Here is a 115,618-nt window from a genome sequence, read left to right as displayed (position 1 = left end):
GGCGGTTGGACAGGCCACGCTGCACCACGCCAGCCGTGCTGCATACATGGTGGAAGTGCCCCTGCTCCCTCCTGCCGTATGGGAGAGACAGGTTAGGCGCGGGCCACTTCTGACCTTTGCAGTGCGGGAAAAATCCCCAAGTCGCTTTGCCTTGGCCTGCGTAGATGTTACACTGTGGCCAAGAAGGCCAATGGCATCCTGCCTTGTGTCAGGAATAGTGTGGCCAGCAGGACTAGGGGACCAGGGAGGTGATCGTCCCCCTGCACTTGGCACTGGTGAGGCTGCACCTCGAGTACTGTGTTCAGTTTTGGGTCCCTCACTTACAAGAAGGACATCGAGGTGCTGGAGCGTGTCCAAAGAAGGGCAACGAAGCTGGTGAAGGGTCTAGAGCACAAGTCTTATGAGGAGCGGCTGAGGGAGCTGGGGTTCTTTAGTCTGGAGAAGAGGAGGCTGAGGGGAGACCTTATCTACAACTACCTGAAAGGAGGTTGTAGTGAGGTGGGGGTCGGTCTCTTCTCCCTAGTAATGAAGGGATAGGATGGGAGGAAATGGCCTCAAGTTGCACCAGGGGAAGTTTAGGTTGGATATTAGGAAAAATTTCTTCACCCAAAGGGTTGTCAAGCACTGGAACAGGCTGCCCAGAGAAGTGGTTGAGTCCCCTTCCCTGGAGGTATTTAAAAGACGGGTAGATGTGGTGCTTGAGGACATGGTTTAGTGGTGGACTTGGCAGTGCTAGGTTAACGGTTGGACTCGATGATCTTAAGGGTCTTTTCCAACCTAAACGATGCTATGGTTCTATGATTCTGTTTTGTTATTTTCAGGGTGCTGTACAGAGGACACCTTCTCTGACGTAGAATCAGGATCTTGGAATGATTTTGGTTGGGAGAGGCCTTTTTGGGTCATCTGATCCAGTGTGTGGTCAGAGCAGGGCAGAGAACAGTCACACGTATCAGTAAAAAGTAGCATAAAAATAAGGTTAACTTTTACCAGTATATTAAATTGTGTTAGTAGACCTGGATTACACTAGATGCTGGGGCTATAGCTGTGTTTTCTGCTAATACCAGGCGTGCACTTTTGAAGTGAATCTGCCCGTTATCCTCGCTATGCTTTGGTTCACATCCTGGAGTAGTCTGGGTGTATGCGAAGTCTATCCCTTTTACACGGAGACCACGAGATGCATTTCTGAGAGCTTAATGTGCTCCAGGTGTTCCCGGGCATTCACTCCACAAGACCCCACTAGAGCTAGTCTGAACTGAAACCTCTACAACACGAAGAGCATGGGCATTGGGACCTCAGCAATGCCTGTTCCACTTGACAGAACAGCTCTTCCTGTGTTGCTCTGCTTGTTAATGTTGATGTAGCCTGTGCTTGCTCAGTTCCAGTTAAAGGTGTGGCAGAACAGGCTATCGCCTAGGTCTCACACATCCTTATCTGTGCCATCTTCCTGGGCTGCGCATGTGCCTGCTTCTACCCGTTGGACTCGGGTATGAGGGAACTTGTATGTTCAGTGCAGCTGGTATCACTCACCTGCAAGGCTGGATCCAGACGATCGGTGACCTCTGTGAAGGAAGCTGCTTCTGCAGGTGTACTGTTTGGTGGGCTTTCAGAGCTTCTCTCTGTTACTAGTAATGGGGCTTCCTTTGAAACTAACAAAAGTAGGGAGTAATACTTTGTAAAGTATATTACATTCTTTCGTTATCTGTTCTAGTGGTTAATATCTAAGTCGTTAAAATTTATAACTTTGAGCTGCAGGCACATGATTGTCTTGGGTCTGGAAGCATAATAAAATTACTCTTAAGACAAAAAGAAAAACATCCTTTGCTAAAAGTGAAAAAGGAAGTGTGACTAAATACGCACAAAAAAAGATCCACGTGGTTTTAATAAAAGCAAGAAAATTATTTACATAAGTATTTTCATCATTGACTACATTATGCTGAGGGGAAGTATATGTGTGTGAATGCCAGTTATCTGTCCAGGTCCAAGGAAGCTGCAAGCATGCAAAGGGTTAAGACAAAGCTATGGGTTATAAAATTGCTCTTGCAGAAATAAATTGCTTGAAAGATAGTTTTCTGAAAGGCTGTTTTCTTCAAGGGGATAGTCACATGCAACCGAACAATGAGCCTGGAGCTGTAGAAACGGTGCAGAGGGACTCTTGTAGTAATGTTTGTAAGCACCGCACCACTGGTGGTAACACTACAGGTGATTATGGTTATTTATAAAATTACAAGAGACTGTTTACTATTGACTCTCTTAAAAAAAAAGTAAGCTTTTTTTTATCCCCCTTCAAAATTAAGGAAATTTTGAAGTCCTACTAAAGATTCTTACTATAGCTTGATATACCTGGACAAAAACCTCATATGTGTAAACCAGCTGTTTCTCTGTCTATTTTCTCTGTGTAGGAAAGTTAGTATTTTATCTTGGGAAAGCTAATGCCTTGAAACAGAAGCCTCATCAAATCTTTGCTTCTTTGCTTCCATCATTCTGTCTAAGACAGCAGTTCAGTATTGTCTTTATTTTCATTATGTATAAATATGTGTGTCTGCCAAAAAACTTTAAAAAACCTGAGAAAGTAAATCCTCACAAAATGACATGGGCAAAATCCATTTGAATACCTACGAATTTAATGTAACGTGGTGGAAGATTAGTAACTTCCCTAGTCAATGATAGAGCTGGGAAAAGGCAGAAAACAAAGATGTGTTTCATTCATAGCTTTCTGAGATTTAGGCAGAATTTAGTTGGCTAAACTCCAAACTATAATCTTGAGAACGATTACTCAGATGCAGTCCTGAACTCCATTTGTGCCGTCTTTTATACCTTGAAGCTCCCAACACATTTCACATTCGACTTGGAAGCCCCCGTCTATATGGGAGTGGGCAGCTCAGCATCTTGCCCTTAGCTAAGCCCAAGGGTTAGACTAGGCATGTGGAAGGGCAGAGTGGGTGAACAGCTGTAACAGAATATGCTCACCTGGCTGGGCAATCGTGGGTTCCAGCTGGGGATGTTGTTGAACAAATGCAATTGCGCTACTATGACATTCTCAATGCACAATTGATTTCATAAGGTGTTTTTTTTTCCCTTGAAAATCCAACTTTTTCTCAGAATTTTAAGTTATATGTAATCTCACAGTTACTATTGCAGTGATACATAAATTCCACCATGCTGAGTTCAGTTGGTCTTAGAGAATTTGTATTGGAGAAAAGCAATTACAAACCACTTCTGCCCTACATAAAATAAAAAGCAGTAGGAAGAGCTAAAAACCAGGAGTTGGACAGTGTTGCCATCTTTGAGAAAATCCTTGTCATTAATGCACGTTTGTTTTATTCATATACTACAACTAATATTGAAAAACATTTCCAAAAAATGTGTTCATAGGAAGCTTAAATGTCATGTTTGGCCCTGCTAAAATACTCTTTTGCCCCAGTTTTGAAGCTAGGAGCTCCCTCCTCCAAGTTTGCATCATCAGTGGACACCCAAAAGTTAAGGAGGTTTCAGAAGAGTGAGTCAGCCACATTGACTGAAAATGTTTCAGAGACTCAGTAACCACAGAAAGTTGAAGATGGCCATTGTTATAAACCTCAGTGAGTTAAAAGATTTAAATAGTTCCAGAAAACTGTTTTAACAAACTTAAAGCTTAACAGCTATTAAATACAAACTCTCTCCATATGGGAACATTCAATGGAGACATTAGAAATGCAAACTGTGGTTTTTTTTTTAAACTGACTCACTAGAAACAGAGCTAATGTATCTTATTCGCATTTTATTTAATATTTTTTAGTGCAATAATAGAAGTACTTGTAATTCAAGGAATGCAGAAATTTTGGCACTTTATGGTATATCTAGGACAGAAAACCAGATCAATCCCTCAGCAGTATTTTTACCTGTCATGTTTTCTTCTGTGTATTTCTCATCCATGCTCAATATTATATCTCCTGGCACTTAGAGAGCTCTTATAAACATAATGCACTGCCAATTCATTAACGCAGATTTTAAACATCATTTGTTATATTTCTTTCTTATTCAAAGATGATGATTGGCCTCTTTGTTGAACGTTTCATACATTTCATGTATGACAGTAACTGGTGTTTATAGCATATAGTTAGCCTTGAGTCTTGGCAGAGTAGGATCCCAGTTTATGTAAGGCATTGATTTTGAGTAGGCCACACTTGATATTTTTGCCCCGTTTTTAGGTGAGCACTTTCTCTTGAGTAGCTTTGAGCTATAAAATAGAGAACAGAATGCTTTATGTAAGCAACGGATAGCCTCTTTTTTCCAAACAGCTTATACAACAGCTTGCTAAAGGGGTGAAAATAACAATCAAACCTCAGAGCAGTTAAATAAATGCCTGAGACTGAGCAGTTAAAGAAAGGTGTCTGTATTATTACTCTTTTTTCTTTTCTGTAAATGATTAGTGACATGTGAAGCATAGCATGTCTTAGCTGTTAGACAGCACAGGAAGAGCATCCAGTCAGCATTTCTCTGAGATACCATCCTGAAGAGGATGCAGATTTCTTTGTGTATTTGCTGGGGCCAAGCTAGCTCCATGCACGCCACTCTTAATTAAAAGAAATTTCAGAAGCTGAGAGTGACTGGAAAAAAGCACTCTCCTCCTCTGAGGGAATACTGAGAGGTTAACTGTTATTAGAGTGACTTATATTGCTTCACATAAAAACATACTTAGGTGACTGATTAGGGTTAGCTAGCTAACTTTTTTCTACTGAAACTTAATAACAGTAAACTGAAGTTACTCAGCATACCTGTACATACAAATACAGATTTTCCACAGACTTCTGTTACAGAACACAAGTGTTTATGGTTTCCCCTCAGACCACGGTATTACATGGCTCAAAGTAATGTAAAGAACAATACCTGTGTCCTGAATCAAGTACATTTTATGGACTACATGTGAACAGGCTAGCTAATTAGAAGAATGAATACAATTACAAAGCATTTTTTTGTCTGTGGTTTGTGCTTGAAGGTCATTGGGTTACTTTGAAGGGCACCACAAGCAATTTTTTGACTTTGCTGTAAATTCTGTGCCTATGTAAAAATCTGCTATCATTTTAAAACAAAAGTTCTTCCCCAAATCAGAGAACTTTTTGCTTCAAAAATTATATAAATAGCATAATCATACTGTAATCAGCCAATAACAAAAATAAGCTCTTTAAAGTTATTTCCACTCAATAACTAGTCCAGAAGCCCTTCAAAGAAGCAAAAAAACAGCACAAAGGAATTCAGGCTTTGCCAGCAACAGGCTGGCACAATACAATGAGTGAAGTTGCATAGATTATGTTATGCAGACTGGATTGTGATAGTGATACAGTCTGGCCTCAAAGAGCTATGAATCACAGACAAATTCCTCACACGATGAAACAAGTTTAACTTGATAAGAGCTTCTAAATCTTACTTGCTCTCCCTCGCTAATCTCGGTATTGGAGCCAGTAGGATGATCAATTTAATTTGTGGTTGTCTAATAAAATTAAGTCAAAAAGATTAGCATTTTCCAAAGTGCCTATGTTATTTTGGAGTCCTGGCTGGGGAGGTTTGTGCCCACAGATGAATTCACTTGCTTGTAAATCTCTTGTCTAAAACTCTCCCAATTTGATGGTGCCACTTTTGATTTAAAAACAAAATGGTCTTCAGTTTTTAAATAACCTTTTCATTCCTGGCAGAAATGAGTATTTTCTGAATGCCTAACAAGAGCCTAATGTCTAATGTCTCTGAAAAACAGTATTGCTGTTACAAATCTCTACACAAGGATAAATAAAGCTGCTTAGGGGGCCTGCTGAAATGAAAAGCAATTGAAATGTGCCCATGGTGCACAAGTGGCAGCCCCCCAGCTGAGTCCTACCTCTCTGGGATCAGTGAGATCCCACCCAGTGCCTTTTCTGCTGTGGCTAAAAGAGAACAAAACCAGCTGTGAGGGCAGCTGTCTCCAAGGACAAAACACCTTTTCTTGGGTTTGCACACAGCCAGTCGGTGAACCTCCAAGCTGCAATTGTGTCATCCATCTTGCCTGCAAAGGTCCCAACAATGCATTACATCATTGTCTGAAAGTCTTCTCCTTGATTAAAGCAGATTTGTCACCTGCAGTACAGATTCCTGATCTTTTCAAGTGTTAGCAGCCTCATGTTAAACAGCTGGTACAGGAACAATGCAAAGATATAGAAATGTAAACCACCTTAAACCTGTGCCACTAAGTCAAGGCAGAATTAACTGAGAAGAGAAACCAACCGACTGTAGCACAGAGTGGGCCCATAAGGACGTCTAACGTCACTCAGCAGAACTCTGCCGACGGAATGCAACGCGTTCGTTGTTCACTGCCTGTGAACTTCACAAATCAAGAAGTCGTGCTGATCTGTCTGCTTCCTAGAATATGCAAAATTCATAGTAGGGCCCAGTTTGGGTCAAATCCCACAATGACATACTATGCTATTCCAGAAAAATGCATTTAAATAAATTGTACATTTTGCAAAGTTCTCTTGAGGTATTAGTTTAATTCTATCAAACAAAATAGGTAATATTTTCTTCCTTAATAGCAGAAGTACCCTGCAAGTTTGTCACCTTCGTAATTGAAGCCACAAGACATCCTCTTCACATACTGCTTTTCAACCATTTGAATTCTATAGATAATAAAATCTTTTTGCCTTATTTGTAACAAATGTAAAAAGCATGGCATCAGCAAACAGCTTGCTTTTGAGACCATGCTTGTTCACTGCTTGCTTTGGGCTTTAGATAGGGATCTTTTGCTGACGTCAGTGGGAGCTGGATGAGACCTCAAAGGCAGCTCACTGGACTGAAAATCTTGAGATGTGCGTCTAGTTTACCAGTGATTCACTCCGTCACGATCAAAAGTCATTGGAGTTCTTATCTGATCATTTGTTATTATTAAATAGCTATACTGAAGTCAGAAGTAGACTTCGTAGAGAACTTAAGTGTCCAAGACTTGCAGAGCTATTGCAGTTTTTGAGTACTAGAGAGATGTATGTTCAAATCAGTGCTCCCATTTCAAGACTCTAAGCTTTGCAGATGGCGGCGCGTGCATGGACACGGCCCAGGGGAGCGTCTTGGCACCTCCTTCCCCTTGGAGCTCCATTACCTTCATATTCCAGCCCGTACATCCACACTGAGGGGCAGATTCTGCCTCCATCCCTGGAAGGAAACAAGGGGTTATATAGACTTCGTGTGCATGTAACGCTTGCTATCTGTAGCTGCCGTCTGTTTTTTCAAAATGTGGAGCACGGGCTGTGGTTACACTTTTACACAAGCGCTTCAAGGTCACAGCACTTACTCTGCGGATGAGCTGCCCTCTCAACATCACTCAGTTTCGTGGGCAGGAAATGTAGAGGCAAGGGCAAACATTTTGTCTTTGGATGGGGGAGGATGGGCAGAGACACCTGGAGGGGAAAGAACCGCTACCAATGGAGGTGGACTGCCCGGGGACAGCACATACAGAGCGCGCTTATTCCTAGAGGAGAGAGAAGCAGCAGCAGATGGTGGCTTGCTAGAAACAGATTAAAGCAGCTGGTACGGAAACAAGATGTGGCATCAAGGGTCAGTTCAAATCAGAAACAAGCTGTCCCTAGCAGGGTTCTGACTTGATGGGGAAATGAGAAACCTGGGTTGATTTCCCTCCTCAGCATGAGGAGGTTCAAGCCTACACGCCCCATTTCCCTGGAGAACAGTAACCTCCACGCTATCACATAATCTGTAAAGGGATGGTGGGAGGAGTAGGAGGTGGCGAGATGAACTCTCTCGGCATGTGTAAAGATTCATTTCCCCTCACACTGACTGTAGAAGCGTTCTTGTGTGATGAAGTGTACAAATCCCAGTGCCATAACTATTAACAGAGAATAAGTTCATTGTATTATATATACATTAACTTGCCCTTCAACTGTCCCAATAGTTAACATACCTGGTATCTTTCAGACAGCAACTTCTTTTAGGCAGAATGGCATTCTGTGCAGCAGAGCCTAGTGCTGCCGAACCCAGCAGAGCTGACAGGTTACAGTCTACTGGCACCCACATTTAAAACCTGCTTTCATCCTTGAAATTCAGCTATGGGATAGGCATTTTAGAACCTCTCTGATATTTAAAATTTACCTGCGTGATAAATAAAATTACCTTAAGGAAGTACATAAAGCACTGCCGGAACTGCGAATACATCCTTGTCTAGTCCAGAGCTGGGAACTGCTATTGTCATCACTCCCAACAGCAAGAGACAAACTCTTTTGAATACTCCTCCCTTCTCTTTCCGTAGGAAGATTGTCAGAAAAGACATTTTATTGTCCAAAGCATAATGGTTTTGCTTAGATACAAGGCACACTCTGTACAAGAATAAAGACATGAAAAATGCACAACAGATATTTGCAGTATGTTTTATAAACACTAAACTACATAATATTTAGAAGTGGTTGATACAAAAAAAAAAAATTTCTGCACACGCTGAAGGCATAGCCTTTACATTTGCCATTAAAGTGCTGTATTTTTGAGGAATACTGAATTTGGTAATGCAAAGAGATAAAGAACTAAGCCTGCATTTCCTTACAATATGTAGCTCTGTGAGATAATATCTGGTTACTGGAAGAAAAGTGTAATCCCATTAGATAGAATTTGTAAAATTCTGTTAAAATTGTATCACTTACTGAGAGCAGCAATTCTCAAGTGGAAGGCTGTTATTCACTGGAGGGCTCCAGAGAAGGCCAGTCCCCAGCTGCTAGCTCCAATTTGCTTTCAGCTGCTCAACTCTGTAATCATTTTTTTACATGACTATTTCACAACTGCATCTGCTGCCACTGCTCTAAACTCAGCAAGAAATGGGGAACAGTAGGACAAAAGTGTTTCTATAGTGAATCAAAGGACACAACTGCCCATGGAGGTCTTTCTTGAATAAATTATGGTCTACAGGGAAGAAGATAAGTCTCTTGTGAAGAGCAATAACCATTTTAGAAGTAGTTTCACGTGACTGCAGTTGGTACAAGTTGAGCAATTTTTGCAATCCCTACTTTCGGATCGAGAGTAGGGACACTGGGGTTTTCACTGTCTATGGAATTCAACTTGAGAATCCACAGAATAGTGTCTCGGTCCCTTAGGTGCCTCCCATTCTGGAAGAGAAACAAATCCAGTACACTGGTGTGAAAAAATAAAACCAGCAACTTTACAAAAAGAATGCTACTTTTATTTTCAAATGCTGTAAAAAGCCTCATATAAATTTTTTATAATGCTTCTATGTAACTTTCCCAACCACAACTAATGAAACAGTCTAGGAAAAATATAGCAGTTGCCATTTCGACTCCAAGAACGAGCTGCTGTAATATATCAACATTAAAAGGACAAGGTACAGTATGTTACAATGCTTGTAATTGCTCGTATTATTGAAAAAGTGAGAGCACTTCCTAAGCATTAGAGTATAACCAGGCTAAACTGCAGTATTCCCTACTTGCTGTCGCAGAGGAGGAAAGCCACCTCTTCAGAAGGAGCCGACACAACACCCTTTGTACTGCTTATGCCCATTTATCTTAGTCGTGTGGAGAGCTTTCAGCAAGCCCCTTTGCACTTAGGTGAATTCACCCACGTCAGATGCTATTGTTCCATACTGTATCCGACGGCTCAGGTGTTTAACAACTGACCTATAAAAATAACACTTATATAACTCTCCAGCAAGGCAAATTTAACAGTGCAAATGCAGTATCAACAATATTCGATTTCTGAATGCTGGCAATTTTTTTAACTCCTTTTGCACATGAAACAACCTCTGCTGATGTCCTGTACCTAAGGCCACTCACTCATGCTGACTGGAGATGGAACAAAGTGCAGCAGCTCAGCTGCATTTCCCAATCCACGCTTCCTCCCCAGTTTCAGGGTATTCAGATCCAGAATTTGGATTCAGGCTCAGCACTTCCATCGATGCACTCAAGTTTTCCCTGCTGGAATAGGTTAACTTCCCAGCAAACCTCTGATAACAATTTGCATACACAATTCCACGTTTTAACAGAAGTTAACAAAACATACTTCCAGAAAATAAATTTTCACATGGTTGCAATCATCAAGCCATTTCAGGATCTTTGGTACTCCAAGAATAAGAAAAATAAATGGCACAATGACAAACATCACCTAAGGAAAAAACACAACCATCCAAAGGAATAAGACAAAAATAACAAAACAAAAAGATATGTTGCACTTCCATTTTTTTGAAAGCCAGTGTAGGTTAACCTTCTGTTCTCTTTCATCCATTACAGTGTCACAGTTTCACCTTTAAAAAAACTTCGATCATCCTAAAAGCAGTAGTTAATATTTTGTTTAACTCGACTTATTGATTAAAATAATGCTATGTTTAAAAAAAAAAAAAAATCAACTACCACAATACAGGAGTTTATGCTAAATAGGCTGCAGGCTGTTTCCCTATGGATATAACTCCTATGTGAGCACTGATATGATTAATCATCCGCAATTTTAGGTATTATCTTTAGTGTTACAAATGTAAGGGTTGAGCTTTTTCCCAAGTTTGTAAACCAGTGAGTATGTACAGACATAGTTGTTTAATAGATAGATTTAAATTAAGTGTATATTTATCTCCCTTCCCCCAAACCCCACAAGAAAAAAAAAAAATCACCAGTATTACTGAGCATTTGCAGTTTCCATGAAACTTATCTTGTCTTAGCAAGTTCAAGCAAAGACTTCGTTTTATATTATGCAAATAGGGTTACTGTGGTCTTTTGAAATATGTTGTTCACAGGAATTCCACTTGCGGTGCACACAGTGCCCCATGAATGAAACTGGAAATTAAAACTAATAAAAATTCTCTTTTGAATAGCAGTGTCCTTTGAGGCCAAGTTTGCATCTCGGATATTTTCTGCCCAAGCTTCTCTGTCTTGGTAGAATGAATTGAAGGCCTTAGAAAAGGAAATTCCTTTTCTGAGAAGCCTCAGAAGCTGCTAGGGCACTGGCAGAATAAAGTCTGAAAGTGTAAACATGGATTTAAGCGAGTTATTGTTTTTGGACGGTCTTTGGATGGGTTCAGGTTGAGCTGAAGCTCAACTACATTGGCAAGGCTAAGAACAACACTGGAGAACTTCTGAGGGATGCTGCCCCAACAGCAGTAAAGGGGTGTTAATTAGTGTAAGGTCTGGGAAGAAAAACGGGGAGATCATTTAGGCAAAAGTTTAGCTTAGCCATGTTCTGATATAACACTGTATAAATTGGATGGGCCCTGAGGCACTGGCTACTCCTTTTGGATGAGCTGAAGACTAAAATTTTTGGTAGAAATGCAGTATAAATAACAGATATTAGATGCTTGAAGGGAGACAAAATATTGGAGGAGAGACATCACTGAAGCCCATGAGGAACCTAGTAGCTGTTGGATCAGGGAAGACTACATGCACATCAGAAAGCCACTGATGCACAGAAATCTTGCTAGTAAATGGTCTTTTATGCAGCAGATGAACACCCCAGTGTGTTTTTAAAGCATACAAATAATTCAGAACAGCTGATACCATGGTGCCTAACAGCAATAAATATTTCTGTAATGGCTTTATAAATAGTCACTTCCATTTTGCTGCAAAAGCCAGTCTAATGGAGTCTTTCCTACTGTATGCCAAAACAGTACTGTGCTTCACTCCGATGGGCGTTGCGGAGGTTTTAGAGTGCCTTTCACTTGCGTTCAGAGGAGGAAGACAGCAACAGTGACTCTGCTTGTTCAGTTACTGGGGAATTGTTCATTGCTGTAAAACTCTTTTGTAACCAGCAAATGACATCAAAGATCTCTACTGTGCTGCAATAGATTCCAAGTACTGCAGATAATATGCTAGTACAGGCAGAGATCTAGATAAATTTGCCAGCGACCAGATAATTGCAAACTGTTCGAGGAGTGCAATTCAGTCCCGAACTGCTGCTGGGCTGAGAAGCAAAACCATACCCTGGATATGGAGGGATTTCTGCTTCGGTTTCCTCAACCTAGGAGAAGGAGACCTGCCTCTGCTGTCAGTTTGTCACCATCCTGCAGACTGCGGAGAAGAGCATTTAGATGCTCTGCCCAACTCAGCTGTGGTTGGTTGTGGTTCCTGGAAGCTGGGCTGCAGACTCAGCTGATCCTTTGTAATCCCACGGTTCACATTAGATGGAGACACTAGAAGATGGAGCCCACAGGAGAGTGAGTCTAGCGGGGCACTCCACTTCCTCTAGCTTGGCAGAGGCTGCTATGGGGTATTCTGGAAAGTAAAGGCTAGAACGGCATCCCTTCTGCCTAGAACTTCTTCGGGAGACAAAAACTTAAAAGCAGCAATTTGATCACTTTTCTAGAATACTTTTTGCACAGATAGAAAAGGCTATTTGAATTATGAGTAGCAAAAAGATGATCTGCTTTACAGGAGAGGCAGGAACACAGCCCTGGAAACTCTGCCATCTCTTCAGAACTTGGTATCAGAAAGTTTCCCTTCTGTTAAGAATCTTTGTAATTTTTATTCAAGATTCCTGTTTTCTTCCAAAGCTGCCAGCAGGCATCATCATCTTAAATGGTGATACCCATCAACTATCATGTAAAGCAGAAATACCACTAAACAGGGACTGTCTCACCACCACACACAGTGGAAAAAGGAAGAAACAGAAGGAATGATCGGCTAATAAAGCCCTCCAGTGGGGAGAAGTGAGGGTAGGCAGGGTACAAGTAGGCCCACAGGACACTGCTATTTAAAATAATTCAGTGTTGCCACACTCATGGGGTATCTGCAGACCACAAATGGAACACCCTTGAGCAACTGCTCAGAGAATTTTGCAAGTGTGGGCAATGGTTTTTTTATACTGCGTATCTAAAACCCACCAGGTAAACAGTATAACAACAATGCTGCATAAAATGATATGTTTTACTCCTGGGTGGATTAGATGGTTTACAGTACAAACAAAGCCACAGTACAGAGAGGCATAATTAACCGTTATACACACATAGGCAGTGCAGTTAAAGGGATGTACGTTCCTTTTATTCCAGTACCTTTGTATAATAAAGTTAACAAAAATATTCAAATATTAAAAAAAAAAAAGCCAGCTGGCACTGCCAACTAATTCCTGTAGTAGTCTTAGAAATCCTAATCCTGTAGAATTTCCTTGTGAAATTGATGCGCACCAGAGTCAATGTATTGATAACTAACGCCAAGCGGGTCTGGTGATGCAGCTACCTGAGGTTTGTGTTTTTATTTCTTTTGTGGGTTTGTGTTTTGTTTCACAACTTCCCGGCTTTCATGTAGGAAGGGATCGAGCCACGCTGCGTGAGCCCTTCAAACCTCTTGTAGGTATAATTGAGGAAAACCCAGTCTTTGGATTTGTAGTCAGGTTCCGTTGTGTTTGGCACTAGAATTCAGAAACAAAAGTAAAAACAAAACAATTAAAACCAGCGCTGCTTCTGAGGACTTTGCACAGAGCACTGACAAAAGCAGCCCTGAACTCTTATTTCCCTAGTCAGCAGAAATTCCTTGAAGAAATCCTGTTTGTTATCAGGTCAGTTGCCTTTTGTCAATGGTCTGAGAAGAGTTATAATTTCAGCATGTATCTCTGAAGCAGAAAGTTTTTTCTTGTTTGTTTGGGTTTTGTTTTTTTTTTTTAGTATGTCTACACACCATAACAGGCTCCCATACCTTGACAGGAACCTCTAAAACACCCACAGGATATACAATTATGAGAAACGTAACATTTAGGATGCTCCATGCACAACAAACACATGTATACATATTGTGTTATCCTCACCGCAAACAGAAGAAAAAGATATATCCAAGTTCACCCAAGAGAACTACCCGTATCATGCATGCATTACTCTCCTAGGACTTCCTCCCTGCTTAGAGCTTCAGCAACGCTTGTACGGCCTCCTTTTATTTTACAAACAGCCCATATGGCTGACGTGCTGCACGTAGATATTCGCTGCAGTGGCCTTCTATATTTAGCTCTCTGGTTGCTGCTTTTAGAGTTCTATAACAGTATTTTCAACTCAAGATGCCAAACACACCAATATCGATGTTTGTATTTACATATCTAGATGTACAGTAACATTTTCAGTGGGTCTGAAATGCCAAAACCAATACAAATGTACTTGGCATTATCCAAATACGGACTTAAACAGCTTAACTTAGGCACTGGAGATTGATTGCTTTTGCATGAAAAGGACAGACTTCCTTGCCATTAAATAAAAGCCATTTCGGAAAAAACACACAGCTTTTTGATAATTCTTATGGCTGTTAGCACATCTACACGTATCTGTCATCAATTAATCCTTGTTATATATCTACCTATCTTTAAGCCATTAATAATTAATTGAAAACAGTGGGAGCTGGGAGAATTTGGCACGTCAGAGAATCAAGGCTTTTATGTATACAAATTTCCTACTACTTGCCAATAGAAATTAACAATTAAAAAAAAACAAACTTACATGATTTGCAGAGCCACTCAGGTTCATAAATCACTATATTAAATAATGATGTGTCTAAAAATTTTTGCCCACAAATATGTGAACATTTATGTTTGGCATGAAACTCAGAAGTCATTAAAGATCAAAAGCAAATCAGTGCATAAGGTTTTACCAGAATTTGGTTAGACAGACTGTATGGTAGAAAACTGTACTGTTTTCCATGCTCATTATATATGCAAACCATTTTTACTAATAGATGTAGCTGTTAAAATATGTGGGCTTTTTTTTTTTTTTTCCCCTCCAAAGTTCTAAGGAAGTAGAAAGTATGAGAGATCATAGGTTTAAATTTATATTTGAAAGAAAGTCTCTAGATCAGGTCTGTATATTACCTTGATTAGGGTATCAGAAAAATAAACAACAACAACAAAAGCATCTGTGGAGTATTCTGGCATGTCGTAGATAGAAATCTGGAATTTGCAATGGCAGTCTCACCTGGCTGTAAAATATCAGATTCAGGAAATTCATCGAAGTTGGAAGTATCATCAATACTTTTGATTTCTATAGGGATTGCAGCTGGTCTTTCCCTGCAAATAGAAATAAATGCCAGAATAGTGAATACTAGGAAAAGATATATTAAGTTCCAGTTTTGTTTAACTTAGCTTTTTACAGTTAGAACATCCCTTTAACTTAAAGCACAAAGGTTCCACTGAGTCCATCGGAGATGTATCTGACTCGCCTGTTTGCTGACATCATGGGGAGATTTATTGGTTTCCTATCTAGCATTAGTGTCTTCTTGGCAAACTTGGGGAAAACACAATTTTCCCATTAACTGAAACAGCATTCCACACTTATCTGCCATGTAGCTATCACTACGATCTTGGTTGTCACCAAAAACCACTGTGGTTACCTTCGTTTCGTAAACCCAGCCTACCCAGCCGAGCAGGATTTTACTTGCATTTGGAGCCATCAGATGTGTTGCTTTACAATTCCAGTGCTCATCAGCCTGGACCTCATCCAAGTACCTTTCGACTGTAGCTCCTATTTCTGACACTCAGTCACCAGTATCTCTCATCCAAAACGAGCTGGCTCTGACATGTTCCTGCTTATTAGCTCAACAATTAGGGAGCCCTTTAAGAAGTTTTAAGGTGGCTTTCCAAGTTGCTTAAGTGATCTGTCCCACGAAAGCATTCAAACTGGAACACGGCACTGTGGGAAAGTCATTAATTTACACCTGTAAATTTATTACAGGTGTAATTACTACAATTACAATTAGATCCACTTCTGGGTGGAACGGGGAAACGCAAATGTGGCATGAACAGATATGTTAGTGCTCTTGCTGCTTATTAATGTCTCCCACACTGAAATGTTAAGTTAAATGAGGCTTTCTGCACCAGAGGAAATGAGAAGTACAAGAACTGGACAATCACACGCCCACAGTATGGATTTGCATGTAGAAAACTACAGTATTACTGAAAGAACAGACTACCTCAAACCTTAAAAAGAGCTGAACAGTAACTTTCAGTTGAAATGATGGCAGATGTGGGGCCACCAGATTCTGCTCTGAAGGCGTTACCACTTTGGGTACGTGCAGATGTAGCTCAGCATCTGCAGGCAGAAGCTCAGGCTGGAACTGGTACGGCTGCCTCGCCCGGGCCCTCTACCCAGGCTTGGCCCAGCAGAATTTGGCCACAGGGGCTGTGACTTTGAGGTGAGTCAGTGCTTCTGCCCAGCGCTCTTGTAGACATACCAGTTCACTCAGGTGTAGTATCTGCAGCGTGCAGTAAAGACATGCCCCGTGTTTTCCTCCTACTTGCTGCCTCTCCTCTTCATTCATCTATTTTCCCTGCATTCTTGCAATAGAGTTTGCTTTTCTCATGCTCCTATTACAAAAAAAGTCAATTATAGCAGAGCCCATTACTACTGGAAGGGGAGCTCTCTGCTGATACTGGAGCATGTACATCAGGAATAACTCAGCCACCCTACCACAATTTCTGTCCATCCTGGGCATTCTGGGGCAATCTGAGGCATCTCAAGACAGTTAAACTCTGATCAGATCTATGAATGTCAGCAAGGCCTGAAAACTTTCCCTGTCATCCACCTACTGCCAGTAGCTGCCTTTCAAAAGAAAAGATAAATTGGAAATAATTATCCTTGACATCATAGTACATTAAATTCTTGCTTTCATGGCTTTTATTCTCTCTACAAAACGTGTACATATAATACCTGATATGTCCCCAGTCCACTCCTTCAAAAAACGGATGACTTTTTATTTCCTCTACTCCATTACTACCAATTCTATTTTCCGAGTCGATACAAAACCTGAAAAAGTAGAAAAAAATAAAGGGAATGTTACAATAAATGCAGACAGAAGCAACAGCAAATAAAACTGCTGTGGTATCCTGTATCACGAATTTGAGGAAGTTCTTCCAAATTGTTCCGTCACTTGGGGTAACGTAGAAGGAGCCTGTTGCATCTAGGAAAGAAGGGAAACAGTAGAAGCAGAATATTGTTAGTCCCAAAACAAAAAAAGCTATGATGACAGTAATTTACACCTTTTCTAAACTGTTGCATCTCCATCTTCAAGGTTTGTGAAAGGCTGTTGCAAGTTCTAGCCCTGTAAGATTAGTTTGGAATGGAGGCTGAAGTCCCTACCACTGAAAACTCCTCTGCATGTGCTCAACTATTTAAAATCCATGTTTCAAAGTCAAACTACTTTGAACAGATACACTTAGTGAAATAGGGCTCTCTCTGATGCCACATTTTGGAACCACAATGAGCCAGACACATTCAAAACATGCCATGTCACTATTCACCCTGTCACCCCCTCTTGCTTCTCCTTAGAGGTCCAGGTGCTGGTGGTACAAAGACCCAAGGCCTATTTCTGACATGGCCCAGCTGCATAACCTCAGCTCAGACTCTAGAAGAAACTGTCAGTTTATGAGAGGCAGCTGTGAGGAAGTCTGCAGAGTCCAGTAAGAAGAAAAAGGTGAAGTTGGAGACAGAGATCATAGAATCACAGAATGCTCTGGGATGGAAGGGACCTTTAAAGGTCATCCAGTCCAGCCCCCCAGCAATTGGCAGGGACATCTACAACTAGATCAGGTTGCTCAGAGCCCCATCCAACCTGGCCTTGAATGTTTCCAAGGATGGGGCATCTACCGCCTCCCTGGGCAACCCATTGCAGTGTTTCACTACCCTCATCGTAAAAAATTTCTTCCTTATGTCTAGTCTAAATCTACCCTCTTTTAGTTTAAAACCATTCCCCCTTGTACTATCACAACAGGCCCTGCTAAAAAGTCTGTCCTCATCTTTCTTATAAGCCCCCTTTAAGTATTGAAAGGCCACAATAAGGTCTCCCCGCAGCCTTCTCTTCTCCAGGCTGAACAACCCCAGCTCTTTCAGCCTTTCCTTATAGCAGAGGTGTTCCATCCCTCCAATCATTTTTGTGGTCCTCCTCTGGACCCTTTCCAATAGGTCCATGTCCTTCTTGTACTGAGGACCCCAGAGCTGGGCACAGTACTCCAGGTAGGGTCTCACCAGAACAGAGTAGCGGGGCAGAAGGATAGATAGGATTGTTGAGATGGGGACTGTTACCTGCTCAAGTAGGCAGGAGGAAAAACACCAACAAGGAAAAGTATAAAATCCTAAAGAAAAAAAATAGGGAGGCAGAAGCTCTCTGACAGCAACTCAGCGACATCAGGGATTTGTTCCAGGGAGCAGCAGAGGCTGACCCTTCTCCTCTGGACTGATGCCTGCCTGGACTGCTGCCCAGCTGGCTGGAAAAGACTCTGAAGTATCTCATCACGGAGATGGTGAGCATACCAATGCTTAGCCTAGGAGCTCATTAAATCCTAGCTATCTTTTGTATGTGTTAGCAAAGATATAACCACTTTATATTTTTACACTGTCCTTGCAGTCTCTTTGAGTATGGCAGAAGGCGTCAACAATGACACAAAGAGGGAGGCTTACAATAACAGGAGAAAATGCCCATTTCAAACAAAAATCTTGGTCTTGCCAAGCGCGGAGTCACCCGACGACCTCCTGGAAATGGGGTAGCATGGGGATGTGGGCCTCCTGTTGCTCTGGAAGTCAGCTGGACTTTGTTAAACGAAATTCTGTTTGCCTACATGAGCAAAGCCTCTGGTTGTTGATTTAATTATGCCAAACTCATAATCTCTCCACACGATCACATCATCCAGATTCACAAGGCACTTTTCACATCAGTACATTGCAATACAAAAAAGGTCACCTTCTCGCTAGTTAGTGAAATTTTCAGCAGGTAATTTAGTAACGTAGCAAGTTAGGCTATAAACTCTCTCCAATTATAGACTGTAATGTTCTTTTCCTTGTAGTTGAGTGTCACCTGGGAAAAAAAAAACCCGCTTATATTTCTACTGCAGCCCAGCCAGTTGGTTGATGCCAAGTACTAATAATAGACCTCAAACCTCATAACAACAGTTAGCCAGACCAGGTCTCAGGATTTGTCAGGCTTTGTCTGGACTTGAGCTTATTTTAGTTTGGTTTTATCTGTATCCATAAAAATAAAAAAACTTTAGCTTTGTCTGCAACTTCCTTTAAATTGAAATATATGTTGTCTAACTTGTCCAAGCTGTAATGGACAAAATACCCAATGGCCGGGTGTTTGTTGCCTAACCTGCTGTTTTGACCTCATTTTAGTAAATTGTCTATAACTAAAGATGTTTTACCCTAATTTAATCCTGCCATATATATATAGAAAAACTAATAAATTCAAATAGTCATTGTATAAGTAAATTCTTGAGCAAGACATGTTAACAAATAAACTGCCTGAAATATCCAAAAATGCCCCAAACACAGCCAAGACTGAGGAGGAAGAAATCCTCAGCAGCAACACTGTACTCTTTCCAGCAAAGAACTCGGGATGCTGACAACACACAGGAGAAGTTAAGCAGAACACTAGAGAAATAGACACTGAAAATGTAATAAAACTGTTATACATGAACTTATTAATGAGGACTAGCAGTAATTAAATAATTTGAACTGTTATTATCACTGTAACTGGATTAAGAATAACTGTTGTATGCGTTATGTTTGTTGTATGCTACTGGAGCACCGCTTGGACTCGTAATAAATTCTAGTTCTTGGCTCTGCCTATGAAGTGCATTCCCCTTTTTGCCTGTAACAAAACTGTGTACGCTTGTAATATTATCTTGGGGGGGAGAAATCAAAGCTAAAAACCATATCCCCCCAAACCTCCCAGGACAAAAGAGCATTTCTGCCTGACCTTGACACCAAAACCCCTTGCAAAAACTTCAATGCAAGCTGAATGGATTAAAAACTGTCATTTTGGAAAAAGTGAGTAAATCCAAAACATCCAAAGATTTATATTCAGCGCATTAAATGCTGGTGAGCAGTTATTTTCTAATTCCCTCTGAGAAGAGAAAAATTGTGCATTAATCACTTTTTTTTTTTTCAGTCTGCTCTGTTTCTCCTGATACCGCGGTACAATCAAGATTATTACAGCTTATTCCTTCATGTCAAACAAATGGCAAAGGGAAAAAGACTACAAAAATCCATCAAGGATGGTGACACAGAAGAAACCAACTTTCCCTCCAATCTAAAGCTTCCTTCATGCAGAACCAAAAGTTAACCTAATGGAAGATGACTTATGTCTGGGTGAGTGGCCAGAAGTGAGCTTTTGTCACTGACCTTAGAATTAAATCCTTTGCTTTCTCTGAAATGGGCACCTCTGGAGGAAATACCAACGTTTCTTTCCAGTTCATAACTTTCCTATAAGTCTCTTGTGGCGTTTCCGAGCAGAAAGGTGGATATCCTGCACAAACAAAGAGAAAAATTAACAAGCTTTTCTCAGAAGAGGAAAGTGACCTGGGCCTCTGCTTTTGCCGCTATGGCTCCCAAATCTAACAAGTAATACTAGCCAAAAGTTTTCTCTTTTGTAATGCAACATTAAAGGTTATTTTGTTACTTCCAAGTAATGAGATTGAACCTCAAAAACATTTAATAGTGCACAGTTATTCACTGAAACAACTGAGGCGGCATCTCTTGCTGTCTTCTTGGAAAGGTGGGAGGACTTCAGAGTTTTACAGAAGCTAAATTTGGGGCTTACTTCAGGTAGAACTGAATGAAATTCTGGTATCTCCACTATGCAGGGGATCAGACTTGGTGAACTAATGGACCCTGTTACCTTTGAACCCTTTGAGTGATTCTTAAGTTGGGATCTTTAACATACCTATTAGCATTTCATACATAATCACGCCCAAAGACCACCAGTCACACAGCTTGTTGTACCCAGTCTGCATAAATACTTCTGGTGCAATGTAGTCTGGGGTTCCAACAGTAGAATATGCCTGGAAAAAAAGAATAAACTCTTTAAAAGATAAATACTACACTTTTACACTTTGCAAAACCTTTTCCTGGGGATTCACATGTAGGATCTTGTTATTTGGATGGACAAGAATGCTTTATTTGAGAATTCACCGTATCTGAAATCCCAAGAACATTATTCTTTTACATGAGTAAGCACAGAGAACCTTGAAAGTAAATGGAAATCATCCTCCTAAATGTGATGAAATCATAGAATATTCCCACTGCAATATCAGAAGGTCATATTAGCTAAAGTTTCAGGTAGCCATATTACTAAAATACCCAATAAGTTCTGTTGTTGTTGTAGGTTTTGGGGGTTTTGTTTGTTTGTTTGTTTGTTTTTTTAAAAGGGATAACCTGTGGTAGATTCCCACGTGTGACACTCGTTATACGCTAGCTGTTCCATGTATTACCTTGTCTTTATTACAAAATTAACTTGAGCTCTTACTGGACCCAGGCTCCATCCTTTTAAATGTGCAGCCTAGATGATTCTGGCTAAGGACTAAATCTTGAGCTATTTGGGAATTTCTCTTTACTGATGGAAAATTTTGCACGGGGCAAAGGAGGAAGAAAAAACCAAAACCCAACAAAAAAACCACAAAACCAAAAAAGTCCACCAAAACCGGTTTTGCCAGAAAAATCTTTTACTTTCATTGGTCTGACCAGAAACAAAATACTTCATTTTATTGAACTGAGCCAAAACATTTAGTTTTGAATCAGTGAAAAAACAAGAATATGGCTCCTTTTCAAATAGCGTTGATCCAAGTTGTCATTTTGGCCTTTTGTCTCTGTTGGACTGTCTCATGATTCATCTAGCTTCACCGCACAGTTCTGCCACGTCAGTCTTTACCGACCTGGAGATGTAGTCTTTTCAGGGATGCAACTCCAAGCGGAGTAAGGGTGTGAAATACAGCCCTTATGAGGCAGCACGATTGCAATGTAATCTCATTATGTCTCATGAGGAAAGAAAAAACACCACCAAAGCTTTTTGGGAATACTGCAGCATATCACTTTTTAAACAGAGTGTGCAAAATAAAAAAGTTCCAAAATTTGAAAACTGAAGTTTTTGCAACTGCTATTTGGTGAAAATCACAAGCAGGGCTGAAATTCTGAAATCCCTTGGCTGACAGATACTTTCCTTTGATTCAGTTAATGCCAGAGCTCCCTTTATTTCTTGACCACTTTTCATTATAAACCCAGGCTTCAGCACTCCAGTACCAATACCCTCCACTGCCTTTCCATCACATTCCTGTTCAGCAGAAGGACAAACAAGTTTCTCCACAATTCTCTAAAAAAGGGCCACACAGCTAGACATCTTCTTGTGACACTGGACTTGTGACTGCAGGAATTAAACCCAGGTGTTCACACACAGTGTCAATACCAGGTCAGTCTAGGAGACAAACTCAAAATACAGCTTTGCTAAGCGGTTGCTGACACCTGAGGTTAGTCAGTCCAGATGTTCATAAGAGAATCAAAGGCATAGAGAAGAGCAGGGTCTTGCTAGTCACAGCTCTGAAAACAGACAGACAAAGCAACCCTGATCTCTGAGCTATTCCACAACCGGAATCACTGGACCACCTTCTTTTTAGTTATTTGCAATTTTGGGAGCTTGAAGAGAGCGACATCTGTAAGGAATAAGGGCCTTTCAAGTCTTTAAAAAACAGGAGCATTAATGCCAAGTTTTTATGTAACATTTTCTATAAATAGTTTAAAAGAAAAAAATAATTATATGTAATTTTATTAACTCACCAGCTGTCGCCTGTTCTTCTTCCATGTTTCTGCTTTTCTCTTCGAGTTCATATTCTGAAATGCTAATTTACAAAATAGTTATTAGACAATACATGCATTTGTGAGAATTAAAAGAAGATTGATAACGTTCTGTTTTCAAAGAATAACTGTTTTGTATCTTTAGAATGCTTTAGTCTAGAAACAAATACTTGATTATAACTAGAGATGGGAAAATGAATAACTACTGTCCAATATGCAGCTGAAACTCATGTAAGTAGGACACATGATCAGCAATTCTAAATTAGAATTTGCTAAAAGTTTTACAGATTGATCTGAGATCAGCAGCACTTACTATTGCAGCTGGCAACATATATTCAGATACAGGCAATGTTGTTTTAAGCAACAAGTGAAGAATCCAAGAAGAAACGCAGAGGAATTTTACATTTGTAGACTAAAAAAACTAATGTGGATGTGTCACAAGGCATGTTGAGGAACAACTTTACTCCTAAGAAAAGCTTCATGAGATTGTCACTGACTTCAGTAAGTCAGCACATGAAAGCTATGTCTCTTCTGAAAGAGTATTTCTGTAACTTCACTAACACTGTTATGCAAAATACATTAAAATATAGATACACTACATTATGTGTATTTGTATCTGTGTACAAATGTGCAAAAATACATTAACACTGCAGAAATCATCATTTCTTTCCTGTGAAATGCTTCCATGTCCTGGGGAACACGCATATCCAGTTTTCCAAGTAAATGCAACCAGCCTGACCAATCTTGCTTAACCCAGCAGAAATAAATTATGATGTGGCATAGCTGCAGCTCATAACTATTTAAATATTTAACTAGGACAGTTTATACTTACAGAAATCACTTGGCGGGTTGTGTGTAAGATTCCTGTAGAACTCGGTTCTGTGAGCTTTCTTTAAACCCGTGCATAGCCCAAAATCAGACAGTTTTACATGACCCTAAAAAAATCAGAGAAGATAAGAACATAAATTAGAACGACAGTGCTCGAAAGTCTTCATAACTGCACTTGCCTTCTCAGGCCATCATGGACTCGCACAGGACCATCTAATCCAGGACAAGTAGGCAAATAACGACTGAATCTTGATGATGTACTGCAAGAGTGTGTTTTCTCTCAAAAGGGTTCTTGCCCCCTGGGAATAGTTACATCTGCAATTCTGCAACTGCTGAGGGCAGCTAGTTTGCCTGGTTTTTGTTTTGAACTGGATACCGCTGAGACTGAGAATGCCTCCAGGACAAAATTCCTTTGCTTTGTTTTGACAGTAACCTGTTTTTAATCAGGTTCCAGACATCAATGCTAGATGGTCTCTACAGATTTGTGTATGATGCTTACTGGGTCCATTTCCTGGCTTGCTATAGTCAGTCTAACAGACGGTGTTTCCACTGGTGAGTGGGTAATAAAAACAAAACAAAACAAACCCCTGCGGGAATGGAACTGATGATTTAGCATTGTCTGAATGTTTCATGCTTTCATTTGTCTTGAAGTAACTAAGTGTATCAGTTTTTAATGTGTATGACTATGAGCATCTGGACACCCTAAGGGAAAGGCTTGCCTTAAAAGCCTTAAAAGGGTTAAAAGGCTTTCCAACAAAAAACAGGGGCAGCTTTGCTTTGTTTAAGTATACTAGTGTTCTACAAGGAAAAGAAAGTGACCACCTTCTGCCTTTACTCCAGCTAGTTTAAAGTCACCAGTGTGGCACTACTGGTTCCCACCGAACAGCACCACTATAATGGCATTATCTGCAGACTGAGATGTTTAAAGCATAGGCAGTTTACATGTACGTTACATGCCTTAGCATCCAGCAGAAGGTTATCTGGTTTAATATCTCTGTGGATGAATCCCAACTGGTGAATAGCATCTATGGCCAGCACAGTTTCAGAAATGTAAAACTGTGTCTCCTCTTCTGATAAGGTGTCTTTCTTCATTAGTAAGGTCATCATGTCACCTAATCACAGAGCAGAAAGTGCAGCTTAGAAATCAGAACATTTTAATCACAAGACTAATTCTATGTGAAACCCCAGTAGAATCCAAATTTAACCTTGTAACTGGCCTTATAGCTACTAATTATAAAACTATTACTGCAAGGACCTACAAACCCAACATACTTTTTTAGTAAACTGGATGTATAACTGTTGAAAATCCTAAATAGGAATTTTAACTGGATAGCCCAGGAAGATACAGTGAATTTTAATGCATAATACATGTATTGCATGTATTTACTCGCTCTGTGTATTGCATATATTTACTTCCTTCAGCAGTAAAAAGCAGAACATTGGATCAGAATAATTATTTAATCCAAGTCTATTTTAACACCTTTCCATAACCTTTCTCTTTCCCCTAAAAATCAGAAGTGGTTAGGTTACTGGGACTTCATTTTAAACAACATTAAAGTTTTTTATTGTAACAAATTACACAGCATGCTTGTTTCTAACATTTTATGAAGCTGACAGCAAAAGCTAAGGAAGAAGTACTTCTATCACCTAACACCACAACATACAGCTTACCTCCAGGTAAGAACTCCATGATCAGGTAAAGATTTCTTTTATCCTGAAAGCTGTAAAACATTTTCACTACCCAGGCTCCATCTGCTTCAACCAAAATATCTCTTTCTGCTCGGATATGGGCCACCTAAAATAAAAAACAAACAAACAAAACTATTATTAAAGGACAATTTAAATATTTCATCAAGGAATGCCATATTATATTCCTAGTCCTACAATATAGTTTCTTCATTAAAGATCATGAAAATATTTCTCATACTCTTTTCATATTTTTCATAGTTTTTACTAGATCCTACACAGTCCTCACAAAATACCCAGCAGAAGCCCACAGAAGTCAACTCAACATTGAAAATAACTGTTCACACAACTTGGCAGAAGCAGCCTCTAGAAACACAAAGCATAGCTCATTAGCTGTTTCTGTTTATTGGAAAGAACTGAAAAAGCTGGTAGAAGAGTGCAATTCCCTTTTTTACTATACCCTAAAATGAAACAGGAACATTCAAAAAAATTACAGAGCTGACCATCACAGAGCTTTATACGGTAGTGCAAGCTCAGACAAAAATTTAATGTGCAACTCAAGGTGCAAATACTGACAAAATTATTGGAAAAGGCCAGAGCTGGTCTTAAAGAATGCAAAACACAAGAGGTAAAATGGTAGATGCATTATGATTCCTGTCAGAAGTTATCAGATTTCTCATATACGTATACAAAGAAAACAAAAAACTAATAGCTACTTCTACACAGATATCTCACAGTTTAAACTTGGCAAGATAAGCCTGGGAAATCTTAGCTAAAAAGAGTGACAGAGTGCCTAAACGAATTACTTCCCGCAAAACCCCATTTTCGGGTTTTTGGTCAAGTGCCTTGGCCAAGTGGGAACAGGGCTGGGATGAGCGTCAGCCCTTACAGATGACGGCAGGTAGCAAACAGTTCAGTGGCCAGCATTAAAGCAGTGCAAAAATGGTAAGGGTCTTGGGCTATTTAAAGGGGGGTGGGGAAGGGAAGAGAAAATGGAGCCGTTCCTCCAAGTGACATGCACGAAGCTGGCCCAAAACTGATACAGCCACCACTGCTGCTGATGTTGGTCCTGGGCAAGTGAGTTTGGGAACATCTGACCTCGCTCAGGATATTCCAGTCCCAGCCGAGGTTTTGAAAAAAATATACTGAGAGCTGCTACCCCATGAATTCACTGGAAACTAAGAGTAATAGAGATTGGAGGAGAGGTGTGTGTTTCACTAGAACGTACACTCATCCTGAAGGAACATGACAGGAATAAAATGAAATGGAAAAATATTTCTTGACAGCTGTACGATTTTCATTATTCATACACCAGAAAGCAACTTCTGGAGAGGAAGTATGTACCACTATTCCAGCTTTGAGGGCTATCTGCAATAAGCAGCAGAGTTCTGCGTCTCTTCCCCAGTTCTACTGGCCAGGAGCATCTTTATGTCTGTGTCTGCTTTTCACAGGGTTTCATAGAGCAATGGGTTCTCTCTGTAGGAAACTTTGATTTATCTAGCTCTATCTATTCTTGTTAGAATTTCATTCCACCCTCCACTTCTCAATGTAGCTACAAAATATAGTATTAAAACCTTGCTTAAAACACAGCTAGGATATCTCCCAGAGCTATCAGGCTTGGGGGAAAAAAAAAAAAACCAAAACAAAACCCAAACTTATGTTTCTTGTATTTGTGTCCTGTGTTGCCTTCCATTGAACAAACCAGGCAATGAAAATTACAGCAGATAAACACTCTCCAGGGAAGATTACAGTCCCAAACTAAATGGAGAGTGTGAGCTCAGCCTCCTTGCCACATTGGGTTATGAAATGGGGGCAGGACTTCAACCAGAGGGCCACACACATCCTGGCTGCTGTGCAGGACGTGCTGCTCCTCTGGTTCCCTATATTCAGGGCATGGGATCAAGGAGACAAAAAGCCTGCGCCAGGAAAAAAAAAATGAAGTACAAGTAGGGAAATGTAATACAAGAGCAAATGATGGGTAAGGTTTGGACAAGTAAGGAAAGTCCTCTTTTATCTGCCCTTTTCTTGAGACATCCACACTTATTTCTTTGCTTTGTGGTGCCAAAGTACTTACTGTGTCCCAACAGGAATTTGCAGTGAATCGTTAACTAAAACGTAAAAGCAAAAACCAAACCAAACTAACAACAAGACAAGACCCGACTAAAAAGGAAAACAAAGCCAATGAACAATGTGACATCTGTTGGTATCTAACCATCAAAAGAAAACACCAAGTGCTCTCAGTTTTTACTTTGGCTCAGTATTACTTTGCAAGAAGCATTTTCCTTGAAACGCAGTTTTACAGATTAAGCACTGTAAGGTCTGCACTGATAAAGGAAGAGAGGAAAAAAAAAAATCTTTGTCACTATTCCAAATTGGTTCTAAATAAAACATTTTTAAAAACGCTGTTACAGAACCTTATTTCCTAACTTCTACTTATTCTTTTGTACTGTGATAGCAACTCCATAGATGCTTTGCACTGCTATACCATTACTGGGGCTTTCAAAGTGGAAAATATGACCAAATAGTATCTGCCACATAGAACTTCGGCAGTTTTCCAGACAGCGTGAGTTTGAAAGCTAGGGGGCTTATACAACACAAACCTGCTCTTTCTCCAGCATATCTGCTTTTCTTAGTATCTTCATTGCGTAAATATGGCCTGTATCCTTCTTCTGAACAAGGCGTACCTATAACGAGAAATATAACCCAATCAACCTTCTCTACCTCAGAAACTAGACCCCACCGTGAAATCTACTGGAAGGCTCAAAATTGGTGGGCATGGAAAAGTTCTTTTGTTAAACATTTAAAAACACATGGAAAAAAGAAGTATTTCTACACCATGTACAACACTAACACTAGGGATGAACACATAGTTTGAAGCAGTTATTGTTTTAAGAAAAGTTAGCAGGCACACTAAATTCCAGGTAGCTGTGAGATTGGTTACATTAAAAATTCAGGAGCAGATACGACCGTGATGTTACCCTGATCAGGGAGAATGTTTACAGAGAGGAGCTCTGCAACTGCAAATCCATCATTTCAGGGGGCAACAGGGGCAACATCACTCTGGGCTAATAGGAAGCTGTGGGAAACTAAGGGCCTTTCCAGGGACCTTGAGAAATCAATGCACATAATTCATTACTGGACTCATTACACTTGTACAGTTACTCAAATAGCTATTCTTCTGCAATAAAATTCCCCAGCTGGAACTTTTTATTCTGTAATTAAAATGTTTCATTTTAATGTTCAATCCAATTTCAATATCCTGTTCGAGCAAGAATGCCACAAACCTCCCCAAAAGCTCCTCTTCCTATAACTTTTAAAGATTCAAAGTCATCCAAGCCAAGTCTAGTCCTCTTCAGTCGCAGAAACTCTGTTTCTTTGCGAGCGTGTTGTGACCTGCGCAGTTTTTTCTAAGGAGACACATACACAGAAATTTATAAGTCATTTGACAGTAGAAAGTCAAGATATACCATCTCCCTCCCATTAGGAATTACAGAGAAAATGGAAAAGGAGAAGTCTTTCTGAATTTCTCGAAGCATGGTCTACAAGCACAGTCTTTTATATAGAGGCCTCAGGCCCAGTTTCACTTTTTTGGGGGGGTTGTTTTGGTTATTTTTATTACTTAGATAAAAAGAAACAGTAATAAAAATTAATAATAATATTAATTAAAAAATCATACTGGTTCAAACAAAGTACATCAGTCCAAAGGCCAAAGTCACTAGTGAGGCAAGGACTCTTGTTTTTGGGCAGTGTGAAGGATCAATAAAAGCTGAAACTTGCACCCCACCGAAAAGAGTGACGACAGGCAACAAGGAGCCTAACAGGCAGCAGAGATCCAACTTACGCTACCTATAGCAAAATCCATTTGGTTTAGGGCAGGCAAACACTCGTATTTGAAGGAAAAATCTGTCCAAATCCTGTCATATGTTTTTTTTTCTATAAAAACATCAATGGGATTCACCCTGAGAGAAGACAAACGCTGACCTATGCTCCCAACTGCTAGCGAGACCCATCGATCAGGCACCTGCCAGGTTTTGTACTAGGATGACAGTGCCATTTAAATCCACAAGATGGCATTATGCACCCACACTTGCTTTTCCCTCTCCTAGAAGTTATGGCAGCCACACAAACTCAGAAATGACTGAGGCACTGTTCCTACTTCTTTGCCTGCCTATCCTGCAGGCAGTACAGGCAGCTGTGGTGTGATGAACCTCAGAAAAGCAACTTATTGACCAAAGTTCTGAGAGGTGCCAACTGGACAAAGATCCCTCCTCATCCGTATCCAAACGGAGCAAGGGTATGCCCAGTTTATTGTTTAAATCAACCAAAAAAAAAAAAAAAGGTTCAGGATTTTGCTTTCTACCCAGTCCTTCCAAGCGCATCTCACCTTTTTTTCTTGCCAAACATAATGGTAAGCAATTTTAATCTTTGAAAAGCATGCTATATACTTGCCGCGGCCACATGTCTCATGACTAAGGGTGTGTCATGGTTTAGTCCCAACCAGCAACTAAGCACCATGCAGCCGCTTGCTCCCCCTCCCCCTCCGGATGGGATGGGGGAGAGAATCAGAATGGTAAAAGTGAGAGGACTTGCAGGTTGAGATAAGAACAGTTTAATAATTGAAATAAAATAAAATAATAATAATAATGATAGTAATAGTGAAAAGGAAAACAACAAAAAAAAGCAAAACCCAGGTGATGCAACTGCTCACCACCTGCCCACTGATGCCCAGCCAGTTCCCGAGCAGCAATCGCTGCCCCTCAGCCAGCTCCCCCCAGTTTCTAAACTCAGCATGATGTCATACGGTGTGGCATAGCCCTGTGGCCAGCCTGGGTCAGCCCCCCTGGCTGTGCCCCCTCCCAGCTTCTTGTGCACCGGGCAGAGCATGGGAAGCTGCAAAAAGTCCTTGACTAGTGTAAGCCCTACTTAGCAACAATTAAAACATCAGCGCGTTATCAACATTATTCTCATCCTAAATCCAAAACACAGCGCTACACCAGCTACTAAGAAGAAAATTAAGTTTACCTCAGCTGAAACCAGGACAGGGTGGCAGGAAAAGCCTTAGGTATTGCAAGTATCATTCAAGTGTATTCACAGCTTCCCTAATAAGCAAGTTATTTACAGGGGCAGCATTCATTTACAAAATAAAACTTAACGTCATGCTAGCTAATGTTTCTGTAAGCTCCTCAAATGCCAGTTTGAAGTAGTGCGACAAAAGCAAAGCAGTTTCTTCAAAAGTTACTTAAGTAGCATTTACCTCCTCGTCTGCGAGGCCCTCCTCTTCCATAGCCACTTCTAGCTTCTTCTGCCTGTGAAGGGGAGAAACAGGAGATTGCTTTTTTTATTATTTATTAAAAACAAACGTAACACTACAGTGAGACAATGCCTTTACTTCACATATTCCAGATACCAAAGAATTTCCCTCAGATGGAAATTTGAAGACTTACTGTCCACTCCATCCATTTACACATTTGTGAACAAAGCTGTTGAAAATGTATAAGCAAATCTAAGCACATATTTACGTATTTGCAGAATTAGGCATTAAAGGTCCAAACATTTAATTACTCTAATGACTTATATTTCTTCATATAACCTTCTTGAAGTAAGGCTGGTTTTGTCATTTAGGATTACAAATCAGAATAAACATTGGGGTTTTTTTCCACCATTTCCATCTCAGCTATACCTCCAACACCTCAGCTAGCTCCAGCTGTCACCCCCAGTCTCAGCCTTGCTGACCTTTCCCTGGTCACACACCTGGTCCTGGTCCTGCTCCCCCTACCCTCGTGCCACCTCACTCTACCTCCCTGGATTCACCATCATCTCCTCCCAGTGTCCTGCCTGGGCCAGGGCTCACCAGTCCCAGGGCTCCTCCAGCTGGTGCCATGCCAGGCTGGGAGGGTCCAAGCAGGGAGTGAAGCCTGGGAGTACCCCACAGATGGCAGGGGGTCGGCATGTGGCAACGCGTTTCCTGGACCCCTCTTTTTCTGCCGGCGGGATGCTTCTTTATGACTGTCAGGGTGCAGCTTTCAGAAAGCTGGTTACACACTAGCAGCAGCCGAGGGTTCAAAGGCTGGGTGCGAGGCTGCTGGAGTCTTTCCTCACTTTGGGAAGTACAGCAGGATCCCCTAAATTAAAGGCCCTCGGTAGACAGTCTGTTCTTCTAACTAGAAGCAACTCAATTACATGGGATAATGACTAAATATGATGAAGAGGGAAACCCTGCTGCTCAGCTGAAAGCCCCTCAATTAAAAACATATTACCAGGGGAATGATAATTTCACATGCTGATGACAATTTGAAACACAACATTCATTACAATCAAATGCTTGGTGCTTTGACACTTAATTCAAGTAGCACTTCACCACATTGGAGGCAGAATTGGGCACAGATGAGAGAAGTTAAAGTGGAGATGACCAACGCATACTCTCATGCAAGGAGTACCAGTCAACAGCACCACAGAATAATTTAGAAGTGGGTATTACACTACCCCCAAAATTCTTCCTGCCTACCCAAGAGCTTCTCAAACCCTCCATCACCAACCCTATGCTCTTTACTGCCCCTTATTTCCACCTCAGGCCACCCCCAGCTCTCTGCCTCCTCTCCTTACCCCATCAACACTTCTATCAGTCCTGTTCCCTACCTCCTATACACTCCCTTCTGCAGGGTTTATGAATCCTGGCATGAGCTCTATGCTGCAGAGCATGAATAGACACCACAAGCCACTGCCTTACACAAAACCAAGTTACCACCCAGCAGCAGCTCTGCAGCATTTTCCTCTCCACAGTTTATTCCCTGCGGCATGCGCAGAGGAATCGGAGGTCACCAACCCCCCCCACAGAAGTGGAAAACTCACACGTGCTGCGAAATAACACCCTGCAGAGAATAGTTTCTGCGAAGTTGTAATAATCTGATGAGCAGGTAAATCATATGAGAACATCAAAAGTCAAGGTCCTTGGTCACACAGTGACTGCTTGGTGCAGTAGCAGAGGATGTTCACAGGTCTACCAGCACAGCCAGCAGCTGAAAGGTAGCCCGTGCCCTTCAGGGATTAGATTCTTGTTACTAAGTACAGAAAAAATTCTGAGAACTGCTCTGCGCACAGGGATCAAAGTGCCCTTGAACAAACACTGCCAAAAGCCAACCAGAAAATGCTGAAGAGGAGTGAGAGGAAGCAGAGCCAGTACCTGGTTTCTCTCTCTTCGTGCTGTATAATTAGGTTGCTGTAGAAGTTCTCCAGCGTAAGTTTGGCCACCGTCACTCTCTCCCGGGTGTGGTTACTCATGGGAAAGGATGTTGTAGTCCCTGCAGTCATCGCCATGGTAACATGTACTGAAACAGAGCATGTCAAATCATTACTCACTTGAAAAAAAATTGATATATATATATTTTTTTTTTTAATCCTCTTTCCCACTCTCCATCTCCAAATTCTTAGATGCTATAGAATTCACAAGGAATGCACTGTTCTTTAGATATAAGAAAGTCCATTAAAAAAGCCTGTATTATAAAATTATCCCCAGATAGCAGGAGGACTTACTACCCACTCTCTAAAAAAATAACAACATGTTGGCAAAACAAAGGGTGAATCATAGCAAAGAATTATGCAGGCTATGGGCAGCGCTTGTCCACAAATGAGGAAAACGTACCTCCGGCAGACTGGAGCCCAGCCTGGGGGAGGGAAGAGGCGGCAGAGCACAGAAAGGAAAGGGGGAAGCGAGAGGAAGACCAGGCAGCTCCCACAGCTGGACGTGTCACAACTCTAGGACAACTTCAGAGCCCAGAAACGCTAGGTGCTGCCAAACGGGCAGGGTAAAGTGAAAAAGTAAATGGACAAACCCCCTAATCCCATCCAGAGGAGAAGCTGTTTCAAGGACAGAAGATAGCCATTACATATCTTTGAATTGTAAAGACGCTCAACAAAATTACACGTGGACAATTGGGGGGCTTTCTAGAAATTATCCCATGAAAACAAAATAATGGAATCGCCATATTTTAAATGGAAAAATTCTGTTGCTGTTTTTCTGTTTGGTTGTTTTTTTAAAGCAACAACCAACCACCAAAAATAGAAAACCCTTCCCCGCCACAAGGCCATTAGGCAGCAAGTCCTTCTGTTTATTTCCTATTTATAATCCTTTCTGACCACCTCATGCTGCTGATGAAGCAAGTGTTTTCTGGAGCGGCTGGTCCTTACAGAGCTCCCTGTGTTTGGATTCTCAGATTTGGGGGGGGGGTGTGGGGGTGTGGGTGTGATGTCTTCTTATGCAGCTGTAAGTATGTTACCATGTAAAGTACTTATAGGTCAGGGCACATGGTCACTGACCACTTAAAAACTGGGAAGAACGAACAAAGAAGAAAGGCCGCTCTCTTCGATAGCTTTCATCTTGAACCTAAAGAAGATGGATGTGCTAGAATAATGCTTTTAATGCTAGGAAAAGACATCTTAGGGCAGTCCTGAGTCCTTGCAGCTGATCTAGGGAAGCCAGGGGAGATTTAAAAAAAAAAAAGCAAGCACAGTTTGTCCTAGGACTCATGCCCTACCTGGAAGTGGGTTGAGGCACTTTAGGAGAGCCTCACGGACGGGAGCCACAAATAGCAGCATCTCAGCCCCGTGCTCATTTGTTCAGGTTGTTTTGGAGTTGGTTTTGGAAAATTACACAGAAGTACATACACTTCCTTTTGATTATTTACGTAATCCTTCTATTTCACCAGGGGATTTTGAGGAAGACAAATCCCAAATTAGGTTTATGATCTTCAATCCTATCCTAATACCTTTTAAGGTGAACCGATTAAAGGTTTCATACAGAAAAAAAACTGCATGTCCACATCAGACGGGAAGACTGCTTATTTCTGCTCTGGGTTTTTTGTTTTGGATTTGCCTGCTACCCCCTCTGAAGATGGTATTTCATCTCGTGGATTTTTAATTGGATTTGGTGCGACAATAAGATATTTGTTGCCAGAAACACAGCTGCTGTGTCACAAATAGAGGCGTTTTATAGCATTATGTAGATATTATTTTAGCTGTGTATTTTGGAGTGCGCAAGACACCAGAGTTCTGAGAATAAAAATATATCTTTCTATACATATACAGTGAAGTTTTAATAGCACTACAGCTGCTTCATGATGATGTCGATATTTCTATTTCTTAATCAAACTTTTATTCCCTTCAATTTTCTAATAAAGAAAGATGAGAGCTGTGAACTGTTAATAATATTAACTAAAAATTAAGGGGTTTATTCTTCACACAAACAACATGTACCCCATACTGGACACTTCTTGGAAAGCTGGAGAACTTGCCTCTGCTCTCCGTATTGAGTCTGTTATACAATACTACACTCTCTTTCTCCCTTGATAGGTGGGAAAAGATAAATATACAACAGGTCTCTGAGAGCAAAACCTACAGCACGTTGACACACCCAAATCAAACTGAGCAACTGCTGACCACATGCTGGCATCTGCGATTAAGTTATTTCAAGAAATGAGCTAATAGAGTAAAAACCCGCCTTCTGATCATTTTGGAGTGTCAGGATAGCATAGCATTAACCCAGGCTTGAAATGGATTAACCTTTACTTAAGGTATAACGAGTGCACTTCTAGCACCAGCAAGCAACAGGGTATTTATCCTTTGCACGCCTTGTATTCCTGGTAGGATAAAATAACACTGTAATTTTGTTTCCTGTTAATTTGTTTTCCCCATGCTCCTATACTCACAAATGCAGACGTTACCAAATAGCAAATCTAAGTCACTTGATTTTATTAAGCCTGTAAAAAGGAGATAACAATTCTGGCGCTAGCACGCCATGCTATAAATAGCAGGGCTGACCCTCACTGTGGTTCTACAGTAGGAAAATATAGATGAGAACCCAATCTGTAAGCTAGCGAGCCCAGATAAAGCTATTTAAACAGAGAAGAAACTTGTATCGACTTCACCATCATACCATGGCGTGAACCCACCAAAGCAGGAGGGATACATCACCAGAAGCATTTGCTTCCAGCACCCCATGTACCCCGCAGACACCCCACCAGCCCTGCCTCCGGACCACGCTGTACCACAGCATAGCATTTCCTCGAGACAGAGCTTACTTGACATTTGCTCAGTTTGCAACTGGTGGCCCCAGTTAGCTCTGTCACTGGGGTGTGTGTGTGCATGTGTGTGTGGCATCAACTTTATAAAACCAAGAAGCTCTCCAGGTTCCCCAAAGTAAGTGGAAAAGAGCACAGACCTGGCAGGGGACACTAGCTACCCCACCAAATCCTACGTTAACTCACAGCCCAGAAAACATCTTCATCCTTTTTCCTCCCGCCTCTCTGCTTCCACTAGCAAACCCCCAACCAAAGCACAAATCCACATCCCAGACAAAACATTCAGTTGGGAGTAACCAAGTAAATACCTTAAGTATGACCTTTTATAAACAAATGATGCTGGAGGGGATGGGGGGGGGGGGGGGGGGGGGAAGAAGCTTTTCAGTGGGGCCTTTTATTGACAACACACTACTACTGACCTCAGCACATTAACTGGAACATTTTGAAAAGGTGCCACCCATAGTTCTTGGAAATGCCCTCAAAAAAACTACTAATTCACCCAAACTCATGCCATTTGCATAATGGAACCATTCTACTCCTGCTGCATCATCGGCCTTGCATTAGGCTCCCTGGACCCCGAAGAAGGTCATATTAACCAGCCAGATGTATTTGGCCTAAACTCCTCTGGCTGACGAGGACAGAAGACCTTTCTTTCTGAAGGGCCTGTTACTTTGGAAAAAATGATACACCACTGACTGTGAATGAGAGAGACATCAAACCAAGCTAATCAACAGGAGACACTGAGCAGCGCACAGCCCGCAGGACAACCTCTCAGAGCTGCCAGAAGCAGAGACACCGTATGTGCTGCTTGGCCCAGAAATCGAGCCTGGGCCTCTTGGACAGATGGCTGAACTGACAGCGCGAGCCTTTCTCCTGATGCCTGCTCTGCTCAGCAGCAAACACCTATGGTGTGGGCACAGGAGAGAGAGGGATGAGGAGCTACAGGTGTGGGGTGACCAGGGGGCATCTTGCCCCAAGAGGCCGGTGGGACAGCAGCGTAGCAGGGAGGAGACGAAGGATGTTCCTGAAGGACAAGGGAAAGCAGGATAGAGCAGCAGACAGGGGACAGCAGGCCCAATGCTAACAAGCTGGAGTTATCAAGAGTCTCCTTTGAGCAATTCTGTCCTGATCAACCATCTCCTTTCTGGTAGAAAAATGCTGCCTGGTCCAAGCATACGTTTGATCTTTTTATTCCCAGATCTTTCCTGGTTGGGAAGCAGAGAAAGGCCAAGCAGTGTTTACTACAACTTCAGTCTGTGCTCCCATCTATCACAACAGCACCAAGTCAAACCCTTGACCGATTTTCCTGAAAGCATTTCCACTGGTGAAAACGCCACACCCAGCTTCTGCTATGCAACTGGTAACTCAAAACTCACGTCCTCTCCAGGGTGCTTTCCTTGGCAGCTCCCACAGTCCATCATTAATGTTTTCGTGTTAGACTACTGGATTCAGGCTCTGGTTAATCAGAGCAAAATCACTGAGGCATCCAATCCCACCTGCTATGACAACTCAGAAGAGGAGAGATGGAAGAAGTCAAGGCACCTGGAGAACTGTTCTCCCCCGAAAGAAACACTTGGCACCTTGCAGGATCATTTTCTAATCAGGAAGGGATGAGAACACAAAATCCAAGCCTCTCGCACATCGTCTCCAGCCTCCACAGCTCCATCTTGGGACATCCATGATGTGCGAAGAAGAGAGCGAGCACAGACCTGTCGCTTAGCAGGAAGGAAGGATGGAGGTTTGACACCCTCAGTAATTGTAGAGCCTTTTTCTACATATCCAGGTAGCTCTAGACTTTAAAGAGAAAAGGATAACAAGGGATGAAACAGGATCTCGACACACATGTGCTGCAAGATCTCAAAAAATTCGCTTTATAACCCCATGGCATACTTTCCAGCCTGTAAAATGGAGCAACAGGACAGGGATATGGAGTAGAGAGCATAATCATAACACTTCACATCACCAAATGTCTGAACTGTAGTGGTGGTGAAGATTCAAATACTTCAATAGGAAAAAGAAAAAAAAACAAAAACCAAAACAAAACACAAAAACCAAACACCACCACACACTAAAAAACAATGTCCCCCCCAAGCAGATAAGTTCATCATTTCAGATCCTTCTAACATTCTTCCAACCTTTCGCATTTACTTTTTTAACGATTTCTCACTGAAGTGAGAATATAACTGTGAGACTATGCTACAAGCAGTGAAAACTGAAACCAGTCTTTCCAGCTATCTTCCTTATTAGAGGATTTCACATTTCTCAAGATACTTCAGTAAGCTATTTGATCAATTCTTGCTTCCTCTTCCACAGATTGCCAGCAAAAGGGCAAGTCTGTGCCAGTTAGACAGTGGATATCACGACTGGACTTCACTTCTGTAAGAACGGGTCTGAAGGTGCCGGTCTCTTTACAGGCAAGTCTGCTGCACAACTGTGTTACATCACATAGCTTGTTCTTACTATCAAATAAGGCTGGATCTATACCATCAAATTAATCTGGACCTAAGTGACACAATGGAAATATTCTTATTTTTGAAACATGCGTGTAGTATAAGTATACAGCAGCCCTAGAATAAATTTACTCTGGACTCATTACTTAGTGCATATTTAAGTTAGGGAGCAAACACCACATACAATTCTCTTGGAGAGAAAAGCACGTTTTTTACTGCATCACAGAACGATACTACTTATGTCGTGCTGCTGGGTCTCTGATTTGGATTTAAAACGTAAAGCTACATCCATTTTCAGCAGGACAGGGAACACCAATCCTTCCTCCCAAAACAGCTACATCACTTCATAGAAAGGCCAATAATAATTTTCATTTATACACCCAAGCACACCCCTAAAGCCCAGCAATTAGGAAGGCAGTTCACTATTGCAGCAAAAAGGGTGAAACTGCGGAGTTTATAAAGTTTCCATGTACATTCCAAGGGAAGCTGGCTCTTGAGTGAAAGCCTCTGGGTAAGGCAGATACCAAAACATATTTCTGCTTTTCAGAGTTCCCATTTTCTTGGCACGACACATTTTGTCATTCAACTTGCTCCTGAAATGAAGCAAATGGCATTTTTCAAGAATTAGAAAGTAAAAGAGAAAGGAGAGAGAGGCTTTCTGTGCCAGACCTGTTCCAAAGTAAACGCATACAGCTCAATAAAGCGAGTACCTTCAGAAACGCCAGCTATCACCACCGTGTGTAGTACTGGAGCTCTTCTGGGTGAGAAGCTAAAGCAGACTTAGTAACACTGCTTGGCTCCTTACAGACAACAGAGCAGACCAACTCGCAAAACTGGGCACTAAAAAACCACCGGTGACAATGATCATATTTAAAAAATTAAGTGCTATCTAGGAAAGAAGCCTTGCTGTATCCACGCTGCAAGTATGAGTGCCAGCCCTGCTGTCTCCAAATTGTTTGGATTCTCTTCAAGAGAGACAGCAGATATATATATGTGTATGAAAAAAACCAAGCCACCATACACAAATAACATCATGATTCACACCAAAAGGCAGTGAGCAGGGACAGATAAATGAAATAAGCAACCAAGGGCTCAGCAGGACGAGGTGGTATGACACACCAGCAGGAGCGAGGGGAGGAGCAGCAGCTGGAGCAGCAGCCGCCCAGGCACCCTGGGCAACTCCTGAAACATGCAACTGTACGTGGTATGAGCTGACGTGCAAACAAAAAGCAAAAATAAAAATGTTGTACAACAGCTGATAGCTCCAGTGATGAAACAGAAGGAGAAAGCGGTCATACTGCGGTATCAGCCTGGAGGGAAAATGACTTTCTGCGCTACAGTTTCTGCTAGCACAAATCTGGCAACTGCACTATGCGTATTGTCACCATCCAACTGTTTATACTGAACTTCCTCGTGGAGAGGTTCCCTGCCTTCATAACCCGCTTTAAATCCACTTCCAAAGCTTTTGAGAAACCTCCACAAACAAACAAAACACTACAGGATCCCAAAGTCTCCAAGCAGCAAGCAAATAAGAAAACCCCACTACTCCAATCTACATCAAATATGGGCCGATATTTTTCAACTCTTGGAGCCTGATCTTAATACTTGTGTTATTAATAAACAAAGATTTCCATGTTCAGAACAGAGCCTTGTCCAAAGTTCACTTATACCAATAAAAAACCCACAACCTTCAGCTCAATAGGGTTTGACCTAATATTCCTATTCTTGGCATCTGCATGATGCTAGCTGTGCTACTGCTGTTACTGAAGTTCACAGTTACCAGATCAGCGTGTTTGCCAAGCACTGCTCTGGGGTATGTTTCAGAAAGAAAAATAAATATTATGTTCCTACATAATGCATGTTTTCAGTAGTGTCACCATTCACAAGCCCCTGTTTTATTTAATATGCTACCTGAAGGAAGCAACATTCCCTGCCAAACACAACAAATCAGATACTTCACACACAGATTCTTCTTCTTCGACGTTAGTGCCACGACCAGATCTTTCCAACACCCTCCTGTTTTCACAACGGTCCCCATCTGAGAAGGGAAAACGAAATAACAAGACTGCAACAAGCTGTCACTGACACTTTAGCATTATCATTTACCTCATTTATATACTTCATTTCCTCTAGTTTGTTATTCATTCCCCAATGTGTGTTATGTTCTAATAAGTTTTGCTACTTTGAAGTTACAGAGCGAATTACATCTGTTCTATTTAAAGTAGCACTAAGAAACTGAGTAAAATTAGCCCCGTCAGAACAGGCTTTGCTATTTAAAAGCAAAAGATGTTCAAACGTTTTAGCCATTTTAAGTCATTCTTGCTTTCCCCATGGAGCGCCTGGGTAAGTCGCCCGTTATAGTCACAGCTAAAAGCAGAGAGCGCTCCGTGGCTCACCCAGCCCCAGCTTGTAAACCAAAAAGAGCGGACGCTCCCAGTGCCCTGCCCCCACGACCGTGAGAAAACCCCGAGGAGACGTTCACAGGCACACAGGACTTAGGTATGGGAGCGCTGCACGGGTCCTGCAGCCTCAGCGGACCGATGACACCAGCGAAACCTGGGGGACTGCGAGGCCCAGAGAGCAACCTGGGGTGCCAGTGGCCGCTCCGACATGCCCCCTAAACCCCAGAAGAGCTTTTCACCCAGTGCACCCAAGCAAGAGATGCTTTCAAAGCAAAGGAAATTACTTTCCTACCTTGGGGTAGACTCCTAAACCTGTAAATACCCCAGAACATAAAGGAGGGGTTCTGAGTAGACCAGGCAAAAAACCACACCAAAAAACACCAACCACCCCCTCCTCAGAAAAGGCCACGGTTGTATGCACACTGTAAGCTGGCATTAGCCAGTACTGTTTCTGAAAGAAGCTGTCCCACTTTCCATCAAACCATCTGTTTGTTTCTCTCCCGCTGCCACCCGATGCTTTGTGCCAGCACAAGAAGCTGCGTAACCCAGATTGAGGAACTGCACCGGGCTAAACCAACTTCCTTTAAAACAGCTTTGGTGAGGCTGGTTTCACCTGTATCGATTGCAAAGGGCCACCCCTCCTCAGGCTGAGCCTCTTCGTTCCTTCCCATGGAGTTTGTCTGAAAGCCAGAAGCAAGCGACAGGGCCTCGTCTTTTCATTTGGCTCACAGAAATTAATCTTACAAATCATTCCAACACACCCGCAGTAATGATAAGGAAATATTTCCTAATATGGAATAAAAACTGAATATTGGAGTTGTGCTGCACTCCAGGATTTCCTGCTATTCAACGAAGCTGAGCAGCAGAAGTCTCCCATGAACAGCGGCCATGATTCACTTCTCTGCGACTTCCAACGAGCGGCAAGCACGGCTGACAAACACAAATTTGTTTCCCTGACAGGAAAAGATACAGGCTGAGTGAAATGTATGCATATACAAAAATATATATGTTTATGGGTTGTATAAACGATGTATATTTACACCTATATAAAATACATGTGCTTTGTTTTCTTCCTTTTAATCTTTTGTCCACTTCAAGTAGCAAACAAACTTTTGATCCAAACAGCATAACCTTTGCTTTCACTAACAATGGGAGACTGGTCACCTAAAGTTTAGAAACACAAACCCACTAATAAGGTCACTTCCATCTCGGCTCCACTTGCCTCAGCCTTTGGATACAATTACATTCTTTATGCTCTGCTATCAATAGCTCTGTCCCCAAGTTAAGAGTACGTTTTGAGACATCCTGTACTTAGCCCACTCACTCAGCGTTGAATGACTTGCGATGACATACCAAAATCTTCGTGAGCTCAGTCCTTTCAAATAACTCGTTTTATTTTCTTTACAGAAGGGCTTTTTAAGACAATCCAATCATTTGGGTTTTAGCAGTACCCACTCAAATTGCTTTACTGTGCATGCGTGTGTCGCTGCAAGATACGAGCCCCCTACCTAACCCATTAACCTCATGTAGGGGAAGAGGAGAAAATAGAGGTGGTACTTCTGCTCCATCAGCAAGGACAGAGGGCTAGAGCTAGAAACAGGAAGGGAATAGAGGTGCTGCTGTATCCACACCCTGCTCTGTCTTCCAAGGAGTGCTCCAAATGGGAGGTCAGCTCAGGACAACACCCTGGGTGACTAAATGAAGCACAAGACACAACGAGGGAACTAGACTTGCAGCCCCCACGCAGCCGTCCCTCTCTTCCAGGGTTTACCACGGCATCTGAATTGATGCATTTTAATTTATTGGCAACAAGATAAATCAGTAGCTTGCTGAAAAGCTTACAATGCTGTGCAGTGAAATGGCATTTCATAGCTTGCTTTAGCTTACTTGTATCTTTCCTTTCTCCTGGCTCTCCCCAAGTTTCACAGTGCTGCAAATCTTTGTCCTCTTACAAGTGTCTAAAAACAGGAAGCTCTTCTGTCTACTGAAGTAATTGCATTCCTGTGCACTTAAGCATTTTCTCAGCTTTTAGCAGGCACTTGCATCCAGGCATATTCAAGAAAACATTGTTTTAAGATCTGCTAAATTAACTGGCATAAAAAAGCCCATGCTAAATATTTTGCAGCAATGTTTTGGATCAGGAAATAATTACGAACAGAGCAAGGTCAATGACCAAAAATCTGCTTCCTCCTCAGTTACTGGTTTTCTGGATAAAATTATACTCAGGTCTAATGAAAGATACGTCCCACTCCAAAAACACATACAACTGTCTAAAAGTAAAATTCAGTCACAGCGGATTTCTCTACATCTGGCTCTTTCATGGCCAAGAGAGACAACTTAGTGCAGAAGTAAAGAGGAGGAGCTTCTACCATGGCACCTGCATAAAGTTGCCTTGAAATTGTAATACATTTTCAGCTTTGATCCAAGAAACTCTACTCTCGAATTTTAGGGATGCTGTAAAGCCTTGCTATTTTCTAAGGAACCTAGGGAGGCAGGAGCAGAGGGGGGCTTCGCCTTTGGGAACTAAGAGGGATTTTTGCATTGGAGAATGCTGGAGGAGAAGAGGGCACTAAGTTCATTTTTCCTTTTACTGGTGTATGTTCAAAACTCCAACTCTTGCTAGGCTCTTTTTAGATCACCGCAATCAAATTAAGTATAGTAATTACAAATTACAAATGATAAGTCTGTGCCAGCAAAGGAGCTGACCACTAAATGAGATGCAGAACATCAATGACTGGCTATGGCCTGTGCAATGCCTGTAGTCAGGGTTAATGAGCACAACAGATCCCTCTGGCCTTAAAAAGCTGCAAATGCAGGTAGTGCATCTTGTTAGTATATGCAATACTGGAGAGCAGATGTTTGCCCATTCAAATCCCACTACAACAGTTCATTTCTTTAACTATGATTTTTGGAGAAGGAGACAGCTGTTGGCACATAAAGCAGGCTACCTTGATGAGGCCCAGGATACAGAGAGATGAAAAGACGTGTGCCGTCTCTTGATGCAAGAGAGCAATACATGGTACCATCTTCCTAGTGCCTGAAGCTGGGAAGCATATTTGGAACGGTGGGGATGGAGCTGTGCCATACTCTTACCGCCAAACCATCAGGAGCTCTGGCCATTGGTACCAAAGGTGGAGAAAGAAATATTATTTCATGAAGGAACCATGATGGCAACATCTGATCCCTACAGTGATAACAAGGACAACGGAGAAAAGATTACCATTCTGCCTTATTATCAGACTGGTTTAGGGGAGAACAGTCAATACAACCACAGTTTTGCATTTCAACATTTATATCACTTTGAGAACAAAAATACACTGCAAGTGGGTAGCTGGGGCTTATAATTCTGAGATTTAGAGGTTTAGGTATAGAGGAAAACAGCTCTTTCAGTGGCAAACTCACAGAGCCTCGCCTTCATGAAATCTTGAGTCTTCCTGCAGCCTATTGCTTAACATCCCAACTGCCCATCTCCTCTAGGGCTAAAGAGTGACGAGAGCAGTGCTTTGTTACGGATATGTGTATATACACATGCTCCCTCCTACACAATCACATATCCACCCTTCTAGGAAGATAACAGAAAGGCAAAAAGGAAAAGGAAATAAAAGATTTGCACCTAGGTGAAAGATGATGAGGCTTGTGATGGGCATTAGTTCCCTGTGGAAGTTCATTCTCCAGTCTTGGCCTGGGAAAGCTCACTCAAAATGGGTGGTGTTTTCCTCTAAATTAATCTCAGAGATTTGATTCGATTATCTGGTTTCCTAGTTAAAGGACAAGAGAGGTAAAAGCAGGGTGTGGACAAAAGCTCTGGCTATATCCAGCTGCAAGAGAAAGCGAGAGGGAAAAGGAACAGAGGATATCTGTTTAAGTATCTAAAAGATACTAAGGCTGTACGTAGCTGCTATGCTACAGTTAAACATGCAAGAACGGGCCAATTTCCAGATTAAAAAAGTAATAAAGAGGCCAGTTTCATACACTTTCAAGATTAAATTGATTATGGCAAGAGTAAGAGAACAAGACGACAATGTCTCTAGGAGCAAACCTTTCCCACCAAGAAAGCCTTCAGAACAATCTTGTAGCATGTCCTGAGGGCTCAGCATGCTCTCAACTGAGAAAAGGAGCAAGACTCATCAGTAAGAAGGACTCTTGATGGAACACAGGTCACCTCATACACAGGTACAGGCTTTACAGAAAAGCAGAAGGAAAAGCAACACTTGGGTTCCTGCAGAATGGCTCTCACTGTTCCTTTTCAAGGTGTAAGTTTTTATTGCCCTATAAGGTGACTAAGTGTCATTGTGCCTCTATTTCCTTATCTGTCAAGTGGAGATGAAGACAAGTGGAGTTACCTGCAGGAAACTCGAACAGAAATATCAGTTTAGTGCAAACAATGTGTAAAGATGGAGGCTGGTGGAGTGGCAAATAAAGGAGTCTTTCAGGCAGCAATCTGAATTGCTTGACAAGTTGGATACAACCAGCTATTTCCCATAAATAGTAACCAGAGAAAAACCCAAATAAGCCGTAGGAAGAATGAGATCATTTCCACTTTGAAATATTATTTAACGTTAACATTTCCTTATGGGGATGGGCCCCATGCACAAGGCCCTTACACAGAAAGGATAGACATTGCTGCCAAGTTCTGTTTCAAGGAGTGTCGATGCAGGTCTATGAATTGCTTCTTAGAGGGTCCCTCCTTCTCACTTTGCTGCTCCCTCCAATCCTGGCCACGCACTCCTACAGTTTTCCCAGTAATGCAGCCATAGGCGAATTAGGTGAACTCAGCAGCCTGACAAACCTAAGCTACCAACCACTCCCATCCCCCTGTAAGAATGAGACCATTTTTCCATAAAATCAGCAAGTTGGGTTGTCCCACCCTCCAACTACACAACTGCTAAATTTCATGAAAGAAGAGTAATGAAACATGGATAGGCACAGAGGACAAGGGGGAGAACAGCACTGTCCCTTTTGCAGGCACCCAAATTTGGACTACATCCAAGGATACACTCGTGGTGACAGGAGGACAGGTCTGTCCCTTTTCAGTGGCCAGTAATTCAGACAGGGTACAACATACAACCCAGAGTCTGTGACAACTGTTAAAGAAATGCTCTCACCAATGAGTCACGTTCTTCTTGCACCAACTTTTGCTGGCTTCATTTGGAAATGGGCTGGTGGAGAGGACAGCTTTGCAAAGCTCTCAAAAGACAGGCTAGCTACAAATACTTTCCTCACATCCCCTTCAAGCTGCAACACTAGGGAACACAATTTGTTTGATATTGATGAAAAGGGTTATGGTGGGGCTGATCACGATGAACAGCTGAACACCTATATCCTAGATGGCGTATCATATGCTGCGCTCTTTGTAAACATAGCTAGGGTCATTCATAAAGACCAGGAAGGGTTTGTACTACGTGCTGCTTCTGCTTGCTTCGGAAGCCATACCAAGTGCTCCTCCCGGAGCACTGCTTGGTTCCTGTATGTTGAACAAAGCCCAATGCGGAGAAGCAAGCTCAACCAGCAATGCTCACATGGAGCAGAAGTCCACACTGTGCAGCAGACACAGACATAATTTGTGCTTGAATTTGAATAGTTTTATGCTTGCCCGAAGAATGCCAAAAGCAAGGACTCAGAGCAAAGCCTGGTACCTGATCTACAGTAACACATCAGGAACATCCACCTTAAGACCCACTCTCATTTCTCAGTCATTCCTTAACGTGTCTCCTCTCATCCTACTCGACAACTCTACCAGAAGAGTTACCAGCGAAGGTATCCCTAACACAACCTCTAATGGTGACTTGAGGTGGACAAACCTTTCTGCAAAATAAAACACATTAAATTCCCGGTATTTGCCAATGATGCAAGTGTTGAAGTCATGAATATTTTGAGTTTTCTTTTTCTCATTGCAGATGATGTATGTACAGCGGAAGGATGCTCTTGCGGCTACAACACAGGAAACTGCATTAAGTAACAGATGATCTGGATTCTATTTTATTTCCCATGTACAAAAACAAATGCTACAGAAAAAAAAGAAAGAAAAAAAGAAATGTACTTAGGGTGTGCCTCAGTTACCCTACACGAAAACAAACATATCATTCGTGTACCTAGCAGGTCACGTTAGGAGGCTTAATGAGTTCATATGCACAAAGAACACGGGCTCTTTAGAGAAAAGATACTAAAGTAGTATTAAAAAATTACTTATTAACTCATTCTGAAAATTCATTTAACCTGGCCCCAAAACTTACGAGGCATGTGGCTGCTACTTTGTCATTGCGCTTCTCTGAGCTGCCCATTTGATCAGACTGGACAACCAGTTAACTACTACAGTCGACTGCAGAAGAGGCATTAATCTGTATATTGTGGATTTGGAAGGGTGAGTGGCAAGATAAGCAACTGAGATGTTTTTCACTGTTCCAAGGACAGGGTTGAAGTCTCATTCTGGTTTCAGAAACTGAAGGAAAAAATATACGGGAAAAGGCAATAGAAAGGACAATTAAATACTAATACACTGCAAGTGACCAAGTTTGGTGATTACATTTCCAAGTTGAGCTACACTCAGCCTTGGCGAAATGTTGCTATTGTGAATCCAGCTGAAAGCATTCATTTGAATGACTCCCCAGTCAATGTTTACACATTCTGTTGCTCATATGCAAATAACATTAATCAACTGTCTTTTAAAGTACTGATAAATGGACAACATTTGGAAAGTTTTACCAGTTCACATAATATCAGGAATGTAGTTTGTCACATTGATATAACACAGGGTAGGAGAGAATACTTCTCAATTTCACGAATCACTAGGAAGCAGCTGCTCTGCTATATTCACTTCTTCTGAAAACATAAAAAGCACTAAAAAAATAAAGAGAAGGGAGTCTAATAATATAGTATTAGTACAGAACCAAAACCATTTACATTTGTGATTCCTCAGACAATTAATTATTGCTTCAATTGAGTCTTAAAACACATTTCAACTTGCACTCATTTACAAAAAAAAAAGTGAAATCCCCTATTTTAGAAGTACCCCTGGCAGTCGGAAAAGGTCTGTGCAAAAACTAGCACTTTTTACTCCACAGATCATGCCCCAATTGATATTGAGCCCTACCTACCTCGCTAGCCTAGCTGCATAATAAAAATTTCATTACTCTCCGCAAGTCTAAGATGTTAACACAGGGATGGAAGCAAGATCTGGAGGCTAGTCTATTTTTTTTTCCTGCATCCCCTTGAGTAAAATCTTCCAAAATAAATCAGTAATAAAATAAATTACGGAAATTTCAGCAAATCCTGAAAGCACAGGGAAGCTGCTGTGCTGGTAGCCTCCAGGAGGGAGGTGTGCCCTCCCCCTTCCCAGCATGCCCAAAGCTGCAAAGGTCTCTTGGGGCTGTTACCAAGCCACAAGCTGCTTTCCTCTCCTTTGGGTTATTCCTCATGTTAATAATGCCAGAAAGCATCTTCCTCTTCCAATGAACTGGAGCTCCAAGCTTTATTCTGCTTCCCTATGTGATGAACCTGCCTCCCAGCTTTCAAGCAAATTATGTTTTGCCCTTTTAAAGTATTTTCCATTCAGATCTCAAGGTACTTTGCAAAACTGAAACATAAAGCACATCATCTTGGTAAAGCATGTCAGCAATGGTATCACAGCTGACTATGAAGGAAAGTAAACGAACCCAGGCCCAATCCTGGGGGGACTTCAAAGGCATATGAGCAAGGGAAGAACTTGACCAGAGAACCCTGCCTCATAACAAGTGTCTACAGCGGCCTGGGGAGCAGACCCCTTCCATCTCCACCCATTTATTATTAGAAATATATCCAAGAAAACATATAGGCTTACATAGCACTCTCTACGTACAGTTCTCAAAATATGATGAAAATTTCAATCTGATTTTAGAAATGGGGAAAGTGAGGCACAGCAAAATTAATCAGAGCTGCCAAAATAAAAAATAATTTTTTAAAAAAGTCAACTGTGCAGCACCATACCAGCATCTGAAGCACAAAGAGTAATTTGTAGAAGCTGCCAGAAACCCGAGAGAAGAGCTGAGACATGGACTCGCTGCATCAGTCCTGACTCCTACCTTGAGTTAAGTATTACAGTCAGATCAGGTCAGCACTGGGGAAAGGCAAGCTGTTTCTCTGGCAAGCCTTCATACAGATACGTGTTTGAAAAATAAAATGTGTGCACCTAATGAACATAAAAATGTTTTATGGAATCCTGTTTTTAACACTAAATGGCACAATGAACTACGGGAAAAACTAGAATTACAGCAGGAAACAGAAAAAAAGCTCAGTTGACCTGGGCCCGGGGTTTTTCAGAGGTGCAACTACAGAGGAACTCTGCCTACTTACACTGGTGTTTACCCCGGGCTCTCGCAGCTGGAGAAGCACATTCCTCACACTCTTCTAGAGAAAAACAAAGGGATTCTGACTACGCTGTTGGCAAAACAAAAGGAGTCTGTGAATTCACAAGTTTTTGCATGCACCTGCAGGGATATTTTACTAAGGTGAAGCCAGCGGATTATTTTATTGTTGAAATGTCAACTGCCATATGAAACTACTGGGAAGTCACACAGCAGTATCAGAGCGTCTATACGCATTTGAGGCTGCACAACTGGAAGTCCACCAGGGCCTTGCTTGTACCCATCTTTTTCTCCTGAAAGACACATTAACCTCCGTTCTACCAGCTCTAGTGGCAGAGTCCTAAAATAGTCGCCCTCACAGAAGGCGGAAGCAAACATCTCCTCCTAGTGATTTTTCATCTCCACTGACTACAGAGGACTGTTAAGACTAACTGGCTTGGATGTGCAACCTTTAAGCACCCAAGGGCAGGTAGATGAATCCTGCCTGGCAGCTGATACAATGCCAACTCTCATTGTGATGAGGGTACCTGGAATTAATCTTTGGATTTAGCAGATTGCTTCTCCTGATCATCTCAAAAGCCTGTAACTGTTGGCCATGTCTCTAAGAGGTTTTTCAAGCACTTTTAGAAACCCAGCCTCATCAAATAGTAGTCCTGCAGCAAATGGACGTGACTTACAGTTAAAGTATGTTCCAAGGGCCAAATGAAGCAAACAAAATCGGTGGCATCCCATCCCCATCTGCACCACAGAGCGCTGGGCTCTCCAGCAGAGGAGGACCGGGCAACTGTCTGTAACATGGATAGACCCAGCTCCCACCAAACTTGAGACAACTTGAATCCAGCTGTGGTTTGAGCATCTTGTCATTTTTACATCCTTTAACTCTGGGCACCTCACAGACAGCAAAAATATTCTCCACATAAAGAAAAAAGATGAAGATCTGAAGCTCTCTATATAATGTTTGCTAAAAATACCTCTTTGGAGACATCCTTTGCCAAATAAGTGCCAAAACTTCAAAGGCTGAATTATAATGTTGAAATATTTGTAATGCAAGTTTGTTATGTCTCTTGTGAAGCATGGCTGGCAGTCGGAGATGGCATCTTTCAGCTCAGAGACCCAGTCCAGGCGGTAACTGGAAATAGCTCTTTGGTGGCTTACGTGAAATGAGTCAATGGATCTCAGTCCAGCTCTCAATAAATTAGGAACCACATCACAAAGCATCTGTAAGAGTCACTTCCTTTGTTGATACCATTCTAAAGGCCAAGGACTGAATAAGGTGGGGAAAATGAATTATCCTCCCTCAAAATAGCATGTTCCTTCAAAACACGAATTGCTTTTACCTAGCATCTTTGGTGAAAGTATCCCAGTATGTATTTGCAAAATATGAACTCAGTATTTCTTTAAGTAATATATGTAACCCCACACTTTCGCAGTAGGAAAAACCAAGACCTGATGACTTTCAACATGCCAAAGCCATGCAAAGGACAGCAGCCAACAGGAATATTCCCGTCCCACATGCTTTCTGGAGCCAACAAAAGTTTAAGAGCTCCCAAGTATTTTTCTTTAAGAAAATTTAGCATATAAACATAGGCTCACCTTGAATAAACCGCTCAATTTCAAGGACTCACATCATTAGGAATATCTGCCTTGTCTCTTGCCAGTAAAGGGGCATGAAGCAAGTAATACAAACTTAGAAAACTAAGAGAAAGTAACAGTATTTTAAACTCTGCTTTAAGAATACAGAGTAATTTTAAGAGGACACAGATAATATGGGATCAAAATCTTTGATCATGAACATCAATCTTCATTTCTCATAATAAATCCCCACACCCACAGAAAGCATCATACAGATCCCAGTGAATTAACTTTGCTAGAAAGCAAAGCCATACGTGTCACAAATACAATTCAGAGCAATAGTTTTGAAAAATCAGTTGATTATATTAATTAATTTGAACTTTGTTGCATTCAGATGGCACATGGTAACTGAATATAAACACACTTAATATCAGGGGACTGGTGCTGCTCAGTAAATTTAGAGATGCCGAGTTGAGAGAAAATAATGTGTTTAATTCAAAGAAGCTGAAGGCCTTCTGCATTTTGGTGCTTTGTAAACAGCTGCTAAACTGATTGAACAATGCCTTTGAAATACGCAGGGTCAAATGTGGTCGGTACCTCAAAGAGCACCAGATCTTCCAATATTGAAAAAGCACTTACAAAAAGAACTTGGTACATTCGTATATTCTCTCTCTGCCTATCCCTTAAAAAAATGTCCTAGGTATCCACAACAGAGGCTGGATTATCCTTTGTCAGTCCCTTCTCCCTCAAAGTTGATGAGAATTATACCACCAAATTCAGTATGGGTAGTAGATTTAGCTTTGTATCAACAGAAGAGGCTGCTTGCTTAGAAGCGGCATTGACTGAGGTACCAAAGGAAACCAAGAATTACAAAGAAATCCTTAAGTGTTTATTTTATTCATACATTAGTCATCAGCAAATATTAATCTAGATCCCATTAATCTGGAAAGCCATTAGAATGCATTCAGTACAGCTTCCTTGTAAAAAGTAGGGTTAGGTAAATCTTATTTCCATTAAAAATCCTACACTCTTGGTCAAGCATTAACTACATTCCTGATCTACCCAAGGAAGAGAAAACAGGAAGAAAAAGCATAAGCAGGTGCAGCGCTTGTTATACCACAAGCAAAAAAGCCCCTGTTTCCCTCCCTAGATGTACATTTATGACGGGAGCCTACTTCTGAAGTGACTTCATCTTGTAAATCAGATGCTTTGTTGCCAAGATGATCACCACCCTTGAACAGAAGGAAGCTGCACCCAAAGCGCCGATTCAGACGTTCCAAACAGAAGTCTGGCCTTCCATCCAAGACAAATATGGAGCTTAATCTGCACTGCTCTTACTGTGGTTTATTAGTTTGCAATATCTGGAGAGGATTTACTTTACGATTCAAAGAGAAAAGGCGGGGGGGGGACACACCTTACTTTACCCACATCTTTACGGTAAAATCCAGCCTTGTCTTGTCAGGCAAGAGAGGGAGGGAAAGCACTTAGATTCCACAATGACAGAAGAAAATCTCATCATGCAACTGCATTCTTCAACTGTGCACAGGCAGATCCAGATTCACTATTGCTCCCTAATGTCCTAAGTAAGAATACAGAAGCCTTTAGTCTCTTACTCTGTATGGCAGCGTTCTTTAAATATGACATGACTTCTTCAGAGCACTTAGGTAAAAGAACCAAGAAAATACATTTACGCTAGCTTTCCCAGACTGAGAAAATTACAGTCAAGTAGAAATAAGGAAGATACTGTCAAGACCAGTTTCAAAAGTGAGCTTCTACATGGAAAAAAAAACCCACAAAGAACACTAACAGGTTTCAGGTTGGTTGGTTTTTTTGGTGGTGGGTTTTTTTTGGTGTGTGGTGTTTTTTTTTTTTTTTAAAAGAGAAATAGTATAACCAAAATTGTCATCATCATTCTTCTCCTGCAGCCTTTGCTCCCTAAACAACACAGGCTCATCCCATGCCTGGGGGTCAAAATGTGAAACTGAGACTGGACTGTAAACAAAGCTGAAATTGGCTTTCTAAATACTACTGCTTGTTTAATGAAAAGGGCAGAGGGAAAATTAGCTAAAATTACTTATCTTTATTAGAGCATAACAATTTCCCCCCCAATTACCTCATGATTACTTCCTTTTTCATTTTTGACTTTCCACTATTCTTTCAATCCTTTCAAATGCAGTGATCTAAAGTCCGCATGAAAAAATGGATGTGTATCTATTAACTTTTTTCCTAAATGTTGCTCTTGTAAGGATTATTTTACAAAGCAGAATGTTATTTTGCTTATTTAAACATATAATGGGCAAGCATATTTCTTCATTGTACCCTCGCCATGGCCAGAGCTTTGCATCTTACTGATGAGCGAAGGTGAAGGCAGCAGCATTTTTGGCAAGGTTCAAGGAACCTCTTTGCTATTTTCCAGCAAAGGTGTTCAGCAAAGTTATTCTGTCAGCAGCCAGGCTGCAGCACAAGCTGTGAGCAGCAGCTGAAATCAGTGCTGTATATCAGGGTATATTCAGACACGTGAAATTCTCTCATCTCTGGTTTAGGTGATATAACGTTCATCTATTTTTCCTGAACACTGAAAGGGATTTGTTCTTCTTTCATTTGCCACTACACAATTGGCTTACATGTCTCTGAGCAAAAGCAAACAGTTCACGTGAATCAGGTGCCCCCTGGGATTAAATGGGGCTTAAAGGTACCCAAGTGCGAGCCCAAGACTTTGGAGTTACAAATGAACCACAGCTGTCAGAGACAACGCTTTCAGTATGAACGTAGAGCAAATGGCACCGTGATAGCAGGGAATATGGCAGGTTGTACCCAGATGCCTCCTGAGAAAAGAAGTGGAAAGTTCCTTTAGGTCACCCCCCAGTAATATCAGCACCACTGATATTGATTGAAGGAGTTGGGATTGGAGCTGCAATACATTAAGTCAGCTTGAATATCCATATGTTGGTTAGCCCACTAAGAGATCCGTGGTCTGAGACCATGCACCATCAGGGGGATTGATTGTGTCAGTATGGCATTCGTTTCGTACTCCTCTTTGTGACAAAGCCCAGAGCAGTAAGCCTTGGAAGACGTGAGGACAGATCACCATTCCTGTCACAAGAAACTGCGATACAAGTTCACTTGCATCTAAATTACATCTCAGGTGTAACCAATCCTCTGGAAACGCCAAGATTTACGCGCAAGCTAATTAGCTGGTAAAGATATAATCCTCACCTGGACAGCTCCATCCTTCCATATTATTACTACCATGCCATCACAGCTGAAATCCAAGTTTTCATCCCACACATTTGTTCTCCTGTAACACTACCTTAGCTACATGGCCTCAAATCTTTGGAGACAACTTTGCATTTCCTTGTGCACCTGGGGCTCACAGTGACTTCAGTGTGTTCCTTCCTGTTGAAGGAATAGATGAATGTTGCCTGTAAACACTGCTAATTACTGAGAACTAGAGCTGGTCAAGAAGTGGTACATGCTGCAACATAAGAAAGAAGCTAAAAAATTTTCCAATTTCTTTGAAGGTTTGCCAGCAAAGCTTGAACATCTAAAGCACTCCGCTTTGTTCTTTTCCCTTTATCACTGGCTCATGAAAAAAAGACAGGGAAGGAAAAGAAAGGAGAAGAAAAAGATTTAACAGGGGGAGGAAGGAATCCCCTTCTCTACTCCCTTCATCTTCCAAACCAAAATAACTGGTTTTGTTTTTCCAGACCTTTATCTCCCTTAATCTAAAACGCTATCCTTCTCAAAATCCTATAATAAATTACCTGCATTTCATTTTCTTACCTGAAACTATTTCTGACGATGATTGTTCCTCATACCACAGCTCATCATAACTCAGTGATTTCCAACCTGTGGTCCACAGACACTGTCAGCAGCATGCAGCTGGTCAGTGGGACAGGAGTGGTTTTTTTTAATCAAAGGTGCATGATGGTCTGGGAGTGCGTTGTGGCTTGACAGTAGTCTGTGGTTCACTGGAGCCGAGAACCACAGCCTCAACTTCTGTTCCTGTCTAACCACTCCATGGCTTGTATAACTCGACCTCAGAGACAGCTGTAACCCTCAGATCCAGCCGAAGAATATCAAGGGGGGCTTTAGTGGACTTCAGTTCCACATGTATCTTTCTAAGCAGATACTAAAGGTCGATTATATTCAAGCTTTATACTACACACGGATGTTTTTATTTCCCTCTGTGAGGATCCCCCTACCCTCTCATCACTAAATGTTTGATGTAATGTCTGTGTTCTGCACTTTGGGTTTTTCAAGTACTTCAAAACAGTTTCTGCTCTATAGGTTTTTATTTCTCTTATTGCCATTTTGCCTGACTTCAAGTTCACTCAATTTCTAGTTGGAACAATTCAAAGCATAAGCAATTTACAGGTGATTATTCCAGGTGTTCTTAACATAATTTGTTTTTTATGTATTATGTGAGTATCTCTCCTTTATATTTTATATAAACTCTCCTTCTCTGCTAAATGAAACTCCCTGAGAAGAAAAACAGGACAGAGCAGGGAAAGAGTCTCCATACAATAATTAACCATAAGAGAACCCATCTAATACACTTCAGTATAAAATGGTCATCTATATACCTTGCTTGCAAGACATTTGGGAGCTGAACTCATGGAGAACTCCTGTTTTAATAAACCTTGCTTCTCTGCCCTTAGTCACCGCTTGTAAGATGCTACCTATGCCTGTTAAGATTGGGGAAGGACTAAACAGTAAGACTTTATTAGAAATTGTATTTACAATATAATCAGGGTTGTTTTGTTTGTTCCCCCCCCCCCCCCAACTTGAATGTGAATATTTCCTTTCCTACAGCATTTGCAGAAACCAAGATTCACGCTGTAACTAATTTCATGAAGTGAAGGAAATAAATTATTTTAAACTGTAAGCAGGCAGCTTACCTTAGTAAGAGAAATTTTCTTTAGGCACAACAAAACTTTTGACTAACAGAAGTGAAATCTGGCAAGTCAGTCATGAAGAATATCAACTCACCTGCCCAAACAAGAGTTCTTTACCACTTTAGTGGACTAACCAAGCACAAACAAAAAGCAACAAAACTCAGTGACAAAGATGCACGTCCTTTCTTTCACCTTATCTTGACAGTCAGAATTCGCTGCGATGCACTTAACTGCTTTCTGAGACACACCGCGATCTGCACCATAAGACGACCTTACTTGGTATGTCTCACCAAGTGCATTTGCTACACAAATACCCGTTAACCAAAAGCCATTACTCCACTAAACAGGAATGTGCTTTAACAGTTGGCTGTTCCATGTTTGTAACAGCCATGTCTTTCATTGCCGTATGATTTGCCTAGTGTCCCACAGAGAAGCTCATATGCAGAGCACAAAATTCTCTTATAGTTCCAGATGTTACAGCTTGTTAAATTATATTTTTAATTCTTGTTAAATAGATTTCATTCTGCATATTCAGTTTCTACAGTTTGTAAAAACAGGAACTCCCATTAAATCCTTACCTTATGATTGAATTTGTTCTCCTTTCCTGCTCTGCCAAACACTAAATACCACAAAACAGAAGAATCCAGTTATCTTTAACTTCAAGAAACAACAACAGCCTTTAAACAATGCAGTACAGCGCTTTTGTCTGTGGAGCTACTAATATAAGCTTTCCTCTTCATACAGGACTCAGCATGCTAAAAATTAGTGACATTTTAAGTGGAACACTTCTTTCATCAGCAGGCTGATATTTGGCTGGTGTTCTGGTTACCTCCCTCATAAGGCATCAGCGAGAGGGAAGGGCTGGGAACACATTATGCAACTATTCATTGCAAAAAAATAATTTAAACAAATTTTAAGAAATGTCTGTGATAAACACTTTTCCAGTATAAAAAGCAAGGCAAAGGGAGCCTGATGCCATTGGAGTAAGGTCTGCTATTTCTACCTGGCTAATTTGGAAAATGGTAATTTTTCCTGAAAGGAAAGGTTTTTCTCAGTTTTTATGGGAAGACGCCTGTGAGCTGCTCCTGCCTTCTTCACATTTTCGTTCGGATCTAGCTAATCAGCCAAAGAGGTAGTTCTGAGCTGGGAAATAAAGGGGAGATACCAGGCCACACCTGTGTCCTGTCACCCTCTCCTCTGCGCTCAGTTGTGACACGTGGAAACCTAAGATGGCTAATCCCAAGTTCAGCTTCAAACAATGGTAAGCGAGTTCTGTGGCTAGGTAATCCGCGTATTGGCTGGCTCATACAAAACGGCTCTCCTGCAGACAATGAAATATCGCTTGGAATTTAACTACCAGTTCAGCTATAAGCAGTCTCTTTTTTCACTAGTGCACTCATAACAACACTGAAGCTTTCTACCAAGAGAAGCTATAGGTGTTCTGGTGTTACATGGCAGTTGAGTCAGGCCTCTCCCAATATTAGATTCAGCTTTACTCATTCTGGAAAAAAAACGAAGTAGAAAACAGTGATCTGTGGGAAAGGTCCACTTTATCAAGCGATCCCCCACAAGTGACTGAGCTCAGATTGGTAGTAGTGCCAGCAAATTCAAGGTTTGCATACAGGGCGGAAGGCAAATCTGCCTTGGGAATGAACGCTGCCCCTGGAAAACCCTTTTCCCACAGAGCAGACTCAAGAGCCTCCAAACTGGCAGCGGTCTGGCAGGAAGAGGACATACCTGGCCCCTGTGGGGGTTCTCAGCGATGCCGACAGAAGTTCACGGTATAGCACAAGTGTGCTAGAGAAGTTGTCTTGCGCGCTGTTGCGTCAGGGACAGGGAGATGGAGCCCCACCTGGTACAACCAGGAGAGCCCCCTAAGCACACACAACTCCCCACCTGTAGCAAGCTGCTTCTGTCAAGCAACTTTCTTTTGTTGTTTGCGTCCTTCTTGGCAGTAGCTTCAGGGCAGTCGTGCGTCTTACTGAAGTTATGACTTTCGTTCCCTCCTCCCCCCAGTTTAAACTCCTCTGCATGGAAGCTGACTGTATTTGTAACGCCTATGGCTTGGCGTGACCTAATACCTTCATTTTAATCGCACCCAGCTTAAGCACGGCTGTATTTCTCATAAGCATTATTCTACTGTAGTGGCTCATAAAAAGGGCCCTAAACGAAGTACTTCTTTCTGGTAAAGTACCCACTTGACTAAAGTTTTCTAATTGTTTGTCTGGGGGGCGGTTTGCTTGGTTTTGTTTTACTACAAGGAGATTTAATTGCTAAAATTTCTTGGCACATTTTATAAATGCACTAGCAGTGCCTTACTTAATGTGACATTACACATAGTACTCTCAGAGAACTCTAAACTGCTATCTTTATTACACATAGTAGAAAAAGGTCTCATGACCTTTCATCTGCTCAAAGATTTTAACAAAAAGCTTTTTTTGTTTCCACTTCTGTGGAAGGAAATGTAACAAATTCCGATATGCCAAGATCTGTGCTAAGTCTGCAGCTCCCCTACAGCGTGTCAGCAATCACAGGCTCAAACTCTGGAACGTAAGAGACACAGCTAATATAAGCTGCAATACAGTAAACACTCGTCCTCTAAACGTAGCTCCTCTCCCCATACAGACCAGAGTTATCCCCTTGCTTCCTCCCTCCCGTTCATTCTGCCACCTATGACAAACTCAATCTGTTTGCGCAACCTGTTCGCACCAAACTATTACTTAATATTGTCTGTTCCTTGTTACTAAAAGGTGAATAGTTGTCTCTCTTTTTACTGCTTCAGGAGATTCTTACTCTTGTGAAATCCCATAAACCCAGACTACCATTTTAATCACCCATTGTTCCCTTTTACTAGTAAAAATACAGACGTTGACTGTTCCTTTGACAATCAAAATCTCATATAAGTAGTCTTCTGAAGCAAGTTTATTACATTAAAATTCTAGGTATCTGCTTTCTTCATATTCTATTCAGTTGCAACTCTCATAAAACCACATCAGCTAACAAATTACGAGTTTCTAGGTATAAATATTAAAGACATACATCACAAACTAAGTTCCCAATCTACAGTTCAAACCAGAATACAAAATCTGATGCCAAATTTACTGAGAAATCAGAAAACCAGATATTTGAAGCATAACGATTAATATTCTTTCCCAATCTGCTGTTTTCCTTTGCTTTTTTAACCTCTACAAAGTTTTAAGTGAGATACTAATGCAAGCCTCACAAAATTACCTAATTTCACAAGTAAAACACAGTATTAACTATGACAACTGCTCATTTTAATGCTTCCCATGCTGATCAAATTATTTACAACAAGGAAAATAAGTTTTTTCCAATAAATTTGTTCACACACACCCACACCCCCCCAGTCCCTGTTTTGTTTTTATCGTTGTCAAAGATAAATGTTCTATTCTTTCCTCACGCAGATGCAGGAGCAATGGGACTGCCAAAAGTTATTCTGTAGTAGTAAACTACAGAGCTGCAGGACTTTTTGTACCAATAAAATGATGAAGTCTACTCTTCTGCATTTGGCAACGACTAACCTCTGATCCTTCAAGAAAAGATCCCCCACCTTAAATACAGTTCACCATATAAATTCACACCATGCACTAAATAACTCCTTCCTGAGTTCATAACCCATAACATTAGATTGGGTTACCCTCACTGTTACTTCTTTTTGCACAACAGAAGATGTTATTTAGTCACCAGACTTTGAAAAATCCTCCCTCAACCCATCCCGAAGAATTAGACTTCAGTCAGTTATTTATCAAACCCACATTTTCATGCTACAGTAATGCAATTACTACTGATGGCAGGTCTGCTCTAAGTGCAGCTATATGTTGAAATGGGCTGTGACCAGAGAAGATTAAATGATTTTGTGGACAATAGTATGTTTGATTTATGTCAACTGTCATTACCCTAAGACACATAAAGCCTCTTTCTGCGAGACTAAAAGCAAACCATTTACCATGTAATATCAGCTTAGTAGTCTTTGTGCTGATGAATACTGTATTCAGAGAAGTAATTCTTCTCACTGTAATTTACATGTCTACCCTGCATCTCCTAGAATAAAAATATCAAAGTTTATCAATTGGCTTTACATTTTAACTAACTGTCAGCTTAAACTTGGTGGGAAGAAGAACGTTTTTATTAGAATAAACATGGACTGAGTGAAAACTGAATTTATAGGGAGAAGGTAAGCTTTAAAAACAAGACAAACCCATTGCCTAGACAGATACAGTAGACAAAAACAGTGCTTCTCAAACTGTGACTAAGCTCCTTGTGGTTACCAAAGGACTCAAGAGAGATCCCAAACTCCAGCCCGTAACTTAAATGATTAACAACTTCTACCCACCGTTCAAGCTTCAGGGGCATACAGATAGATGAGCCAAAAGGAGGCTACACAGAAGTCCTGAGAAACAACAGCCAGGCAAGCCTCACCCACGTGCGTGAGTAGCCGTGCATACACTGAACTCCAGTGGAACTTCAGTGTGCCATCCCGTATCCTTCCAACCCACCGGAGGCCCACCAGGGACTCCACTAAGCACAGGATCAGACCCTCAGAGGTCAGCACCAGAAGGCTTGCACAAGCACGTCTGCAATGGATCATTTGACAAAACTTCTGTTCTCCTGGGAATGTGCCCTCATTGCACACCGAGAGCGTAGGGGCCTGGTCCAAGTCCACTGCAAGTTAATGACAGGGTGTGGGTTTGTTGTTTGGTTTTGGTTTTTTGTTTGTTTGTTTTTTAGAAAGACTAACTTTCTGCAAAAAAAGGCAGAAGAAGTAAAGCATGATACCTGTCCACTGTAAATATTTGCTTCTGAATTTTGTTTAGCTAGCGGTTTGGGGGTTTCTTTTCCCCTGAAATGTTTGAGAAATAAGATGCTTAATTTTAGAATTTTTTTAAAGTTCTGTTAAGCAATAATATTTAAATTGAACATATACTATGCCATGTATAATGTGAAAAACATCTGAGTTCCAGTTTCACAGAACTATGCAAATTTGACCTTTCCTAATCCAAGACACCTTTTAACAAAAGCAGGAAAACACATCTACATATAGCACAGAAGACAAAACTGCATCAGTTCCATTAGATACGGTAACAGATTTCTCATATGCAATGAGTGTGGCCACTGCTCATCACCTCTCAGGTTAGTAGCCTATGGGCTAGCATCTCAGTTAACTGCGCAGAGTAAAATTAAGACTGATACTCTTTCACCCCTAAGTTCCTAAAGTATACAGAATGAAAGCAGTTTTTAAGATTTCTGTGTATATTCAGGCATCTTTTATGGAACACGCATAACAATTTAGCGAGATTCATTAGTGTTATATACGCTCACAAATAAGATCCTTCTACTTTAAGCGACTTCAAAAAACTGTAATCAAAACACTGAGTCAGCATACGTGACAAAACCCAACATAAATAAAAATAAAATTCCAAAATAAATTTCACTGCTCTTTAGCAAAGAGCAAGTAAAAGCAAAACAACATGGATATATCCCACCAGATATCCTGTAAGAAACTTTTTTTTTTTTTTAAGTCAAACTTCAGCATTGCTTTTATTCAGAGGCTACATCAAGGCTCGTTTATTCCCATTCTGGATTTTGCAAGAGGAGATCAGGTGTGCAACATCAGCGGAGGCAGCCTTTTAGCAGGCTTGTGAACTCTATTAGTCTAACCCAAGACGTTCCAGGTTAATTAAAACCAAACAAAAACAGGAGACAGCTCATAGCTCTTAGCATTTAACTTTATCTTAGTCACTGCAAATTGCCTAAAGATACAGAGCAGGAGCCGGGCTGTCCAATTACGGGCCCAGTCCAAAACTCCTTTGGCTCAGGGAAATCTTGCAAGAGCAGGTCTTGGATTTGTTCACCCGAGAGTGGAAACTTGTCAGGTTTTGTTTGTTTGCTCGCTTGCGTGGTTTTTAAGCGCAATACAGAGGCAATTTTGCCCCTTTACTTATTTCTCTGTTTTTGAAGAGGGCAGGAGAGGCTTCAGCCCGACGGCCGCGCTGCCTGCCGCGGGGACACCCCGCGCCCCCTCACGATCGCCAGCCGCGACCGAGCCCGACCCCCGCCGCGCACAGCACGGACCCACGCACGCCCGGCTTCGCCTCCCGCCCCGCCGAGCGCCGCGCCTGCCCGCCCACCTCATCTCTCCCCCCGCCGCCCCGCCGCCAGCCCCGGCCGGGCACCCCCGGCCCGCCGCCCCAGCCCCTCAGCGCTCCCTCCGGGCGCCGCGCCCAGCCGCCCGCGGGGCAGGCGCCCCCCGAGCCCAGCCCTCGCTCCCTCCCGGCCGGGGGACGGAGCGGCTGGCGGCGCAGCACCCCCGTGCTTGGCTGGCTGGCGGCACCCACCGCGGCGAGGCGGACGAACTCGGGCAACTTGTGCCGCCGGCGGGAGGCGGCAGCCCCCGCTCGCTCGCCCGCCGGCTCGGCCGCTCGGCGGCAGGGGCAGAAGTCACCTGAGGGGCAGCGCGCCGGCGGCAGGCGGCCAAACCGCCCTGGCGGCTGCCCAGCCGGGAGCCACCCCCGGTCCGCCCGCCTCCTCCCGGGGCTGAGCAGCAGCCGGGGCTAAGGCTGCCCTCCCTCAGACTCTACGGCTATGGCTGCTCCTGCTGCCTCACGGTGGGGGGGAAGGAGGGGAGGGAAGGCAGAGGGAGATCTCCAGTCTCCAATGACAGGGTCCCTTCTCCCCCCGCACCACGCTAGGGGAAGGCGGCTCCCCCACTCCGAGGAGAGGGCCAGGCCAGGCCGGGCCGGGCCGAGGGGCGCCCCCGGGGCGGAGGGCTGCGCCGGCTCCCCGCAGCACTCACCCTCCCGCCGGCTCCTCGCTCGCTGCCTGCAGCCGGCGCCTCTGCGAGCACGGCCCCCTCCCCCGCGCTAATGGCAGGAGGAGGCGGGCGGCGGGAGGGCCTCGGCGGGGGGATGTTTACTGGCGGCTCTCGCGAGAGCCCGGCGCCGCCGAACCGGGCCGCCATTGGCTGCTCCCGCCGCCCGCCAGCGGCGCGGCCCGCCCCGCCCCGCGCGCCCCGGCCCTCCCTCCTCCCTCTCCTCCTCCTCCTCCTCCTCCTCCTCCTCCTCCTCCTCCTCCTCCTCCTCCTCCTCCTCCTTCAAAGCAGCCGAAAGTTCCTCAGGAGCGGCGGCCGGCAGCCGGCAGCGAGCGGCCTCGCCTCCGGCTCTTCCCGGAGCGCAGCAGCTGCCCACGGCTCCCCACGGGCCTCAGGGACTGCCTTTCTCTGCAGTGGAAGCAGCCAGCTTCAGCCTTGGGTGGCAGCAGGCTCTGGCGGTTAGGGGTTCACTGAGGGGCTTGTAGTTGTGGAGAGGTCTCGCAGTCAGGAGGGCACCGTTCAGTTTGCCTTGAGCACACGTAGCTGCCCAGGTGCTCACAGAGAAGGCAGCAGAATTAACTGGAAACAGCGCATTTGCAGGCCTTTTGCTCCCCCGTCCTTCCGTCGCATCACCGAAGTACAAGGGTAAGGACGTTAACACAGGCAGAAGATAAGTGAAACCGTGCTTTGGTTTCAGTACTACCTGATCATAAAACGAAGCGGCGGCACTTACTGGGGAAAGCTGTTACCCCCAGGATGCAGCAATCCAGATTTCTTATGCAGCCAGCTACGTAGAAGGCACATCTCTGAGCTCAGATTGGAAGAATGACAAAGTACAGCCGTCTTCTGCTTCTGTCACAACATGCAACGTGTGGAAGCTAGTGAAAGTTTGTCCTAGGGTCGTCACTTGACTTGAGGATAGTTGCTGATGAAGAGGACTTATTTGGCAGCCGCATGTAATTTGTTTTATCTCATTAGTCTCTATATAGAGACAAGAGCCTTAGGAGCTCTGTACACTAAAGCAGATTTCTTGCCCAAAGATCTTACGATATCAGGACCTGCGAATGTATCTCCGTGTCCCCTTTGCCTGCAGGCAGAGCCAGGAAATTCACTGTGGACCTCCCTGAGCACTGCAGACCTACCTGCTGAGACCGGTTTTCAGAAGCATTAGATTTGGTAGGTTTGAAATGCCTAGATGCTTAGGATGATGCCTAGAATTAGCATGTTTTAACTTGAATGCGATGCAAGAGTGCTTCCTGGAGGGACTGCCCTTTGTGATATCTGAACTTCATTTCCACATTTGGAGCCTGCGGTAATGAAGTTGTGCACTCGCATTTACCATGTTGCGGTGTTGAAAGCACAGCCATAACCCAGAAAAAGAATTGGCAAGAGGGGAAAAGACACTCTACGCTATGATAAGTAAATTCAAAATAAACTGGTTACGGATCTAGAAAAGCAGTATTTTGCTAAAGCACCCTTCCCAGAGCAAAAGTCTTTAAAAATCTTTATCAGTAACAATGGTAAATGGGAGTGACAGACACCCCTGCCCCCCCAGCAGGAATGGGGACTGATTTTGACTGGGGATTTCTGGTGTTTGGGAGTTTTGATTTCAGTATCTTTTTTCTGTCTGCTCCCTTGCTCTAAAGCTTTCAAAGGGAAGTTGGGGGAGGCAAGGTCAGTCTCAGAGACAGTGAGGACCAGCTGTGACAATGAAAATTGAATGAATATTCACAACATGACGTTACAGTTCCTGACTTGCTTCTGTTACTCCTCTTGTGGGTCCTGCCAGCACAGCAGATGGCAGACACTGAAAGACTGTTGTACCAGTGGAAAATTACTGAGTTTTGTTGGTCCTGTGTATGTGCATGTGCAAGGGGGGAAGTGGGGCAAACTTCTGTTATTATTTTCATGAGAGGAAAGGAAAACGAATGGTTCCTAAAACTACAAAAATTACTGGCATGTAAAGAACCAGTCTCTTATTTTAGAAGAATTATGTGTGTCTGTTTACATTATAAGTTTTCCTTGTAATTCCATATAACTTTCCTCATAAGTCAGTGGGTTTTCCTAAATAGTAGTGCAAGAGAGAGATTTATTTCCTAAATAGAGTGCAAAAAGAGAACAACATTGTAACAATAGCACTGGGTGCTACTTAAGAGACCTATGGAAAAACTAAGTATTTCATGTTTCTATTTTTATGTGGCTCTAAAAGTATTTATGTTAGTGGATTTTCCATTGCAAAACAGATGTGGGGTTTTTTTGTTGTTGTTTTGTTTTGTTTTTTACTTAGCTATAGACATAGAAGGTTATCTTACCTGATCTGGCAATGGGATCACCACTGTTGCAGTTGAAGTCAACGGGACACCTAATGTGAACACAGTTAAGCATGTCCATAGTCTTCAAAGGTCTGCACAGTTAAAGAAAGCTACAACCAAATGCTCATCCTGAAATGAAACATGGCAGAACCAAACCTGCAAGTAATTAATTTCTGTGCAGGCAAATGAAGTACAGAGAGATGACAGAAATACATAAGGTTTTAACCAAAACTACGATGCAACTTAACACTTACAAAAAGCAGTGTTTGCCCAATAACTTCTGTTGGCGTATATTTGCAGAGTTAGCCCTTAATTTAGAGGTATAAGAACCTATTCACTATGTAGAAGGGCAACAGCTCTTTAAGTTGCCAGGCATAGGACTTAGAAAAACATTTTGAAACAAAATCTTTGTTCTAAATGTACATACTTCTGCACACTGTATAATGTTCCAGTCTTGCAAGTTGCAACAAGCAGCACCCTCTGCTCAGGCGGTTCCAGCTGCAGCATCAGGATATACCCTGGTGCGCAGCAATTAAAGCAAACACAAAAGCCTAAATACCTCTTGTCAAATTCCACTGAACCTCTGAAGCCTTCAAAAAACTTAGGGGAAGGTCTGTAGCAAACCAAAACAATATTGTCCTCATTATTGTAATCCAAAAGAGGGATATCTTTTCTCTGAAAGGATGTTTATGTGAGGTTTTGACACACATTTCTTTCTTCTGCAGTCGGTGTAATAAATACAAATTGCTATATCAGAGTCATGCTGGAGATGTCTCTTGGAAAGATTCTGTTGGGTTTTTTTTAACCATGGAAGGTCCTTCTCAGCATCAGAAATAACCTATAAATGTTTAATTCACAGGAGGCATTACAAGTAGTTTGCAACTAACTACTTAATCAATGTAACATTTAGGAATCCATTCTGACTTTCCTTTCTTGCTTTCTCACTGTTTTTCTATACAATATAAACCAGTTGCATTTCTTCAAAATGAGCCAAAAATACCAAAACTTTTAAGACTGGTTAAGAAATAACTCAGAGCTAGGTAAGCATAATGCAAGTCATACAGAAACATTCAGACAGATTTTCCAGTGTCGTCTTATGATTTTTTAGCTGCTGTTGATACTATTTTTAATCCAAATTTTACTTGTAACGCCCTGATCTGCCTAAATAGCAAAAGTACATGTTTTTGTTGTTTAATATGTAGAAGGCCAGGAAAAAACGCAAATCTTTTAATCTGTTTTATGACACTTACCATGCTATTATACAATTCTGACAAGATTTCACACCTGCTGAACGTACTGTAGATCTTTAGTTGCTTGACTCCTGTGGGGCACAGTAGTGAATCAAATACTTAGAAAATGCTGCAGCATAGAAGAAAAGGTAGTTTCTTAGTAGGCAGAATGCAGACTTAGAAGGAGGCACGTATGGTTGTACTTCATATGCAATGTTTCACAGTTGAATTAAACAATTAAGAAGATCTGTGGCCTGCAAACTCTTGACAACTTAGGTAACACTGAGATTGATTGGGTTTACTTCTGTGAGACTATTCACAGAAGTAACGTTACTCATCTGGTTGTTTCCTAGGTCAGGCTCCATATTTATGAAACTGTCATCAATATTTCAAAAGATGTAACAACATAGGAATGTCTGCACTGGTTCAGACCCAGGCGCTGTCTAGGTCGCATTTCTGTCTTCCTGGTGATGTTCACGGGCAGACACCTAGGGAAAAGGAAGAACAGAACAAATTCACGATGGATTCCTTTAAAACCCTCCCACCCTCCACCTATCCTGAGCCTGATATGGTCTATCTAAATAGTAACTCCAAGGAGTTGCTCTTCCAAGTGCTTGTGTAGTCTCCTCTTAAAACCTTGTAAACATCTTGCATTCCCAGAACACGGGAGTTCAACAGTCTGTTGTGTGAAAATCACCCCTTTGCTTGTCCTGAACCTCATTCCTGAGAGCATTTTGTCGTGGCTCCTGGTTTGGGTATCAGCATAGACAGTGAACTATTGATCCGTGTCCATTCCAGCAGTGCTACTCATTTTTTTTTTATATCCCGTACCTTCTCAGTTGTCTTTATTCCAGACTAAAGAATCCTAGCCTGGAAGCCGTTCCACACTTCTCATCATCCTTGTTTCCCATCTCTGAACCTTTCCCATTTCTATTACATTTTTGGAAGTAAAGAGACCAGATTTTCACTACTCAAGGTGTGGATGAACCATGATTTATTCAGGGGCATATACTTCTTGCCTCACCTCTTAATTTGAAGGCAGAATACACCATTTACTATGACTCTTAAAAATAGTAACAAAGTTAAGCAATATCAGCAAGTAAGTAACAGTTAGTTAGTTAAGTTTTTAAAAGAGGTGTCTTTTGAAGGCACTTGCAACAGTCCAGCTCTGTTCCATACAGGCAACTACAGACTCTTGGTATCTCCACACCCCTTCTTAGGAAGTTCCAGTTTATGCTTTCCTGAAAGCCCAGATAATTTTCTTTATATTAATAGCATCTGTGTCACTGGGAAACCATTTGTGTTTCTCTATGTGTAGTCTAAGGAACAAAGCAACTCATTCAGCTATACAAAATTAAGGAAATTACTAGTCACCTCAGAGACTGTCAACTTGTATGCTTAATGTCTTATCTTTCCAAACTCAGTATTTTGCTAATTTTCAATACTATTTAAATTACTTCTTTCCTATGTCAGTATTATTATTTTTTAGCATGAACTTCTGGCTTGGCTGTGACTTTTGCAGGCAATTTGGAACCCACAGCATGGTTCTTCCTGGCACAGAGATACCAAATTCCTCATGCAGGAGTTAAGGATGTGACAAATTTGATTCATTTTGTAAGCAATTAAAATATTTATAGCTGAGTTCACTTAAACAATGTCATCTCTTAAAATATTATTCCTGGATTCTCTGTGGAGAAAATCTTCGGTGGACTTGCAAGAGGCATATTTAGTACTTGATCTTTTTCCACAAACAAAGAAACATGGAAAGTCTGGAACAAAAAAGTTAGCAAAAACACTAACTAATAATAACAACTATTTTTAATTACTAAGGAAGCTCAATATTCTTCATCAGTTAGCATAGTCAGCATTGTCCTTTCTTTAGAATTCTAGAGTTGACAATCTTTCCAGTCAAACCCAGGGATACAAAATAATATATTTAACAAAAATACTCCTATTCTTCAGACATTTTATTCTTAGTTAATATAGTTAATCTGTTCTTACGCTGTTTCAGGAATGACCATATGCTTTTTTCCTCCTAGCAAAGATTCTCTGCAGATTCTTTCCTAGATCCATTGTTATTTTCACATTATCCTGATACATGGGAGGTCATCTGTGTACTGCAAGCTTACCACACAGTCTGTCTTCTTACTTAATGTTTACTTTCTGCTTGTCTTTGCTATATAACTATCTAGTTCAGCTTTTGTGTCTGACATAAAGCTCTTAAAATAAATTAAGAAAAAAAGAAGCTGGAACAAGATGTAAATGAAATGATGCAACTTGCCGTTACATTCTGTTCTCTGTTTTTCAACCCTAATGCATCTATTTTAGGGCCTGATGCTGAAGTCTCTGTACTCACAGGAGCTATCCCATTGAACACAGGTTTCTGGAACAGCCTAGGGAGAGGACATTCTTGCTTGGAAGGGATGGCTGGCATCACAGCGTAGTGTAGCTCTCATAGGAGAACCGAGGAAAGCGAAATAGGCACAGGAGGCACGGAGACTAGCCTGACTGGAATTGGACCCATCATATTTCTTCTACTGTAACTCAAAACACCACACTTCAGGTCACAGGATAGGGTTGTGTGTCTGGTCAGACAGAATGGGGCTGAAGTTTGCCTACGCAAGGTGACAAGCTTCCTGCCTGAATGCCATGGACTTCTGGCCTCTCTCCCTCTTAATACCTTCATGTATGGATGATCAGTTGCAGGGCAGTCAAAACATCACTGGTGTTGTGAAGAAACAATTCTAGGACCATGAAAGATTTGTCCAAAAGTGGCTGGTATAAGCTTAGAACATAAGCTTGCATTTATGTTCAGGCATTCTCTTGCTAAGATGCATGGTCCAGCTGCGGATACCTCAGAGGAGCTGCACTGAACGGAGAAGGATTTGGTGAGGGAAGAGGCTAGAGAAAGGGTCACAGATAGCCTGAGAAAACCACAGTTCCAAGGATCAAGGAGTCTCAAGAGCAGACCCACTGTTTCCATGATGGAAGAAATAAGGACAGTGTAAAGGGATCACCAGAAAGAACTTTGGAGGTATTTCTTACCCAAAGCTAAGCTAATTCAAGACTAATGCAGCACTGCAAACTCTTAAGTGCTTAAAAATCTTAAATTAGCTCTCCCCTCCCAAACTTTCACAAAACTCAGAAACCCTTGAGTCCAGAAAAGAAGAAGGAGATGTTGGTGATGAAATCCTGGGGTTTAGTCAAGTGCTTTGGTTATTTAATTTCCTCTGCCTTGTTCCCCTACTACCCTCCATTTCAATGGAATAATTGAAAGCCTGAAAACTCCATCCTAAACACACACACAAAAATGCAACCCCTGCTCTGCTGCATTCTTGATTTACATTTCCAGTCCTTTCCCTCGGTGTTTTCCAGCTCCATTCCCTAGAGCCCTCCCTGTTCCCTACGTCCCCTTAGCAGTACCTGACTGTCCCTGCACATTCCTACTAGATTTCCCTAACCCACTAACAGACTGGCACAGCTTCTCCTTTGTTTCCAGTCTGTGTGAAGCATGTCTTTGTGATGTCTTCATTACTGACTCTTCCTTACTGAACGGTATAGGCGGTATTTTCCATACTGCTTGCTGTTTCATAACATGAGAAATCTCCAAATTTTGAATGCTAGTCTGGTTCTCTCTTGAGAAGTGTTGCCTCTCAGCCAGCACTGAAGCCAAGTGCTTGAACCCTTGCTCTTTCTACCGTAACTGTGCTTCTCCTACACCTCTGCTCCTTCCTCAAAGCTGTAGGCTGCTAGTGAGGAAGGTGCTGTTTACTGCCAAAGTTGCAGAAAGGGCACTTCTCCAACCTTGGCAGTAAACAGTAAACTTTGGCTCTGCTATGCAGAGCAAAGAGGGAACTCTTTGTAGGAGCAGTGTTATCAGCTCTTGAGGTCTGGGTATTTCTCACACATCAATTAAATGCAGTAAAATCTACAGAGATATAAAAATAATAGTTCTCAACTTGGCAAAGGTCAGTTCTTAAATGAGCTGGATTCTTTGCAAATTTGCTTAGCTATGTGTATCATCTAATGTGAAGTAGGAGTTTCTAGACAAAACATTTCAAAATCAAAGTGTAATTCTAATTTGAAATGGAGGTATAAGAATCAGTTTCCTCGTGTCTCACATACAGCCCCTATAAATATCCAGAAAATGTAGTCTTTTTCTAGTAAGAGAGGAATTGTGCTGCTGGTGAAGTCCTGATAAACTATCAAGAATCAGTTCTTGGTTGACATAAATTTTATAGAGTCTCTGACTGTCTATTTTTCTGTCCTACACACAAGAACATACAGGCACAGTTAGTGTAATTAAAACTGGCACATGAAGATGTCGAGTGTACTGGCCTATATCAGCAAGATCACTTGCATTCTTAAGTTTTAATGTCAATAAAGAACAAGTAACGCTGCATGCTATTGCCCTACACAGTAGGGTATCTGCATGTTCAGCCAGCGTGCAATGCGAACACAGAGTGTGCGCGTTTCCCATCATCTCAAAAGCAACCCTCTGAAGGTTTCCAACTGAAGTGCTAACTACTGTGAGCATTTCAGCAATAGTTTTCGCATTTCAGTAATAGTTTTCAAAGTTTACTAAGGAGAGGACCCGGTCAACCATTGCATTTGTAGGTCAAGCCCGTAAGAAATTGAGACAATCACCTGGTGAAGACATACCTAATAAATGGGATGACGTTTTGAAGTCTCACCTGTGTTGCAGGCAGAGCTTGCAATGATACTATCATCTTCCCAATTTAGCCTCTCAGCACAGAGATTTGATTAGGTGTCCTTTTTAATGCTACTTTTATAGTAAAAAATATGTAAACATGCCGTAATTTCCTTCCTTTTTTGCTGCTCTTCCTTGTGAGACTTGCCTTTGTTGTCCTTCTTTTTCACTATCAAGGTAATTGAAAACATAAATTCTGTAACTAGCCTTTTCACTTTTAATATACCACAACCACACACTGGAATATAATGATCTAAGCACAATCTACATCTGCAGAAGAGAAGAAACTGATTCCAAGCTAACAAAATAGTTAGTTACAAACTTAATGCAGCCTCACACTTGTTTAGACTACTAATGAGCAGAGAAAGAAAAACAATTCCGTTCCATTCCAGTTATCTTGTGGGCTTGGATCTTTAAATGAAAATAATCCAATTAATTGTCACAGCATGAAGAAAACAGTTGGGTCTGATAAAGATGAGGCAGAACCCTAAAGAAAAAAATATATGTTTAAGGTCTTAATATAAGCCAACAAAAGATCTCCTGGCTTCTGTGCACTTGTTCCAGAGCCTTCTCTGCCCTGTCTCTGAATAAGTATAATGTCATGGAGGGGTAGAGAAGTCAGCCCGGGCACATTTAGCAGGACCAGTTGTATAATGCTGGATCTCTCTGATTGTCAGTACGTCCGATGAAATTCTTCCGGAGTCCTCAGGAGCGCAGAGCCCTGTGCAGAGGCTGCTGTGCACGAATGGAAACAGAGTGAGTAATTAAGCCTGCAATGCTCAAGTCCACTATGGAGAAAGGCCACAGGGGGCCCAATGAAGAAAAGCTTTTTAAAACGGCATCAAACATCAAATCCCTGGAACTCTGTTCTCACCCTCCCAGTCAACAGCCAAGGATCAGCCACATTTTTCAAAAATGATTGCAATTCAGAATACACGGGCAATAAGCTGCCAGCAGGGTGTCAGTGAATCTGGAGCTGCCAAAGTAATTTCCTGGTCTTTCCAAAGGGAACAGAATGTTAATCAATGTACTCATTTTTCTCCTTCCACTATAATTAGCCATGCATGGCCACAGCTTGACCACCTGAGTTAACTCAAAACTGTTGAAAAAATCAGTATGCTCAGAAGGATTACTGACAAAAGAGAGTAGCTTTGGAAGGACAACAAGAAGTCAAATATCTAGCCTAGATTTGTGAGAGGGTCTATTAAAGCAAGCAGCCTGGTGATAGGGAGTGCATACAAAAAAGAGTAAGCATGCATGAAAACTCTCTTAGGTTTCTTATGATTTTAACTAGTCTCCTGTCTCCCTGGGACAGTAGCATTTCTTAGTAAAAACAATAGTTCCAAGGCTGTTTCCAAAGAGATTGCATGCATGGGTTCTTGCACTAGCTGGAAGTTTTTCATCAGCTGAACTAACCAGGAATCCCTACTCTTTAATGAGACTCCTGTCCTTCTGCATGTAGAGGCGGAGGAGTGACTGACGGAGCAACTGTAAAATCAGGACTGAAGCCTTTGGTTCTGCACCCTAAGCATTGTATGCTAAGAAAACATCATGGCAGTGAATATGGAAAGGAAAGATGCAACAAAAGCAAACACCAATCAAATTCTTCAGAGGAGCTGGAGAAATTTCTTATGGGAAGAAAATATTTCAGATGTGAACAACTGGTCAAGTATGTTGAAGAGGGAGAAGAATATATAAACTCACTTTTCATAAATGTTTGTATAAATAAGATCCGGAAGGTAATTTAGAGAGTAATTTCATTTATGCTAGGAGACAAAAATGTGAAGTGATGGTGATACTAGGTGGCACCTTCTAGGTCTTCTTTTGTTGATGTTAGGGAGGGTCAGGGAGCAGCAAAAGCAGGGTTTCTCCATGAGGAAGGACAAGCTGGGACCAAGGGTGACCACAGCGCAGATAATGCTCTCGCTGGCCAGGGCCCAGTCCTACAGTATGTGAATAGTGTGCAGCACCCATCGACAGTCCCAGGCAGGGCAAGGTGATGGTGAGGTCTGGAGTCTGTCCAGGGAGTCCAGTCAGGAGCAGCACAAGACAGAATTGGAGACAAGACTACAACATAGACCTGAGGTCCATCTGTCCAGGAGACAGGGTGCAAGCTACCTACAACATGGATCAGAGATCCAACTGGGAAACAGTGCCAGAGACAGGGCTGGGAACAGGAATATCTACAGCATAACTGGGGCAAGGACTGAAGGCCCTGACAAGGAAAAATACGCCAGGCCCCTCCCGACCAGGGAAGAAAGTCAGACATGAGTGAGGTGGAAACAGCAGGTTTATTGTCCTCTGAACTGCAGAGATCAAGTGCAGGGCTGTTGCGGGAATCTCCAGTCAGTCCCTGTTGGATCATTTGCATACCCTTATAGTCCCCTTTTCACCCTCCCAGGTTCTTCCTCTTTCCCACGCTCATTCCCTCCCAAATAAACAACCCACACTGGTTGACTGTTGTCCCATCATCCTTCCTGTTACTCTTTTTGGTGCTTATCATATCGCTGCTTTCATAATTTCTACCTCAGTCATCAATTCCATTTTCTCAGAACCCCTCTTTTGTTACGTATGTTTCTCATTTCTGCCATTTTTCACGTTACTATCTTGTTAGTGTAGCCACAGGTCAGGGATTGCCAGCTGCATATACATTACTCCCCCTTCGCTATCTCTAGCTCCTTGTAGTTTTTCATGTTGTTATCTTGCTCAGGGATAACCTTCTGCATATTTCAGCAATTTGTATCAGATAATAAATAAAGTGAGAGCATTTAACTTGCAACAGCAATAGACAAAAATCTGATTTCTTCTGTTGTGGGGACTATACAGTTCATTGGAGTTTTATTTCCAAGTTGAGGACATACAAACATATGTAAGAAGTTCTCGTTGGGGGCCTCCATCCCTTTCCCATTTGCCATTCTTACTGCCTGCTACAGATAACTAAAGACAAATGAAGATACATACTCAAAGGTGCTCATTTTGTGTCTGTTTTTTCAAGGTTTCTTTCTCTGAACCTGACCTACACAATTTTCTGTCACTCAAGGCCTCAGTCATAGCCCACTGACACCAGTGCTGGATAGCAGTAAGAGTGGAGATGGAGATGCTTCCTTTTCATGAACTGTCTCTGTCCCAGCTCCTGCTCTTGCTTAGAGTTGACCATGTGATATTTACTTTTTGAAAACTGAAAAGAGACCCAAACCCCCAACTCTTTGAGGGTAATTGAGGTTTTTCCAAGCTTACCTACTAGTGAAAAATACACAAAATTGCTAAGATTTAGGGAACATATATTTTATATCTTTAAGTGAAGATATTTTTGTCTGGGTACTCACTTTTTCATTATGCCATGTCCTGTTTGTATGTTTACTGTTTCCACTGTTTAAGGGACACAGGGAAATCTCATTTGTCAGTTTGACCATCATGTATCATTCCACTTGGGTTACAAAGTAAGTCTATACTGCTGACCTCTGTACAGTTCTGTGGCTGGACTTTAATGTAGACAACCCAGAGCAAGTTTTAAACCATCCAGCCTGGAAACTGGTGACAACAGAGTTGTCTCCAGGCATCCCAGCTGCAGAAGCAAAATTAGGGTTTTTTTTCTGCTTCAAAGAGGAGGGGCTGGAGTTGGCTGGGTGCTTCCTACCTCTGCCAGAAATGGGGTCAGCAAGGGAACTGGCAGACATAGGGCAAGAGCACCTTGGGAAACTGGGCTTGCTGCTCCTCTAATACTGGACAGAGGGGATCCTACTCCCTACTACACCAGCTCTGGCTCCACACGTCCGCTGCTGAAGTACCAGCCTGACTCTCACAGGCTAACTGCCCTGGGAGACTGATGATAGGAAGCAGCGTAGACAGAGTAGCCCAGAGATCAGTTCAGATAATCACCTCTGCAGGTGCCCTCCTTATCGGGATGGTTTGGCAGCCTGCTGTGAGCTCCAGGCTGCTGCCAGTAGAGTGCTGGCAGTGCCAAGGCAGTGCCAAATTTAAAATTAGGTCAGATATACACAGTGAGCTGAGAGTCAGATCCAGCATCAACATGCACACACTCATGCTATACAAGGCTTTTACAGCTTATGGACCAAGTCCAGTCTTGGAAGTCACAACATAAAGCTTTCACCTCTGCAGGCCAAAGTGTTGTCAGCTCACAGGGACAGAACATGAAGGCAAAAGTCTCAAAAGATATTTCCAGAAGAAAGAGGAACTCTTGAAACACTTTCAGAAGAGACATGTCTTCGAAAGGGAATGCTCTGTGTCTCTTCTGTTAGTCTTGTGTTCTCTAAATCTGACAGGGTCCCAGTTTGGAGCCCTTTTCACACACTTACAGGCATATTGTGGACATGACATCCTATTTTCTTGATGTGAGCAGTGGTGGCAAAGCAGCAGCTAGTAAGATATAACTCCATAAATTGCTGATGGAGGAGGGGAGCTAGTCACCTGGGGCCAGCTCTGAATGGTCTAGGACATTTTCACCAAGCACGTGTTCCTATTGGCTTGCTATAGTTTTGTCCAGCTCTCTCCAAGAAGTGCAATCATGTCGGGCGTTCTTATAAGCTGCATTTTTTTCCACTTTTAGAGCTAGCAAGTCTTGTGCAACTCCATGTTTGCCTAACTAGCTGCCTGGGTAAGGTTTCCCCAGTAGGCAACAATGTGTGTGCCACCAGTTCTCCCTCCTGATCTGTCAGGGCTCGGCAGGGGCCAGCTGCTCCCCGAGGAAAGGGAAGCTAAGCATGATACCATGGCCAGCAGGGCCGGGGCCTCACCAGCCAGGCCCTGTCCCACTGCCTCCAAGCAAGGTGAGCAGGGCAGCCCTGGGGATGACACCTGGGGTCAACCAAGAGTCCAGATCATCAAGCAAGTCCATGGTGATGAGGCAGGTCCAAGGGAACATGAGTTAGCAAGTCTGAATTAAGTCCAGTGTCAATAATGAGGGTCAGACTCTGCTGGTGATCACCAAGCAAGTTCATAGCAATGTTGCAGGTCTGCAGTCAGGCCTGGTCCAGATCAAGGGGGTCCATGGCCAGCACAGTTGGAACTAAAGGCAGGCACACCTACGGCGTAGCTCTGGCAAGGTCTGAAGCCCAGGCCTGAGCTTAAACAGCCCCACGGGCCCTGGGAGAGGCTGTGGGTAGAAGCCCCAGGTGAGGCTAGAGACAGGACAATTAAGGCCTATTGGTGCCCTCAGGGCCCTGCCAAGCTCTTCCTCCTCCTCTTTCTCTCCTGCCAAGAAGAGACAGGGGAGAAAAAGAGCCTTGGCGAGGCAGGGCATGGTGGGCTAAAGGCAATCTTTGATCCCATGACCAAAGTGCCGGCATTTCTAAGCATAAAAGCAGAGCTGAAAGAAGGCGTCATTTTTCATTTGGACGTGAGTAGGACAGTTCTTGTTTCCATGCTCTTTGGCTTTATATAGCAGCTACATTCCCAAAAAAGGCTGAGGATGGACTTTACTGTAGAGGCTAAAGAGGATGCAACATCCTTTTCAGTGTTGTACACCATAATGCAAATCATTACTGCACTCTTTTCCTCTTGTTTTACTGTGCCTAAAGATGTATGCATGTCCATTTTCACATGAACTCCAGAGACAGAGAGTTTTTACAGAGGCAGAAGCCTCTTCTCCTCCCATAGAGAAGTCAGCATAAGCTGGCCTCAATATAATGTGATATGCACCACTTTCTACTGATCTGAAACAGAAAGCATTCAGGAGCTGTGGTGTTGGAATTAAACACACTGCTAGCTTCCCATTATGTTACACAGTGTAGCCGAGGGCACACTCTCATGAAAAAGATCTGGAACCTGAAAAGATGCGGAACAGAATTTAGAGAAAGGAAAGTAGCTCCAAATGGAGCCAGCCCATGCTCAGTATGAAAATAAGCGAGGCTAAGCTAGATGAGGAGTGGCCAAGGTGTCTCTGCATCAAGATGCCCAGTGCTTCCAATTCCAGGAGCAGAAAGCAGCTAGAGTCAGAAGAGTTTACCAGTTGAACTCTGATCCATAAAAGCTGTTAAACTCAGCTCATCCTGGAAAAGCGTAGCATCATCCACACAGAAATGCACCTTAGATGTTACATTTGTTGTCCCACTCTGGCTCTCTGCAGAGCCAGCCCATGTGTCTCTGAGTGTGTGTTATGGTCAAGCCCCAACTCAGGTATTGCACTATATGAACAGCCAAGAATTAACCACACATTGCAATCAGACCAGCGGACATACTCCTGACACAACAAAAGCTGCAGAACTCAGAGTCACAGCCTCACAGCGTAATAAGGTTGGGAGGCACTTTTGGAGTTCCTATATTCCAACCCCCCACTGAAAGGAAAGTTAACTAGAGCAGCTTGCTCAGGACTGTATTCAGTTGGGTTTTGGCTATCTCCACAAATGGAGACTGCACAGCCTCTTTGGGCAACCAGTGCCAGTGTTGGAGTGTTTGCCCACCCTCACTGTAAAAGTTTTTTCCTGTCTTTAGATGGAATCCTTTGTATTTTGTGACCATTGCCTCTTGTCCATTCACTGGATACCACTGAGAAGAATCTGTCCCTGTCTTCTTTACATCTTCCTATCAGGTATTTATAAATGTGGATAATGTCCCCCCCGAGCCTTCTCTTCTCCACATTAAACTATCCCAGCTCTCTTAGCCTCTCCTGGTATGACAGATGCTTCAGTCCCTTAATCATCTTTGCAGCCCTTTTCTGGACTTGCTCCAGCACGCCCACGTCTTGCTTATCCTGGGGAACGCAGAAGTGGACGCAGCACCACAGATGTGTCTCACTAGTGCCAAGTGGAGGGGAAAGATCATGTCCCTCAACCTGCTGGCAACAGTTTTCCTAATGCAACCCAGGATGCTGTTGGCCTTCTTTGCCGCAAAGACACATTGCTGGCTCATGTCCAACTTGGTGTCCACCAGGACCCTCAGGTACTTTTCTGCAAAGCTGCTTCCCAGCTAGTTGGTCCCCAGCCTCTATTGGTTCATGCATGCTCATAGATACACAGTCTGCTTGTGCCTGTAAACCTGTAGCACAGCAACGCTGGCTGGCAGGGACCTCTGTAGATCATTATGTCCAAACACCCACTTGGACTGGGGCTACAACCCACACTACAACAGGTCATCTTGTCTAGCAAGGTCCTGAAAAGCTCCAAGGGCATATAATCCAGTGTTTTTCTACCCTTCCCACCAAAAACATATCCTAATGTCAAATCTGGACTTCCCAGAACAGTTTGTGGCCTCCACATGTTATACCGTCTGCCACTGCCGAGGAGAGTTTGGCTCTTTCATTTTTGTAACTCCCCTCCAAGTAGTTTTGTTTTCTCTTTAATTCATCTTTTTAAATAATTATGCTACTTTAATGAGTGTCCACTTTACAGGATGCCAACAATGCTGTGTGATCCTTTTTGTAACTGGCTCTGGGAAATGGCTCTCTATGCAAGTAGTATTTGCTTATCATGTGGCTGTCTGCACGTGACTAGCACACCTGGTGAGGTCAAAGGACATCAGTCACAGATAGGAGAGCAGACTAAGGAAATCCAGTGACATTTGTTTTTCTTTAGGTTCAAATCCCTTCTTTTCATTTTGAAAGCATTTGTATTTTATATTCCAAAGCTATTAATCCACTGGTAACACTTTAAACCTCGTAGCTGGTACTGTGAGTTGCTTCTGCAGCTAATAATCCCCAAAATGCTCTTCAGTAACGACCAGCAAGAGGTGCTTTCTTCTTTACTATTCCCTGTAAATGGTGTTGGCTGCAATCTCTAATAGCCCTGGACATATCGGAATACTCCTTTTTCCCATATATTCCTATGAATACTGTAAAGTTCAGCTCAATCATACTGCTCTCAGCTTCTGTGATCACCTGGAAGCTTTCTGGAGAGCTCTAGGACTAGTACAATGTATTCCTGTTAAGGCATCTGGCTAAGATATCTTTTTTTCCCTAGGAGATATACCAGAGTCTGAGTTTAGAGCTCTTGAAGGCGTACTGAATGGTGCATTTGTTTCGTCAGGGCTTTTATTACCTTTTGTTGACCATTAGAGGTTTTCTGGCAACTGCATGCAGGTATTCAACTACTGTCAATGCATTTCTTAGGCTGTCCGTGAGGTTGGTTTTGCTCTCATCTGGTCTCATCTGATTTTGCTTTTTTAGTATAATTTTTGTTAGACATCAGTTGCTGCCAAAATGGGCACAGAACATACCTTAGAGTAAGCAGATATTTAGATAAAACATTTAGTGAAACTGGACTTCACGAAGGCTTCTGTTCTCTGAGGCACACAATGGTTTGGGGTGCTTAGGACAAAATCCAGAGCTGTGACTCTCCACACTAACTTCAGGTGTACAGTAATACAAGTTTCATCACAAGAGATGCTAATCAGAGTCCTCTGCTTGTTCCTCCCCTCTCTGGAAGGCCCTGTCTATTTTATTAAAATAGATGTTAAAAGAATTCTTTACAATCCTCTCTAAAATACTGGGAAACTGAAACACTGCAACCACCTCTACTTTGCCCTCACTCAAGAAAAAATCTATTTCAAGCAGGGTTTTTTCCTAGTACTGTTCTGGCTTGTCAGACTAAGCCACACCATTAATTTTAGCCAAGTGATCATTATATTTGTGCTTTTTTGATCTTGTTTTTTTATATCCATTCTTCATTTGATTTCAAGTTCACATGCTGTATTTTGAGCATGAAATTAATATTCTACCACCAGCTACGTGAACAGAGCTAATCTTGTCAAAGAACAAACTACCACTACCTTACAAATAATTGTCTGCAGCCTGGTGCAGGATTTCTGTATTACTCTTGATTAGGTGAAAAGAAGATGAAAAGCTACTTCCATTGCCAGTAAAAATCACATTTCTTTAGCTGGACTTTCAAAAATGTAATGATGCAGCACAACTAAATCCAAGAAGGCAGAACTTATGTCATTGCGCTATTACCCTGGCCAAGAACTATTTTGAATTGAATAGAATTGCAAAAAAAACACTTAAGAACTTCCTCAAAAAGAGAACATTCACCAAGGAATAATTCATAAGTAACCTATTGGTAAAGCTACTTCATGCTTCAAGTATTACCACATCTGGTCCAGCAATTTTGACTTACCTAGTGGTAAAACTTCCTGATTTTGTTTTAAATTGCCATAATTTCCTCCCCTCATGTCTAAAGCACCATGCAATGCCTTATTTAAGCCAGAGTAAGTAGCCAAATGTGCCAGTTCCTTACAGAACGGTGGTAAGTCACATTTTATTACAGCAACTTGGTAGTTGCCACATCCACTCCAGGTATGGACTTACCTCATGAAGCAGATAGATAGATACAAGAACTGATAAGAAAGGGCAAATAGCCTGAGATCTGCAAGATTAGCATGCTGTTCATAAAATGCATCAGCTATAACCAGGCTAGACTCCCAGGGACCGGTTGGCTGCACGGGTGCAATGCCATGAAGCAGGTGACAAATTTCTGCTGCTCTTGCCTGTAATTAATATTCTTAGGTGTGCAGTAACATCAATGAGGCAATAAAAAATAAAAGCAACAAACGCATCTCAATGAGATATACTATAAGTCACACAAGACTACACCCCTTTGTGAAATTTTCATCACACCTTTCTTAAAGTGACACCTCTGAACTAGTTTTGAGGTCTGCCAGGAAAGGATGTCATTAGAGACAGCTCCTGAATGTAAAAGTGATTAACAAAAGCTCAAGCTATTTATTGTAATATTTAAAACTGGCACTAAACCCAGTTTCTTAAGCTCTCTTAAAAAGTATTAAGAAATAGTCCTCATTATTGCCAAAATAAGATCTTTTCAGGTAATGTATTAAGAGAAGCAGGCACCATCTAGATCATCGTTAATGAAAGAACATGGCAGCACTTACCTAGTTATGGTTTACAGATGATGTTCAGTCCTACTGTTCAAGTCAAAGGATGCTGCTCTTCTAATCTGTTGTCACCTCTGCCTTCCTATTCCTGCCGTGGGGTTGTTCCCTTCTGACATCATGTGTGACATGAAGCTTCCATGACTTCTGTGCACATGTGAGGTTGTGGCTTTGGTGGTGGCACTGAGGGCAGCAACAGTATCACTTACACGTTGGATCTTCTCTCTCATTGATCTATTTTCTCACCATGATATCTATTCTTCAAAGTTATTCTTTAGAGGGGAAAGGACTCTTTGTACATGTTTCATGTCTCTTTGCCTGTGTGCATTTTAATGATGATATTTTAATTAAAAATACAGAGAAGGACTGTTGTTGTAAGGAAAATTGACTAGTAGAATGACCATAAAAGGATGAAAGAAAGAACAAGCCAAATTGCAGGTCTTGTTGAGCTAAGACACGTGAAATTAAAGGGAACTAGAAATACAATAAGTTGTTGGTGATTTTTACTTTCAAAAAAGTTGTGTAATGAAAGCTTAGAGCAAAGCTGGTTATGCAAGCTTGTGCTGGTCAATAGGGCAAGATTAGTCGAAGTTAAGAGAATTTCTTTTTGGCGTTGTGCCCTAAACGTAGGGCAAAACATTATCAATTGGTTGAATCATCTGAAAAAGCATATGTCTATGTAAGATGTTAAGAAGACCAATTTGGTGGAGAAATTATTCACTCCATTTTCCCTAATTAGCCTGATTTTGGAATGTCTTCCCCAGTCCACTTGCTTTCAGGCTGTGAGTGCTTATGGGGATGAACACCTTACTGCAGGACCCCACTTGCTTACGGGGAGGGCAAGTCAGCGCTTACTGCCAAGTGCCACCGTGCACACAAACACACAATTCATAGCATGGAAGTAACTGGTCCCACATGCTTGTTAGCCGAGAAGGAAAAGCTTACAGCATCTCGCTGTCATTCCAGCTGTCCAACATCTAGCATCAAATATGTCAGTGTACTGGGGCTGCATCTAATAAATCCTGGTTTTGTTGTGGGGCGGGGATGGGAATTGTTGACCTGGATGTTCAGTGCATCATTGCTATGGTCTGAAAGGAAAAGTCTGCTACAGAAGAACCCTTTCTTTCTTAGGAATGGATCTTCATCACACTTTCTGAACTGCAAGCTGGGAACAAGTGGGAGAACTTTTGGCCTCAATGCAGCTTGTTTTTGGAAGGACTGGAGAGGAAGCAGGGCATGGAGCAGTGGGCCTCCTGCAGCAATAACTGACAGAGCGAGGAAGGCAACTCAATGATAAATACTACTGGCCACATTTTCATTACGCATTCCCTTCCTCGTCTGTTTAAAGAGAACAAAGTATAGGCACTGGCTTGAATTAGTCGTTGGTATTTATAGCCCTGCCTATGGACAGAGCCCTTTTCTGGATATTGGAAATAATTTTTTCTTGTCCAGAGAAGCTCAAAGTTCACAATAGATATTAGGTGCAGGAGACCAGCAGCAGGAGATTTACGTTGTACTCAATGCCAGTCCAATAAACACCCTCACAAAAGGAGCTTTTAAAAATTTACCTGACTTTGGGAAGAAACATGAGCAGCACTAAGGAAATTAGCATGTGTCTTGAAGATACGCTAAAGGACAATCTCCTTGTTGAGAATCAACAGAGTAAGCTGCTTTCCTTTGAGCGTATGGGCTCTCCTGTTGTAGCGTGTGTATCTCTGCGACTGCTGAGGCAGCATCTGTCTGACTCCTTGTAGGCGCTGACCCATAATTGTGGTTGGTACCGTGGTTGACACCGGCAGTTCCCTGCAGAGCTGATGGGGACTGTGCAGCAGAGTGAAGATGTGGGCTGGTTCTGGGCTGGGGAAAGATGGAGCATGATACTGGGTTTCCAGTTTGGATGGTGTAAGCTCTAATGTCCTGACAGTTAATCTAAATACAATCATTGATGCTTAGTCACTCTTTGCCATATCCATGACCCCTTACTGAATTAATCATAGAAAATAATGTCAAGTTATCTCTGTTGAAGTTCCCAGAAGACCTCTCATGTTTATCCAAAAGAGGAAGGCAGTTGGCATGAAAAATTGTGTATCGATCATTCTGATTTTATTTGCATCAAGTGTCTTCCAAGGACCATATAACATATGTCTTTAAATGGACATAGAGACTTAAATATTTGATCTTGCCATGGTGGTTTTTTGCCAAAATTTAGTAACTGCCATTGTTGTTCAGTCAAACAAAAGGTGACCTGATCCCTAGAGGGAAGCGTCCTGTAGATATTTCAGGGGATGGAAAGGATGGATGCTGCTTTTTAGCTAATCCTATCACTGTCATTTCATATAATTTTATAGAAAACAACAAACAAGAAATGCAAGATTTCAGTAAATTTTATTGCGTGGGGAACTAGGAATCATTTTGTTTAACTATGAACTTCATACAGTAACTCATCACAGAATATTTTATTGATGCCTTACTATCAGCAAAGTGTTCATGCAATTTACTCAGCTCGGCCAGCTAGAAATAGGCAGGAGAGGAGGGGAGAGTGATGAAATGTAACATATGTTCTCCCCACACCAGTTTCTTCATAATGGTAAAGTGCATTGGCCTGCAGAACAGGTAGCTTTCCCAAATGATCTGCACAGTTTTGCTCTGTTTCTTGCAGCAAGGCACTTACACGAAGACAGAATAACTTGGCTAGCTTGGCTGCTGTCTCAACAATGTGATACAGAGGCAATCATCTACTTCGTTTACTTCTCAAAGCTACAAAGAGGTGTGAGTCACAAAACACAGAGACAGAATCCAGATATCACTGTCCCTAAAGTTCAAGGAGTTCAGCTCCGTTGTTTCTGTTCAAGCTTTTCTCTCTTTGAGATGGCGAAGTGATGAGCCCTGAAGAAGAGGAAGCTAGCGTGTTTATTAGTACACTCTTAAAAAGAAAAGAGGAACCTAAAAAGGGCAAGGCAGTCATTAGTTCTTGGCAACATAGAGCTGCAAAGTAGCTAGTGCAGAAAACTGGAAATAAAGGCTAGAAGAATCTATTCGTGATTCGTTGGGTAGCCTTAGGAAAGATGCTTAGCCCTAACTTTTGTTAAAATACAGATACTACTTGTCAGGATTACTGCATTCAAATTAAAGCTTTATATCAATCAAATATAAAGCAGGTATCCCTTGGGCAATTTTCATGATTTAGAAGAATTGATCACAGAGATGCACAGACGTGGTGCAAATTATAGAATGAGTGTGTGCGTGCGCGTATGTGTGTGCGTTTGTGCGTATTCATGTGTATTTGAAGGAATCAGACTTTACCACAAAAGTCTCTCTAGAAAAATCTCAGTGCTGGTGGAACGAAGTTTGCCTCAAACTCCTTCAAAGGGTGGAGTGTGTGGATTCAGATCTGGCCCTTTGATTTATGTCTTTCTCCATTTGGTTATATTATATGAGTCACAAAGGTACGTAAAAATTCACAAACGGAAAAGTCTGAGAAATTGCACATATTGGTTTTTGTGATCAACGGGACCAATTTACCATCCCAGACAGGAAAAGACAATTAAAAAACCATCTAACCTTTTTCTGAAACTGATTCACGGTAAGGAAAAATAGTCCATGCATTTCCTCATTCAATTAGGAAATATGAACTGTTCTAGGCATCACCAAGAAACATTAAGTAATTTGTAGAAAGCTCAGATTATTACATCATCTGTCTGAACAGAGATTTATTGCTGCCAAAATACCGTGCTGCAGAAACACAGCACCAATAAATCATTTCACCTTGTCAATAGCTTTAATAGGAAAGGGAACGGGCTGGAAATTTTTCTAGCCGCTCCAAAAGAAGTTCTGAGACAGGAGTGCTATTGCCTTAGGAGTTAACAATACTTACTTGTCTCTCAAAGGGGAGCTCAGGAGCATATCTGCATTACAAAAAAGAGCACTTGAAAACACTGCTTCGTTTCATCCCTTATGGGTGTTGCCATCCCTCTGAAGGAGGTTACTGTCCCTACAACAGCTACCAAATAGCTCCTAAGAGCACAGGTGAGTGTTCCTCATACACGTCAGTGGAGGCGACTGGGCTCACCACCCTGACTTTGCACTGGAGTGGATAAGGAACACGGGCAGAGCTCGTTGTGTGGTCAGTAACCTCCAGCTTGTGCCAAAAAGCAAATGGATTGGGGATACCTTTTATGCCCTAAGTTGGATAATATTTGTGAAGCATTTGCAAGTGAAAGAACTGTATAAATGCTAAATACTGTTGTTTAACTGGGTTGAGCTTTTTTCATAATTGAGGAACTGCATTTTATAATGTGGCCTGTCTTTACTGGGAGAGATTTTAAATGATTTGCCATTCTCCAACTTGTGTAAATATACTGTGTTTATGGCAGTTACTGTGTAATTCTGCAAAACAACAGGACTGTAATTTCAAGGTTAGTAGGCCGGGAGATTATAGGACTGAGGCAGTAGTAACTTGTCTATGGTCTCATGCGTACTTTCCATTTCTCGCTTTTATACTATATCTCTTGACATTTTTGTAATCCTTTTGAGTATTCCTCTACTGACTGGGGATTTTGCTCCACAAATGTATTGCTTTATGTAATTTTAAAGAAGACTGGATAGCCAATAGTGTTGGTTGTTTTTCCTTATGTGATATTTCTGCTTTTCATTATACTTACTAAAAAATATCTTGCTTTCATCCTATATTTAACTTTACTTAATTTGTTTTCCTAGAACTCTTAATTCTGCACTCTCCCTTCACTATAGTTTACATTTCTCATGTTCTTTATCCTGTGAGTGTTTAGCAACCACAGTCAAATTTCCTTAGCATCATCCCTTCAAAAAGAAGTAGAATTCGTTCCAAAAGACATCTCCAGTAAGGAAATGAAAGCAAGACTTGATATCTCTAAAGTAAAGTCGAGCTATTTCATATCTGCTTTTACATCAGAAGAGAAACTAAAAAAAACCTGCCCAGCATCTTTCCCCTTTGCAGGTTGTCTTTTGGTAGGAGCTCAAAGCTGGAACGAGTAGAGTGGCCTTGTATTTATTGATCTCACCTCAGTTGCCACCTATCACCTATGAAAGCTCTTAATATATCAGAGTTAAATGCTTCAAATGCAACACAGGAATTCTACAGCAAGCAGATGGCTTTAACTGAACCACAGGAATTGCATCGTGAAGCATCAGTATCAGTGCAGAGGTCGCGGTAATAAGCTCTTAGTTCCCTGTATTTTCTACTATATCAGAGCTGAGGGGTGGAAGCTGCATGACTAAGGATTTATAACAGCAGCAGAAATCTTGTGGTGACTGCAGTATTTAAGCTGAAGAAGGAATTTACACTGCCTGTCCATACTCACAGACCCTCAGTTTGTCTTTCTATTACTATTTCAAGTGTTAGAAAGAGTGAAGCCATGAACATGGGATTGATCAAATTTTCCTGTCTGCCTTACAAACTCTGTGGGACAGCAAAACATAAATGGGTTTACGCACTGCAGTACGTAACCCTTTGCTATGGGGTCTATCATGCCGCCTAGTTTAACTGGCTGCAAGTTAGATACTGAGGTACCCCCTATAGGTGTCCTTGTAGAGTATGGACATTGGAAAATGAGATTCAGAGAAAGCAGCAAGTTGAGCAAGAAACTGCCCAAACCAGCCAGAAGGAAATGCAGAGGAGTATGGCCAAGGTTAATCCTCAAAGTCAGTGGAGAGAGAGTAGGTGATTCTCTGTGTTCTTCTCTTTCTGCATGAACTCACTCTTTGAGTCTGGTGCCTAATCCAGGTGAGCCACTCCCATGTTAAGGAAAAAGCCCAGAAACAAAGAGAAACTGCACTGTATGTCAGCTGTATGTTAAGGCAGTTGTTAAGGCAGATACTTACTTTGAAAACACAAGTTTACTAGTTTGCAGTGGGGCTGTTAAAATAAGTCTCCTAATGTCAGGCTTGTGTGTGTTTTAGCCTGAGCCTCTCTTGGTTTCTCTTGTTGGGGTCGCTCCCATTTGTACCCTTCATGAAAAAGTAGTAGAGTGAGGAACTGACAAGTAAAGGCAGAGCAGCAGAGCAAAAGGCAGGCGCACGGAGGGCTGCAACCTAGAGTCTGTGTTCCCACCTGTGACAGATTTTTGGTGACCAAATATTTGTTAAAGGCAAGTAAAGCACATCTTTCATCATCTTGTGGGTGGTTCAGGGTTCAATTTAATTGTTTTTCTGGAATCAGAACTGAACAAGCCAGAGCCAGTTTTGCCTTGCAGATGCTTTGGGGCTAAAGTGCAGATTGACCACTCCTATATTTCTTTACTGTAACAGGTAAATACAGGTGTCTCAGGAATTTACCAGTGCAGAAGCAAGTAGCCTTGGCCCCTGCAAGTTGGGGGAAAAGCTCCCTTAGGAAGCTTTGCTCTTGGTGGGTAACTCTGTTCAAGGTTCATTTATAGTTCAAAAGGCATTTCATGGGAGGTGTTTCACGGATGGGCACTAGCTCCAATTCTGATTCCAGCAGATCAGCAAATGCCATGTAGACGAATGCAAACCAATTGCATGTGATCTTTCCCTGGGGCTTCATGGTGAGATATACCCAGGAGAAAACCAGGTGTGTTTGAAACCTGCACTTAGAATCATAGAATCATAGAATCATAGAATCATAGAATTGTCAAGGTTGGAAAAGACCCTTAAGACCATTGAGTCCAACCGTCAACTATCACTGCCAAGTTCATCTATACCATGTCTTCAAGCGCCGTATCTATCCGTTCTTTAAATACCTCCAGGGATGGAGACTCAACCACTTCCCCGGGCAGCCTTTTTAGACTTGGAGGCTGAAGAGCATTTCCATCAAACACAAAATTCAAGTAGACAGAGAAGATCCTTCAGGAAGTGTGGAGGCCTCAGTAGGTAGCAAAATTTGAATGGGCTGATCAGCCACCCAAAACACAGTCCTTCTGCTAGTTGAAAGCTGTTTCTTGGCAAAAAATCCTGTATCGGGGAAAAACAAAAGACTAGATGGATCTTATGGATCCTTATGATTGATTGTTATAAAAAATTTATAGCTTCTGGTGGATTGCTGTCTCATGGTTTGTGATGAAATGTTTAATGGGAGGATGCATGTTCACTAAGCTACAGTGACACTGGCAAACCGATACCTTTTCTGCAAGGGTGTGAATTCCCAGCAGAGGTTATTCTTTACTTTATTCTGGTTTATGGAGTGCTATGGTTTACCAGCACAGGTCCTCCATGCACTTTATTCTTCTTGGCAGGGTTTTCGGGGTGACTGAGTACTCCCCACAGCGTCAGGCATTCCGATGATCTCAAAAAATCAGTTGAATCAGCTGAAAATCTGGCCTTAAGGATTACAAGAAGCACTGATGGGTGATGGACTTATGAGAGTTGGATCCAGCTGTGAGAGCTTGAGCTCTTGACAGTCTCTCTGTGTCAGGGACCAGAAGAAGCCACCCAGCCTAAGATGGAAGCTCAGTGTGTGCAGAGCGTGATTAAAACATGCCAATATATCTCCACCTGTCTTACATGTTTAGGTTTTCTTCATGCTCTTCCCCTAACCTTCCTAGCCCACTGCTGGGACAGCACATTTTGCTGCTATCTGTTGCACCAGCATGGCATTCTGCCCTAGTCCATTGGACAGTTTGTTTTATACGGCTCATTTCTGATATGCGCGGTCCATGAGAAGAGCTGAACACAGGTAAGAAATCTTCAGCCTCAAGAGGGAGGACTTTATAACAAAACGAGGGCAGCTGAGGACAACACTGTGCTGTTTCTTGAAGAAGTCTTGAATTCTGCTGGCAGCAATGAAACAAAGACCGTCCTGGACAATACAACACACCTAATACACAAATGCAGGCCCTTCAGGTGACAATGAGGTGAAAAAAATCTCGCCTAAAATATAAGAAATGGCAGGTGATCAGAATATTGAGATCCAAAGAAAGCAGTTGCTGACACACCTTCAGTGGGAAGTGGAACAACCTCTTCTTTGCCAAGGGGTCAGATGGTCTTGGGTACACATGTCTATTACCAAAGGCAGGCTATTGAGGGGCAGGGAGCTTGAGAAAGCTGGCACCCGAGCTGCCTGCCATGCCGTGACAGCTGTGCAGGTGCCAGCCAGATACACTAACAGGGAGCAGGCTGGTTTCCAGTGTAAATCAGCCTGGCAGGCATGTTTGCCCCAGAAACCAGCCTGGGCTTCGTCAGAAATTCATTGACACTGACACATTCCTGCAGAGCATGTTGGGCCACCAGGCAGGGTCTCCTCCCTATGCGCTGTCTGAAAATGGGACCCGCTTTTACAGCAGTGGGATGACAGCAAGAGGGGCATCTTGTGGTCTATTTGAACCTCACAACTGGAGCAGCAAATACAAGAAAACAAGCAAGAAAAGGCGAAGGCTTGCTATGGTGGAAAGGTCAGCTGTTCAGCTTTGTGAATGCTGATGTAGACTTATTTTGTTTACACACTTGATAATTAATGGTGTTTGCCTAATTGTCTCACTAGACTAATTATTAGTTTTACCCCGTCTGTAAATAAGACAATCTGCGGTTATAGTAGAACAGAATCCCTCACTATGAGTTTGTCAAATAAATGCAGATTGTGAAATACAAACATCTACTCTGCCCTGTGAGCAAGAGCCTGCTTTGTAATACTGCAAAGGGTAGTCTGGCTGAGTAATAAACCTCCTGTGAAATACAGAGGCTCCAGAAAAAACAGATAGTGAATTTGAAATACGTAAGTAATTTCAGACTTTGTTAAACCCAGCTGGTTTGTGTTACTGAAAGCACCGTTGCTTTCACAGCACAAGAAGGAAGGACAGAGTTTTTAAGTGACACATAATCACTGAACAAATGCCCGATGAGGTGTTGGATGAGAAGCACCTAGTGGATGCTGCAGACCAATAGGTTTCATGGTGCAGGGATGACAGGGAGCAAATTTGACTTTGCAGTAAGAGTAAGGATGGTAATACTGGAGCAAAGGTGCTACAGTAAGACTATGTTAGCTTATATTTTATGATGGCACATTGTCTCTGCTGACTGCTTAATCCTTAGGAGAACCCAGTATCTGCAAGCTTCTGTGGCCCTTGCAAGTGGATGCGAGTAGATATGAGCTGAGGATCTGGCTCTCATACTTCAAATAGGTCTGTAAACGCGAAGTATTTTCCAGCACTACTGAAAAGTCTCTCCAGAGATGCACTATCACACCCTCCTTCTGATGCACGTGCAGTTCTTGCTAGCCTGCATGGGTACAGAGGCACGGGAGGGATTTGCTTGCCTGGCTTTGACCGCTCTTAAAGGAGGCATGTGGCCAGGAGATGCCTCGCTCTCCCCCGTCAGCCTGAAAGGCAGCCTACGGAAGTAGCCCAGACACCTGTGTTTTAGAACAGCAAAGTTAGGCGAGATAAATTTCATGCTAGTGTGACAACAACCAAGGTTGCAATCCAAAGGTGTGTGAAAGGGCCAATCACTTTTAGTCACAGTAAGTTCAAAGGGCACCTCAGAAAGCATGTGAGCAGGTTCATATTTTGCTCCAGGCTTTTTCTGGTCTGCTCATCTGTGCCGGATATACTGCACAGCGTGGAGCCCAGTTAATATCTGATTGCTACCTGCTATCTTGCCCTATGATGCACAACATCCTTAATTAGCAAAAACACAAGAATGAGACAACACATCAAATTGCTAATGTGAATGAGTATGTCACCGACATTTCTCTTTTAATCAGTGAGAAAAGTAAACTGAAGATGTATCGGCATACTCACAATAGCATCACTCAGCATGACCATGCACGTGATTAAGCAAGACCCTTTCAAGGAAGTGATTCATTGCTTTAGGTTTGCTTTTTTATTGCATTATACGTAATAAGCATATAAATGTGCTTTTGTTTATAGATGGCTCTGGGATAAAAATATACACTGTGTGCATCACCAGTTAAGTAATCCATGTCTGCCTTTATCCTAGGGTGCAGACATCAGCAAAGCACAACTAAGAGATGACCATCATGCAATAATTACGTTCCAGTGTCTCCTCATATTGAGTCAGATCATTTTGATGGAGGATAGCTTCTGTGAGATTGTTCTCCCTGAGCATCTTTTAGAAGTTGTGAGACTCAGGATGTCTTGCCTACTTGTGTCTATTCTGAAGTACTCAGACCTATCTTACCCTGTTGTTCTGGCTAATTTGTTAATGGATAATTGATTTAATGGGAAAGGAAAGTTTCCTGTTCATAGTCAACTTTACAGTACTGCCTGCCTGGATAGGTAGTATGCCAAGATACTGGCTCCCAGGATCATATTTCTGATCTTCCACCTACTCCCAGCACATATCTGATGTCCTGGTTTACCATGTGTCCTAGCCAACAATTAGACCTAAGCAAGTCAATACTGAGCAGATGTCCCAGGGTACAGCTTATCAGATGCAGATTATCGTCTCAGCTATACTGTGTTCTGGGACATGTGTGCTCTTCAGAGTTAGAGCCAGTCTCTCTGTATGAGGAGCAAGTAAATGCTAGGAGAAGAAAGTTGGTTTAGTGGCTTTTTGTTTATTTTTCCTTACTAGCTGGGAATTAGGAGCCACGAATTTAACACAGGGTTTTACATGGGACTTCCTGTGTGGTCTGCAACAAATCAGTCATTGAATGTCCTGGTGTCTGTAAAGAAATAATGCTTCACTGCTATCAGTGCCCTTGAAAATCAGCCTTAAGTTCATTGAGCCTCCATAGCCATTTGCAAATTGTTTCAATTTACGAGCATAGGACAAGTCTTAGAAATCCTCTCTGCTGAAGAAGAGGAAGCATTTCAACGCTCATAAAAGAGAGTGAATGCTGAGCAAAGGTAATTTGAAAATTATTGCTGTGATTATCAAACTGCAGTACCAGTAAATAATGTGGTATCATAAATGTAGTAAATAATTTGCATCCAATTTCCACATTTTATTACAGTGTCTGTCTGGAATTTCAAGTGCTGCATCCTAGCCCATTTCTGTAGCTCAGCCCTGGGGGAAGACAAACCTTTACTGTTTCTGTTTAACTCTCAAAAGCAAAAATCAAAGAGGGCAATCACATCAGCTTCCTACCGCTGGGGCTAGAGAGGGCTCCCCTTTCAATGGCTTCGGTGCCAAATTCAAATCCTCCTTAAACCCTAGAACCAAATCCCTTGAATTTTAGCCCTGTTTTTATCCCTGATAACCCTCCTAAGACTTCAGAGAAAATACTTTGGAAGGCAGGAGCCCCAGGCTGTACCCAGCTCCAGCAGGATGGCTCAGACAAGCTGGCTAGCAGGACCTTGCCATCCCAAATGCATCCTGCTGGGTGACTCACCCGTGCCATTAGGTCAATGGCACCATGAACTATTTCCCTACTTACCTGAATGGCAAGTGCATGTGGGATGTGTGTGTGGGATTTGCCTTTCGTACTGAGAAGTGAAGCAAAATCTGCGGTGTGCTAACGTGGCCCCACGCTTGCATTATCTGAAGAGTTTCATTATGGGGACATAGATTAATGGTTCTCTACCTCATTTGCCATATGGCTGACAGCTTGGCAAAGCCTGGGGCCTCCAGCTGTCACACACGACGGCGCAGCTGACGGCAGCATGTGCCTCACTCTTCTCTTGCCCCCAATCAGGCTGTTTTGAGGCTGACTGAATCTGTGTCACTACATGCCATCAATTTACCACTTGGCTTGCCTAAAATGCTGTCGCAGCTGCTTGTGGCAGACATCTTCCAGTTACTGATGTGAAATAGCCTCTGAGGACCCACTGCTGAGCTCTGTGTCTGCCTGTGGGCGGTTTCATGGGAATGAGCAGGTAAGATTGCTTTTCTCCCATTATGCCCATCATGATTATTCCTCCAAGGCTGGGGCTGCTTGGCCGAGTTTATAGGAATGTCAATGTAAGATGGCTCTGCAGGCCACCAGTGCATGCTCCCTTAGCATCGTCCCGGAGACCGAGTGATTACCCCGGAGCGGTGGGATTGCGTTAGGATCTGTGTGTGGCTGTGTTGTTTAGCATTTCCCCCTAATTGTGACAGTTGCCCTCAGCTTTAATACCTGATACTGTTTCTGTGCCAGGTGGATTAGGATTTACCCCTCCTCATCACTATCAGTGTATCCAATGTACTGTCACTTGTTTTCTCTCTGTCTTCCCTGCAGCTAACGAGAATGCCCTTGTAGGGCAGCTGCAAGACAAGAGCCAGATTCATCCCTCCAGCTTCTTTCTCCTGCCTTCTGCTTGTGCAGTGCTTTTTCACCATGATCTGTTTGAAGTGAATGCGTAATCAGCTGTTGTCAGGATGGGCCCATATTATCTCCCATGTATGGCCAAACCAAGTTTGCTAGTAGCAGCTGATAACATTGCACATGCCTTCAAAACCATCATTACAGGTCAAATCTTTAGCATCCTTTAGCCTGGGCACGATAATGAATATTCCCTGTTGAGGGCACACTAATAGGTGCTTCTGCTGATCAGTTCCTGGCCTGCTATCCAAAAAGATTATTAATATTTTTATAGACTAAGTAATCTCCTTCTCTGAGTACAGTGCATTGTGTCTTTAGGTGGTTCCTCTAAAAGGACCCAGTAATATTTTTGGTGGGTTACCAGGTATACCAGGAGAACACAAGCATCTGTTGACTGACAGACAGTCAATATGGCAGGCTGGTGTAATGATGGTTTGTTTAGGTGGAGTTGTAGTAGACATTAACTGGCTGCCGTAATCCATGGATATAAGTCATTTAGCCTTGATTTAGCCTCCTGCAGGTTCAAAGCAGAGGGATCACATCCATACCATGGCTATTCTAATGATGTGCTTTAGAGCTAGTTTTAGGACCAGAACATGCTTATAGATACACCTTTAGCCGTTAAGAGGGCTGCACTCGTAAATTGGTAATAGCAACATGTTGCCATACGGTCAGAAGACCCTACTGTAAAAGCTGAGTGCAATAGCAGTGGCCTTAAAACGATGTTACCACAGCCATGCCAGGTATGGGGCAATATGGATGGCAGGGATGGTGGGTGAGTGGCTTTCTTCCTTCTCGCCACGGTGTGTCTGCACCTTTGTGTTCAGCTGACCAGCTTCTCCAGTGAACCAGCGGATGGTATTGGCGGATGCAGCGGTGTACATCAGTGACGATGTCCTTCTCTTGCCTATGTCCCTCACATTGAACACGGTGAGCCCCTATGGCTTCCTTGGCGTGTTTCAGTTTTGCAAGTTCAGTTTAGATACAAACCTAGGCTGGGTCGAATTAGGCTTTTCAAAGTGATCTAGATGGGCCTGAATCCCTCTGACCCTGTGTGCTTCTTTTCAGTCCTCATACTCAAAGACTCTTTTCAAGATCCCAGGCTGAGCAACTAGGTTCAGCTTTTCCAACACTTTGTTTATGCTTTTCCTCGTGCTTTTCCTCCTCTAACCTGAAAATTCACATTTTGCTTTTGGTATGTGCTATTTTTTGCCTTTCTTTACTTGGGTTTTGGGCATGCTATGCGGGCAGGCTGCTATTACCAGCCTTGCCTCATCCATCAGCAGCACCCAAGCAATCCTATCATGTTGGGCAGCAAGATCTCTTTCCAGGTTCTTTCTAGGATCTGGCCTTACCTTTTACAATACTTTGTGGCAACAGAAAGATTTCATCCAGCCTGGACAAGGATTTTATGCCCGAGAGCTGAAGTCTATCCATCCTTTGTTCCAGCTGTAAAGACAACCCCTTTTCAGCATCAGACGTAGGTGTGGCTCATGCTCTCAGTTTCCAGCTTCTACCCTGCACCGGCTCTAACTACAAAGGAACAAAACAAAAGGCTTTCTGTTCTCAGATGGTTTAAGAAAAAGGTGAAGCACTATATTTCTTGCAGTCATATCACCTAAAGTGATTTTGCCCTTGAGGACAGCGTTACCTCACACACATCAAGAGAATGTCTGTGTGTTTAAATGTCAGTCCTCATGAGACAAGACTTGCTCCACTGTAATTGCTTATGTAGCTTTCCACAGTTTTCTCTTATTTGATCTTTTATTGGTTCTGGTACAGAGTGACCAATCATCCTGGCGCAGCTTTCCTTAACAGAGTGGACAATTTTTATTTAACACAAGGGAGGGATCTGTCACAGCAAGTGGAGCAGCCAGGTAAAACTACTTAAAAGCCAGCACTCTTCTGCAAAGCAGCATGTTTGCAGAGCCCCGTCTCCCACTTGGCATATTCTTGTTTAACAAATATCTTAATCTCTATGGCTCTGCTTCACCCCTGCCTTGTTTGCCTTGTCTTTCCAAGTTCATCAGGGCAGCAACTGCCTTCCTGTTTGTACATCGGTGCCTTCGTCTCAGCCAGGGGCTCTTGGCACCGCATAGCTAACTGCACTGCAGAAGCATCGTTTCCTTCAGGCCACTGCTAGAGAATGGAAACACAGCTGACATCTGATTCTCCAGTTAATCCACAGGCCCCATGCTAATTACCTTTACACAGTAGGCTGCACAGCCTAAGTGCAGAAAAACAGCTTGTATCAATCCAGAGAACAGCTAATGAGAATAACCAGCCATTAACACATCAAATCAGATAATAAATGCTGGAGAGCACATCTGATGGCTCAGAGTCTCTTGTAATATGTGAGGGTTGATTTTTATACTTCCCAGTAAAACAACAGCCACTTCTGTGCAGCTTAGCTTCATAGGAAGCGGCTTTTATTAGGGTTATAGATCAAATCAAAACGAATGGTGAGTTACAGTAGCTGGGATTAAAATTCTAGACTTTTACCCATTAAAATTGTCTTCTGCCAAGGCCATGTTTTAGTCTGCTGGTCAAGGGCCTTAGGGCCAGCTGGGGGAAGTCTGAGGAGAGCAGAGCTCTCCAAGTCCAAGCACTTTTATCAACAGACTCAGGTGTAGGGACTGGGTGAAAAGGGGCAGAAAACAGGCTAGTGAAGTGTGCCAGAATGCCCTCTTATGTGTTGTTTTAGCCTGACCTAGCTCACACAGGATTTCTGGCATTAGTCCTTACTACAGCAAGCATAGAAACAAAATACATTTGGAAATATGATACCTGGAGTTAAAACTTTGAGATGAGCAATCAGAGGAGTTTTCTGAACTTCTGTTAGATATTTTGCTTGACGGTCTTAAATCTCTTCCCAATCAATTAACGTATTTACGTGACACCTCTCCACAGTAGAAATTGGCAGTTGCTGAAAAGCACTTCTCTTTGGTGTGGGAAATAGCAGAAAATCAGCAGCCTGGAGAGTGTAAATGCAGAAAATGAGGACTGCTGAATGATTTTTAAGCCGGGCAGAGTGGTGAGAAGGGAATCTGCATAGGCAATGACATCATCATCTGGGATTTGATGTTCCTTTTCCAGCTGAAGCTACCACGGGGTCTTTCATGACCAGTTCCCATCACCAGTGGTCTTACTCAAGTGGGTCAGGACCTTTCAGCTTCTAGCTTCATCAAAGGAAGGAGTACTGCAGTGGCGCAGAGCTGCAGGACATTCTTCTCGGGTATTTGTTCTAGCAGATAGACACTTGGAGGAGAGCTGGCTGCTGCCTCATCCAGCTGCTTTGTGGAGCACAGAGCTTTGTACTTGCAAGTCTCTCCTAAACGCAGCTGATTCCCTCCTGCACCATGTTTTCCTCAGGTCAACCACTGGGACCCTGGCCATTCTCCTGCCTTAGGGCTTTTTTGCCATCTCTTTTGTGTGCATTCATATGAGATAGAAGATCATAATTCCCACCTAGGAGCAGACCAGCATAACAGGATCTACAGCTGGACCATTTTCCATACAAAGCCATCCTCTAAAGAATTATTCTTCTTTGCAATGTACTCATGTGGCTATATAGCTTTAATAATTCACTTGGACACTAGGGTGCTGATGATGGCATCACTATGATGCACTGTCGAGCAAGAGTCTCTGTGAAATCTTCAGCTCACTAAGAAAGTGTAGGTTTGCTATGGAGCCAGCTTTATTGTATTCCAGCTCACACGCTTGTGCCAGGATGCTCTTCCCTGCCAATTCTTGATGCCACTCAGAAGCACCACATACCTGCAGCTTGATTTCCTCACCTGTTTCATAGCATTATTAGCTTGGCTTAGTCAAGAAGTCGACAGCAGCTGCCTCATTGAGTTTCACTGGATGGGCTGACAGAGGCTTAAAATCCGGATGCTCATTTATTTTCATTACACAGACTGCATATGTTTATCTTTGGTGAGCTTGATGCAAAGCTAGTTGAATTGTTTGGGAGACTTTGTGTTACCTTCAGAGTGCTTGGATCTAGGCCTATAGGAACATTTGTTCCTTTTTGCTCGAAAAATTGAGATACATCAGGCTTTGTTCCGCAAGGTAAAAGCTAAATTGGAAAAGAGTGATGGCTGGGAAGGAAAAGAAGGGAATGTTTTCTCTCCCACTAGAGGACGTATTTTGAAATACTGGTAGATTTATGAAGCCTGCATCATTGCATGGAAAGGGAGCAAGGATCCTTTCTGGGGTAGCCATTAAGAACCCCATGGATGAAAAACCTGCTGGGAAGAGTTTCAGTTATCACTAAAGTGAAAATATACCATGTATTGTATAAGAGTTGGTTCTCCATTTGCCAAGATCTGATCCCAAAATACTACAAATAACAGAGCAAGAAAAACTCCTTATGAAAATTACAAGAAAGCTGTCCCATGAAACCTGAGACCTTAAATTAGTCCACATCAGGTCTTCAAGGAGCAGAGAATATCAATGAACAAGGAGAACATTTCTTTCTTTTCTGTGCCTCTGTCTTCTAACTTATGCTTTCAAATTGCTTTGGGCCATTTCCAGCTAGCCTAAATTCCACCTAAATGTCTGTGCCTGTAGTGGGTTTAGTGACTCCGGAGAGCAATTCAGAAAGCCTGAGGGAAGTGCAGAGTGAGACTGTTGGGAGTCAGACAGCAGGAAACACGAGAAGACAACACTTGGTGGTATTTAAGCCATCTGAATATGCCCATTTTCTTCTGTTTGTTTTTTATAACGGTGGTATCAGCTGGTGTGTTTAAACATTTCTTTCTGTCCTTTCTTTTTTAGGAGATGGGCTGTGTAGGAGGAGAAGAGAATCCTTTTGCTTCTAAGGAACATAAGGTACAAACTCAACCTCTATCCAGTGGATACTGTAGGCTGCTTCCAGAAGGAAGATCTTGTGCCCATTGTCCATGAACCTTGTGGGTTCACACCATATCTCTCAAGGAAGTGGGACTTCTTGTAAGTGGCTACAATAACAGCAATTCAGACACAATCATCCATTTGATCTGCACGTTTTAAGTGATAATCAATATTCATACAGTAACTAGAATCTCAAATAAAACTGGTGCCAACATACAAAGTTCTCATTCCCAGTCAGGAGGGAAGTGGGTGGTGGTATGTCTGAGTAACCCTTTTTGGGCTGGGTCTCTGCATCCTCCTTTGTGCAGTGCCAGGGTTTGTTGGTGTGCTGGCATACTCTGTGGTTGCTTAGCTTTTCAGAAGGGTGATGCTGTTGACCAGTGCAGGTAGGGTGTTCTGCCTGGTCTCCCACCAGCTCTCCTCAGGAGGAAGATGATGGAAAGAATGAATGTAAAACACATTGTTTGTAAAGCCAGTGCAACTCCTCCATCAAAAATGTTTCCTTTAGGCCATAAGAAAGTTCTGGCAGAGTTACTGCGGTCCTGGAGACCTAAGGACCTTAACATCTTAGGAAAGCTCTTTTTCAGCCATCAGACAGCAACAGCAACATTCAATTCTCCAGGGAATTAGAAACAAGGCACCCAGTGATGTCAAGCTACGATATCTCTCCTCCCTGGGGACTGCAGCCTTCCAGGACGCCGCTGGGAATAGGGAAAGAAAGGCAGAGAAAAGTACAGTGATTTCTCCAGTGGGAACAAAACCTGCCTTTTTTTAACCCCTGCTCACATTATACCCCTCCTCTTGGGGTGTAATGCCAGAAGCATACTATCAGGTTAAAACTGTGATCACAGGGTGCTAACCTCCAGATGGAGGTATTAAATAAAACCCACAAACACTCCTCCCCTTTCACAGAGGAAGCTATCAAAGCACACCTGCCCATAGCCAAGGGGGCGGGCGCAGTTCCATGGGGACAAGCATTTGGTTTCTGCTAAGGCTTTTTGGAGGATTTTAACTTGCTCACAGAACAGATCCAGCCATATTCTACTTTGCAAAAGGCACTGACTTTTCTGTCCTCTTTCAAACTAAGCACCCCTTATTGCCCTCCAGGAAAGTGTATTGTGGGGACTGGCAGCTCTCTTCTGTCTCGTTTCTTTCTTCCTTGATTCCAGCCCCTGCACTCTCTCCACACTCAGGAGTCCTGGAAGGCATTAGAAACTGAGGCTCATTTCTTTATATCTTTGCTACTTGCATGACCCTTTTCACTGCAGCATTTAAATATCTTTAATGTACTTATCTTTCTAATACCACACTAAAACAGGGAAGTGTTGTTGTCTGGAATTTACAGATAAGTAACTGAGGCGTAGAAGACTTAAGTCCTGGGCTGCACCAAAAGAAGCATGGCCAGCAGGTCGAGGGAGGTGATTCTGCCCCTCTACTCCACTCTGGTGAGAGCCCACCTGGAGTACTGCATCCACCTCTGGAGCCCTCAGCACAGGAAAGACAGGGACCTGTTGGAGCAGGTCCAGAGCAGGGCCACAAAAATGATCGGAGGGATGGAATACCTCTACTGTGAGGAAAAGCTGAGGTTGTTCAGTGAGTTGAGGTTGTTCAGCCTGGAGAAAAGAAGGCTCTGGGGAGACCTTATTGCAGCCTTTCAGTACTTAAAGGGGGCTTAGAAGAAAGATGAGGACAGACTTTTTAGCAGGGCCTATTACAATAGGACAAGGGGTAATGGTTTTAAACTAAAAGACGGTAGATTTAGGCTAGATATAAGGAAGACATTTTTTACAATGAGAGTGGTGAAACACTGGAACAGGCTGCCCAGAGAGGCGGTAGAGGCCCCATCCCCGGAAACATTCAAAGCCAGGTTGGACGGGGCTCTGAGCAACCTGATCTAGTTGAAGATGTCCGTGCTCATTGCAGGGGGTTGGACTAGGTGACCCTGAAAGGTCCCTTCCAACCCAAACCACTCTATGATTCTATGATTCTATGATCAGCAATGGCATTTGATGCATGTATCTCTTTGTGGAGCTAGTCCTAAGTGACCTTTGTAAGGGCACACAGCAAGCGTGTGCTAGAAATGGGAACTTACCCAACATCTCCCAGGAATTAAACCAACGTCTACACTAGTGCTTTCTCTCCATCCCTAGCTCCATCTCAACAGGACAGCTTATCAACCTATGCCATCCTGCCTTGTGTCCTTGGGTTTTACTCTTATCTCTAACCTTTGTTTATTACAGTGCTTGCAAAGGATCGGTCAAGAATGAACTCCATTTCTACCCCAAATAATTTACAGATTGCTGTGTTTCATCAAAAGAAACAACACTGAATGTGATTGCCATACTTTGCCACTTTGCTAAATGCAACAGCCCACCATATAGTATTCTGGACTTATGGAAACTAGTGCCCAAATGCACTAGTAAATTAACTCTGGGGAAAAAAAAGCTTTTGAGGATGTAGGAGGTCACTTCTCCCATTTTCATTTTTTTTGGAGAAGGGATCTGAAGTTTCTAAGCTTTTTGGGCTGTCACGTTTTAATTTTTCAAGCCTGTAGCTGGAATAACTGGCAGAAGTTTGTATCCTGTTCAAAGAGCAGGTTTTTCCTGGTGTCCTGGTTTCAGCTGGGATAGAGTTATTTTTCTTCCTGGTAGCTGATATAGTGCTGTGTTTTGGATTTAGTATGAGAATAATGTTGATAACACACCAATGTTTTAGTTGTTGCTAAGTAGGGCTTACACTAAGTCAAGGACTTTTCAGCTTCCCATGCTCTGCCGGGTGCCCAAGAAGCTGGGAGGGGGCACAGCCAGGGGGGCTGACCCAGGCTGGCCACAGGGCTATGCCACACCGTATGACGTCATGCTCAGTATAGAAACTGGGGGAGCTGGCTGAGGGGCAGCAATCACTGCTCAGGGCTGGGCTGGGCATTGGTCAGCAGGTGGCGAGCAATTATGTTGTGCATAATTTGTTTTGTATATTCTTTTATCATCATAATCACTACTACTACTACTACTACTACTACTACTACTACTACTACTACTACTACTATTATTATTATTATTATTATTATTATTATTATTATTATTATTATTTTCTCTCCCTCTGCTGGCTTATTAAACTGTCTTTATCTCAACCCACAGGTTTTACTTTTTTTTTCTGATTCTCTCCCCCATCTCACTGAGGGGGGAGGGTAAGCGAGCGGCTGTGTGGTGCTCGGTTGCCAACCAGGGTTAAACCACAACACCTGGTTTTACGATTATAAACACACCATGACCTTTAGACAGAAAGAATATTACAACGTATAATTACACAGAAGTGAAAAAAAAGGAAAAGCTTTGCCGCTTCACAGATAATTTGCTGTTGCTTTCATGTTCCTCAGCCTTGTAAAGAGCCTTTGTGAGTTGTTTTCTTGCCTAATGCTGCTACAGTAGCTCTCCCTTGAGTTTCTCATCTGTCAGCTAAAGCATTCTAGATAAGGTTTATTCCATACACCTGACTTTCCAAGTATCTGTTTGTTGATATGCATGCAAACCTGCAAATGAAAGTGGCAACTACAATGCGTTTCAGATGCAGCCACATAAGCATCTTATTTTATTCTCTTTTCTATATGAACACAGGGTCATCTCTATCTTGTGCATCCTCAGTAGCTTAAGGGTAGAATGGTACTTTCAGTGTATTTTTTCCAGTGAATATTTATCTACACAATAGCTTTTGGCCGTCTTAGAGATTCCAAAAATTGGAATGCACCTACACAGATCCTTGCCTTAAAAATAATCCTCTCTCTTTTGAATGAGGTAAGAAAATATATGCATTCACTGAGCAGACTATGACTGGTTTGTAGGCAGATAAATGCAGTTACTTGTTTGCTGTTCAGACACATTTCAGAGCACATCTATAAATTCTCCTTCAGTCCCCACAGTCCAGTGCATCATAGGCTTTTTGCCTACTTTCTTCTGGAGCGTCCAGCTGTAGTGATTTGAGGTGAGGACACCAGTCAGTTCAAGGGCCTAATGACTGTTTGGGGCAATGGGTACTTGTCTGAGGGAGACTTGAATCCCTGCTCAGATTCCAGAGTGATGGACATGTGCTGAGAGTTTCTGTGAAGCAACATCACCGTCAGCCCAGCCTCACTACGGTTCTGATTTTTCTCCCTTTCATTATATTTTAAATAAAATTAAAGCAGGGGAAGGGGACTCTTCACTTCATAAATGGGTCTGTAAGGGATATCTCTATTTTAAAAAGCTATTTTTGGAGGAAAGTATGTGGTGTATGAGAGCTAACTTCAGTAACTGTCCATTAGTCACACCATACCCCCTAATGTTTCTGTAGGGCGTTGTAAATCAATATAGCATAAAACAAGGTGGTTGTCCAGTGAGAGAGCTCATTTCCCTTTGACCTTCACCAGTATTTCAACTATAGACCTCTCAGGAGCTCTTCTGGTTTGAAGATAAGATTACGCAGGTGAACACTATCTGAAAGGGACAAAAAAAGGAGAGCATTGCCTTAGTTATTAAAACATGAGATTAGCTTAGTCTCATCCTGTGCTTTCTGCTGACTCACTTTGACCTTGAACAAGGTCTCTTTATGTTTTCCTGACTGTAAGAAGCGGGTAATAATATTTCTGCTTCCTGGAAAATGATGTGAACACAGCTCAACAATTCTAATGCACTTGTATGGAAGATACAGTGGGGACATGAAGTTCTTTTTCCATGTAGGAGAACCAGGAAGAGTTATAACCACGACGTCTGTAGCATTGCAAGCTTCCATTCAGGATGTGGTATCCCACCTAGGACACTGCCTTTTTTACCCCCTAAAATTGCATTTTGTTCTTGACAGATTCAATCAACACAACTCAGCAATTCCAAGATTGGAGCTAGGAAAGAAAAAACATGAATTTTGTCCTCTTACAAATATTTTCATGGTTTTGCTCAGAGAGATTCTGGCATCGCTGTCTGATTTGGGGCAGCTTCTCTCTTGGTGTAAAATCCCTTTTAGCATATATAACGTTCAGTAGCAAACCCTTGAGAAAAACAGCTGGCAAATGCTCAGTGGCGCTTAACAATGAAAAACCCTGGAAATGTCACTCTTGTCACGCTTGAGCCTCTGTTGAGGTTATCGATTTGATGGTGGAAACTGAAGTTCTGAGCAAACAGTAGCAATGTTTCAGGTGTGAAAGGAGACCTGTATTCTGATATGAGGATTTAGGAAACTCCAGGGACACATGCTCTGTCTGTGCTTTTATACAAGAAGAGATGCTACTCTTTTGGACCTGTCAATGTAACTTTGATTCCTGAGAAGGTTCTAGAACAAGCTGTTAAAAAGATTATTTTGTAAGTACCTAAATGATTATAAACGGATAAAAGGAACAGGCAACAAGGATTGTTGAGAATGGGTCATGTCAAGCCTGTTTAATTTCTGCCTTTGGCTGGTTAAGTGGCCTACTGGGGAAAAAAAGGGGGATACAACTAATGTGATATAACCTCAATCCCAGTGACATTTCTGCCACTTCTCCATGGCATTCCCATAAGGAAACTAATGAAATACAGTGTTGATGGGGTCATGAGAAGAAAGGTATGCAATGGTTGGAAACTTGCTCTCAAAGAATACTCGTCAGCTCTTTTTGCTGTCAAATTTCACCTGAAGTTTTGTGGTGCTCTGTTCTGGACCTGGCTCTGTTCAGCATTTCTCTTGACAGTTTGGAGGACCAACAAGAGACTCCGGTCATAATATTAGTGAATGGGAGTGGCATAGGTCAAGGTTGCAAGTACTGTGGACATGAGCATCAGCATTCAACACATGCTTGAAAAATTAGAGAGAATCTGGAATCAAAACAGCTGAAATTCAGCAAAGACAAATACAAAAGTCTTCCTCCTTAGGGAGGAGAAATTCAGCAGGCAAGCACAAAATTGGAAGTTATTGGCTAGGCAGCATCACAGCAGAAGAGGGAGATTTTTCTGACTGGACCCTACAGTATGATTTAAGATAGCATTTTTGTCTCCTAACGTCTGAATGTGCAGACAGTGAAGCACTGGAACAGATTGTCTACAATGATCTTGGAATCTCCCCTGCTGGACATTTTTAAAGAACAAGTGAGACAAATACCTTTTGAAGATTTCTAGGTATCATTCACTAGATGATAGTTTCTCTTTATCCCCTTGCAATTCTGGTTTTCTATGATCCACACTACAGAGCTCAAGCTACGTATATGTCGATAATCAGATACTGCTGGGGAAGACATGAGCTTTGTTCTGAGAATAAAACTATCTTTACGTAGGCAGCAGTAACAATTTTTCGACTTTCTGAAGTAGTGGTAAAGTCCCAGCTGGAGTCCTTTGTCTCAGCTGGAAGCAGTAAGTAGACACAGTCCAGGGAAAAGCATAGAAAAGCAACAACCGTGATAAGAGGTGTAGAAAATGTGACTCATAAAAAGGAAGGTGAAGGCACTGGATTAAAAAGAGAAGACTGAGAAACGGCACAGCAGCTTAGAAGGGATTGACGCAGATGGGGCAACAACTGTAAATGACTTTGCATGTCCGTTTAGGGAAGGGCAAGAAAGAATCAGTTTCACCTTCACCTAAAAGACTTAGGCAGGATATTAGGTAAGTCTTTCTATCCGAAAGTGTGGCAAAGTGTTAGGACATACTACCCAGGGATATCGATTTCTTAAAGTGAAGAAGATAAAAGTGTCAGGGATGGTGTCCAGATACTTTTAGCCTGCTTCAGTGCAGAATGTTGGATGAGGTGATCTCCTGAGACTCTTCCTAGCCTGCCAGATCTGTGAATTTATCTTTGGCAAGCATTTATTTTGGCATGTAGATAAAGTATGGGGAAATGGAGCCAAATTAATATATCTGGAAAAATCACTGCCTTTGATGAGTGCAAGCCCTTTCCGAAGAAAAGAAAACAGCTATGTTGCAACATGTCACTGTCAGGATGATTTATAAACATCATTACTTCTATGTTGTTTTTGCAACTTATACTCTTCCAGACTCCTATTAAGGCCTGAATTTGCTTACAAGGGCCAGGCCACCATCTAACTTGTAGTGTTTTTGTCCTGCTCCTGTTTATGCTTTGATAAGTCTCTTGAATTCTGGAGGACATCTCTTGTGAAGCTCTGCATGGGTCAAAATATGCTGTGCTTTCAGAAACAGAACATGAATCACACAAGAGTTGCTTTTGGTCTGCCAATATGGTAAAAAGTCTATTGGAAGCTCATTCCATTGACATAGTTAAATACATTTCTGCAAAGTCTCATCCTGCAGATTTATTTCCAATTTGCTAAAATCAACTGGTAAGGACTAGGACTGCTGCCAGAACATGCCTTAACATCAAAAGTCTTCTCATCTTCCATCAGCATCTGCTTAATTGAGGCTGTAGAAAAAGTGTCTGCTGCTTTCCCTCTGTTCAGTGGTAAAAAGAAACTGCCTTTGCATTTGATAAACTGGACAAAGATGAAATATTTGACTGTTAGGTGGAAGATCATCCAGTGAATGTGAACCCAATAATGACACTGTTTCATGTGTTTCTACATAGAAATCCAAGTGCAGTAGATACATGCTGTGCTCTTTCAAAAGCCAAAGAAATTACCTCCTTTTCTAGTTAGCTGTATTACTGTTTAGTTTCTGAGAGGCAAACCTGTTGTTAGTGACTTTTCATTTTACCATAATACCTGCAAAGATCATTTTTCTGGAGAAGAACTGATTTCATGCTGTATTACTGGACCTGTTAGCAGGCAGAAATAGCGAGCGTCACCTTCCCTTTCCTTAGCAGAGAATTTGTCGAGAAAACAGCCCTTACTGCTATGCAATTGCATTGAGGTTAAAAGAGACATCATGACTCCGGGATACGTATTATGGGTGCTGTTAACTGTGGAGTTAAATGAAAAAAAGATGAAAAACATATTAACAAACACTTTAGCCAGAATATCCACCATTTGTAAGATAAAGAAGGGATCTTAGAGCTAGAAATTCTTCCATTAATTGGCCTTACAACTACACATTTCAAAGTAAGCATCCAGCAGCTGCTGTTTCTCTACAGGTACTGGATTAGTTTTTTACCTCTGAAGACACTGAAATGGTATGCCGTGTCCACACTGACCTAAGAGCAACCCTCTGAGAGAGGGCAAATGGTTTTGCTTCCAGTCCTGTCAGATTATTTTCTGTGCCTTGTGCTTTCCACCTTCAGCATGAGGGCTGCTGACCCAGCCAAGTCCTGCCAAACAGGGCTGCGCGGAGCAGAGATGTGTACGTGGCGGGAGAGGTGCTAGGACAGGGCAAAGGCAGCAGTGGTGGGTCACCCAGGGAAGCCTTGAGGGGTGGGGACGTAGGTATAAACATGTTTACCCTTGTCATGCCCCCCCACGTCGCTGGGCAAGGCTGCCCTGAGTCCTCCTGGCTCAGCAAGGTGGAACAGCTGCTTCAGCCACCTAAACAGCTCCAGCCCAGCAAGCCCTGAGCCATGTCCTGCTGCTCCTGCTCACTCTGGGCACGCACCGTGGATTTCCCACCCCAGTGGAAGGGCTGAAGCTGGTGGGGAGGAGGAGAGCAGCGCTCTGGTTGGGTGGGAGAGAAACGTCAAGAAACTTCTGCCCTTTGGGAAGAAAAATGTAGGCTCCCAGCCCCATCCTGGGTTTGCCCTGCATGAAGAGCCATGGTATGGGGGGTATTTGCAGTGTTACTTGATGCATGGTTTTATCTGAGAGCCTGACATCACAACACTAGATTTGCCTATCAGTCAGACCTAAATGTGTAGGGGATTAAGGCTTTGATTCAGGAAAACACTTCAACAAGAAGTCACGTCTTTAGCAGAAAAACACTTCAAGGGCTATGCTGAATCTGTAATAAACCCTTTTCTTTGATACTGTAAAATCTCTGTCAAGAAAGGCAGATTTCTAAATGTCTTTAACTGCGCTAGCTTATGCAGTTAGAACAACGGAATAAGAAAAAATGCTATTAGAAGGGAAATTAAAAGTATATGGCTTTTATAAAGCTGTGTCATAATCCTTAATCAGTCACTATAAATCTGAAATTCTCATCAGCTACTGATGGATGTTTTGTCTTAGTGAAGACTGCAGAACTCTGCCCTCCTAATGGCATGGTCTGATCTACAATCACAGCGTCTTTACTGTAGACACTTCCAAGAAATAGCTTTACCAAAGGTTGTTTTTTTCCCTCTTCACTTTTTTCTTAAGCTTCTTCCTTAGTTTTGAAACTTTGAGTCTTCCTACTTTTATACTCAAATCTTATTGGACACAACTATATATAACTGAAGGATGAGCTCATCCTTCCCTTTGATAGAGGAAGGCATAAACCAAACCAAGTGGCTGGTACATAAAGCCAGAAAAAATAAAATAATGTCTTTGACTACGATTATGCATTGGACCAGACTAACATGGGACACAGCAAATTCTCTTCTAGAAGATTTTAAATCAAGACAAGATACTTTTCTGAAAATAGGCTTTAACCAAAAAATGCGTTATTGAAGGAAATTGGATGAAGTTTAGTTGCCTCTGTTATGGAGAGGGTCAGATAAGATGATACTAATGGCCTTTTCCAGCTTTAGAATTGCTGAGTGCTTTATTGAATGAGCACCAGAGTGAATTTTAAGTACGCAATTATTTTAAATAGAAACTCCCTTGCATAATGTAGCACTGTATTTTCTCCTGCAGTACCTGACGAAATTGTTCCTTCCCAAAGATAAATAAGGAAGTATGTTGGTTTTCCACAGGCTCTTTCAAATGAGTAACGCACCACTCAAAGGGGTCTTTTTTCTGTTTATTTCTGGCACAAAAATGATGAGGACCTCTTAAGGTATTTTTAGAAAAATCACATTTTTGTAAAGTATGCATTATTTTCTGACAGCAGGATTTAAGGATAAACAGTAATTACTCCGTATGTATGTATGTCACTGACATTTTGAAAGTTTACCTGTTGCTATAGGAGAAGAGATAAGTAACATAACATTAATCTCGTATTTCAGTGAAGAAGTAAACATTTAAAAGCATATGGGGGATGGATGACACAGTCACAGATACAGCTGTAACACAATTCAAAGGGTCATTTCGTATTTCTAACTACACCTTTGAAGCAACCTGAGTAGGTATTTAATATTAAGCCTGCTGTTTTGGGGGCGAGCAGACTCCGAGAGGTGTATCGAAGTGTTACGCCACTCAAAACGCGAAGTGCCTGGAGGGCCCTAATAGCTGCTCAAGTCATTGGGGGATGAACATGCCACATCTTTGCACTCCTCACCATTGGTGTCCCTGGGGCTATGCTCTGACCAGAATTATAAAAATACCTTTCCCCTTACCCTCTCTTCCCAGTACAAATAACTGCCGCACAGGGGCCTCGGCTACCTTTGCGCAGTTTACTGAATAATCTACAAAGTAGGAAGAAAAAAAGAGATGATACCATGTTCAATTATTGCAGTGTTTAAATGTACCACAGGCAACTGTGGCCTCCAGCCCTTCCTCACAAGGGCCCGAGACATCTCCCTCCAGCCTGAGATCCTCTCTGCAGTGCTGCAGCCACGCTGCAGAAGGCAGGCGCAGAAGGGACTGACATCTGGCCCGTGGTTCAAATGCTGTCTGTAGATCTGTTGCCAGGCACTTGTACACTCCAGCAATTAGATTAGTACCCCCCAGAAGGAAATTTTTATTGTAGCACAGCCCCTCATCAGAGTACTCAAGTTTATTAGACCAGGTAGTGTAATGGGGGTGGAGGTATTTGCAAGAAAGAGACTGGCTTGTCAAAACGAGGGATAAGTTGCTCACTGAAATAAAGTTTCATTGCGCAAAGTAGAGTCATAGAATAGTTTGGGTTGGAAGGGACCCTTAAAGGTCACCTAGTCCAACCCCCTGCAATGAGCAGGGACATTTTCAACTAGATCAGGTTGCTCAGAGCCCCGTCCAACCTGGCCTTGAATGTTTCTGGGGATGGGGCCTCTACCGCCTCTCTGGGCAGCCTGTTCCAGTGTTTCACCACTCTCATTGTAAAAAATGTCTTCCTTATATCTAGCCTAAATCTACCGTCTTTTAGTTTAAAACCATTACCCCTTGTCCTATTGTAATAGGCCCTGCTAAAAAGTCTGTCCTCATCTTTCTTCTAAGCCCCCTTTAAGTACTGAAAGGCTGCAATAAGGTCTCCCCAGAGCCTTCTTTTCTCCAGGCTGAACAACCTCAACTCACTGAACAACCTCAGCTTTTCCTCACAGTAGAGGTATTCCATCCCTCCGATCATTTTTGTGGCCCTGCTCTGGACCTGCTCCAACAGGTCCCTGTCTTTCCTGTGCTGAGGGCTCCAGAGGTGGATGCAGTACTCCAGGTGGGCTCTCACCAGAGTGGAGTAGAGGGGCAGAATCACCTCCCTCGACCTGCTGGCCATGCTTCTTTTGGCATAGCCCAGGATACGGTTGGCTTCCTGGGCTGCAAGAGCACATTGCTGGCTCATGTCCACCTTTTCATCCACCAGTACCCCCAAGTCCTTCTCCTCAGGGCTGCTCTCAATCCCTTCATCCCCCAGCCTGTATTGATAGCAGGGGTTGCCCCAACTCCAGGACCTTGCAGTTGGAGGTAGTAGCTGTAGCTGTAGGTCTGTCTGGATGTGACATGAGTTTCAAGATGGGAAATTCCCTAAGCTTTGCTTCTTACACAAAGTGCCTTTGCAGGCAATTCCTCTGGCACCTCGGTCCTTAGCTGCTCCTGCAGACTCTCTGGCAAGTTTTCTGCTCTTGATGAATAAAAAAAAAAGATTTATCATTAGTTTGGGTAATTTTTGTGATTTATTCTTCAAAGTCCTTCTTTTTGGACACCCTTATTGTATTTTTACATTTAATCTGCCAGAGTTTACTATCCTTTTTATTTTCTCCCTTTGGACATGCCTTCAGCTTTTTTGAACTTCTTTCTAATGCCTTTCCTTGCTCTGCCGCTTAACAAAACTGGCTACCTTTTCCCCTTTCTTCAGGCCTTTCTGAAAAGATGTTGTGTACTGGCACTGCGCTACCGATATGTCATCCCTCAGCAACCTCCATCCAGCTTGTAGGAATTTAATTCTCATAGTTGCCCCTTTTAATTCCTTTTAAAACGCTTCCTCATTTTTATACAGTTCCCCTTTCTGAAGCTGAGCATATCTGTAATGGATATTTCGCCTCTATAAATACTGTATACTGTTCAGGTCCAAGTCAAGGGCTGCATCTTCTCTTATGAGCTCCTCCATAAAACGGAAGTGTCTAAAAATTTGGCCCCAGTATTACACCCCACTATGATGTTAGCCCAAGGTACACAGGGATAACTGAAGGCTCCACTAAATTTCTAGCCTTTACAGCCTCTATGATCTCCCTCAGCGTGGCAGAGCAGCGCAATCGCAGCACCGGGGCGGCTGGCAGCACACCCATCTCCCGTGGGCCTGGGATTTCCTTCTAGCCGGGTGCTTTGCTGCTCGGCGCAGTGGTTGGTTTATTGGTGCGGTTTGAGCCAAGAAGAGAGGCTGCACTCTCAGCAGTCTGTGCCGCGTGTGTCAGGTGAGGGAGTGGAGACAAGCAACACGTTGTCATTGCTGACATACGCGTGTCAACGTGCACATCTTCCAGGATCAACACTCACATGCACTGAAACTCCAGCCTGTGCAATAAGCTCACGCAGGAGTTTCCGGGGAAAAAGAGAATTGGAGTGGTCCTCCTACATAAGCAGCGTTTTCTAAGTGAGTTACTTGTTAAAAAGGGGAACTCAGGTTAAAGGCCAGAGCTGAGGCTTTTATTCTGATAAAGGGATCTAGCTAGCCTACATTTAGAAAATGGTATTGAGCTAATGCCTCAGAAGTTGTAGGCAAGATGACTAAGTCTGTTAGTCCTGGCACATGTGAGGTCACTGTTTGTGCACTGCAAACAAGGAAATGGGAGAGAAATAGGAGCTCGTCTTGTAATCGCACTGAAAGGTTTTGGACTGGAAAAGCTTCCTTGGGGGGACAAATTGATTAAGTGGCTGATATTTTCTGGAAAATCAGGCACAAACCCTTCTTACAGGTACAACTGCAATTCAGAGGGCAGCAGGAATAACACAGGTGTAAGAAAGTCAGTTCAGCGTGTTATCAGCCAGAGAAGGCAAAATGAAATAAATGACCTTTGTCGTATTTTTACAGTTTCCCTGAAGCACGGGAGCAGATTACAGAGTGACGGGAAGGGTGCAGTTCCTATCAGAAAGAGTGGCTGTGCATTTATCTGTATTACAAACATGTGGCCAACTAATGGCACACCCAGACCCACTTCAGTTTCTGCCTCCTTTACCTAATGATAGAAGGAAGTCTTAAGATGTAGTCTTACCTGCAGACCCATACTAAGATAACAGAAAACTATCATCATGTCTGATCTCAGTCTTCTTCCTAAAATTTCAGATCCTGAAGGATCAAGATCAAAAGCCCCAAACCAAGCTTTCAGAGTGCCCATCACGTATGTGACAAGTTTGTCTGGAAATGTCCCAGGAGAGCTGTATCAAACAAGTCTGCTCTGATGCAGTGAAGAGACCTTACCCAAAATTCCTGACTAATCCAGAAGAGCTTTTGTGTAGCAATGACTTTGGGTGTATTTGTATAAATGCAGGAAAGAGAGCAAAACATAACAGTGAAGACCAGTGCAAGTGTTAACTTGTACAGACTAGTTTTGAGGGCAGCTAGTCAGGTGGCAAAATGACACACAAAAATATAAACTGAAAGTACAGATATCACTTGCTTAAGTACCTGCTTCAGCAAGAAAACAGTCCCATTGACTAGTGTTTTCAAATCTGTGTGAGGGAATGTCAGCATCAGTATTCCTGCCTCGTCCCTGTGGAGCTGCCACCACAGGAGGAGCTGTCAGGTGCCTGAAATCTGAATCTCAATTTCATAGTTGCAAACGGAATGATAAACCATTCAAGCCAAGCTGAATATTCCCCTTGACTTCTAAGCGTTCTTTGAAGCCTCATAAGTTTCCACGTGAAACTAGGAGGGATCCCCTGTGGCACTGCTGTGATGTGAAGAGATGTCCAGTGTTTCTTGGCTCCAACTTTGGATAAACAACTGTAGCAACAAAGACTAAGCCAAAAGAGAAACAACCTGAACTGCAGCAAGCCAGCATTTGTAGCGGCAACATCTGGCTGAGGTAATTGCTGCCATTTAGCTAACTCTTATGCACTATCTTCTTCCTCACTTGAAGAAAGAAGCTATGCATATGACAAGACCCAGGCAGCTTCAGGATGCAGTAACTGGTGAAGGGAGCAAGCACGGCCATACAGAGTGCTTGCTTCTGGCGAGCGCTTTCCCACAGTCCTACAAGACCAGTACAAAGTTTCATTTACCTTTCTGGCAATGTTCTCCTGACTTCAGTGGAGTCTTTCATTGGGCAGCAGTAAACATGCTTCTTCAATAGTAGCCATATTGTTAACACATTCTCTCCAAGGCTGGAATATGGAGAGCACCAGCTGAACCAGCATGGGAAGACTCACGGCATGGGGAAGGGTTGAGTGGAAATGATCAGTTTATGAATGCTTGTTCAGGAAATATCATTAATTCTTGTAACAGCTCGATACTGACTTTGAAAACAAAGAATGAAAATGAATTTATAACTGATAAGCAGAGAAAGTGTTTAAAAATCTGGATGGGGTATTTACCCACGTGGCTGGTCTTAGTCAAGGATTCCAAGAAGCAAAAGCAAGAGGTCAAGTAGCGTCTCGACCTCACTTTATCTCCTGGACAGTGACAAATGGCAGGCTGGGAGTAAATTCGATTCAGACACGTGCAGACTTTTCCACGGCTAATCTGAAATTTTACATTTAACTGGTTTTGAAGCATGTGGAATGAAGATGGAGTAGAGAATAATAATGTATGCTTCAGTGACTTTCCCATAACACAGCAATAACAAATAGGTAATAAAAGTGTCACAGACATTTACAAAATACAGACTATCCTGTTTCCTTGTTGTGTTTTTGTCCCTAAATATAACTCAATATGTGTGGCCATGATCTTTGCTTAATGGTGACCTTCAGGCTTAAAACCAAATTGGACTTGTGGCTATCTATATATGCACACACACACACACATAAAGGCACTCTTTTTTCTGACAGAGGAAACCTAGCAGAGGTAAAAATCCGTTTTCCCCACAGGCTTTCTTGTTCAGAAATAATAAGAATAAAATATCAAACATTTTGGCTTTACTGAGACATTTCTGGGAAGCATCAGAAATACTGTTTTCCTAGCTTCTCCCTGAAGGAGCTAGGGAATGACATCTTTTGCACAGACATCTTTACTCCCAAATGTTTCCCCAAGTATTTGTGTTGTTTGTTCTCAGTTATTGCTTTTTTCCCAGTGTAAATCACAGTATATAGCCTGAATTAAGCAGTCCTTTCTCTTCTCGTATTGTCTAGCTAGTTAACCTGTGGCAGAGATGATGGAATTATTAGAATTCAGGAATTTTTGGATCCTCAAAGTGCCCCATCTCTCTCTGGTCCTTTTAATTCTCTTTCCTGCCCCTTCCTTTGTCCCTCCCAGTCTCCTTCTCTGGTATACTTTAAACCATTTCAAGATACAAATCGATGAACAGTGTTACGGAGCAAAAAAAAATAAGTCTATGGTGCTTTGACTATGAATAATACTGAAGAGGTTTTTATTTCAAAGGTTTGAAACATAACAAAAACTAAGGCAAAGAAAAAATGTTTTTAGGAGGAAAAAAACAAATAGAGTTTGCCAACAGGGTGGCTCTCCTTCCTCCCTCAGGAAAAAAAAAAAAGCCTGCAATGACTTTTCCAAGATTTTTGTTTTTAATATGGTTTTGTACCAGAAAAAGAACTAGTATGATTATTTTCTAAAAAGGAAGACAAAAAGATTCATTAAGGACCCTTTTCTTTGAGGCAAACAGTAGTCATCACTGTAGGTCCATTATAAAAGGTCCTGGCAAGATACTCTTGGAGAGGGCTGATGGTACTTTAGCCTTTCGCTTCCTTGAGGCTGGGATTTAACCCTGAAGGAAAGGGAAGAGATGTGAAAACCTTCTTCTGTGTTGCCCTGCAAGTGCCTCTCAGCTCTGATCTGGCAGCTCTTCCTTTGGGCAGGACGAGGGAAAGGTTGGAGCCAGTTCTGGCAGTACTTATGGCAGAGATTCTGGGAGCCTGATAGCATTCCCTAAAAGCAGATGCTATTCTGAAGGGTGAAGCACTCTGAGCTGCACAAGTGAGCAAGTGAATAGATGACAGAAAAAGGAGACTCCATGTAGGAGGCTCTGTAGGGGAGACTTTCATCCTTTGGCAGAAATCAGACCTGAGGATAGCAGCATTTTCAGATATTGCTCTGAGATGTCAGTGAAACCCCTCAGACAACTTCTTGGCATCTTTGCTGGAGCCTGGAGGTGACCGGTGGGCAAACTTCTGTTTTCTTTCTATGCTCTTATCCTGTACATTGCAGGTACTGGGGTTTACCTCTGGCTTCAACGAGTGCAAATATAGGTCTTATCTGAATGGCAAATCACATGTATTTCTGTGAAATAGCTTTTGTACTGCTGCTTCTTCCCTCTGAGCCCACAAATGATTGTACTGGTTTTCTTATGGCTCTGTGGAGGGGTAGAGGCAGCATCCTTCTTTGCGTCTGAGCCCTCATACTCAAAGTCATCACTTGCTTTGACTCCAGTCACAGCAGCGTTGAAGTTCGGGTTTTTTGTTCAGAGGCCTCCCAACAGTCACTCGCATTCAGAGACTCAAAATATTTTGAACAGCAAGCACTGCAGAAGCAGGAAAAGAAAAGGAAATCTTAAAAAGATGGACAGGGAGAAACGTATCTTGAAGTAAAACTTGCTAGGCTGAAGGCAGTAAGCTTAGCTTCAGGAGTGGAGAACTGTACCCTGCAGCCCAGCAGAAAACCCTGTTTTTCTGTAGGACTGAAAGGCGTCTGTTTTGTCCTTGCAGTTCGGCACATGATCCAGTAATACTAAGAGTGGATGTTTTCTATAATTGTTGTGCCTGCGTTTTTTCATGGTGCCTAGTTTAGCTTTGAAAACATAACCACAAGTGCTACTACAGGCTTAAGAGTTTTATTGCCTGCAGGGTCAGCCAAATGGGAGTTTTCCATGTAAGGAAACCATCTTGAGAGGTTGTCTTTCTCAACTCTAGTCTTCATGCAAGGCCTAGAGTTAAAAGAGTTATTTGAAGTCCTACCACAAGCACATGCAAGCATGAGGCAGTGTTATCTTCAAACAGCTCCTATCTTGATCATCAGCCAGATTTCCAGGCTGCTCCCTGAAGACACAGCAGGACTAACAGTAAGCACTAACTGTTACTTCCTATCAGCTCTACAGTGTATTTCAGAAGAGGTTGTAAGGCTGTGGTTCAGAAAGGTTCATAAGTCAAGAGGAAGTTGTGAGTAAATATATAAAGATGCAGTCAGTCTGCTTGAAGTGCAAAGTTCACTCTCACTGGGCCTTGGGGTCTTCTCTGTATAGACACAACAGAGATTTAAGTTTAGATGAGTACTTGGGGAGGTTAGCTTGTACTGACCTCCTTGGTTGGAGGGAGCTTGGGCAGGGAACTTGTTATCTCTGAAGTCCATGGACAAGTGGGACTATTCAGATCCGACAATCTGATTTGACCATATTTCTAACTCTGATAGTACATTTTTTGTAAATACAAAACTTTGTGCCCATTGAGCTCCAGTGTAACTTTATTTTAGAAAGTAGCTGAACAATTTCCTGGACTAAGCAATGTAGGTAGAACAAGAACTGATAAGAAACCTCAAAGTAAATACAAGATTATGGTCCCTTTCCAATGAAACCACATAATTTATATAATATCACCAGTTTTTAAAGCTATGACTGTTTATTCTGTATGACTGTTCATTCTCCAGACACAAAAATACTTCATGAAACAGCATTTTGTGCTTTTTCCCACCCGATTCAACCCATGAAGTGCTAGAAACCTTACAAGGCCCTTCCCTCTGAGCTCATTCCCACTCCAGAGCAGGCATGCAAAAGTTTGTGCGATTCTGCAGAATGTATACTTTAGGGATCTGAGTTCCCTGACGGAGGAAGTGAGTAACTTGGTTTGACTTCAGTGGCAGTTACTCATATCCTGTGAGGAGACAAGGGGGAAGGGGGGGGAACACAAGAAGAGGAGGATCCAAGAAAAGAGATAGAGGAGGGGTGGGAGGGAGATGAAATGACAGTCAGTGAAGCCTCCGTGATAAGCGGTTCTCATTTATTCTGTCCTTTGCTGGCACAACCTAGAGAAATTTGTCATAATTGCGAGGACATAAGTGGTAGGACAGTATGATGATCCATGATCATTATCATTTCCTTGAGTATCTTTTAACATTTTATATTTCAGTAGCACATAGAATAATAACAAGAATAACAATAACAAGAATAAATACAACTTGAAATTTGTGTTCATAGACAAACATTGTATGCGTGTGGGGGGTGTCTGTATACATATTTATATGCACAGAGCTATAGGAGGGGATTTGGATATTTAGGGATAAAGCTGAAAAACATGCTTAGGAGTTAACTCATTACTTCACAGATTACTTCGGGTTTCAACCCTGAGTTGCCTATTGCTTTATGGATCAAATTCAGCGATAACTGCGTGTAATACTTGGCAAGAAGAGTCTTTACTGTGTGCAGAAATGTGTCACTCCGGAATCTAGAGAGTGCTTTACCAGTTACATTCGGGCTTGCGCATTCCCGATTCAGGTACAGAAATGCTGGATTATGGAAATGGCCAACAGCCTTAGGCCGGTGGTGACAACAACACAGGAGCTTCCTTCAGGGGGGCCGGGAACCACCTACGTTTCTACCGTGCTGTTCCTATGGCCTTCTCTGCCCCTCCAGCAGAGCGATGAAGGGGTTCAGTCAATCCTGAGGGAAAGCTGGGTGCATTAAA

The 115,618-nt window shown here is 42.4% G+C and overlaps 1 protein-coding gene and 1 long non-coding RNA gene across 5 annotated transcripts; one reads left to right on the top strand and one right to left on the bottom strand.

The window, feature by feature from the left end:
• Positions 1-8,233: 8,233 nt before the first annotated feature.
• On the bottom strand, positions 8,234-61,711 carry STK38L (serine/threonine kinase 38 like). 4 transcript variants are annotated; one of them, XM_087766442.1, is made up of 14 exons: positions 61,576-61,711; positions 32,208-32,352; positions 30,282-30,333; positions 28,312-28,434; positions 27,628-27,711; positions 25,013-25,136; positions 24,299-24,453; positions 23,346-23,448; positions 22,496-22,557; positions 20,613-20,730; positions 20,072-20,195; positions 16,607-16,702; positions 14,876-14,967; positions 8,234-13,335 (listed from the first exon to the last, which is right to left on the bottom strand). In XM_087766442.1, the coding sequence occupies exons 2-14, from the start codon at positions 32,339-32,341 to the stop codon at positions 13,208-13,210; spliced, it is 1,395 nt and encodes a 464-aa protein (XP_087622568.1). In that variant the 5' UTR covers positions 32,342-32,352; positions 61,576-61,711; the 3' UTR covers positions 8,234-13,207. The 4 variants fall into 4 exon arrangements, with proteins under 4 accessions (XP_087622568.1, XP_087622570.1, XP_087622571.1 ...); XM_087766444.1 differs by lacking the exon at positions 61,576-61,711 and adding an exon at positions 55,340-55,464; XM_087766445.1 differs by lacking the exon at positions 61,576-61,711 and adding an exon at positions 39,515-39,560.
• Positions 61,712-61,888: 177 nt separating this feature from the next.
• On the top strand, positions 61,889-111,597 carry LOC148054708 (uncharacterized). Its single transcript, XR_015706971.1, has 3 exons — positions 61,889-62,766; positions 96,661-96,834; positions 110,118-111,597. It is a non-coding gene; the product is annotated as an uncharacterized LOC148054708 (long non-coding RNA).
• The last annotated feature ends 4,021 nt before the right edge of the window (positions 111,598-115,618 follow it).

The sequence above is a fragment of the Nipponia nippon genome, unplaced genomic scaffold (assembly GCF_047370975.1).
Source record: "Nipponia nippon isolate SJK-2023a ecotype South Korea unplaced genomic scaffold, ASM4737097v1 scaffold_3, whole genome shotgun sequence".
Classification (NCBI taxonomy): domain Eukaryota; kingdom Metazoa; phylum Chordata; class Aves; order Pelecaniformes; family Threskiornithidae; genus Nipponia; species Nipponia nippon.
This window is presented reverse-complemented; position numbering and strand designations above follow the sequence as displayed.

Bases quoted from the DNA above. Each gene is read 5' to 3' on its own strand.
- STK38L (XM_087766442.1), bottom strand. From the start codon at position 32,341: ATGGCGATGACTGCAGGGACTACAACATCCTTTCCCATGAGTAACCAC. The intron at 16,703-20,071 runs GTCAGTGACAAA...CTACTTTTTCAG, and splicing joins GCAAAGGATTTAATTCTAAG to GTTTTGTATCGACTCGGAAA. The intron at 14,968-16,606 runs GTATTATATGTA...TTCTATTTGCAG, and splicing joins GTGGACTGGGGACATATCAG to GGAAAGACCAGCTGCAATCC.